Here is a 144,179-nt window from a genome sequence, read left to right on the forward strand (position 1 = left end):
GTGTATGTCACTGTGTGTGTGTGTGTGTGTGTGTGTGTGTGTGTGTGTGTGTCACTGTGTGTGGGTGTGTGTGTGTGTGTCACTATATGTGTGCAAGGTAAAATATATTAAAGTCTCCCTGGGCACAAGCAGTGAGGTGTAGCCATATGACATATGCTGCTCTGTGGTGACAAAAAACCTCACCTTGCCACCTTGCCATTACACGTTTGAACTGTGTGAGACACACGTTTAGAGCACACATGCTGTTTATGACAAATTAAGGGCTACAGCTGTTTTTTCATTTGGTGTGGTGCAGTGGGTAGTAGGGTGTCTGGCTCTCGGGGTATCTTTGACAGATTAGATTAACAGTGGTTAACGCCGACTATATATCCTCCGTCTGAGAAGGAGAACCCATCATGCACCACAATGCACAAGCTCTAATAATTCCTCTCGGTATCGAGGTATGTGAGAAACTGTGACTCTTTGTCATCACCAGGGCCATTGATAGTGGGGCTGGGGCATTAGGGGGCCAATGGGGCGTTGACTAATGGAACACTATACTGACAAGAGTGTTTACCCGTGCCACCAGGAGATGGAGGAAAAAAAACGGTGAGAACTGGCCAGGGCAGCATGTGATTAATTCGGACTGTACAAACAGACGTTGTGATTGTTATGAGGTAAAGTCTATGCAACCCTGGGAGTGCACAGTGCACAAGCTGGGCATAGCAGAGCCAAATGCAAGGAGACCAAGTACCGCTGACCTCCCACGGTACAAGTGGATTAAGCAATCAAAATGTAATTTACAGAATAAGACATTTAGGCCTGAAGGTGTCCAGCAACATCCAAATCAATACCTAACAATAACAGCGGTCACATTCCAGTGGTGATGATAGAACAGGGTATACTGTGCTGTAAATGGCAAAACGCTGTACTGTAAACAAACACAAGGAATGGCTCAGTTGTGTTGTGCAATGCATAACTGTCATGTGTGCTCTGGATGCTGTTGACCAGGTTGCTGTAGGGGAGGAGAGGTGGAGCTTCTCAGACAGACGTTTGTCCTGGATGGGATCCGGTCCCGACCTGCCAGATGTGGGCCAGATGTGGGCCAGACGGGGGCCAGATCAGCTCCCGCGTTGGCTGCTATCTGGGTCAGGTAAATGGCCCGTTTAGCCGTGGCACTGTTAAGTGCAAAATCCTTCACAAAATATGGCGGCGGGGCGACCGTCGCACAGCTTTCAAAACAAGCACGAAGGCGTGTGACACCGCATGAGTTATATGGCGTGATGTCGTCCGCCAAGACGAGCCCACTTCCCATGACTCATTGCACTCGACTGGACATGCCCCCAGGGAGGGGGAGGGAAAGGGAGGGGGGGAGGGGTCAAAACAACAACAAAACAATAACAGTGTCTTAAGCAAACTGTTAAGTGCAGTACAGTGCAGGGCAATCATCAATCAAAAACTGTCCTATGGAAACACATAGGCCTGAGCAATGTGGGAATGCACGGGGTGGGAGTAGAGTAGGGAGAGGGTCTCAATAAAAGGGGAAAGATTTGTGTGTGTGTGTGTGTGTGTGTGTGTGTGTGTGTGTGTGTGTGTGTGTGTGTGTGTGTGTGTGTGTGTGTAGATGTGGTGGTTTCTGTAGGATATGGAAGGAAACATGCTTTACTCATAAACTAGGAAATTGAGAAACTGTTATAGGTGGTATTTCAGTTGAAAACTTTTTAGCAATTTTTAAATCCAGGTTAAAACATTTCTATTTTCATGTGCCTATGATTGACCTCTTAAACTTGAACTCTATTCTTACTGCACTTTAATTCTGGAAGTAGACTTCTATTAATTCTCAGGCCGAGTTCTATTTCGGGCCTATTGGGCTCTATCAGCTCTACAGCGGATTCTTTTTGGGCTATTGCTCTATGGTTCTCAGGGCTATCTACACTATTCCATTTTTTGTATTCCATTTTATGTATTTGTACGTTTTTTTTATTTGTATTGTACTTTATGTACTTTGTACTTTGTTTCAATGTTTTTCACTGTTAAGTATTTTATCTTTATTTCCTTTCCTTATTATCTTTCGGTTGTTCCTTTTGCTTATATTTATGTAAATGAAATTGCTTCTGTGTATGAAATGTGCTATATAAATAAACTTGCCTTGCCTTGCCTTGCCTTGCCTTGCCTTGCGTTTTCTGTAGACGTGTCAAGTTGGCAGTTTTTTCCATGACCATCGACTCCCCCCCCCCCCCCCCCGATAACACCTAGTGAACCCTTATACTGCAGTTCTCAATCACCACTCCATACTGTTCAGGCCCTCTCGCTGGAAGTGGTGCATTGTACAAGGGAGCTTATCACCTTTGCCAGCCCTGTTTGATTTGATGTGTATGGATGATGTCCTGTACTGTGAAATCTCTCTTTAAAACAGCACTGGAAACATCTGGGAGGTCTTTTATTGTTGTTTCTCCACACGTTATGTGTAAATTCAAAGTCGATTCCCTGCATTCATTCAGTCAGCTCACTTGTGGTTTGTTGTAGTGAGCCATGCCAGACTGATAAAAATCATAATTTCCCCAAAGATCTGATCACATTTTTACTCTCTTTTTTGCACAGAGACATAGGATGACGTAGTTCGAGGTATAGCCTGCTGTTGACCCTTTCTAATTCAGCATAAATCCGCAACAATTTTGCTGTAATTAGCTGGGGAGCCACACGCAAAGTGAGGCCACTTGCACACCGTGCGGATTCAGCGCTCGAACATCAGGAAATGAGCACGAGGAATCTGTCGAGCGAGTGGCGCGGCTCTCTCCGGCCAACATTCTGTCGTAATTCTCAATGAGGAAAAAAAAAGGAGAGAGCGAAAGAGAGACAGAGCGCGAAGGAGAGAGAGAGAGAGAGACTCCGGACCTCAAAGGATCGCTGGTGTTTTGCATTCCCTGCTCTTAAAGACGGCTGAAGTAAAAAATGATGTCAGGTCTGCCTCCAACGAGGCTTTGCAGACGGAGGGAGGAAAGGAGGGAGAGAGGGATAGAGGGAGGGAGAGGGAGAGAAATGGAGGAGTGTACGTACATGCAGACGAGGAAGAAACAAAAGCCCAAAATGAGATCAGCTTTCAGAAACAAAGGGTCTCCTCACCCTCCTTACAAGTCCATCTCCACACGCCTCAACATCACTGCCAGTCACTGAGAGTCGGCCTAATCCCTTCAACTCTTCAGTCTTTCCCATTGTAGAGGTCATGAGGCCATCACTTACAAGGTCTAGAAATGTACCTTCTGAGACCCTTCAAAGGGCATGTCTGTAGCACACAGTTAAGATGTGTCCCTGATGGTTGGGCCGTATATGACCTGATTAAGAGTTTCCCCAATCTCGCTGTTTCACAATGCCCCTTTCCTCAGCAGGGACATAGAGTCAGACATATCGGGGAACTTTTAACCAGATCAAGAGTGATGATCTAATCGCCCCCTTAACGAGACTCCTGAATTATTTGTTGGTTACACCCAGCCCACTAAGTGTTAGTTTAGGAGCTTAAAGAGGCCCAGTGTGCTCCGGCATGTCAAAGTCGTGGTTGATTTTTGTAAATGCGTTCAAAACAAGTGAGTGGGAAAATAATTTGGATTTGAAGAGTGAAGAAAAACGGGCTCCCGGGAATGGTGTATGAATGTTCAGAACAAACATTTAAGCCCATTATACTTAGGTTACCCACTTTTAGTCATATTCGGTCAAGTTGTGAATAACATGGCAGGAGCCTTTTCTCATAATTCCTAACAATGCTTTTGTGTAATGCTCTCTCTTATTTCCAATGCTCCATATGCCCTTTTTCAATATATATTAGGTCAAGGCAGACAGCCATTAGAGCGCAGGAGAATTAATAGTTTTCCAAGTCTTGAATCAAGCCAGTGATATTTGATGCTAAAAGATTTTGAAACATGGCAACTTGAGCCAACTGCCACTTTATCACCTTATCAAGTTCCAATTCTGAATGACTACTGACCTCCACATGATTTTCCTAGCATTAGCACATCTCCTTCCGGAATCATATCCAGATTCCATGTTACTTCATTCATTCCTTAATTCCAAGCCCAGGTGCAGGCTCTTAAAGAGTAATCTGATATGTCATCACGAGAGCATTCCATTTCAACGAAACATATTTAAAAATGTATTTCACTTCACAGATCACAATGGGCCTTAGGACATGTACATTCACATTCCAAATTTAGCCCTGTCATGCAATCTTAAGTCATCAACACCCCCCACCACCACCACTACACACACACATACATACACATCATACACAGTCTTTCAGCAGTGGGGGGGTCAAACGGCTGTCCTCATCACTGTCAAATCAAGATCTTCCAGCTGGATGCAATTTGCAAAGCACTGGTCTGTAAGTCGGGGCAATCAACTCATTTCCACTTTGACATCACCTCACCCCACTTAGACGGCAGCGTCGCCATTACTGTATGGGGGGGCCAGACAGGAAGACGAGCTCTGTGCGGCTCTTCCCATGCAAGCAATTTTCACATTTAGTTTCACGATGCCCCTCTCTTCGTCATGTCGCTAACGGCAACCCCCGGGGGAAATTATTCGAGGCATCTCTGTTTCCATGTTCCCAGTCAATGTTCATGTGTTACATGCAAGGTTGTTCCCTTGTAAGGTCACCGGAGTAAAGGTCAGCGAGAGAGGGGACACCCATCTCAGAGTGCAGTGAATGAACCAGAGAGAGAATATGAGAATATTTTTTTTTTTTCATCAAGCAAGCGCAATACAAGGCAGCTAATATGTTATTACTGACTAGTCCAACAGGAGGAAGAAGGCCAGATCGGCATCTGACTTGCATCTTTCTGTCTCTTTTAGTTCTCACCGACGAGTACGCCCCTTGTACGTCTCTTTGGACAAAAGCGTCTGCTAAATGACTAAATGTAAATGTAATGTAAATGTAAAAGCCAGTCCGACACTGACTCTTGTTGCTTGATTACTCTCCCTTTTTTCTCTTTCTTTCTTCTTCCGACAATGTCTTCCTCGTTTTTTTCGGCACCTCTGCCATGATGTCCATACAGAGAATATTGCGCTAGCTTCTTGTTATAGCTAGCAGATGGGTCTAGTTGTTGTTGTGTGAGGTGGTGCCATAAAGCATTACGTAGTTCTCACGAGAGATGTCGTGCCCTGTCCACCAAAGTTACCTAGTGCAATACGAGGCATACCTGGCGTTCTGTGGCAGTGGCGCCTTGCTCCAAATTAGAAGTCAGTGTACAAAAGGATTTTTGAAGCTGTTATTTTAAGGAAAAGTTGTTACATAATGTTGCTCTGAGCTAAGATTTTGTACTCACTCTCTGTAAGCAATTCATGATGAGACATGGAGGCAAGAAAACCCTGTCTTTATGATTGTGCCCTCCCAATAACATAGCTGATGCAATATTAAACAAAGAGACATAATGAGCCTTCTAAAACATGTCGCAATGAATTTAGATCCATATTTTTCAATGCTTTATACCAAGTTTAGTGTGCAACGTAAAACAGTGTTCTCCATGATTAATTAGCTGTCAGTGTGGTATCACCTCCTTGCCATCTAATAAGAATGTTTCTGTGGGCTGTTTATGCATATTTGTCTGGCTACAAACTTTACACAATATACATGGAGATCTGATCAAACCCTTTGGTGTCACGACTACACCAGATCTCTTAAATCATTAATTGAAGGTGATGTTGTGGATGTGTGAAACCCAACCTCAGATAGCTGAAAAGGCTTTTTATTCAACCTGCTTTCTGGCAGCATATCCTGTCTAGAACTTTCAAGGTGTGTGTGTGTGTGTGTGTGTGTGTGTGTGTGTGTGTGTGTGTGTGTGTGTGTGTGTGTGTGTGTGTGTGTGTGTGTATGTGTGTGTGTGTGCGTGTTTGTGGTGGGGAGGGGGTTGATCTGTGAAGTGAAATGCATTTTTTGCATATGTTTCCACGAAATGGAATGCATACAACAGAAAAGGTGGTATCAAGGGGAAACACATGTTAAAAGGGAGTTCCTTTTTTTAACCGCACAATGAAAGAGGACACATATTTGTCTGCTTTTCTTGTCAGACACCAAAACATACTGCATACTGCTGGAATGTTTGACATGACCCAGATATCCAGTCTCTCACTCATGCAAGAGGAGACTCGTACATCTTATGATGTCATGTAGATAGGGTTTTAAACCTATGACATTCTATGGGTAACACTAACCCCTGGAGCTAACCATAATACTATAAACACCAGCATATGTCCACTACAAAACCTTTGATATGACAAATGGCAAAGTAATTCTGTTAGCTTGTGCACAAACACAATCGCATAAACTGAAACAAACACAAAACATGTTTTATCAAGATATGGGATAAGGATTATATTAAGGGATTGCAGGTTCGTTTCTGCCCATTTTTTCAGAAAAAAGCTTCACCTTTGTGTGAACACAGACATAAAGCAATGTACTGCCAAAGTCACACCAACTAAGTTACAGTCGGAGTTACCTCATAAGCTCAGGGTTATCTCACCATGTCAGCCGTTACATGAGACTATGGCATAACAAAAAGGCCACCAAGTGCTCCAAGCAGTCCCTGTTGGCAGTCGGAGGTTGTAAGACACAAGCCAGTGGGCCTTGGTGTGCCAGAGCTTTATCAGTGTGATGGATGACTGACTGAGCCAGCGAGCGAACAGCAGGTGGCTGAGTCCACTCTACAGGCAGATATGACACGATTCTTTTGTGCGTGAATCATGCAGCAATCAGCCAGAGTCGAGGCAGTCTGCACGCGTAACGGGGCATATATGCACACCATCATATTTCACTCGAGTGGCTGTCCGCCCCGTCTGTCGTGGTTTGATTGACGGGCTCATAAGAGTGGTGTGGGGGAGTATGTTAAGACACGCTGCCTGCCACATTTCTGATCCTCAATTTTTCAAAATGGGGCTGAAGGTGGATTATGGGTAATATTTCAAAGAGAATGTATGAGACATTGAGACATATTGAGGCCTCTGGGCAGTCGGCATTGTAGACTCCCTGACCTCTAAGCATGCAAATTCACACATTCTATGCCTGCTTTTCAAAAGTGACCAGTTATATTACAAGATTCTTCTCTATGTGTAAAATACCTGTCCAAATATCCCAGCTGCCAGACTACCACTCAGCCATGGCAACAGGTGGCATCCCAGGATGTGTAAAATGTGATGTTTCAGTGTTCCCTTTGTGCTTCATTAGTGCCAGACACCCATGAAAACAAATGACAGATGAATGATGAGTTCAGGAAAATAGAGAGGATGTTGTGTTTGCTCAATATTGGCTGCTGAATTTATGTCTCTGGAATTCCTCAGGTAGCCCTCTGTATAACCAGTGAAAACATACGCGGTCTGGCAGATGAATTAAACGGATTTCTAAGCATTTCCATACATTTGTAATAACAGTCACAGTAAGCCTCCAATTCATGAAGTATCTTCTATTTTATAAAGGTAAACCAGCAATGTTTTGTAGAGTCCAGAACATATATCGGAATCCTATGAGCATTCCACAAGTACGATTTTCCGAGGAACAAATCCACACACACAATGATGCTCACATGTGCCTAAGCATTGAGGCACCTGCTCCTAACTCCTTGTTTTTTCCATTGCTTCATCAGCAAAAACTGCAGGGTAAGGCACACCCAAGTCCTGGCATAAATCATTTCAAGACCTGCTATCTAATGTAAGCACGGATGGTAAACATCTATGCTTCTCACCCAGTGACATCGACCACACAGCATAATTGCACCCACGCACACACACACACACACACACACACACACACACACACACGCACACACACGCACATGCACATGCCCCCAGCATCTGACCCCGTGGTCTGAATCATTGCACAAACATTGTGGGAGAGTTTAATCAGCCATGTTTGAGCCAAGCTTAAAAAACAAGAGGCGGGTTTGTGCTGTCAGTCAAGGCTTTGGCAGGAGAGAAGGTTCTCATTGGGCCACATACCTGCCTTCTCAGCCTGTTACCATACATAGCCTCAGCACTATCAGACAGGACAGAAATAAATATTGAATTTAGAGTGTCTGGCAGCAATGTCTGTGAGCTTAATGCTAAAACTATGAGCAGTTACAACCTCCCCCCAACCCCCACCTATCAGCCAAAGCCTTCCAACATTGGTTATCCCCCCCCCAACCCCCTCACCCCCACCCCCATTTCAGCCCTCCCTCTCAACTCTCTCATTAATCACGAAAAGTGCACCACTTTTATTTTTTATGTCGTATTAATATAACACTGTTTGACAGTAATTCTTAAATTTATGTTCAGCGCTGTTGCATTTTCTATTTAAACTCTCTCTTCTTGGCTCTGCATATCAGATAAAGATCGATGCTCCTGACACACTGAAACTTCACCTGTTGTGTGTTTTGCTCGACAAGGGTATCTTAGAATCCACTATGATGGTGCTTCATCAAGCTATGATGTCAGGGAGAGAGTGCAGGAAAAAAAGAGAGATGGGGGTGGAAAAAAAGACTGCAATATGAGTCATCCCATATTTGGTTGTGCTGTATATCTGTCCAGATTGCGATAATTGCGCAGACAAATGCGAGGCCTTGTGGCACGGGACCGCTTGAAATTCCACGACGGGATCAGATCTGTCAGTGTGTGCGCATGTCCAAACTGGCGAACCAGCACACTGATGTCTATACCCGTGGGCTGATGAGTCGGAGGACGGAGCGATACTTATGGCTCTGAGAAAGCTAGCCCGAGTGTGATAAGACGCAGCTGTTAATACTTCATTTTGACACGCTGCCTTTTCTCCCCTGACAGACTCTCGCCGCAACGATTTGTCCATGCGTCTCTGAAGTATGCGGCTTGTCCCAGTGACTCTAATTCGCTCCAACGGGCGCTGTTCCTTCCCATGCTAAGTCAAGATAGGAGGTAGGCCTGCGGACGTTATCGAGGCAAAGGGTTGAGTGCTGGGGATGACCTCAATGGACTGAAGCCCGGAAAAAAAACAAGAGTCTCTGGTATTCGCGACATAATCATTGTTTTACTTCTGACATCACACGCCATCCGTCAGAGTTCCCTGTTCGATACTGTTTCACACGGTGGGTTCGATGGCCGGCGAGACTGTGGAAAGTCCACCCAAGACCACCACCACCAGCTCCTAAAAACATTACAGTACATTTACATTTGTTTGTGTTGCAGATGTTTTTTTTTTTTTACCAGGCATCTTCCAGAATGTGGAGGGTATCCTAGACAGGCCTAACAGCTGACTTTGAATCCATGCCAGAACAGCGCCAGATCAGGCCAGAACAGCGCCAGATCAGGGCCAGATCAGGGCCAGCTTCATCCCGGAGTCAGACTCTCTCTGGGGTATAGAGTGGATCACTATGTCTGCTCCCTGGGGAGAGTGCCATGGCTTGGGAGAGGCGAAGCAGTGCTCTTGGAATTCCTTGAGACCCGTTCTACCAGTCGAAATAAATAAATAAATCAAACAATTCAGTTTAGCAAATGCACATATCACTCTGTCACACTCAACCCATATCAACTCATCAACATACATACACCTCTCACAAACACAGACCCACACACCCCACATATGCACACTTTGAGGCTGGAATGCTAGTCACGCCTAAAATGCCTTAATGCAGAGGGTTTATCCAGTCCAGTGTGTTCCTGAGAAAGTGTGACGTTCCTGGATAACTACAGACACTCGGCAAGATTTATTGAAGCGCATCCTGCATGGTCGGGAGATTTGCTGGTCAGGCCTGGAATGAGGCCTACAATAACTAATGACATCACTGAGGCCTGTAGCTCTGAGAAGGACCTACAGACAGAGAAGACACATTAAGTTCTCTCTCTCTCTCCCCCTCTCTCTCTCTCTCTCTCTCTTTCTTTTTCGGCATGACCTCCATATGTTCTCTATGTGCCGGCAGCCCTCGGCACCATACTCAAGGGACAATGTTATTTTCTTCTGACATACATTACAAATATACACTATGTGGCAGTTTGAATTCATGGAAACTTGACACACTTCGAAAGTGACTGTGAGTTGGAGACTTAGTGAACATTATGTTATGTTAGACCTGAGGTCATGGACCAGTCACTCTCAGTCTCTCAAGTGAAGTATTACCTCTGTGTGAGACAGGCCGGGACCTCTAATGACAAGGCTCTGTGATTAGGTGATGGTTACTGAGGGATTATAGGGCAGAGAACTTTGACTGAGAGAGAAATATAGGCAACACTTCACATTAATGTAATCTTTATAAACTTTAGTTAATGGGGTAGATGACATGAATGAAACATAAAATTCAACATCAATAAATCTAAATGCATTTAACTGGTTCATGGTTTGTTTATGTTAAATAATCCAGTACACTTAATTCCCAGGATCTCTTTAATAACATCACTGAATAGGCTAACAACATACAATGCTTCCTTTACACTGGAGCTTTTGTTTCTTTCATCTGAGTTTCAATTCTTATTTTACATCATAAGTTGCTCCAATCACACTGTTGCAACTGGTGTCACTGGCAACTCCAACAACCATTGATCATTTAACTGACTGTAGGTTCGATACAAAACCACTTTGTCCTTTCTTGCAAGAGTCCTTAATTTAAAGATTTTTTTTTATAGCATGTCTCTCTCCAGCTTGGCTGAAGTCATCACCAGTTCAGGGTTCCTCAACGGCATCCCTGTCAGACACATCGGGCGTCTTCAGTCTGGTGGCGCGGTCAAATTCCACTCGATATGCTTTATCGTAGCGCCTGCCTCCCAAACAACACATGTGACAGGCACCTTGGGGGGGGGGGGAGGGGCATACTTGTCCACTCAGCCATGGAGGCAACCAGGACAGGGAGGGATGTGTCATCTACTATGTTACAGTATATGGAAAACACTGATTCAGCTCATTTCACGGAAAATGGCTGCAGATTGCCATAGCAAATGGGAGTGGGGCACTGTATTTATAATTGCTTATGAAAACAAATCCGTTTTTTTTTTCCAGTAATGGTACATACATGACAAGTGGAAAATTTAAAGTGAAACAACTTTGGAGCAAGGCAATCCATCAGAGGGGTCCAGAGGGAGGAATATTTCAAAAGAAAAAAATATATAGATTTGAAAGCTATGCTTAAAAAGCAAGTGGAGGTATATGGTCATGTCATAAGCTTTTTTTCTGTTGAGTATCTCAGTGCCTTATCAGATGTAATGGCAGACAAAACCCTTGAGGGGTTTGTGGAGAGTTGCGTTCAGCTAGTTACAGTGCAGAACAAGATGTGTCAAGATTTCAAAACATGGTTAAAGCGTGCATGTATACAGGTATGAACGCGGGAGTCCCCCTCCTCTGACACTCGCCCTGGCAGAGACAGCGAGATCACGGACGATAACGGGGAGACTAAGCTCAGCGTTATGAATTTTGGGGGGCTGGCCCCTGACGTAGCGTTTGGTGGGAGTATTCGGTTACAACTTTGACAGGAGCAAGGCAAGGTCAAAGCTGGCAACGCAATGAGACAAGAAATGAAATCACTGCCGTGGGACTTGAAAGTATAGGCCCCACAACACAGATTTTAATTTATATCACATTTGCACCAAAAAATCAATCCCATATTTTCACCCTTGAACTTTAAAAGTAGTTACACGCAAGCATCTCAATGCTGAACGCTAAAGACACACGGGTAAACAGTCCACAAGACTCTCTTTGTTTGGCGCCTAAGAGGGCCTTGCTGGGTGGGGGGGGGACCGCTGTGTTAAGGTGCCTTGTGTTTTGGTCCACCAGCATGACAGGACTTGGACAGGCCTGTCGTCTCAGACCACACGGATGAGAACATAGAGGTGGCGGGGGGGGGGGGCGGCATGTTTAGTGGCGGTAATTTGTATTATTATGTGTATAATGTGTGTGTGTGTGTGTGTGTGTGTGTGTGTGTGTGTGTGTGTGTGTTTCTCTTTGCACTATGCACCACAGCTAGTCTATACATCCCAAGGATGCCAAGACTGTGACCTCTTTACTCTGGGCGGATTTATACAGTTAGTGAGGAGCCATTAGAACAGCCTCTGCCTCTATGCTTCTGTAAGTCCATACGTCTCTCTGTCAATGGACACGTGCATGTGTGTGTGTCTGTGTATGAGTGTGTGTGTGTGTGTGTCTGTGTATGAGTGTGTGTGTGTGTGTGTGTGTGTGTGTGTGTCTGTGTATGAGTGTGTGTGTGTGTGTGTGTTTGTGCATGAGTGTGTGTGTGTGTGTGTGTCTGTGTATGAGTGTGTGTGTGTGTGTGTTTGTGCATGAGTGTGTCTGTGTGTCTCTCTCTCTGTCAGTGGACGTATGTCTGTGTGTGTGTGTGTGTGTCTTTATATGAGTGTGTGTGTGTGTGTGTGTGTGTGTGTGTGTGTGTGTGTGTGTGTGTCTGTGTTGACACACACACAGTTTGCCTCTCTCATCGATTGCTGTTTGAAAACTCCACCGGCGCCGGAGGAACAGCAGTCATGTAGCTGAACAGAGTCGCGCTCATAGAGTTCACGTTATACCTGTGAGAAATAGAGGTGTTGTTGTTGTGCTCATAGAGCTCCCGTTATACCTGTGAGAAATAGAGATGCTGTTGTTGCTTCAGGTGCGGCATGCTCAAAATGTTTTATGGATTCCACACCCTTAAGTAGTTATAAGGTGATCTAAGAGGCCCTAATGTTATTATTTCAGTAGGTATTAAGTGATTTATTCTTTGCAAGCAGAACACCTCTCATTCCACCATGACGTCGGCATGTTTTTTTAAAGGGACGGTGACATCAGCTTGTGCAGGGGCACCTGCTGAGACAACCATAAACAGGAAACAGTGACACGTTCTCAGCCTAAAAAAGAGACACCATCATTCATCATAATTGTTTTCATTGTAAATATTATAGTCTGCTGAAGTCATTCTGTGGGTAGTGGCCGGTAGGACGTAAAAAAAATGCATTTCTATACACATTTCTTCATTTGCCTCATAAAAAAAGAAAAAAGAAATACTAACAAATGTTACCTAGAGAAAGTAACATGAAGTTTGCAATGAATTGATATGTTAGCACAGAAAAAGAAAGCTATATCGCTATTTCTAGGCTGAAACACTACTGACATCTTGTCTGTTTGGATCTCCCTCGCACTCCTTTCAGAACACCTTGCCATGTTCTCACATAATTTAAAAAGTAAAATGCACAAACTCTATATGCACAGAATACGTCATGTTTTCCAATGCCAAAGCACAAGTACAATAGCTTCAGCTTCAGCCAGACTATGGATGGAAAAACCCTCCTCCCCTGTGTCTCGGTCAGTTATCGGTTTCCTACCACCTTATTTTGTCTTTCACACTTCTCAGGCACCTGCCATCTTGGCCCCGTGACGCCAGGCCAGTGCCACAGGGTTAGATCAACAGGCCTGGACCACAAACATGATGCGAGCAAGATGGCTATCTCCGTAATCATCGCAAGCTTGTTGAAATTAGGTTTCCCGTCCGCGGGGCGCGCACCCCTAGCCCCCCCCCCCCCACCCTTCAATCTCCAGTGCAAACAAACGCATTGCATGCCTTTCTGATTTTTTTAAACCAACCATACAATCTATACGTTTGCTGCCGTGGCAACACTTCCTGCTCTTGCAGCTCACCCTTGTGTCAGCCCCGGCCGGGTTATCAGTTCCCTCTCCTGGTTTTGTTTTGGAGCCAGTACTGTATAGCTACTGTGCTGACATGTTACGGGTCATTAACTTCTGATAAAGCAACAGCAAAACATAACCTACGTTTCTTTTACATTTGTAACATTTCAAATGATCTAAAAAGAGGAATAATACAACACACAGGCCATTACTTCTACACCGACAGTACCAATTATAAATGGATTCTGTGATCCAATTGCTATTAAAAGCTTTAATAAAACTTGAAAATAGGGGGGGGGGGAGTCAATAGATACTTGTGGGACAGACAAACCTTTTCTGGATGAGAGCCAGGCCAATATCTTTACTGGATCCCTCCAGGCAAGCAGTGCTGCTCTGCACATGAATTAGGACATACATTTGAAGGTTCTTCAATAGTCTGAGCTTTCAGTCATTATTAACAAAAAAAGAGTTGTACAAAGAATTACGTAATCCTGTCTGAGTTTGCCTAAAGTCTGCAGACAATGACGAATGTCAGACCCAGGAACTGGGTTGTATTACCACTGATATGATGAACGCAGTTTTTAATCACAAACTAATACGTTGGTGTACATGGCAGTGTTATCGGGCCATTGCAAGACTTCATCTAAAAACTCGAAGACAGCATTCAGTCGGGCGTCATTTCTCCAGACATAATTGGTTACACATACTGTACGTGAATATCAAATCAAAGAACAAATATAGGTTTAACCATGTGCTGTTTTCCTGTCTGCGGATGTGATCTGGTTTGTTTTTGCAAGGCCGGGTTACAATGGGGGGCCAGGGAGTCGTTAATTTCCTGTTGAAACGTAAAGGTATGAGAACTAGTATCACAGCTGAATTTAGCGAAAGACCTGGAACCGCAATGGCTTTTTATTTCCCTCTTCTCCCATTTTTTGTTTTTGCTTTTAATTTTACAATTCCGTGTCACAAAATGTACCCTGGGAGACACCAGTATCCTGCATATCCCACGGTCCACTCTGAGTGACTTAATTGAACATGTTGACATTGAAACCCAAGCAATGGCTTTGGCCTGGCTTTTTAAAAGCCCTTTCCCTGCGTGCCAGACTTTAACGAGAGCAGCAAGTCATGCTGGATGCAAATGCCACACGCTTGTGAGCGGCCCGTATTGTCTTATACAAGAGCGAGGGAGCCCAGACCTGAGGTGTTGTAGCAGATATATGCCCACTCCACTGCCTTAAATGGGAATCACATAGAAACAGGGCATGTTTTCTGTGGGTCTGTGATTAATACCAGATTGTACACTCGCCGATGGCGCCGGTCCAATTCCCATCCAGGGACAAAAAGTATTACATAGTGCAGCGCTGCGCAGCGCACCCACATGTGCGCTCGCCTCATTCTGTTCACTTATTTTAGAAACATCCCTTGAATTTCCAAATGCCAAAATATCAGAGCATTTGGACCCGCGCCAGGGAGCGCGCTCCGGACCAGAGTGGTCATAGCAGGAATCCTCCCAGGAAAAACTACAATTATGTTGCGCTGCTTACATTAACTTTGCTCTGTGGTTCACTTAATGGCCATGAACATGAAGACATATCATGTGTGTGTGTGTGGTGTGTTTTTTTTTGGGGGGGGGGGGGGGGGGTTGTTTTCTGGCATGCAGTGGATGACAAAGGCTGATGCAATTGGACACAGTGTGATGGGTAGGGAGTGATGTAGGAAAGATGTAGTCAAAGAGAAATCTCTGAAGAATTCACTGATGAGGAGGGACAGTGCTGTACTCCGCTGTATGTGGTTTCAGGTCTAGGTAATGAGGGCAATTGTGCTGGTGAGGTAATAAAGAGTAGAGATATGATTAGGTGATGAATATGGATGAATCATAAACCACTGTGTGTGTAATACCATGTGTGTAATGCACTGCACATAATGTCTGACCCACACAAATGACTGCAACTGTTTTTTTTCCCGACCTTTACATTTACAAACAAAAGGCAATAGGCTGACCTTGTGGACCAACTGTATGCCCAGTATGAAAGGTAAGTCCACTTGGACTGAGTACTAATAAAGTTTTAAAGAAACAACAGTGGGGTCTCGCCAGAAGGTTTGAGTCTTCATCTGTATATAAATAACGTGATACCAAGGGTCTCCCTCATTTGAAATGATAATATGCGTCCATGGTTTTTTCTCGTCAGTATATGGTGCATCATACTGTGATAATTGTGAGATGTTCAACTGTATGTGTATCTGTACACTGGCAATCAATTAAACTGACTGTTTTACTCTGACTGTATCCAGTTTGGGCTGCCATTATCACTGTGAACAAAGTTCTTGGGTGCCACCCTGTGGTGAAAATGAGAACTGTCCAGTACAGATATGCATCAAGATGGACACAGAGGGAGTTGTTCATTCATGTTTGACTCAGCCAACTGCAGTCTTTTCTCCTGCATCAAATCAGATGGCATTATCTTATTTCCATCAGTTTTCTTAAAGTAGCCTAAATGTAACCTCCATCTCTTACCTCAAAAACCTGAATGAAGATGACACTAGAATTCAAGCAGCATCAAAGGTGACGTGTGCGATTCAGGAAGCATAGATGATGCATGTGTTCATGGCATCTTTATTCAATTATGTAGTCTGTGCCCTCCATTACTTGGCCCAGGTGAGGCTTGTGAGGGTGAGGCGTGACTCCCCAATCACGTTTACCCCCCCCCCCCAGAGTAGACGGTTCCTTTTTTTCATTGCTTTGTAGGTTTTCTCACTCAAACCCAGACACAGGTACTTTGACACGTCTGCCTTCTGTAAGATTTAAGATTTAAGTTCAAAATCTCACAATGGATTCTACACTACAGCAATGCTATAAGTGAATATTCCACGTCTTAAAGAAACTAAAACAATTTGGACTTTTTCATTTAAATAGTGTGACTGAGGAACAACCTAGATATGATTAATGTAATTTACTGTACTGTACTGCATGAGACAGAGTCAACTTGTGTTATCATGTATGTGTTTTTGTATCAATACGCATGGTGTGAAACGTGCAGTGTATGGAAGCACATTTTCCTGATTCATTAGCGCAGTACTGCATTCCTCACTGCTGTGCAGCCCATACTAAATGGAGATGAGAGGTTCTGGTTTTGTAATGGAATATTGCTTTCTTGTAGGCAGAAGAAAAAAACAAACACATTAGTGACAAAACATGCGGTTATGATATTGGTATCTATGTGTAGCAGAACACCACACAGCCCACTTGAAGAGCTATGTTTAATTGTTGTTGGCCATTAACCCTCCGTCTCCTTGACACCACATGTCCTCACAAGAACATTCACTGGCATCTCATGCTATTAGCCATGAGTAGTAAACTGGTGTGGCTAATGGCAGTTTTCTTTTGGCAAAACCACCAGATGGAAGCACCATTCCAGTAAGGTCCACAGACAATGTTTCTGGTTCTCACACCCACAGATGAAAACACATTGCGTATTACCATCATTGCTTGCAGGCGGTTACCATCATCTGTGACTGACAGTGGACAGACTCAGTGACCACAACATCCTAATTTATATTTGCTTTGTTCAGAACCAGCTGGGAACTTTCCAGATCACCTCCTGTGTTTCGACGTCCATTCACCTATTAACACGTTGCACAAGACGATATTCAATATTTAGTCATAGATGTGGATTTAAGAGCACAATTGGTAGCCTGACTGGACAGGCAAAGTCACATTTAATGACATTATGTAGGTTTCATGAATAACTCTTGTGATGAACAGTACCTGAGTGATCTCCTTTGATTACACTTGATTAGGCTATATGACTGCTTTATTTTCATTATATGTAAGCAGTGTAATGGTTTGGAGTATCTGGGACTCTACCTATTGTCTGACAGTAATATGTATATTTTCAATTAGTGAATATGTGTTATATTGGTCGGTTTGTTGGTTATTTGTTCAAAAGCCAGACCCGCTTAACAAGACTATTAAAATCATTAGTAAATGAGTATGTCCAAGACCGAACTCTGAGAAACACTGAGAAATATTAAGTGCACTAGTTACTGCTTTGTTCATATTCATGAAACACTACTACTATATTTAACTTATGTTAAAGGTACAGTCTGTGATTCTAATCCACTATACTTTTAGTCAAATTCAGAGAATTGCCCCTCACAGTCCCCTCACAGCCCTCCACGCCCCCACAGTATGTGAGCTCAAAAAAACACTCTGGTGTTCGTACACAGTCCTGTTTCTGCAATTAGGCAACAAACAAAGTGGATTGTACTAAGCCATACACTGTTCTGGTCGATCAACACGTTGCTTTAGAAGCATGGTAGGGAGGGTTGTGATTTCATTGGCTGTTCCACAAAAATCAACAACCTTTTGTCAGAATGGCAGACTGCGCCTTAGGCTATAGGCCTCCACGTGAATACAGTAATATTTGTATAGTTATCTCTGTTTTTGACGCGGTCTCTTTCCTTAGTGATGCTTTGAAGTCTTATGTTTTCAATATGACTAAACACACATTTTTCCACTAACTGTAAACTGTAAACTATTGTTTCTCACCCCTGTCGCTCTCAGTCTACTACAACAGGTTATCCGCGATGAACTGAGCTCATGTGGCTTACACTCTTCCCCTATCATGTGAGCCCAGCAAGGTAAGCAGTAGGTGTAGAAAGCGCAGGCAGTCATGCGGATGCACACACGAGATACAGGGAGACAATGTAATAAACCTGAAGTGATTCCTCAAATACAGTCCACCCACACGTTCACAAGAGCACGCACTCGTACAAGCAAATATGCACGTCCGCACACACACACACACTCAAAGACTGTTGATGTCATGACTGTTTACTGGAGACTGTGCTTCATTGATTTTGTGAAGGGATGTTCCCAAACATTAGGCAATGTTTCTTTAGGGCCATATGTTGTTCCTGCTCAGATGAAACAAACTGTGTGAATGATTTAGAAATCAATGCTTTCATGCACATCAAAGACCAATCTGAAAGTAAAAACAAGTTTGGTGACTCCCCCCCCCCAGCCCCCTCTCTCTCTCTCTCTCTCTCTCTCACACACACACACACACAGAATACAACTGTCTTATTCAGCTAAATAGACATTATATGATAGGTTTAGGTTACCTAAACACCTCAGTGTTGGTAACATATCTGGTCTGTTTGCATCTATGCACTTTTTTTTTGGCACCATTTTTATGACTTTGATTACATTATAATCCAAATGGTTTAAGTAGAACCCTTTTGAAAAACTAGGCTAGTTGTGACAAAACTGCCATTTCAGTTAGGGGCAAAACTTCCTGTTTGAAATGCGGATGGGTTTATCGGTGTACCATTGGACTCAGGATTTCCCCGTCGCAACCCACGGAGTTTACAGAGCGGAAATGGTGTATCGAACACTGACCAAAATTTCCTCTTCCTCTGGCAGTGGGGGTTTTCTCAAAGCAGTGTGGTTGACACTGTGTCGCAAACATATTTGCAGTGACATTGAAAATGTAAAAAATAAACAAATAAGAAATTGTTCTTTGGCAAGTGCACCCGTGCATTCGCGCATGTTTGCAAGGCGATGTTTCATGACGTTAGTTGAACATCCTTTTCGTGCAATTGGACTATTGTTACACAGGCAGCGGGAAGGGACTTTCCACAACTAAATATGAATATTGTGTGTAAAATGGAATAAACCGTATGCAAATGAGAAGAAAGGCGGCCTGCTTTAGCTTACATTGCAGACTATAATAGGGCGAGTAGGCGGCCAGTGTCACCTACTCAACTTTAAGATAGCCTACCGGCTACTTCAGCTGCATGAATCAGCAACGGCGTGGTTCTGGTACCAAAATGACTCACAAGTGGTGAAGACATTGTAAGAAACCGAAAGATAAATAGCAGGTAAGGGAAAGAAAAAAAGATGGCTATATTCAGAGCAAGGGAAAGCGAGGGTGGCTTTGTTTTGAATGGATGACTATTTGAGGACATTGTTTCACATATCCAGGCCCATTAGACATGTTTTCCATTGATTAGTTTGATAGGGTTATAGTATTGTTATTGCTGTTAAACTTTCCATAGGTGAAGATAGCAACACTTATACTTACATTTTATCACACTTGCACAACTGAATGGATGTGTAGCCTGCTACTAAATCTTTACAACCAAATCAGTGAGTTACTATAGGCAGATCTTCAAATGTTTGTCCAGTTTAAAACTTTCAGATCAATATGCAGTTTCTCATTATACTTTCTCCAATAGGTCTTAAGGAGAATGTGTTAGATAATTTTTTTTTTTTTTTACCGTTTTTTACTGAACTTCACTGGTTGTTGTTACTCTCCTTGCTGAAACTTAATTTTAATTCTGGTCTCATGAAGCTTTACATGGTCTGTGGTCTCCATCTTAGTTATATATGTAGTTACATTTTTGTTTCACATGGTTTATACAGGATTTTGATTTGTTAGCTGCTCTTGAATTGTTTTTTGACTTTCAACTTTGTGTTGCACTAAATTAATTGATGCTGTGAAAATGGCCAGGCCTACAGGATAAAATCAAATCAGCAACATTGATTAATGTCTACTGAATTGACTTGAATTGTTTTGAGATCTGCTATGATGTTACATTTAAAAATATGAATCTGTGTTGAGAAAATGTCACGTTTTGTAATATTAATGTTGTGTTAGTAAGGTGTAGCAGGTACAGAACTAAAGAAAATCTCCTGAGCCTTCTCTCAATACGGAATTGAAAATGGCTACAAATATTTTTTATATTTTCATCATACGTTAACCCTTACAGATTTAAAACCAGCAATGTGTTTGAAATTCAAACGTTTCAAACGGTTTGAAACTACAAACATGTCTATCACCTGTTAATAGTTTGTGACTAAAATAAGATGAATTTATGACAGTCTGGATAAACACATTAGTTGCTGTTAACTACTCCATGTCTAATTAACTTAATTCAGGGAAAAACATTTTTAGAATTCAATCTCAAATGTTTACTTATGCAACAGCATATGTCTTGGAAAAATATGTATTTCTCTGTAGACCATAAAAAGACAAAGTAAGTGATACTAATTTTGATATTGCGACGGGATCACAGTTTACTGTCACAGATTTTCAACAAAGATTTTCACCAGCTGCTGCTGTTGCTGATGTTAATATGCATATCTCACACTCTGTGTGTTACGTGAAGTTTAGAGAAGGGTTGTGTACATTTTAAGTTTGCACGTCATGCTATTCTTCACAACCCCTGACAAACAATAATCAATTCAAGTAATTCGAACTGTGTATTTATTATTAATTATTGTTATTGTTATTATTGAATATTATTAGTAGTATAATTTTACATCACAGTACAATTCTTATAATCTACTACTGCTGTATTTATATCCATGTGTATGAGTTGGTGAGTGTTTCTGTCCCCATTTTCTTTGGCAACATCACCTGCACGTGGTGACTTCATGTTGGTGGTGACTGCACGTGGTGGTTCTGTCGTTTCACTAGAGGTCATGGCTTTGAGAACTGAATTCCAAGGGTGTCTGACTCTATCTTAGCCCTTGGTATGCAGTTCTTAATGTTGGATGCTCTTTGAGTCGGCTCGCCTTCTCCTCTGGCCTGCTGTCAAGGGTGACCTTTGAGCAGTCTGACACGGCATGCAAAAAAACCCACAGTGAGTCTGGCTGTTGGCACATTCAGTTAAATCAATCAGCCTGATCATTTGACCTTAGTCAAGTCTAGTTCAGGAGAATGTGATTTATATTGTGCTAAGAGATGTGTTTGATATAGCTGTGGGTTTTAGTTTCACCAGATATGTGTGAGCATGTGGAAACTTTTCTTGTATGGTCTTTAAAAAATCTATCATTTTGTTAAGAAATTCTGTGTGTGTTTATTCATCTGGCAGCTGCTTTTATCCAAAGTGACTTAGTGTACAGTTAAGGTGGACATTTAAATCTGTATTGACATCTACATCAACGATTGAATGTAATGTTGGCCTTGTTGCTTTGCTCAGTCAGCTGACCTACAGGTACATCTTTCAACTTTGCTGTCTGTTATTACATGTATATGCTTGTAGACTTTCAAAAACGGGAAGATACATTACAATAACCTACCATGAATTTGTAAGAAGATTTTCTGACTTCTCATATTGTACATTTTGGTTTCGTTAAAATCCTGCCGATTTTTTTAAGCTGTGTGTTGATTGCTACTGTGAACATAGATGCTCTGAGAGCAAAATGTCTATGGGATTCTCCTAGGATCCATAGTCGTAGAGACTAAGATTTTAATTTTCATAGTATAAATTAATTAGGACAAAACGAAGGACATCAAAGTGATTGTCTGCCAGTCATTTTGCAAGCGTGCCACATAGTGAAGGGAGAGGGTGGATGTTTATGGTGGCTATGTTAGTCAGAAATGAGCCAAAAAAAGATTTATTTTAAATGTTCATACTAGTATTTTATTGATTTACAATTTGTTACCTAGCATGACTGTTCAGCTCACGTGGTTGTCTGTTAAAAGCAAGGACACGCTTCATGATAGTGCTTTTCACTTTACAGTATTTTTATGATTGAATGACTTTAAGTACAAAACACAGACAATGCTAAAAACACAAACAATGCTAAAAAAAAGCTGTTTCCCCTTCTCACCCATTCCCAGCCCCCACCTCCTAATCGGTTTCTCTGTAAATTAAATGAAGGTCTCTCATTCTCGTCTCAGCCAACTGTGCAGTTGTGGACCCATAGACAGAGGACATGTGAGGGGAGAAAGTGTTTGATGGAGGGCTGGCAGATGGACGGGCATAGAGCGCCCGTGCTGTCTGCCGTCGTCGACCCCCTGCTGGGCTAAACCGTGGGCCCTGAGGGACTGGCCCGGCCTCTCACTGTCTCCAATTAGGTTACCAGACCAGTGCCGCCCTCCCACAAATAAGTCTGTGGATAGATGGGAATGATTCGGCCTTGCTAATGGAAGTGAACCTCTTATGCGAGATGTCGTTGTTTGTCATTTTGGATTGAAGTGCTCTCAATCCTGGCAATTTTTGTTGGGGTTGTTACTTTTAAAAACAAAGATGGCGGGTTAACAGTGGTAGTTATTGAGAGGAGAGTGTTGAGGTCGACGTAAGGCAGTTTATTATGCCACAATACAAGGGTGCATATGCTTGTATGTGCAAACATTTGAAAAGGCCCACACACACACACAACCTTACATGTACTGTTTATATATGTATATATATATGAATCACACTTACCCTACACCCACTGACCACTAACCCCTCACCCACTTCCCCCAACAGACACACTTACTGAACATGACACATGAGCAATTTAAGAGAGTGCAAAAAAAATGAGTGTGTCTGTCTCTCTCTCTCTCTATCTCCCTTTGTGTGTGTGTAAGTGGGTCTGTGGGTATATGTGTGTGTGTGTGGAGGAGGAGGAGAGAGGGTAGAATCAGAGGCTTTCATATGCTGATACACCAGAGAGAAACAGATGGCTTCTCTGCCCCTTGTGCAGGAAATGGGTATTGATTCTCCCCTTTCCTATGTATGGATTAAAAAAAAGAAAAAATGGCAACAGTGGATATTGAGATGGCATACATTTATCATGTGACAATGGTCAAACAGACAAGTAAAACAAAACAATACGTTATTTGAGTAAATACACAAGCAAAATGCACAACTCAAGGTCTAAATGTATTTTATCCACTGGACGTGTCATAGCATGTAGCAGATAGTATAGATCGAGACAAGAACCACCCAAAATGATATTTGACAGGGACTTCCTGGCCCAGAGGTAGGCAGACTAGGTCCCTCAAATGCATAGAGTGTCACCATGCGATGGGTATTGGTCGTTACAATCAATCTAAAGGAGTTTGACACTCTATTTTCCGCTCTGCTGGAGATCTTCATTGTGGGATCCAGTTTCCTGGAAATATGAAGAGGAGGCCAGCCCTGCTCAGCTCTGACTGAATGATGACCTCATCCAGGGTTTACACAGATCTGTGCGCAAGACGGTGACATCACAGCATCCTGCCAAATGAACATCTAAACGGAGATGTATTTTGTCACGCTAATTTACATCGTTTGATAGATATCGTTTAACACTGGCACCTCCTATTCAGTTTATATAGGCCATGTCTAATTCTCTCTCTTGCGTGCATGGAATCTTAAAGCAGGGGTCAAATGCTCAAGAGATTTAATTTTTAACTATCTGGGGATTAAATAAATAACGGGCATTTTCTGTCCTACTGACCCACATAAGGGTGTTACAGTAAGGATTTTCAGCGACATAACGGAAACTATAAAACGATTACATTAATGTATTAAATTACATATCACAGAATAGGCTGATGAAACTAAATAGCATAAACTACGCCTAGACTATTCATTACCACCGAGAAAATATGCTTTAATCATCGCGGTCTGGTACGCTCCAGTGATGCAGAGTTGGGAGGGACCACTGCACTGGTAAACTTTCTTCCAGAGAGAGACAGCGGGTAGTACGAGGCCGACTGGTAGGAGGTGAACACGGGAGAGGCAGGTGCTCTCCCCTGGAAGGAAAAAAAAACTCCCTGTTTTCCGCCCTCTCTGCGTAGCCCCCTCCCACTTCACTCTGGCAAAATAATACATCCTCGCATCCTTTCTGGCAGCAGGAGGGGAGAATGGTTAACGTGGAAAGCAGTACACGGACATCGCTCCACTCGGGAAAGACTGGAAGGCAGGATTCGTGTTTATATAAGTGATGATGCCCTAAGCTTCCTTGTGGTTACAAATCTTCACTCCTCTTCAGATTTAACCCTGCATGTCTACGCGAAAGGCATACAGTGCGATGTGGACTACAGAGTGATGCACTGCAAACAACAGCCAAAAAGATGAAATGCTTCTCCCGGTACTTGCCCTACCTCTTCAGACCTCCTAACACCATCCTCTCCTCTAGCTGTCACACCGAAGGTAGGAAGCCCGCATTCGGCTTGTGTACTCGTCTGTTTTGCCTTTAAATGTGCGTTCGTTCGGTTGTATGTGGGCAGTAGAAGGGGTCTGAAAATATCGCCTTTAACACGGACAGCAGTGTGGAGGGCACCGGAGGTAAATGTTTGAGCCTCGGTTTTTTCTAACAAGCCTACGGCCCCGATGTTTACAGACAGTTGTGTTGACCTAGGATACGGGATGTGTGTGTTTGTGTGTGAGACAGCGTTATCACAGGGCGTCTGACCATGTGCCGGCGTTGTTTTCATCGTCTTCGCATTCATTTCATTTGACTAACCAGTATGACAGAGCATCAAATTTCACTTGAATTGCAGAGAAAATAAACACTAGCCTTCCCAACAACTGTTCAAATTGTGACTATAAAAACAAGAAATAGTAATATGTTGTCGAGGTCAGTACTGGAGGTCAGTGACATGGAGTAAAACAACTGTTTGAAGACTAACATAATTACTTATTGACACAACACACATGATTTTCATAGCCTTCCAGTCAGGGGACTTCAGTGGTAAAGTAGTCAGCAATGAAGCTGTCAGCTGCAAGTCCATTTAGTCTTTTAAGGTCTGTGACTGTTAAGTCTGCTCTATTCCATAAGGGATGTCTGTTTCACTGTTGCCCTTGAAAACAACTCTCCCCACAACATTTGCAGAGTATGGAAAAATGATAGTGCTATATTTAATTGTTAGATTACATTACTGTAGCTATCTATGAGACCTGGCCACTCTAGAAGAGATCTAGCTTGGGTCTGGCCTTGATCTGCTGTGGATCCACCAGACCAGGCCAAGATCCTTTCCAGAGTCAACTACTTTCTTACCCTCCAGCAGTGAGTGTTTTTGAATTGCATCATGCATTCGTGTGAATATAACCTGTTACAGTTATACAAAGTATGCTATGCTATCTGTTTTTGTTTAGAAACATTCTGTATTAGTGCTGTCAATCGATTGAAAAAGAAAACCACATAGTAATCATACTATTTGCTGTGATAAGTCACGATTTATCGCTTTTTGTTCTTGATACTGAAACTTTTAATAACGGATATTTAAATGTAAAATCGTTGAATTAATGTAGAATCAACACAAAGGAAGTATATATAAATTCAAATATTATTGTTTAATAGCACCTTTTTAAATTTGATCACAGATTCTTTCCTGTAAACTACAGATTTCCAAGAAAACCATCAAGGCCACCAAAAATGACTGTCAGCTTGAAAGGCATGATATGATACTATAGCCTGCATGGAGAATACAAAAAAAAATCCTAGTATCTGTATACATGGCGAAATAAAGTTGAATTGAATTGAATTGAATTGAATTGAATGTGCAGCACTTAAAGTGTGAAATTTGATATGTGTAGCATGTAAAGTGTGAAGGGACTATTATTTTGAAATAGGGATTGAGATGAAGATCTGGAGAAGCAGAGAAGAAAGACAGACGTTTGGGGAGGGAGATACACACCCTGATATGAATTTTTCTTTCCAATCATCCAAACCGCCAACCTGGCACAGGCATTGTTAAGCAGCTAATGACCACCTGAGCCTAATTATGGAGGGGATTGGAATGAAACCATTCTGGCTTTGAGGGGCTGCAGAAGAGCTGTAGAGGAGAAAGAATGAAGTCTGTCCCACCGTTAGTCCACATTAAGTATGGCTTGACTGTCTTACACAGTCATTTGAGAAAAGCATTTTCTGAAATCAGTGTGAAGGTCCTTATCATTTTGGTGTCAGCCCATTGTGTAGGGCACTACTGTGGAATAGTTTATATTTTACAGCTCCAGTCGTTGCACTGATCTCAAGGGGCCTATTTTGGCCTATAAGTGTTATTACTGACTGGCAATGAAAAGGCGGGGTGCATCAGAATTTTGCAAGCACATATTTCAAAATATAACACTGGCATGTAGGCTGGTCGTATTGAATTAACCATACATTTATCTGGTCAGTTATATAAGTTTGACGTATTCAGGATTCAGGAAGCATGATTGGCCTTTTGTGATGGGGAGAGAGGGCACAGCCACCTCTTTTTTGTCAATGATGGCAAAAGTTACATAAGAGCTTAAAAATAAAACAGTGTTGTCCCAGACCAGTGTCACATAGACACGCTGCAGACATCACATTTGTTACGGGTCAGATAGTAAGTCAGATAGTTACTTGTACGTCGCCTGAAATCAGTTATTTGTTCATGAGACCCTGTTGCTCCAGTTCGCCTGGTTTCATGTGGTTCAACCCATTACTTGCCTGTTAATTGTCATTGATCATTTTTATATTATTTAAAAATGTTCCCCACAAAAATATGCACAGTCATGTTCATGAATTTTCATAACATAATGTACCGGCGAGAACTTTCCAGCAAATGGCTGGTTTCGTATGCTTTTTAGCAAATAAGTCAGAATGAATTCATTTCTTGTACCTTCTCAAAATATGCTCCACTGGAGTGAGAAGGCGAACAACAACAACCTTCTCAAAAATGTGGATTCTAATTTGGGATTCTCCTCATTGGACTCCTCAAGTCATGGTATAGATAGTCATGGTATAGACAGTGATGTCTGTAGTATAAAGATTCACAGTAAATTGTTTTGTCCCACTAGATTTGTTATGCCTGCATGCACAGAAACATAGAAAATACTTGCACATATATTCTATGCTTGTACACACGCACACTACACATACATGTGCACACTACACACACACACATCCACACATATGCATGCTTGGCTGAATCATGAGTGCAGTCAACCCGCAGGTACATGAAACTGTGGCTCTTCATTGCCAGTTCAATGGTTTCATTAATGGGGCAGTCTACCAAGTGGCCTTTTTGTCATGGTATGATTGCTCTGACTGTGTTTGTCATGCCATTGGCTACTGTTTAGTGTAACCATGGGGAAAGGGCATTTCTCCCCTTTACACAACAGGGCTGGGACACTTTTGTGTTAGGTAACATGTCAGAGGGAGGCATGAACCAAACTCCAGAATCACTGTGCTCTGTGTGATGCTGTGAACAGATGAAGCATTGGTCTCAACTTCAGAGCCAGGATGAGGTGAACAGCAGGGTACCACTGCTGCAATGCTATGTTTAACATTCACCAACCTCACAGTCTCTATCTATCTATCTATATATCTATCTTTCTATTTATCTATCTATCTATTTATCTATCTATCTATCTAGCTATTTATCTACACACACACACGCACACACACAGACAAACGCACACACACTGTTCTGGACCTTCTCCTTTTCTTTCATTTTGGCTTCACTGTAGCATGCAAGTGTTCCAAGCCTCGGGGACTTGCACGGGTTGGAGAACTTTTCAAGTCATCACCCACTCACATGGCTGAAGATAACAGGCCCAGATAGATAGCGCTCGGCGGGCCATCAGCACAACCAAAGCCTCCACCAGGGGAGGTGCTCAGACGGAGATGAGGGAGGCCCGAGCCTGAGACATCCTCCGTCCGCCGTGTCCAACATTCCAGATGCTTAATGCAATGTAACACCGGCAGCCATGCTGCTTTTAATGGCTTCTCCCTCTTGATCTCATTTTCTCTTTTGACAGGGAATATGCTCTGCACTCTCTCTCTCTCTCCCTCTCTTTTTTTCACACTTTTTCTCTCAGCCTCTCTCTCTCTCTCTCCCTCTCTCCGTTTCTCACTCGTTGTCTCATGGGTAGCTGGGATGGCAGTTATTTCACGCCGAAGACAGTGGCAAATCTCTCGGCCCCTTTGAGGATTCAGCTGCACGCTGTGGGTGTCACAGAGGCTAGTCTGCGGCGGCAGTGCCGCCGCCTCTGAGACACCCGCCGCTAAAGCAAGACCCTGGTGTGCCTCGGTGGCTGTCCACCTGATCGATCACCCCTTAAAAGGCACCACCCCACCCCCACCCCCTCCACACCTCTGCCAACCTTCCCCTCCTCAGCATCCCCTGTCACTGTACTCGTGTGTTGCTGAGCACCTCTTGATTTACGTCTATGAGGCCTCACCGACACTGTGTCTGCCTCATGCACCCGGGACCCTGAGTCCAGACCAAAAACATTTTCCAGACAGACCCAATAGAGATGTACAGTGGTGATGTAAGGGAGTGCGGTTGGCTATTGATCGGTCCCACACAGAGGGATTTGGCATCAGAAAAGGTAGAGGACAAGGGTAGGGGGGTGCATTGGGGGGTTGTGTGTGTGTGTGTGTGTGTGTGTGTGTGTGTGTGTGTGTGTGTGTGTGTGTGTGTGGGGGGGGGGGGGGGGGGGCTGTGTGTGTGTGTGTGTGTGTGTGTGGGGGGGGGGGTTGTGTTGGCAACAGCCTGGGGACACACGCCAGCCTGGCACCATGCCCTAGCCTCTCCATAACAATAGCCTACCTGGTACAATGAAGAGGGAGAAAAAGTATACAGAGGCAAATCGAGGTATACTTTGTGTGAGGGAAATCAAGATTGATCAAAAGCCTGTTTGACGCTTTGAGTTGCTCACTGTGTTTTGAATGGCCTGCAATGAAAATGGACGAGCTGTATTTAGCTAAATTAGCAACAAGGAGTTCTGTTCCTAGCAAGCTAACTACCTAAAAGGCATGCAAAAACCTTGTAAACACCACCAACAACCCAGTTGACACTGATAGAAGCTTGCCAACACACCAACTGAGGTCTTTTGGCAGTAATGGCTGGCAATGTCATGCTGTGAAAGCTTTTCTTAAAATTTTTGCAAGGTGTTCCAGCCAGGAAGCACAGAACTACATAGTGCATATCCTGGATGGCTAGTCGGAAAGACAGGTGTTTATCTGTCTTTCACATGACCATATGCTATCAGAATGAATTTGAGGATGGTACCAAAACTAGTTGCCTATAAAACCATACCTCAAAAAGTGTCAAATTGTTGCATAGGGTTCCTTTAAGATGTTATCAGCCGATCGTGCCTGTGCGATCGCTAGGGGGCGCATCTGAACTAACAGGTTAATTAAGAGTGGTAAATATATATTATGTATGCTTAATTAGGAATACTGCGTTTATACTGTTAAAGATGTGCACCAGGATTGGGGCTCTTCATTGAGCAATCTGAAATGCATGCAAGGACCTGCCTCCTCTTACGGAGGACCCAGAATCAGAGCAATAGGGGAAGGCATGTGACGTCTGATGTGATGGGGAGATAAGACTATGTGAATTAAAGAGAGAGGGAACAGAGAGAGAAAAGAGGAGGGGAAACAGGGAGGATGGTGACCTGGACTGCCTTTGTACTTTTTCCTCAAGAGTCGCCATTCTGCTGTGTCAGCACCACTGCTGGGTATTCCGGTCTGAGAATGGATGGAGGAGCCAAGGGTCATATGGATCTGGTGGTGAATGAAAGAGAGAGAAAGGGGAAGAGAGAGAAGGGGGAGGAAGGTTTGAAGGAAGTGGCAAAGTGGAGAGGAGGGGGAGAGAGAGAGAGAGAGAGGTACAACGTAGAAATGCATAGAATGAAAGGGAACGTTTAGGGAAGAAAGAGGGAGAAAAGCAGAGACAAAATGAACAGATGATGAGAGAGAATCATGTAGTGAAAGACAACAGAGCTGAACCCAGCATGGTGCCCCAGATGGCCAAACATAGCTTCTAAAAAAGAAATCAGGCTTATGAATGCTTATGAATATATGGCCATGAAAAAAAGGATAATGGCAAAGTCAATGTGAGGGTAAAGAGGAGGGGGGGAAAAAACCCAAGATGTTTGTAAAACAGTAGAAAATGGGGTGGGAACAACTTTAATCACACGCTGATGGATTGCTTCTCACAAAGCATGTGAAGGCCTGTAATGCAGACTTATTTACCCTTTCCCTCTTATCAAAGCCCAATTTGTCTTCAGCACTGGCAGCCGTCTGCGTCTGGGCCAGAACAGCTTTGCATTTCAGGCTTTTACTTCATCATGGCTGACATCTCATTTTTCCCCCAGTCTGCCTCACCCCCCAAATAACACATTCTGCCTTGAGCGCTGCAGTTATTTCCACAAAGTGTGCTCCTCGAAAAGCCTGGCGAAAGGAGGATATAATAACCAAACACCCCCGCAACACACACACACACACACACACACACACACACACACACACACACACACACACACACACACACACACACACACACACACACACACACACATTCACACAGGAGAGCTGCTGGTGTTTGTGAAATATCTGCTGTCTGCTACTGGTGTGATCAGAGGATGTCTGACCCAGCCCTCCCTTCAGGCTTTGCCTGTGTCGGCAGCTCACGCTCGGCTGGTTCCCCCTACCCACCACCACCCACTCTGCTGACTGGCCTGCTCAAGTTTTTTTCTTTTTTAAGGGTTGAGGAGGATGAACTGCTTCATGTGCCATATTTTATGAAGGAAGACTATGTGACTATCTATCTAGCTGGTATCTGTCTGTCTGTCTTTCCGTCTGTCTGTCTCCTCTCTGTCTCTCTCCCTCAGGCTAACCATCTATCCATCTATCAGTCTGTGCATCAGTCCTGCATCTCTCTCACTGTTACTGTGGAGGATTGGAAGACTTCACTGAATGCATTGATCTATTTGCCAGTGGGGTTGCATAATGATGGAAGACTTGATGTAAGACTATACCACCCCCCCCCCCCCCACACACACACACACACACACCATGATCTGTTCCAGTGCAATGATCACACCCTTTGGGGATGTAATAACTATACCAATCATCTGCATCTCCTCATCAGCCACTAGCATAGGCATGACTCCCCTCATGATGACCCCCATGACACGCCAGAGGATGAAGACAGCATTTTCACATGTTTGGGTGGCACTGGGGAAACTCAGTGGTGGGGAGGGGGGATACTTTCCTTTGCCCACCCTGTTTGTTCTGGGGTGATTAGGGTGATCCTCTGGGATTTCTCTGAGAAGCTGGCTTGTGAATCTCTTTTGGGCTTGTGAATTTACTGCTTAGAGTTGGGGCGTTGTGGTAGCGATGGCGATGGAGGAGCTTCAAAGCCTCTGGAGAACACCCTCAGGATTGGTACAGCTCTGTGACGTTGCTCGGTCCCCTCCCCCTGAGGGTTGTTTATCCAGGAGGGGTCAGTTCACAGTCACAAGATCTCATGGGAATAGGCCTGTAACTAGCGACCCATACAATCAGAGAGGGAATGCTCTTTTCCTGTCAGGCGGCCCCCTCCCCTGTCAAGCAAGCTTGTGATTGGCTGTGCTTTGCTGGACTTGGACTATGAGAAGCTAGCAGGGGAGTGGGTGCTTGTGTGTGTTAAGGAGGTGGGGAGTGTGTGTGAGTGTGGGTGTGTGTGCGTGTGTGTGTGTGTGTGGGGGGGGGGGGGGTTGACATATGGCGATGTGTTAAAAATTTCATGTGGTAAGTTATGCAAAGCCAGAAGTGTGCAGTGCTGCTGTGAGTTGTTCCCTGTGCTGGGGAACGCAGACAGAGAGCAGATGGGTGCAGAGGAGGAAGTCCCCATAGAGACACGGAGCAGGCCGGAGCAGCTCTTTGTTTTCTCTTTCCCACCCCAGCTTCCAGCTCATATAGGACCTTGGCTGTGCAAACACATCCAATAGTCTCTCCCATCTGAGGCCTGTTCTGGCCCTGTAGGCTGTATATATTCATTTGTTTATTTATTTATATCTTTTTTTGTTGCCTTCATATTCCGCAGACAACCACAGCTGAGTGGCCAGCTGTTGGAGTACCTGATGTTCTGCAGTGAGAATAACGTGATCACGACAAACAATTCATTTTGTTGTTGGTGTTACGGTTTCTCTCCAGTTCAGGCTGGGCTTTATCCCTTACCGCTGTAATGAAGCAAATCTCATAAAGAATGGCATTCTCCTTAAGGTGGTTTAGGGTCCAAATTTAGCTCATGCTTCTCGCTCCCTCTCTCTCTCTCTCTCTTTCTCTCTCTTTCTCCTCTTGCTCTTGAATCTCTTTTTATAACATTTAAAGACTTGCCATCTTTGAAGCAGCAGAGACAATGGCACAATGTCAGCTTTGTGCTCTGCCTCTCCTTGCAGGGAGAGAGAGAGAGAGATCAGCTGATACGAGTATTTATTATGATCATCTGCGAGGAAGACAGGGCGAGAGACGGAGAGGTGGGGGAGAAGGAGGAGAAGGGAAAGAGAGACGGAGGGGTGGGGGAGAAGGAGAAGAAGGGAGAGAGAGACGGAGGGGTGGGGGAGAAGGAGAAGAAGGGAGAGAGAGACGGAGGGGTGGGGGAGAAGGAGAAGAAGGGAAAGAGAGACGGAGGGGTGGGGGAGAAGGAGAAGAAGGGAAAGAGAGGAGGTGACAGAGCCCAGAGTAGTCTCACTGATGCCGCTCAAATGTGCAAACATACTGGAAAGAGAGCAAGATGGAGAGATGACACATTTGCAGTCGTCGTTGCGGGAGTAATACATCTGTTTTGGCAGCAACAGATACCAAGCTCAGTCGTTAGCAGAAAACTACCATTTGCAGTGATGCAGGAGCGGGTTATTATCCATCTTCTCAGCATGGAGAGAATAGGGTGGTCTCAGTTCCACTGGTGTGGACTCATTTGTTGATAATTGTTTGTATAAATCTCCATGCGGGATAGTTTGGGAAGGAAATTGTTTTGTTGCCAAATCAAGTAAAGCAATTTATTTGCAAATCAACAGACTTCTTGCATTCAGAGCGAGTGCATTTCATTTCTATGATTTTGATCAATCTTACCTTCATTCCGCTTTGCAGAACACATTTTTAGTTGCAGCGCACATAATAAATGTCCTACAAAATGTAGTGAATCCTGGAACTAATAGTAATGTACAAGAAATCTGAGCCCCTTGCAAGTCCCTTGCAACTCAATGTGTTCAGTACACTTCGATGTATACAGTAGTGTTTTTTTCATTTGAAAATATGGTATAAGCTATAAATGTGTGCTAAAGTATTTTTGGTATCTTTACACACTTTCTGACATGTTTTAAGTACAGGTAGTTTTTAAACACTTTGGTTACAGTTACTGTAACACAGATTATGAAAGTAATTGGTATTTTTTGGACCTGGTTAAGAACTTTAATCACATGATAAGAAGAAAGTCCAAGTGGCTTCAATAGTTTTGTGTCTGTTCCCATAACATTCACTGTAAAGTACACAGGTCATTTGACACTTCTGATTGGTACAAATAGCTGGGCTTGCAGTAGAATGTAGGTAATGGTATGACATGCATTTTATTGAACAGAATTTAATGCAGGGTCTCTCAAGCAATTATTTAACTACAATTGGCATTATTTTGACCATTTTTCGAAAACGGCATTCATTCTTTCGGGCAGTGCTCTGCACTGTAAAACAATATGTCATGGCGATTGTTTTTCTCTGCATCCCAGATTGTGTTTGCATTTCAAGGTGGCACAAAATCCACTCGATATAAAGTAGCTTTGAAACATTGATGTCAAAAAAGCTGTAAAATATGCAATGAGAATATGGTGCTCTTGAAATGTAGCAAACCAAATCAGATGAGGATAGTGAATTATTACTTCTATGGAGACAACAGTATTGCTTGTACATGTGTTCAGTTTGGTATATGTTTATCTTCAGTTTCTTGATTTTATATTAGTGTTTTTCTACATGGTACAAGTTTTCGATATGCTATGTGATTTTAAAATTGTATTTTCCACTGTGATTGTCCTATTAATATTCTAACAACAAGGAGGACCAGAAAATAATACATAAATTATTTATATTTTATTGTAGCCGAGTCATACATACAGTGAATGTATGTGTTAGTGTGTGTGCAACCATAAATCTAGTTACAGTGATTGTGTGTTGAGTTCTAGTGATGCAATAAATGTGACTTGCAATTCTTATATGTAATTTATATGTAATCATTATGGTTTAATTTTTTCAAATCAGTTCAGTTGTGCTCAGAAGTCTGTATATGCCGCACAAATGGCCTGATCTTACACAAGTGAATGCTGGCAGATGACTATTGTTTGTTAGCTGTCCTGACACATAGTGACCTGAGGTACTATGTACTTTTAGTACAGTTTCATTTGTATGCCAGCCCTGGCTTCACATTATAAAGCACCTAAACCCTCCTAAGATTTTAGTTTTTGACTAATATTACTGTAAAATATCATTATTTTGTTTGACGTTTTTAAAGCTTCATGAAGAAGGCTTCTAACAGCATATTAGTAGCTGAACCAGTAAGGAATGGTGCTCAGGCCGACCTACATAATGGCTGATGCTGGAATGGATGTGGGCCACATTAGGGTACCAGAAAGGGTTTGGGCCCAAGAACCCGTCTGTCAATACACACATCATACTCCCTGTGGTAGTTCAAACCAGAAGAAAAAAATCTACAGAGGTGGGAGGAGTAATCACCCAGCAGGGAACACAAGCCTAACTTCAAGCTGTTTGTACAGTAACTTATCAGCTAAGCACATTGGGTCTGTGGAGCCTACATTTTACGGCAACAGCTGAGTTAATTAGGTTCACTAATTGGCTAATAAATTGCAATATGGCTGACTTTTTGTTTCTAAAGATAGAGGGAGAAACCTTATTAGTGGAGGGCATAGGCTACAGCACATTGGGTTATGGGAGAACAGGGGGGGCCCCAGGTGGATGTGGACTAGAGCACATAAACAGTCCAAGGCACTCAAACGTCTCCAGCATCCCACGGGTAGACACTGGACAGATGGAGATCCTCGTGGGGCCAAATGGGTCATACATAATTGGTCCCATAATCTTCAGTGTGAAAAGGTTGGGGAACAACATGAATCACATCTCTGCTCCAGGCATTACAGGATAAGGAGAACACTCAGTCTACCTCACTCACTAACTCACTCTCTCTCTCTCTCTCTGTCTCTCTATATCTATCACTCTCCCTCTCTTTTTTACACTCACAAACACACACGGAATCTCTCTCTTTCCAGTCTCTCACTCCTTATTGCCCATGTAATTTAATAATTGTGTTAGGTGGGTGTGCGTCTGTTCTTTTTGGCTGCTGTGAAGATGATCACTGGGGTCACCCTGTGTGAGGGCAAAGCAACCATCGATTGTCGTGACACAGATGGGAGCCTTCTCCTCTCTCCTGTGTGGGTGAACACTGACGAGGTACAGGGAGTTTAGACTGGGAGAAAAGGAGAGGGAGAAAATTAAGGGAGACAAGGCCAAAGTGAGAGAAAAAGAGAGGAGAAGTTGATCAGGGGTAGGTTTTTTTTTTTGCAGTTGTCTGCTCATTGAGCTGTGACAGTCTTAGAAGATGCCACAGGAAGATACAGAAAACACGTCAGCACAAGAGAGAGAGAACAACAGCAAAACGGCAGCAAGGCAGCACTACATGCCAGACAAAAAGAAATAGCATGCAAGACAAAACATCAACACAACAACAACAACAACAACATCAACACACAAGATTGAGCACGCTTCTGACTTCACACAAAGTGGAAAACAACACATCACATGCCACATGCCACACAGTACCATCATGCATGCAAGATGAGGCAGAAGGACACACAAGACACAGCACGCGCAACACTGTGTATAACCGGCACAAGACATCTCATTCCTTCAGAGCCTGTTCAGTTTCGCTGAGTACAATGTGTACTGCCAGAGTAAACATTGTTTGGGATATCAAGGTCAGAATGTCCTGAATGCCTCTTGAAAAAAACTTCTGTTTAAACTGAGACACGTATTCTGAAGTGAAGGCACAGAGCACACAAGGGATAGTAGCCCACTGGCTAATCACATATGCAGTATACTTGGCCTTGTAAGCACTTCACATGTGTCGACTTATCCATATCTACAGCTGGATTGAACTAGACATAGTTTGAGACACAAAGTACAAATTTGAGACTTTAATAAATTGGCATTCTACTAATTTTAGTGTTTCCGGATGGCTGTAAGTAACATCTACAAGAAAAGTGCAAATCAAAGTCACTGATGTGCTGTCTGTTTCAAAATAAAAAAATGGATCATTGGTAATGTACTGTCCCATGTTACAGCAATAATGATACAGTAAAACTGTGTCTTTCTTTTCCTCTCGTCCTCATTTTGTGTGTACATGTGTGTGTGCGTGCATGTGTTTTTGTGTGTGTGTGTGTGTGTGTGTGTGTGTGTGTGTGCGGGCCTACTGATTGTCAGTGCCCCCACTCTATCTTGGGCACAATGAGTCACTGTGTATCGTGCTTGTATAACATGCAGTAACATCAGACCAGGGCGAGGAAAACTGGCACTGTAAGTTAGCCGGGGGGAGCCTCTCTCTCTCTCTCTCTCTCTCTCTTTCTTTCTTTCTTTCTTTCTTTCTTTCTTTCTCTCTCTCTCTCTCTCTCTCTCTCTCTCATACACATACACACACTCACATGCACACCCACTCACAGACACCATAAACATACAACATACAAATGAACATACAGGGCAGCCATGTGCATTCAGATTTGCACAGAATGCGACATACACATGAATGCTCATCCTGTGCACGCGCCACCATGGACTTGGTCACTGTAATTACTTTCCCCAAAAAGCCATACATTTACTCTCCCATACATCCACTCATAAATCAACTGAGCATAAAACCTCATGGGGAGGCTGGGAGTTAGCTGGCAGGGGAGAAATATTTGGACAGGCTCCTTTAACTGAGAATGATAAATGGATCACTGCTCCATCTTGGTAGTCACACCGCTGTCGAGTATATTCTTCCCTTTTATTTTCTCCGTTATTCCCTTGCTGCTAAAGCCTGGTGCTTAAATACTTGTTATGTGTCGGATCAGGGGATTTCCTCGACGCTAACAGGCGTTAGTGTGTGTCATTATTTGGGTAAATCTTGATTTGGAAAGCAGATTTTCCCACTTGTGAGTACTTGAATGGACGTCTGGGAGTAAATCCCTGGCTGGGCGCCCAATGCTGCTGCTCACTAGGGAGGTGAAAGTGTTTTCCCACTTATTCCCACTTGCACTTTCTTTCTTTTCCTTCTCTTCCACTGTTGTGGGATTTAAAATGAGAGATTATCCATGCTTGGCCGAACAGAAGCCGCAGAGGTCAGACTGTTGTGAACATCTGGGACAAAACGGCACTGTAGGAGTCAAGTCTTTATGTGTGTGTGTGTGTGTGTGTGTGTGTGTGTGTGTGTGTGTGTGTGTGTGTGTGTGTGTGTGTGTGTGTGTGTGTATATTGTGGACTGTGAGTGTGTGTGTGTGTTAGGGGGGGGATTAAGTTAGACAAAGAACTTTGAATAACATTTAGATTTACATTTAAAACACAACCACTGCCTTTCTGAACATTTGATATTATAGTTTTTTATAGTTTAACATTATCCCATATACAATGTTATGTATTTGTGCTTGAGGGGTATGAATAGAAAGTCTTACAACAAATCCGCAGCAGGTTTAGAGTGTTAGATTACTTTCCATATGAATAATGAGTGTAACGGATCCCCGTATATTAAGTGGCATGAAACTTACTGCTGGTGAAATTACTCTTTCGTTTTCTTCTTTCTTCTTTATACATTCAATAAACTGGCAAACTATCACCACCGTAAGAGCTTTGGCCTCATACGGGTCCATTAAAACCATTAAACTTTAGAAATGTATGCATGTGCATCCGTCCGTAACTTAATCTGTAGCCGTACTGACAAATTTACATTAACACATAACGAAATCTGCAATACCTTTTTACTTTGTCAAAATAAAAGTCCTAATTATCTATAAGAGATAAGGTGGCATAAAATCTCAATACATTCCTCAAACAATACATTATCATTTAGGCAAATTTGCCAGGTGGAGGCAAGGCTGTGGTGGATTTCATTGTGATCAGGTGGTTAGGAGTAAGTGGCTCTAAACTATTGGGGCTGTTCAGAGCAACAGCTGTGAGTGGACGGCTGTTCACAATAGCCATGGTCTCATAAAAGAAGGTGCGCAATGACGCATCATTAAGCCTACCAGGGGAGAGTAGCAGAGTGGCGTTGAAAACGCTTCTCACTGTTCTTATTTGCCGTTCCCATACACCCCCTGCATGGCTGGCATGAGGTGCATTCATTACAAAGTCACACTGCTTTTCTGTGAGAAATGTATTCAGTCTATTCATGTCCAACTCTTGCAATGCAGCATTCAATTCATTTTTTGCACCCATGAAGTTAGTACCTTGGTCACATTTAATTTGTCGCACAGCACCTCTTAAAGCAATAAAGCATCTCAGTCCATTAATGAATGTCTGTGGACAAGTCCTCTAACATTTCAATATGAATGGCTCTAGAGCAGAAACAGGTGAAGAGCAACCCATACCTTTTTTCTTGTTTTCTTCCTTGCTTTGTCCAAAAAGGACCAAAACAGTCCATCCCACAGTATGTGAACGGTGAGGTGGGTTCTGTTCGTTCAACAGGAAGGTCACTCATCCTTTGGCTTTCAACCGGCCTTCTCAGCCTTCGACATGTCACACAGTGACGGTTGTAGGTTGCAACTGCTCTGCTCAGTCCACAGATCCAATAACCATTGGACCTAATTTCATTGATGGTGAAGCCTTTGCCCTGATGTTTCACTCATACAGCTTGTTGTGTCTTGGTAGCTGATGTCCTTTGCTTAGTAGCTTGATGATGAGTCGCTCTGCACTTTGTCTTTCACTAACTGTTGAGAGGTCACATGATTTGACCTTTCTTTTTTAATCAATGGTCTTTTTATTGATTTCTCATATCATTGCAAACAAGACATGTATACAGTATACAATTTAAATCCCACCACCCATCCCCCCACCCCAAACACACAAAGAAACAATACAGGAGAAAAAAAAAAAAAAAAAACTGACCAAACTTTATCTCTGTTGTGTTCAAAATCAGAAAAGCCACAGTGCTCAGTAAGGTAAACCATCAATTATCGAGGACTAGTCCTCAATTATGTCTGAAGTGCTGACACTGTCAAGAAAAGGGCTCCAGATCTTATAGAATGTATTCACTGATCCTCTGAGACTATATCTAATTTTCTCTAATGAGAGAAAAGACAGTATATCTTTGACCCAGTGGGTGTGTTTGGGTAGGGCAGCTTATTTCCATTTCAACAAGATGGAACGGCGTGCCAACAGTGAAGCAAAGGCCAGGGTCTTACGTTTTGCTACAGGTAGTTGCAGTTCCTCCGGGATAACCCCAAACAGTGCCACAAGCGGGTCAGGGTCAATCTTGTGGTTTATAATTCCAGAGAGTCTCAAATACTGAACGCCAGAAATCTTCTAGAGAGGGGCAGGACCAGTACATATGAATTAGGGAGGCATCTGCACTTTTACATTTATCGCATTTGGGAGAAATAGTTGGGTATATTTTAGAAAGTTTTACCTTAGACAAATGGACACGATGCACAACCTTAAACTGTATCAGGGAGTGGCGTGCACACATAGAAGATCCATGCACCTGTCTTGAATTGACTCCCAGCTACTATCTGGAAGGCATTGACCTAAGTCCTGCTCCCAGGCTGCTCGGACTGCAGCCAACGGTGGAGAGTCCAGACCCGACATTAATTTGTACGATCTTGAAATAGATCCCTAGCAAATGGGTCAAGAGAGAGAAAGGCATCCAAAGGGTTCACAGGTGGCCATAGATGGGAAGTTTGGTACTTGACACTGCACAAAATGCCCTGACCTGGAGAAATCTGAAAAAAATCGTTTTGGCAAGTCATACTGTCTTGACAACTGCTCAAAAGAGCGCAATGTCTTATCTATAAATTAGGTCTTTAAACAGTGTAGCCCTAGTTCATGCCATGCCATAAATGTCTTATCTTGCCATCGATGGAGCCAAATAAGTGGTTCAATGCTATGGGGCTTAGTAGGGACGCTCTCTGAAAGCCAAATGTCTTCCTGAACTGAAGCCACACCCTGAGAGAGTGGTTTACCACTGGGTTGTTTGTAGGCGTACGACTAATCCCAGGGAGAGCAGCAACCCAAATATGCTGACAAAGAGGTCTGCCTACAAGCACTGTTTTCCATGGAAACCCAAGATGGACATTCAAGGTTGAGATGGTAACGCCAACAGTATAACATGCACCGTAGGTTGGCTGCCCAGTAGTAGTATTTAAAGTTGGGAAGAGCCATGCCACCCTGTTCTTTTGGTCTTTGGAGAAAGGCCTTATGCAGTCTAGGCTGTTTGCCATTCCAAATGAATGATGAGATAATGGAATCTAAAGATTTGAAAAAGGAAAGAGGAAGAAAGACAGGCATGCACTGGAACAGATACAAATACTTGGGAAGAATGGTCATTTTGATTGAGTTGACCCGGCCAATGAGAGTCATGTTCAGAGGGGACCATTTTTGAGAGGTCTTGTTTTAGTTTGTTCTAACAATTTGGCAAAATTAGCCTTGAAAAGGTGATTGTAAGAGCGTGTAACAATTAACCCTAGGTATGTAAAACTATTCCTAGCAATCTTAAAAGGTACATTTAAGCATAGTTGTGATGCCTGATGATTAATAGGGAAAAGTTCGCTCTTGTTGCAAGTTCAATTTGTATCCAGAGAACTGGCTTAAATGTATTAAGCAAGGACATCGCAGCAGGTAATGACAACCTGGATTAGAAATATAAAGCAAGAGTCCTCGGCAAATAAAGATACCCTGTGCTCAGAACCCCCCCGCACCACACCTGTGATTTGGTTGGAATCGCGAAGTGCTATTGCTAGTGGTTCAATAGCAAGGGCAAAGAGTAGAGGACTGATAGGGCAGCCCTGTCGGGTGCCACGGTGCAAAGAGAATGGAGTGGAGTACTGACTATTGGTTAGGACTGATGCAGAGGGTGCGCTGTACAGCAGTCTTATCCAGGAGATGAAAACTGGGCCAAAACCAAATTTCTCTAAAACAGTAAAGAGGTAATCCCATTCTACCCTATCAAATATTGAAATATTGAAAAGACGACGAATATTAAAGAATGACTGTCGGTTTTTAATAAACCCAGTCTGGTCAGGGGATATTACAGAGGGGAGGACATCCTCAAGCCTTCTTGCCAACACCTTTGCTAAAATCTTCACATCATTGTTTAACAGGGAGATGGGTCTGTATGAAGCACAGTCCAATGGGTCCTTCCCACCCTTAGCTAACAGTGAAATGCAGGCCTGAGCCATTGTTGGTGGTAGAACCCCCTTCTCAAGGGATTCTGTGAGAACAAGGGTTAGATGACTAGAGAGCTGAATAGAACATTTCTTATAGAACTCTAGAGAAAAACGTCTCGGTTACTTACGTAACCTCGGTTCCTTAAGCAGGAACCAGATATAACACAATGGTACATGACGAATATCATGGCTACAAATCGAAGCATTTATCTATTCACGCCTGAAAGGCCGCGAGATCTGTCAGCGCGCGCTCCTGGCCCCGCCTGCCAGGAGTACTATAATACCATTACGCGCGCCCAGATCTGCCTTGGAAAGAAACTGAGCAAGACAATCAATCCAAGGTAACACTGTACACGCCAACCTTGTTATATCTGGTTCCTGCTTAAGGAACCGAGGTTACGTAAGTAACCGAGACGTTCCTTATCGCAGTTCACTGCGATATAACACAATGGGACCCTATACATTCCCGCGTGATAATACAGTGGCAGCCAATTACACACACCAGCTCTACTGAAGCCTTTGCCCTCATAGAGGTTCATACGGCCGCTGGCGGTGAACATATTAACAGGGCAACCTTTGTCATAGGCGGCAAGGATCGCGATCCTGCGCCTGTAGGGAAACCACCCTGGAGTGTTTCATGTGCAACAAACATGTAGACACCGATGAACACACTTATCATATACATCGTTCTCAGGTCAGGGGATTCAGAGATCGCTCGCCTGCAGAACACCAAGAATTTAACAGGGCCACCTTTATCATAGGCGACAGGGATCCGTGATCCTGCGCCCGTAAGAAAACCCTGGGATGTTTCATGTGCGACATAACATGTAGACACTAATGAACACACTTATCATATCTATCGTTCTCAGGCCAAGGGATTCAGAGATCGCTTGCCCGCAGAACGCTATGAAGAAAACTAGGTTCAGCCACATTCTAACATATAGAATCTAATGAAAGTGTGGCGAGAACTCCAGCTTGCAGCTTTGCAAATATCTTCCACTGAGACGCCCTTTAGTAAGGCCCAGGAAGACGAGACCCCCCGCGTAGAGTGCGCATGCAACTTCTCCGGGGGATCTAAGACAAGCTCTTATAAGATAACACGATAGCCTCTACTATCCAACGGGAGAGGCTCGGTTTTGATAGAGGTCTGCCTTTTGCGCGTGCACCGAAGCACACGAATAGCTGATCTGACTGTCTGAAAGCTCTAGTGCGCTCTGCGTAACAGCGGAGAGCGCGCACTGGACAGAGTTTATTCAAACGTTCCTCCTCTGCTGACGCAAAAGGAGGAGGCGAGAAAACTGCTAATTCAATCACCTGATTGCGGAATGGGGTTACCACCACTTAGGTGTGTAAGCAGCATTAGGTCGCATAACCACTCTGTCACCAGCGATCGAGAACTGAAGGCACGATGGACTGACTGACAGGGCTTGCATGTCACCAACGCGTTTTGCTGACGTTAACGCCAGCAGCAGCGGCGGTCTTTAAAGAGACAAACTTTATGTCCACTGTCTCCAGGGGCTCGAACGGAGGCCCTGTGAGAGCACGTAACACCACTAGCAGATCCCAAGAGGGTATGAGGTGTCTCTCTGGCACCCTGAGCCGTCTCACCCCCGCCATAAAGCGTGACGCTAGCGGGTGACTGCCAGGAGAACTGCCATTAATGCCTGCGTGGCAGGCTGAAATGGCAGCCATGTACACTTTGAGAGTAGAAAGCCGCCTTCCCCTCATCAAACAACTGCTGTAGGAATTCTAGAATAACGCCAGCGCGCAGTTAACGGGGTCGTGCTGACGCGCAGCACACCACCGCTCAAAAACTGCGCCACTTCAGCGTATACAGAGCCCGTGTTGATACAGCTCGGGCACTCTGTATTGTAGCCACCACCGCGTCCGACAAGCCTGACGCTATTGAGCCTGCACCTTTCAGGTGCCAGGCTCTGAGACGCCACCACTCCGGATGGGGGTGCCACACCGTCCTGTGCGCCTGCGTTAGGAGGTCTCTCCGTAGAGGCAGCTCCCAAGGCTGCTGCACTGACATATTGACCAGATCTGCCACCCACGGCTGGTTGGGCCAGTGGGGGGCTATCAATATCAATTCCCTGCCCTCGCCCGCAATCCTGCACAGCACCTGCTGGAGGAGCGGGATCGGGGGAAAAGCATATAGGGGTAGGGCTGGCCACTGGTGGCCCAGCGCGTCTATGCCTAGTGGGGGATCGTCGCCCCTAGCGAGAACCAGAGCGGGCAGCAGGTGTTCTGCCTGTTCGCGAACAGGTCCACCTGCGCCTTGAAAAAAACGCACCCAGATCTGACCTATCACTTGTGGGTGAAGGCACCAGTCTGCTGCTCGAGGATCGCCCCTCGATAACAGGTCTGCACCGTAGTTGAGGTGGCCTGGTATATGAACTGCCTGAGGGGACAGGACGTGCCTCGCTGCCCACAGGAGCAGGCGAGTCGCCCAATGGTGTAATGACGGGGAGCGCACTCCGCCCTGGCGATTTATATACGCCAAGGTCGCAGTGTTGTCCGTCCTCACTAGTACATGCTGACCACTCAGCCTGGGCAGACAGTGTTGTAGAGCTAGGACTACTGTTCGCAGCTCTAACACATTTATGTGAGACGCGGCTTCTGTCACAGACCAGAGACCGTTCACGCCTTCTCCCTTCGCAGACCGCTCCCCAGCCTTTGGTGGAAGCGTCTGTGGTCACCACCACGCGACGCGACACTATGCCCATAGTGCCTGACGCGGCGAGAAACCAGGGGGTTCTCCAGATCGCCAGGGCTTTTCCTGCATCTGGAGGACACCACTACTCTGCGATGCCTGTCTGTGACTGCGTTGAGCTTCATAGACAGGTACCATATTTGGAATGCCGCATACGCAACATCCCTAACGGGAGCGCTATAGCGGCCGACGCCATCATTCCTAACAGGCGTTGGCAGCGCAGCGACGAGACTGACTGTCCCCGTCGGAACTGGCGCACGCATTGCTTGATGGCACTTATCCGTTCTTGAGACAGCCTGACCTCCATGGAGGTGGAGTCTAAGATCATACCCAGAAAATGCGTAACTTGCCTGGGGCAGAGAACGCTTTTCTCTCTGTTTACAACAAAACCCAGTCGATACAGGTGTGCCACCACTAGATGGCCATCCTGCACTGCTGCAGCTTTTGAATGGGAAGCAATTAACCAGTCGTCCAAATAGTTGTAAACGCGTAAGCCGCGTAGACGTAATGGGGCGATAGCTGCCTCTACGCACTTTGTGAATACCCTCGGCGCTAGGGACAGGCCGAATGGGAGTGCGTTGAATTGGTACGCTATTCCTCCGAACGCAAACCTCAGATATTTCCGATGTCTGTGGTGGATCGGAATGTGGAAATAAGCGTCTTTTAAGTCTATCGTGATAAACCAATCGTTTGGCCTTATAAACTGCACAAGCCTGCGTGGGGTCAACATTCTGAACCGTAGCGGCATGAGTGCTTTGTTTAACACACGTAGATCTAATATAGGCCGATAATTCCCGTCTCTTTTGGGTACGAGGAAGTAACGGCTGTAGAAGCCTGCATTCCTTCCTTGAAAGGAACTCTGCTTATGGCCTTTTTTCTGAGCAGGGAGATAATTCTTCCCGTAGGAAGTGAGACTGTTCTCGCTGTATCACAGACTGTATTACTCTGCTGAAAGGCGGAGGGGAACGGGCGAACTGCAGAACGTAACCCTTTGAGACCGTCTTTAGCACCCATGGTGACACTGCGCATGCGCGCCAACTTTCTGCACAACCGGGGAGGTTGTGCTCTGAGTTGAATTTGTCGGGACTAACCCGCTCATGGTCAATGAGTCTAAGCCTAGATCTACACCCACTCCGCCTAGGGAGGGGACGAGATCTGGGGCTGCCCCCTCATGTTTTTGAAAAAAATTTGGGGGTGCGATTGCACTGTGTGCATCGCGGGGGGAGTTGCACAAGCATGCCTGGGCACTGCGCCATCTGGGACAGGAGTTAGGACATATGATTGTGGTGCTTGTGAAAACCTGCTTACCGTGCTGGACATGATTTCCACATTGTGAGCGACGGGCTGATTTCTTTGGAGGCGGGTGTGGGCTTCCACCGCTCCCCCTGTGTGACGAGTGGCTGACTGTCACGGTCAGGGAGCCTGAGGTCTCCCTCTGCCTCGCCCGCGGCGAGCGGAGTGCTGCCGCGGAGCCTGGGCTGCGCCCTGGGCAGGGCGCGCAGCTGGTTGTTTGTGCTGCAGGCTGCGCTGGAGGGCGGAAGGGATGTCTCTGCCAGCCTCGCCCGGTGGATACCTTTGCTGGAGGCGCTGGCGAGCGGAACCCGCTTCTCTTCCGGCCCGGTGCGGGTGTGGTGTGTCCTGAGGAGGACGTCTCACCCGCGCCACTAGAGCGAGGCATCCAAGCCTGGAATACCTCTCTGCTCTTTCTGCTGTTCTTCGAACTTGGCAGCCATTGTGACCACTGCTTCCCGAAGGCCCCTGGACAGAGACCGGGGCGTCGAGGAAGTGGTGCTTTTTCTCTGTCTGACAGCTTAGCCAGTGATAGCCACAGAGACCTCTGGGTAGCCACCGCGGCACCCATCACCCTCCCCAGTGCCTGTGCCGTGCACCGAGTTAGTCTGAGCGACAGATCCGTCGCGCGACGGAGTTCTGCCACAGACGGGTGATCTTCCCCCAGCGACAAGGCAAGCTCAGTCAGGAGCTTTGCCTGGTAGCGCTGTAGCAATGCAGCCGTATTGGTCGTGCAGGCAGCCTGCCCTGCAGCCAAGTAGGACTTCTCTGCCAGCTGAGCCTGGTGTCTGCCCACCCGCGTGGGCAGGAGAGGCTTCTGGCCGAGACGCATCGTGGGGGATGCGGGGCGAAGAGGTAGCCCGCTACTGCATCCTCCACCTGAGGAAAGGAGAGGTAGCCCCTCTCCTTAGCCATGTGGAGCTGCATGTAGGGCGCGAACCCCCGGCACCGGGGCTCGGCCCGAGTAGGGTATCGCCCATGTCGCCTGCAGTTCCTCGTGCACCTCCTCAAAGAAGGGGATGCTGGAGGGAACTGACGTGGCGGGGCCAGCATAGAACTCCCCGTCCAGCAGCGAGGACCGCACACTGGGAGGGGGAGGGAGAGGGAGCCCGAGGCAGCTGGCTGCTCTCAGCGCAACCTCGTGGAGCTGCTGGCCCAGGAGCCGAGACGAGGTAGGAGGTGTCTCCACCGCAACCTGACGTCATGGCTCGTCTGCATTGCTTCCGCGATTGTGCCCCATCGGAGAAGTCTAGCAGACTATCATCATCCAGGCTGATGTCCAGCTCGAGCGCATCGTGGGGGGATTGCCTGGACACCGCTTGGTTGAAGCTCCTCCGCCTCGCTGCCCGCAGCCCCAGGGCTGACAGGCGCGGAGACGGGGAGAGACCTGGGAGCGGAGCTGCCGCCGCAAGGCGACTGCTCACGCTCACCAAGTCCAAGGCTGAAGACGCACTCATTCTACGGGGGCGTCAGCCCCGGATGGAACTAGTGCAGTCCTCCTCGGCGTCCTTGCGCTTCCAGAACGCAAGGCGCCTGGTAGCCTTAGCTAGCGGGAGGCTAGCACAGATGGGACAGACAGGGGCTTCGCCTGAGAAGGTGCCCTCCGCGTGGTCCCTGCCTAGGCAGGTCACGCACCGACGGTGGCGGTCGCCCTTGGGACGGACGTGACCGCAGTCGGGTAGTGGTCTGGCCATCTTTATCAATCTGAAAGTAGAGAAGAATGTTAAAACACAAGCACACTATCTGCAACGAACACGTTGTTAGCAAGCTAGCAGGCTAGTCAGAGACTTAGCCAGCCAGGCAGCAAGGATAGCAGCACTACTTTCAAAATGAAATTAAGCCAATGAATTAAGCCAATGAATTTCGTGGCGCCCTGAGCTAGTGAGGGTTAAGGAACCCGATAACTCACCAACCCGTAGAGAGCGAAAGCACACAAAACTCTTTTGACTGTGGTAAGCGTTTGAGATATACTCAGAGATGTTCACTCCGTCTTGCGAAGTTTCAAAAGAGGCAGATCTGGGCGCGGCGTAATGGTATTATAGTACTCCTGGCAGGCGGGCCAGGAGCGCGCGCTGACAGATCTCGCGGCCTTTCAGGCGTGAATAGATAAATGCTTCGATTTGTAGCCATGACATTCGTCATGTACCATTGTGTTATATCGCAGTGAACTGCGATAAGGAACCATCTGGACCGGGAGATTTTTGAGACTGCATAGAGAATATAGCTGATATTACCTCTTGCTGTGTAATGGGTTGTTCAAGAAGTTCCTTATAGTCTGAAGATATAGCTGGGATTTTTAAACCGCCAAGGAAATCCTCCATTTCATTACTATTCACTGTAGAGTCAGATGTATACAAGTTACTAAAGAACTCTCTAAATTTAGAATTGATCACATTTGGGTCAGAGGTCATTTCTCCATCATCTAGTCGCAAAGCACTAATAGTCTGTTTGGCTCTTGCCCCTCTTAATTGGCTGGCAAGAAGTTTGCCTGTCTTCTCGAGTTCTCTGCAAAAGGTGAACTGTTTCTTGGGTGGAAAGTAGGTCAAATTCAGTTTTCACTTTTAAACGCTCCCTGTACAGGTCTGGCGTTGGGCTGGTTGCATATTGCCTATCTATATCTTTAATTTGATTTATAAGGTGTGTTTGCTGATATTTACGAATTTCACTGTTGGCTGTAAAGGAGAATAATCTGTCCTCTGAGAAAGGCCTTAAGGGCCTCCCAGACAGTTGCCATTTGAAACTTCTGGGGATATATTGATGCTTAGAAAAGAGCTGATCTGTTCAGAAATGAATTCAACAAAATGATCAATTCGCTAGGAGGGTTGAGTTTTAACGCCAGTTCTCCTTGGTTTGGCTACACAGGGAAATGATAGATCTAAGGCCAGAGGGGCATGATCAGAAATAACAATACTCTGGTATGCACAAGAGCGAACCTTTGACATCATAACATTCTCAATAGGAAATAATCAATCCTTGAGTATGAGTGATGAACATGTGAAAAAAAAGGAGTATTCTCTCTCTGTGGGGTGTAAAAACGCCATGGATCCACCTATGCTGTACTCTGAAAGGAAGTCGTGTATGTAGGAAGCAGACCTACTCACCACGCGGGGGTCTAGTAGAAGAGCGATCCAAGACTGGATCCAAGCAACAGTTAAAGTCTCCTCCCATTATAAGAGGTGGGAGTTTCAGACCAGGAAGCATGCCCAGCACATGTTGGAAAACTTACATCATCTAATTTGGGGCATAGATGTTAGCAAAAGTAACAAAGGTGTCAAGTAGTTTACCAGAGACAATTATGAACCTGCCGTTTTTGTCTGCTATAACTTGGCTTGGGACAAACGACACAGCCTTATCAATCAGAATAGCCACCCCTCTTGCCTTCGCCGGAAAAGATGAATGGAAAAGCTGCCCCACCCAACTTTTGTGGATGCGAGAATGGTCACTATGTCGTAGGTGAGTCTCCTGTAAGAAAGCCACACCGGTCTTTAACTGTCTCAGATGAGAAAGGACCCTGTTTCTCTTCACTGGATGGTTTAAACCCTTTACATTCCAACTTACAAATCTAAGGTTGCAGCTCATCAGAATTATTATCAAGGACATAAGAGCAGGGGTGAGCGTATTGTACCCACCAGCCGCCTAGTGCTTTGCAGCCATTTATCTCATAAACAAAGTGGCTAGAAATCATGTTGTAACATATTAAAGTAAGGTCAGTAAAGTTAAAGTCAGTAAAAAAATGCCCTCCCTTCTCCAAAAAAGTATTCCACCCCCCCATAGCACATGTATTCTCTCCCTGTAACCCTCCCCAAATCCAAACAAACACCCCTAAAGCTGCTGATGCAAACAGCAGCAAGCTACCAAAGACATTCTTTTGTCCACCTAAACTCATTCCGATTCTTCCCACCACAAGCCAATTCCCCACAAAAATACAATTAAACCTTTCAAAACATTACGTATATCCCTGAATTCTTCGTTATGAAGAGTAGAAAATAAAATAGTGAAAAATTATTAAAAAATAAATACATAATAATACAAAAAATAAAATAAATAAATAAAAAAGCCAGGAAAAACTCACACAATGTGCAAAGCTAACTAAACTTCATCAGTAATTTGCATAGAAGGCGATTTGCTTTAAAACTAAAACAAGGGTGTAACAATTCCCTGTGAAAGCGTTTACCTTAAAAGTAAAAGTAAAGTTAAAAGAAAACATTGCATTTTTCCACCACAAGATGGCGATAACCGACCATAGTATGCAGAGCTACCCAGGGCTATGTAAGAATCCTGAGTAGGCTATCAAACTTTCTGGGTCCCTAACCGTTATAGTAAAAGAAACATTAAACAATCTAAATACTATTGGTTACCCACATTTTTCAAATTCATAGAAACACCCACAGCAACAAAAAGTTAGGCATTGAGGTACCAGGATTATTTTCCGTTTTAACACATTTTAAATTGTAATGCAGTTTATAATATCATGGCCAAAAAGAAGAGTAAACATCATCAGCAATATGAACACATTAATATTGGGCCAATACTATTTGAAAAGGGACTATACACCCCATTAATGCAAACAAAAATGTACGGAAAATGCAGTGGCTGTTTCTACCAAGCTAGGCTACCAAGCTAGGCTAACCCATGGCTAAAGACTTGGCTAATATTAGCAATGGCTAGTTTGTGCTAAATGGCTACATTTGCACACAAACTGCTCAAAGGAAATTTAAGTCATTAAGCACTTGGAACTGAAATCACATTACAGATATTAAGCAATTGAACTAAACCCGCATATAACTAATGTGTCACAAGCATTGTAGAGATACCCTTCCTTAAAAGATAGCTAGCACGAGAGTCACTTTAGAAATCTAGGCGGGAGGCTGACGCGCCAAACACTGCCTAGCCTCCTCCACCGATTTTAACCATTGCTTCTCACCGTTAGGCAACACAATGCGGAGACGTGATGGGTATAGGAGTGATGGTTTAAGTCCTCGGTTGTAAAGATCAGACATGACCTGTCGATATTCCGCTCGTTGGTTTACTACATCAGCCGGATAGTCCTCATAGATACGGATCTGCTGGCCACGATATTCAAGTGTCCCTCGCTTGCGTGCCTCTCGGATAATTAGCTCCTTAACCTGATACTTGTGAAGGCGCTTTATCACCGGACGCGGTCTTTCTCCCTTCTTGGGCTTGGGTGCCAGACTGCGATGAGCCCTGTCGATTTCCGGAGGTGTTGGCAGCACCTGCTGCCCAAAGACCTCGCAGAGAAAGGATGGAAAGAATTCCGATGGCCGAGTCCCCTCGACCGACTCCTCCAAGCCCACCACGCGGATGTTCTGTCTCCGGCTGCGCCCCTCCAGATCGCAGACCTTGGTGCGGAGATGTTCGTTGCTAACCTGCACCGTTGAGCACCGTTCTTCCAGGTCTGTGACCCGCTGAGCCACGTCCTCCGCTGCTGTTTCAAGTGATTTTATGCATTCTTCTTGATGTTCCAATGTAGACTGTATTAAGTTCAATTTAGATTCCACTATCTGAAATGAGGATTTAAACTCGGCCGAAAGCCTTGCAGTATGGTGATTCAGCAGGTCAGTTATGCTATCCATCGTATGTTATAAAAAAAAATTTAAAAATTAAAAAGTGTAAAATGGGATATAGAACAACAAAAATATTAACTCATAGGTAGGTTTTAGTCAAAAAGTGTGAACGGTTTCGTGGGAGGCTACTGTCCTTGCGACTACTCCATAAACCCGCCAACCGGAAGCCCCCGAAAAGAGTGAATTCTCGATTTGACCTTTCTAGCACGCCGTAAGAGACGCGCCACTGCTTTAATGGCCCGAGACCAGCATGAAAACGTATTCAGTCTGTCCACAAGGTCAACTTGTTCTGAGGTCTTTATCTGGAATGTCTGAGCTTTCCTAACTTCTGGGTCACCGACTGGTAGCTCTAAAGGCACCTCTGTTGGCATTTCTATCTCCCTTTTCCACAGAAAGCTAGGGCCAGTGAACCAATCAGAAGAAAGCAACTCATCTACTGTTTTCCCTCTTGAAGCATAGTCTGCTGGGTTTTCGTCAGTTGGTACATAGAACCATTGCTTGGGGTCTGAGGCATGACGGATCTTCTGCACCCTATTTGCTACAAAGGTGTGAAAGCGGCGAGCATCATTATTTATGTAGCCTAAGACAACTTTTTAATCTGTCCAAAAGAACTCTTCTACATTACAGTAGCCTAATTCTTCTTTGAGCATATTGCTCACTGCGACTGAGACAACTGCTGCAGTAAGTTCTAACCTGGGTATAGTTGTGACCTTCAGCGGCGAGACACGCCCTTTCCCATGAGAAGAACACAGTGAATGTTTCCTCTTTCATTCTTCTGTCTCAGGTATGTGCATTGGCCATAGCCCGTGGTGCTGGCATCTGAGAAGTGATGTAATTCTGTTTTGATCACCTTTCCAAAGCCAGCTGGCTGGTAGCAGCGAGCTATGTGTATCCTTTCCATCTTAACAAGGTCATCTTGCCATTTCTCCCACCGTGACTTCAATCGCTCTGGAATTGGGTCATCCCATCCTGTTCCTTGATGGCACATGTCCTGGAGAATTTTCTTTCCGTTGAGGAGGTATGGAGCTACGAAGCCCAGTGGGTCGTATATGGAGGCGACAGATGACAGGATGCCACGCCGTGTTGCGGGCTGGTTCTTTGGTGCAACTTTGAAGGTGAAACAGTCACTCTCGATGTTCTAGTAGATTCCCAATGCTCTCTCTAAGGCTGTGACATTGAATCTGAGATCCTTTGCTTTCATGTCTGTGGCGTGTTCTGTTGAGGGGATGCTCTGGAGAACAGCACAGTTGTTAGACACAAATTTGTGAAGGTGTAAACCTCCCTTTGCACACAGCGCACGTGCCTCCTTTGCTATTTGAATGGCCTTTTCAACAGACTCAACACTAATGATGCCATCGTCTACATAAACGTCTCTGGCAATGAACTGTGACCCTAATGGGTGTGTGTGACTGTGTTCTTTGGCGAGCTGCTTTAATCCATAATTTGCACACCCTGGTGAAGATACGGCTCCAAAGAGATGGACAGTCATTCTGAATTCATGGGGAGGTGTGCTTAGGTCGCCGTTCTTCCACCAGCGTAGGTAGTCACGGTCATTCTCTGAGACATGGAACTGATGGAACATCTTTTCTATGTCACACATCAGAGCAGTGTGGTGCTGCCGGAAACGAATGAGAACACCTGTCAAACTGTTTATCATGTCTGGGCCTGGGAGAAGGTGTTCATTGAGGCTGCTTCCCTTGTACTTTGCCGAGCAGTCGAAAACTACTCTCAGCTTTTCAGGCTTTTTGGGGTGATAAACACCATGGTGAGGTATGAACCATTTTTCTCCAAAAGTGCCCTCAGCACGTACCTCCTCTGCGTCACCCCTTTCAATGATGTCCTTCATGTAGTTAATGTAGTCTTTCTTGTAACTTTCATTTGCAATGAACTTCCTTTTCAGGTGACTGAGCCTCACAGCAGCAAGCTGCTTGTTATCAGGTAAGCATGGTCTCTCTCTGAATTTCATAATGTCCATGTTTGTTTGTCTTTATGTTTTCCTTTGATTTGTCAAAGGAAAATCAAATCTTCTTGAGAGACTGTTTTGTCATCTCCTTGAGTGTCTCTGAAATCAGTTTCCAGAATTCTGATTGCGTCCATTGGAGTCACTGCAGGCACCTCCTTCACGGTTACTCTGTGACAGTGACTGTTAGACAATTGTGAGTGAGGTTCTGAACAGCCAACAATACTCCACCCTAAGTCTGTAAGAATGGCAAAGGGTTGGTCATCCTTTCCTGTTATGACCCGTCTGGGTACGAGAGTTCTTGGGCAATTGTAGCCCCACAGTAGCCCCACTTCGCAACTAAGGAGAGGCGGTATTTGGTCTGCAATTGCTGTGAGATGGCGCCATCTTTTTGCTGTTTCATGCGTTGGTATATGTTGTTTGTTCACAGGTATGCAGTCTTTGGTGTATGCAGGAGGCAGTTTGATGTGCACAGTGGAATTGAAACCTCTCACACGCAGACCAGATGTCCGTTCACTTTTAAAGACCATATTTTCACCCATCATGGTAGTGAGTTTCAGTTTAACTGGGCAAGTAGTCAGCTGCAGTTCTTTGCTTACATCTTGCTCAATGAATGTCGTGTCACTTTGTGTATCCAGTAGGGCATACACAAGTTTTTCTTTGGATGGATTCTTTTCGTTCGACACCCACACCGGCACTATCATGGAGGTGTTTTCTGACTGACCTTGGCTGTTGACATTGAGGGACAGAGCAGGTGTTGGTTCCGTTTCAATGCGTTGCGCAGAATTTTCCCTTCTTGCCCATTCTTTGTTTTCACCTTTTCCGTAGCCATCATCGTGAAGACATGTGGGATGTCGTCCTTTGCATGAGTCACATGTGTGGCGATGCCGGCACTCCTTTGCGCTGTGACCGGGTTTTAGACATCCATAACACAGTCTGTTGTCTTTGACGTACGTCCTCCTGTATTCCAGTTTTCTTTTCATGAAGTTTGGACATTTGCAAAGCTGGTGACTGTTATCCTGACATAGCATGCAAGGGGCCTTGACCTTTTCCTTTGTTGTTGTCTGCTTATTACTTTCCACCACTGTCTGTGTGTTGAAGGCACTGGCTTTGTTTCTCTTGCTTACCCTTGTGCTCCACTTGTCTTGACAGGATTCAGCTGAATGGAGAGCGAAGAAAGAAGTGACTGGATTGCAGGCAGTTTCGGCCTCCATGGACATGAACTTGGCAAAGTCCTTGAAGCTAGGGAAATCTTTTCCCTCCGTGAGACGCAATGTCACTTGCCGGTTCCATCGTGAGGCTATCCACTCTGGCAGTTTCCGCATCAACTTCTGATTTTCCTCACAGTCATTTAGGATGTTTAAGCCTTTTACATGGGGCATGGCCTGCAACAGGCATTTAAGAAATCTGAGAAATCTCTCAGTCCTTCAGCATCTTTAGACTGTATTTTTGACCAGTTGGATAATTTTTCTCTAAAGGCCTTTTGAATGATAAACGGCTGGCCATACCTCTGATTGAGCTTGTTCCAAGCGTCGCTGTAAGCTTCGCTGTCACTACGATAGAATGTCCCTTCTAGGCATTTGTGAGCTGAGCCACCTACATATCTCTTGAGGTAGTGCAGCTTATCGGTAGTGGGAATGTTCTTTCCATCTATAAGTGACATAAATGAAGCCTTCCATTCAACAAAGTCAATAGGATTGCCATTAAACACAGTGGGCTCTGGCATTGGAAGTCTGTTAATAGAAATGCTGTCTTGAACAGCTTGTGCTAGGCAGGATACATCAAAGGGAGGAGATGGAGTGACAGCTGTGCGAGGGTGCGGTGCATTGTGGCAGGGGGAAAGGTGCTGAGTGGCATAGGGTCATGAAATGACTTAAAGGACTGGGCATCAGATTCCTCTTTAACTTCTCTATTGTATGCTTCAAGTCTGGCTTGGCAAGTCTGGCAGCCTTTAAGTCCTTTTCAGCTTGCAATCTTTCTAATTCAGCCTTCTGTTTTTCTAATTCCCTCCTGTGTTCTTCCTCTAAAGCTCGGATTTTTTCCTTCTGTATCTTTTCCTCCATTAGCATCTTATATTCAGCCTCCTTAGCAGCTAACTCCGCCGCTGCTTCTGCTCGCTTGGCTGCAACACTTGAGTGCGTGGAACGATGACTGCCAGTCTGTACTGAAGCAGAGGAGCCATAAATGGACCGGGCATAGTGAGGCTCAAGTAGCTCACGCAAGCGCCGTCCTTCATGTTCTGCATCATAATCTCCATTTACGCCAGTCAGTCTCTCGTTCAATATTTTTACAATATCACTTGTTACTGCTGCACAAGCATCAACCTTGCGCCTTAGCTCAGTATCAGGCGTGCCGTGCCCTCTCAGTTCATCATACAATTTCATGATATCCGTTTTCCTTATTTCTAAATTGTCTGCTAGGGATGCCAGGCGCTTTTCTGCTAGCTCAGATTTTAGTTCTTGACGTGTTTGACGAGCTTGGGCTCTCCATTGTTCATAAAAGCTAACAAGTCTCTTTGCCCGTTTGCTCCGTTCTTCTTCACGGTATGCTAGCATCTTTTCAGTGTGAACTCGCGCCCGTTCCGGACGTCTAGCTAAATCTGTATCATCATCTTCATCGCTTAACAGTTCAGCAAGAATGTTCTGTTTGCTTTGCAAAGACTCTTTTAGTTCTTGTCTAATAGCACCTTTTTCTGTTTCCTTTTCTAACATTTCCTTTTGTTCCTGTATTACCTTTCGAAGGATTTCAATCTGCTGCTCTTTATCCTTGCCGCGCAGAGTAGCATCGATTCCCTCCATTTTCGTTAGCCTTTGTCCGTCTTTTTGCTACCTTTACCACCACACCGTCTTCAATTCACCGCTGCCCTTATCCTTATCTTCCGTAAAAGTGTTCCTTGCCTTCCGTATAAGTTATCCTTTTCGTCCGTTATAGTCCTAGATGCAGCAGGTTAGCTGGAGAGGTACTGTACTTACTGTAACGGATCCCCGTATATTTAGTGGCATGAAACTTACTGCTGGTGAAATTACTCTTTTATTTTCTTCTTTCTTCTTTATACATTCAATAAACTGGCAAACTATCACCACCGTAAGAGCTTTGGCCTCATACGGGTCCATTAAAACCATTAAACTTTAAAAATGTATGCATGTGCATCCGTCCGTAACTAAATCTGTAGCCGTACTGACAAATTTACATTAACACATAACGAAATCTGCAATACCTTTTTACCTTGTCAAAATAAAAGTCCTAATTATCTATAAGAGATAAGGTGCCATAAAATCTCAATACATTCCTCAAACAATACATTATCATTTAGGCACACATTAGAGATCAATAAGGCAAATCCAAAGCAGGCAATCAACCCAAAATAATAGCCCTTATATGGGGTTATTTACAATGAGTATGAATTAAATTCCCCAGCATGTATGGCAGCAGTTGATAGCTCTAGCTAGCATGGCTAAGCTAGCATATATGTTTCATCCCCAAATCATATTGTAAAGTTAAAGGTAAAGTTGTGTTTCTTTTCATGTAAAACTATAACTTCTTTATCTGTAAAGGTGCAGATTAACAGCATGCAGAAATCATCTCAATATTGTATTGACATTGTGCACTCCAACAGTGTATTTGCTGTAATAAAGAGAACAGACTATAGGTCTGGAACTGGTAACTTATAAAATAGTATATTTACCATAATTATCTGTCTTAGACCAAGGAATTTGTGGACTTCACCTCTCCCTAACGATCTCACAGTTATCAAAGCATGCATGTATGGTATATCTCTCATCCTCTTCCTTTACTTGTACTTTTATAAACCAAGCCTTGCTCCCTTTAGGTCGACACATATACATTTTTTTCTCTCATATATGTTTGTTATTTCTTCCTTATCTTTCATGTCTTCTTTTTTCTTATACCTTCTTTTTTTTCTTAATGTAAAGATCCCTAGAGAAACTCCTACTCCTTGATAGGAGGAACAGGTTCCGTTCAGGGCCCTTGGTACAGCTGACTGAATGGGGTCAGCAGCAACACAGGAGTTTTGGAGAGGGCGGTGGGGCGGTGGGCAGAGTAGGCCTACTCCTCTGGTGCCTGAGCTGCATGTGCTGAAGTGGGTTGCAAAAGTACTCACACATCCCTATGGAGGCCTGCTGGACCAGCCAGAGCCACTGGAGCGACAATCAGCAGTGGCTTAGCCGGCCGAGCCGCCCAGCAGACGTATTGATTCTGGCGTGATGCAGCATTCTCCTGGAGCTCTCTTTCAGAGGAGGGAGATTTATAAAACAACAGGCACAGCTTGCAGGCACCCATAAACTGCAGCTGCGTGCAGTTTCTCTCGAAAGCGGCAGCGATGAGTTCTGTTTTTAAGAAGTTACAATGAGGTACTGTGAAAACCGATAGCTTTCCAAAGTGAGAGCATTCTGAGATGGGTTCTCTGCAGAAATAAAATGATACATAGCAAATTATATTTTAATACATTATGGGAGCCTATATAATCCAATTACGATTGCAATTCCATGCTTGAAGCACGTCATGGAGGCTTTTATGGAAAGGTCATGTTGATGCTCATAGTCATCCTGAAGTGGTACATTAGTTCAGCGATCAATAGACCCATCAGGATAGGGTGGTGGTTTCAGATAGGCTTGTTTATAGTGAGCAGGACCCAAAAATATGTCTGTGTGCATTTGATAGTATCTCAGGAACAGAGTCCCTGATTATAGAATGGTAAACATTTCCCTGTTTCTTCCCCTCGCTTACAGTCGTAAATAGGCAGTAAATAATCACTTTTATATAATAAGTCTTGTGCCCCCCGTCCCCCCCAACCCACACCCCTGCTGCCAATGGTGTTATATATCCACATACTGACTAGTAATGTTGCCTCCCAGCTGTGTCACTTCAGCCCCTGGTCCGTTTTCTCCAACACCGCACTGCTACCGGCTCATCAATTCTGGTCCATTTCCGGAGCACAGCCGCTCGATACCCGCTGGTCTGGTCTGGATGTGGGACTCGGCTCTGCTTACAAACAAATTACGTAAGGCCTGATAAGTTAGCATGGGAACCATGGCTGGGTTCCCCCGGCCTGGGCTGCACCAAGGTTACTGCCAGAGAAGTGGATGTAGGTCAGAAGGAGTGGGCAGGGGGCGGATGTCCAGCGGATTTGTCAGATAATGCTGTTGCCGTATGGCCAATTTCTTTCAGAATAAAATGCAGTCATGGTCTTCAACATTAATGAGGGGAGTATGACCTGCAGAGGCCAGAATAGCCTTTTAGATGCTGGACAGTTAAATAAAATCCAGGTTTAACATAGTTGACAGATCTGATGTACGCTATTTTACCTTGGCCCGGCATGATAAAATGCCTCATTGCTGCCCAGCAGTGAAGCAGCATTTTATTTCCTTTCTTTTTTATTCATTTTGGCTTGATACCAGCAGCAGGCCATCCAAAACAAATCGATAATAATGTGAGGCCACACCTCGTCGCCAACAGGAAGCAATGCTCAGTGTTTCTACACACAGCTCTAGCATTAACAAGGAGCACTGAGATTTCCCCAACGCGTGCACTTTCCCTGATTGGTCGGTATCTCTGTGTCCCTTGGGAGGCGCCCCAGCCAATGGCTACGCAATACTGTGTAACTTTCTGTGAGGTTAGCTTTTGGCTTGAGACGATGTCATTTTTCAGCATGACTCCAATATTTCATTTCAATAGGGTTCAAGGCAAACACCAAATAATGGCCACATTGGTAGTAAAACAGACTCCAGGTGTCAAAGGTTAAAGGTCCACCATTTCTTGTGAGGTTCTTGCGTTGACAGTTTGCTTTTTAACCTTTTGGTGCGGCTATTCAGTGAGGTAGAGCTTCCAAGATAGTTCCATATCTTCATCTGTGGTTGCTAATGTTTCGTGAACCCTCACTGTCACTATAGTCTTGCAGTGATTGCCACCTTTCCGGTAGTTTAAACATGGTGGACTTTGGTGAAAGGTAATATCTAGACTAATTCTCACAGGAGAATCCTTGAAAGTTCAGCTTGAAGCCTTTTAGCACATTGTTTACAGCACAGGACATTTAACTTTGAATTTAACAATAGAATTGCTCTGCCTGTGGGGATAACCTCCACAGTTAAGACTGCGCATATCACTGTGAAAGGTACGTTTTTTTTATTTTGGCAAAAGGTTGTTGATATTTAAGCTCAACAGCCAATCAAATTACACCCCTGGCTGGAATTCCTTATGGCTCAGTCCGACCCACTATATTTCATTCCCAATTATGCTAGGACTTTGTACGATCACTGTAGATTTTTTTAACGCAAACACATTACGGACAGCTAGTGGACCATGAGGAGCAATTCTGTGAATTTGTTAAAAAGTAGGGCTGTCAAGTGATTTATGTCATTTATGTATTTAATAATTTGCTTTGTGATATATTAATCTAAATGAATCACATACATCAATTTGCAATGAGAAGCATCTAAATCCGTATTTGTCATTGGCCTGAAGTAGCAATGTAAACAAGCCTTGGCAGTGTGATGTTCACCATACATTAATGGCAAACAACAGATACTTCAATTCACTATATTTAATGAAGAATGCGTTTTCTTTTTTCCTGATGTTTTTTCCTTGTCTAAAACAAGCTGGCAAACTAACTTAAGTAATGTCAGACTACATCAACAACAACAGCGCTGAATCAAGACTGATTAAATATTGCTTGCTTGTGAACATATGTCACCAAAAAACGTGTGCCTTCTATCTTTGCTTCGCCTCAGTGAAATGCAATGTTTTTTTTGTTAAGTAGCAAAAAGTAACACTATGCAACAATTTGACACTTTTTGAGGTACGGTTTTATAGGCAACTAGTTTTGGTACCATCCTCAAATTAATTTTTATAGCATATAGCTATGTGAAGGTCAGAACACCTGTGTCTTCCCCACTAGCCATCCAGGATATGCCCTATGTAGTTATGTGTATCGGGCTGGAACACCCTGCAAAAATGGAAGAATAGCTTTCACAGCATGATATTCCCAGCTATACTGCCAAAAGACACCAGTTAGTGTTGGCAAGCTTCTATCAGTGTCAGCTGGGCTGTTGGTGGTGTTTGCAAGGTTTTTGCATGCCTTTTAGGTAGTTAGCTTGCTAGTTTTGGAACAGAACTCCTTATTGCTGCTTTAATGTATAGTATAATAGAATTGTAATAGAACAACAGTTTGTTCTTACAATTATGGTTAGAAATATTTTGTAGATTACCTTCAGGGATTTCTCTAGGTTTTTGTTCAAGCACTTCTGAAGTTATGGAATTCTTCATCTAAAACTTGAGAACGATGTATGCAAATCAATCCAAGATGAGGCTGTAGTAGACCTAATATCCAATGACCAACACAGCCCAAAACATCGATGCCACCTCCCCATAAAAAGCATACAGTGGGAGAAATACAAACTATTACCGCTTACTGTGGCCGCCGCTAAGTGGTGCACAGTGACTATGGGGTCTTGTGGCATCATAGGGGCGTTCATTTTTCTGACGCGATATTTTACTATAATGGATCGAAATTAAGGCTTTATTTTGACACCCCTATTGAAAAGTGTATTTGATAAGAGTCGAAGAATGTGCCTTTAAATTGTCTTTTATTTTGTGTCGTTTTTCAGTGCGTATGTTAGTCCTTAAGGATGGTTCATCCTCCTACAAGTCTCCAAGTGGGACTCAGGTGCTCTGACCATAAAACTAAATAGACCTGAGCTCAAATACCATTGTGATGACCTCTAGTTTTATTGCTAGTGCATATTTTGCAGGTTTGGAAATGAGGTTTGCTGTGTAATGTCCCCAACTGTGTTGACTCTGTCACACCTGAAATATGAAGGTCAACAAAGACCTCTCTTGAACAAGATGCCACCGAATAATGAAATGGGATTTGAAAAGTTAACTTTCGGAAACTCCAAGCTATTCAAAATTATGTTAACTTTGTTATTTGATTTATTATATGTTTGCCATTTTATGTGGGCTTTATATCATAGGATTTGCAATTTAACAGTTTTTATTTCTGAACAGTATTACATTTTGCTTTATTTTGTCATGGTTTTGTTCATCTCTGTAAAGGGCTACGTTGTGTACAGGGGAATTTCTATATCTTCAAATCTCAGTTGTTTTTTTTTTAGCTCATCAAGGAAATGGCATTGGGCAGCTAATCACTTAGTCTTGTCTTAAACTTTCCCATCTCTTCACCTGATTCCTGCTCATCAAGAAAAAGCCTTACCGCTGTGAGCAAAGCAGTTATGCTGTGTGTGTGTGCGTGTGCGTGTGTGTGAGTGACATTTACATTTAATGCCTTACACACACACACATCCGAGCATACACACACTCATATGTAGTCAAAATCTTTGTGTTGCCATTATGAAATTGATGACTTTCCATAACATTATATGAGTAGTGCTGAATGTCTTGCACACACTAGATGTTGTAGTTGTGTTATCAGACACTTATGCTATTACCTTGTTCTCACTTAATTCCTTCTTTTGTCTATTAGAACATTTAGACTTAGTGTTTACATGAGTCTCTTCTATGTGTAAACTGACTAGAGAGAGAGGGGGGGGGGGGACGACGACAAGACAACAAGTGCACTCATCCATGTTAATGAAGCATATCTGTTTTAAATTGACTCTCTCTCTCTCTGTCTCTGCGTCTCTCTCCCTCCGTATGCCTTTCTGTATGCGTGTGTATCTGTATGGCTGTGTGTATGTATTTATGTATTTATTTATGTATGTATGTGTGTATGTCACTGGATCAGGTGTCCATTTGTGCTCGCTTTGCTAGAAAAGCCAAACAGCTGTGTCAGCTGAAAGCAGCAGAAGAGAAATATGCTCTGCCACCATGTTGAGTAGGCTGGCTACAAAGGAAATGGGTCCTTGGCTCTCGACAACCAGGAATAGACATTTCAGATCCAACAAAAATGAAGCCCAGGTCATCAAACATTGTCAGTGCATCGGAGATCGCAGTTCTACAGACTGAACTGCAATCAGAATCGGTAAACTATGTACGTAGTTACTATATGAGTTTATAGCACTAGAGGACGGTCATGAAAGGCAAGGCAGACTTTGAAGGGTACTGTTGAAGCGAGTATCAAAATAATGTCTGATGCAGTTCATGCTAGTATATCCAACCATGACTAGGCATTATTGGATTTTTGCCTGTAACTGCTGCAGTGCCACTAAATGTCCATGGAGTGGCGCCATAAGGTAACACTTCAGCACCATCTTGCTGTCAGATTGTATACAGCCATCATGTGTACAGTACATATATTGACCACCATGATGTGGTTCTGCTTGATTTCTCCTCAACCAGTTCTCTGTTTTATTGCCACTCACCCAATTAAACCTTAACATGTGGCTGATATAATTCTTTTCTGGGATATGCATTTATTTTCTGTGATGTTGTACCTCTGCTAGGGCAGGCAGTGTTAGATTTTGTGCTCGACTGCGCTGGCTCGTTTCTCATTATAGAGCCTTTGTGTGTGTGTGTGTCTGTGTGAGTGTGTGTCCCTTATTGACTCTATGAGTGTGACGACCCACCCGTTGGAGACTATGACATATGATCAAGCTGGCTTTGGTGATAATAAAAAGAACCAGTGGAGGTTGTTTCACTGTGTCAAAGGGCCTTGTAAACCCAGCCCTTCCCAGGCAGAAATGGCAGCGCCGTGAGCGCCGCTGAAATGAATGCGGATGAGAAAGCCCCTTTCAGACTGTGACATGAGGGCCGGGGGATTTAGACCAGCATCCAGCTGGGAGCTCCATCTGATGGGGGCCGTGGTTAAGCTCAGGGCTTTGGGTGCCATTTAAACCCCGGCTTGCTCAGGGCCACTGAAGTCACCTCCGTTTTTTTATTTCTTTATTTCTTTATGTATTTTACACCCGCTCCTTTTCAAGCTGTGTTCCTTCACTCAGGAGTCATTTATCCCAGACCATCCATCCATCAGCTTCTCCTGAGCTCATATAGCTGAAAGACAGGTCGTCATTCAGAAACGGGCTTGTTTTACACCGGGTATTTCACACCATAAAGTGAAGCACTAATAACCAAAATGGAGCCGGGGAAAAAAATGTAACCCCAGTGCATTTTGCCACAGGATTTTCAAGAGGGAGAGTGAGAGTGAAATGAACGCTGATCTGCGGTTGTCATGGCGACAGGCTGTTGCAGACATACAGGAGTGGATTTAGGTACGGGTGGGGGAGGGGGTTGTAGGGGGGGTTTGGGTGGCAGCAGGGGGAACGGAGGCTCCTGCCGTGACCCGTCTGCCTGATCCCCCCCCCCCCCCCCCCGACAAAAAAAACCCATAACCCCCCCCACCCCCAACCCCCTACTAGAAACATCCGGTGAATCCTCCTGCCGAACGCAAGGCTGATAGGGAAAACAACAGGTCACCGTTTAGGAGTCGGGCCTCTGGCCGCTGCCTGCTACCCCTGTGGCTGGTCTGACCATATGGCTTCAGCGTTAAGCTGCATCTGAAGCTGCTGGCTGGCCCACTGCCGCAGGCAGACAGGGCGAGAGAGCATCCCCATTCACAAAACAAGACTGCAGAAAGAGAGAGAGAGAGAAAACTGCATGTTTTCTGTTTTTCTGTGCATGTGCTACAAGTGCATGGAAGAGGATTTAGTAGAATTCATTCAAAATCAGGACCAGATGCGCTACTCCTCTCTTTTGGAGTCTTAATTTATTGTGACAAGCTAATATTTGACTTATTTGCTTTTAAACACTATTGTACCAACTGTACAGACATTTTCAATTGAATGCACAGTATGTTTGGCATATTGAACAGCATAACTATAATACAATAACTATCTCAGAGTCTGTTTCAGAGTATACTGTGTGTAATCTAGCCTTCTTGCTCTTCTTTCAATTCTATACTTTCATTTATATTCAAAATCCAACATAACTGAGCCAAATAAGTAAAACATAGAAGCAGCATTTCTTTAGCAGCCTGATCCTTAGACCGCAGCATTGCCTGTACTCCTCAGAGATGTGAGGAGAGGTCTCTCTAGCATGTATAGAGTGCATTGTGTCTCTCCTTCTGCCTATTATGTGTGTAGAAGGACTTGCATATCAGGACTGTAAACAACGAGGGAAGAGTTACCAACACTCGAGCAATGTTACAGCACAATTCATCCTCATCATAAATAATATATTGTGAATCGACAGAAGTAGAGTCTGTGTTTGTTATGGTGAGATATACTCTGATTATTTTGCCCTAGGCTGACTTTTTTTCTTCTTCTTCTTCTTTTGAAGAAAAGTAAACGGAAACTTGGAAAGAAAGAACAAAAGAATACGGCAGTGTGCCGGCAACATAGTTCAAATTAAGTAAGAATTCGACCCAAACACAAAATAGATGAAAGAAAACTGTCCACCACTCCTTGTCCCTCGTGCTGTACTTCTGCATATGCTATTTGCACTCTTAGTTATAACGGATATTATTGGTAGTCATAAGGAGCGTCCGCTGACTTGAGACAGCATTAACACAAAACACCCTCTCAAGCTGAGGCGCAAGAGAACTGTCCACGGTGCTGAATCAGTTACCGTGTGTCTTTTATTTCCGTCGGATCGATGTGGACTGCTGCGTTAACCTTGTATGTCCAGAGGTTTTCAGTTATTTTTGTAAATACAAAAATATGAGTGCGCTGCATTTCTATATCACTGCTTCAGAAATCAGTCGTTTTATTTGTGTCTGTAATTGTGTTTTTCTAAAATTATTATTGTAATACTGTAGTTAGTTGGACGCATTTGCAAAGAACCCCCGATAAAAAAATGTATCGCATCGATACGAGACTTTAATTAAACTTTTTGGAAAGCCCCAATCAGTAACCACAGGCACAGCTGTGACGCATGTTAATGACTGAAATGTATTGATGAAAGAATATGGCTGGAGGTTGCGACTCTGAGTGAATGATGACTTAGACGCAGAGATGATGACATAGATAGGAAGGTCACTCTCCATCATCATCTGCCCTGGATTCTCAGTAAATCCGTCAAACGGAAGCAGTGTCCTAAAATAGACGCTATAGAGTTGGTTGAGACATATAGAGGTTTATGTGTCAAGAATATAAAAAATAAGCATGGAATAAATACTGTTACTCCATGACTGTTACAGTCCATGCACTCTTCCTACATATTTTTACAGTTCAACAGACTAACATAGCTCCTGGGCCTAATAAAGAAGATTACCTTATAAATTAGTAACATGTGATGTATTACATGATTGTATGGCAGCAGACTCAGAATGTAATGGCCATATAGACCTATGTTTTTACATTATGTGTGTTATACCTGCATTATTCATACCCGGGGCAGTTCTGCTTGCAGTTCATAGTGAGCATAGTATCAGCGTTAGCTTGGCCTGGGTTGAATGAGAAAGAGAACTGCAGTGGTCATCATGACTTGGAAAGGACTATTAGATTAGCTTTGCACAGGCTGGTTTTAATCCTCTCCTCCAAAGCCACACATTTATCTTGTTAGCTCTCTCTCTCTCGTGCTTGCTCGCTCTCTTGCTCTCTCTTTCTCTCTTTCTTTCTTCTGTTCACTACAATGTTTACTACATTTTGTTGGGTGTGAGAGAATGCTCTCAGTCATTAATGTTTAAATGCATGTGTTGGCTGTTTTACCATGTTCATGTTCATTCTCATCTCAACCCCATTTCACTGCCAGACTTCTACCTTACTCACTTTCTATCCATCCTAACCTGTATCCATCTTTTCCTCTGCATCCTCCTTTTTTCATTTCATCCTGTGATCTCTCAGCCATCCTCCTCCCCCAGTTTCTAATTTAGATGAGTTGGCGCTCTCTTTAATAACACTTTGGGAAGTGTAATGAGATTGTAAGGGAGGAGGGGGTCAGGCTGGACAAATTTCTTCCATTGTCCCTAACTTTTCATGTCTTACTCTCCCTCTCTATACCCTCACCCCCTATTTCTCTCTCTCTCTCTCTCTCTCTCTCTCTCTCTCTCTCAGTGTGTGTGTGTGCTTGGAATACTATCAGTTTTTTTTCAGCCTGGAGCCTTTTAATGGTGTAAGCACTTTCTCCTCCCACATTCCCTCACACTCCTGAGAGGCAATGCAGTGAATCACACTTGTGATCCAATCATTGAAGTCCACATACTGCTTGGTCTGTCTTGCATTTGAATTAAGTGCACACTGAATAACTACATGAAGCACAAGCACAAATATGCTTTAATAAAAGCATAGCAAAAACTCATTCGAGCATTCACTGGATCGTGAATAGATAAATCAATCAACAGTGGATCGCTAATGAATCCATGCTGTCTGTTCCAGAAATCTATGACTTCTTAGTGAAGTGAACACTGGGCTGCAAAGGGTACTGCTGTTTCATTTCCTGATTTGTGGAATATCTTGGGAAATGGCGGGTCTGACTCAGGGCAGACCTCAAACAACAGCACCACACCACACCGCACAGCACCGCACCACACCACACCACCATGCCCTAAAGATCAGGACATTTTTACGAGTGGTTGAGGGCGTGTGCTGGTGCACTCTGCTGTCTGAGACAAGCCATTAAACCACAGAGCTTTGTCACTGTCAATGGTGGGGAAGACAGAAGCCCTTGACGGTCTCTCCATCTCCATCCCCCCCTCCTTCTCAGCCATGGAGCACAGCTTTCTGTCTCTCCATGTGGCATTTGGCCAGATTTGCACCGAACCCAATCCTATTTACTATAAATGAAATTAGGCCACCTCACATACCAGTGAGCTGTGGCCTGCATGGACACTATGAGTGTATGTGTTTTTGTCTTTTTCTCTCTCTCTCTCTCTCTTCATCCCTAGCTCTCTCTCTTACTGCCTCTCTGTGCCTTCAAAGGCTGAAATAAATAAGAGCTGCACTGGTCGTTCTATACTAACCCATCCCTAGTCTCTCCCTCAACACACAGACACACACACAAACACTAAAAAAAGCATAAGGGTTTTTTTCTCTCTCGATATTTTGTCTCCTAGTGACTTCATTTAAAAGCTCAGTGCCTGGTTGCCGTGGTTGCATGAATCAGTCTATTGAGATAAAGCAGAGTGGGAGATGTGGGTCGTAACCATGGCGCCATAAACCAACAACCAGCCTTAATATACTGAAACAGAGTGTGTTGTCAGGCTTTATGAAGGTGTGCTGGAGGAATGCTGTAGAGACTGATCTCTCCAGTGACTGCAATGAATATGAATTAGGGTTATTGTGTGGTAATTTGCAAGGCTCAAAATGGAGGCTGACATATTCAAACCACCACATGGATTCTGTTGTATTGTGATGGCATGCATGCTTTAAACTGAAACCTTCACTTGATCTGTCTCCAAACCTTTTATAAGTCACTGCAAATAACTGGAACAATATTATTATCCTTGTCTGCCAGAAGCTATCTGATGCCTCACAGACCAAAGGTCTTCATATTTCATATAAACGAAACATATTTGCTTTGTAGACAATCTGATACATATTTGATTTGTAGACAAATTGACTTCTAACCGCAATGAACAGTGGAATTGGCATATCATATCTACATTTTCCTCTTTGCCTTCTTATACCTTGTTTCTGTTAAGGTCTACACGGTTCAGTTAAGTGGTGTCAGTGAAATACATCCCAAAGCCAGCCAATTATGTGTGCATCACCTAAAGTAATGGCGGGGTAAAATTCTGCCCCGTGGCCTTGAGGGTGTCGGAGCCCTCATGAGCGGGGCCAGCTGGAGGGCGGTGGAAGAATGCTAATGTGAGGGAGAACCTGGCACACATTTTCCACATCTACTGCTCTCCTGAAGCCACTCTGTCTGCGATGTACAACAAACACACACTCCCACGCATAGACACACACACACCACAGACACACACCACAGATACTTGCACACACCACACACACACAAACACACCACAGGCACTAGCACACACCGTAGAGAAAAGCTCACACACACACACACACCACAAATACTAGCACACAACACACACACACACACACACATTCTATCTCATACCACACACCACACATATAGACATGTACACATTCATCCACCCAGCCATACACACACATGTATGCACACACAGAGAGAGACACACAGACAGACATGTATTTCCCAACTCCATTAAATGTCTTTTGGACGGATGCATGAGTAGAGAAATGGGGGGAAGGGGGCCTCTGCAGTTCTGGCAACCCCTGTGTTCTAGCAGGGGCTGTGTCCTGCAAGAAGCAAGTTTAATTAGAGCAGGCATTTTATTGATCTCAGGCGTCGGCACCTCAAGGCTTTTTACACCCTGCTATCATTACAGAATAACTGTCTCTCTCTAGGACCCCATCCTGCATCTGCCCATCTGTATGTGTGTGCATGCGTGTGTGCATCTCTGTGTGTGTGTGTGTGTGTGTGTGTGTGTGTGTGTGTGTGTGTGTGTGTGTGTGTGTGTGTGTGTGCGGGCGTACATGCCTGCGTGTGTGTGTGTATGCTTTAAGGAGAGGTCCCTTCAGGTATCGTCTCATTTAAGCCTTGCGTCTGTGCTTGCAAGAGCTTGCTGCTGAATGTGTGTGTGTGTGTGTAGGAAAAATGGTGAGGAGATATTTTAAAACGGACTGCAGGGAGTTTATGCAAAATGCAGTCCTTAAAGCATCTCACTACAGTAATCCATCAACCTATTCGCTCTATGTAGCCTCGTGCTAGTTATAAATCTAGGATCGAACAGGATAGAAAAATAGGAAAAGGTGGAAACAGAAAAAGAGAGAGATGAAGTGGGATGAAGAGAAAGTCTGACTGCTATTGTCTTACTATACTCATTAAAACGAAATGGTGAAAACAACGCTTTTATTCAGTACACTGAAGGATATCATTCCCTGTTCGCCACGCATTAACCAAACATTAACCATTTCTTCATCGCAACAGATTGAAAAAGGGAAAAATGAATTTCCTGCTTCATGGTAGAGTGGGAATGCATGTTCAACTGGTCATAGGTGGAAGTACCATCCCCCATGCTTCAATACACAACAGCATTGGGTGGATTTAGATAATGGCCTTTGATTTATTCCTGTAGTCACGCTAAAGCAGCCAAGTGTTAAATAACCTGTGTGGGTAGGAGAATGCTTTCAACATGTAGGGTGAAATGACAGGACGGGCAGCGCGGCAGAGACACACATCTCACACAAACACAGCGAATTTAAACACAGTTGAGGAGACTTAGTCGGTGCAATCTGTTGAAATGGATTGTTAATGTGACAACCACAGAAGTTTTTTAGCTCCGTGCTGCTGTCTGTTATCTGTGACACACACACACAGAGACCCACGATGTGTCACAGTCAGATGACTATCATCTAAATGAGATTTCTCATCCTAAATCTGTAAACAACCAGATAAAGCGGAACAACCTATTCCCGTTCTTCTAGGACCCCATAATCAGGTTCAGTGCGCATAAAATAACAATATCAAAAAATTCTGTGTGACCCCCAGTCTGATGTAGCGTAGATGACCAGAACCCTCACCTAATCTGCCTGGTAGAATGCTGCCCCCGCATGTGCGCACACACGTCCCGGTGATGCTGACGCAGTTAGACACAGGCAATCTGCCTGGGAGGAGCTAGGAGCGCATTGCGCGAGTTGAGCTGCCGCAGCAGCAGAGTCAGCGAGGGTACGACCGGTACGGCGCGGAAACCGACAGACACATCGGGGCAAAACGAGGGTGATCCGATCCGACAGCGAGACATCGAGCCTCAGATTGCGAGAGACTGAGGCGGATTCCGAGTCATGCTGTGACCGCGCTGGTGCATGACATGTAGACTGTTGCGTCTTCTTCATACACGGGGATGAAAGCCGGTGCTATATTAGGAGCAACGTCAATATAATTCATTTAGTATTAACTTTGCACTCTCGCACTGCGATTTAATGCCGACCTAATCCGCGAGGTGACACGCCCCATCTTCAAACGTTGAGAAACGAATCGGTATTAGAACAGCATTCTAAAGCAAACCTTACCTTCCGACAGAAAACCAACGGTGTCTGAACGGAATCTTTCTATTTTTGCTCCCTAATTTGTTTTGTCGCCGTGGTGGCAAGAGAGGGTAGAACCATGACTAAGAGCCCGCTGTATGTGCGGACCCTTTGCTGAATTGATGACACAGGACCATGGATACTTGTCTCTATTTTTGGCATTCAACTCATAAGTGTCACAAATGGATGAAGAAATAGACACCCGCAAAATCAACAACAGCTTCCTCCGCGATCACAACTATGCAACCGAAGGTATTTATATCTCCGTATTATAAACCTACATGGGATGTAATTTACATCACTGTATAGCGTAGCTAATAATTGCATCAGCGTATACACGAGTGAAGATGTCATTATAGGGTATTGACTCCAATGACAGTGTATCTGTCTAGTTCGTTGTTGAAATGTGCGATAGTGTAGGCCTTCTTGTGACACAAACGGTCATGAATATAGTAACTTTTAGTATTTAATGTTTGATCGTAGGATATTCATATCTAGCTACGCTAATGAGCAACATAATCAGACTCTACGTGCTTTCTAACGGAACAGGTGTGTATTCATAATGTATGAGATGATCGATCGGTGCTCTATTGGAAATACTGAATATTGCTAGCAAATGTTGCTTTGGTTTGTGCAGAGGCCTACACATAGGCCTAAATGCACATTCACTCCACTCACATACCGATGTCGATATTTACTCATTTGGCGACATCACGTATATTGGAGATGGAGAGAGTTGATGCATCGATGTATCTATTCGGTAGCATCTCCAATAGTCTTTATGAAATATATATCTGAAGTCATGTAGGAGATCAGACTGGAAAATAACGGTGGTCCCCTTAATGCATTTGTAGACTAGTCAGCAAGTCGGTTCATTGATGCAGAGGCTCACAAAAGTTAACTGATGAATGGTAGCCCACCTAATTAGTGGCCTACTCTTACTTAGTGAGAAGGGCCCTTCAACAAGATGAACAAGCAGCTGAACAGCATTAGATGAAGGGGGTGGATGGAAGGAGAGGAGGGGAGAGGAGAGAGGGATGAAGAAAGAGGTATGGCCAGAGAGACAGAATGGGATTGAAGAAGAGAGTTGAAGGTACAGGAGGAGACATACAGAGATGAAGGAAGTCAGACAAAGAGATGGATATATATATATAGAGAGAGAGACATGTGAAGGAAGAGAAAGAGAGAGACAGACACAGAGAGTGAGACAGTGGAGGAGAGAGAGAGGAGATTCTGAAATAAATCAGAGATTACGCTGAAGCCCTGGCCAGACAGATGTGACAGCATTCCACTTGAGCAGTTCAAATCCGCAGCACTGGGTGTACAGAGGCTCAGCCGCCTCGCCTGCAAAAATCCAATCGCACAGAAGAGGGCCAGAAGCCTCTAACAAACCAGCCACCCCTCAAAAAAAAAAAAAAAAAAAAACGAAAGAGAGAGAATGTTGCCATGGTGCTCTGTGTTATTGGTTGGCATTTACGATTTTGTGATTCCCCTTATGAGTCCCCCTAGAGTTGTCTATTACCTTGTTTGGGGAGGAATCATAATTTCTCACAAAAAATAAGAGGGTTGGGGGGGGGGGTTGGTCTAGAATTGGGCTGGATGGACCTCTTTTTATCTCCATAAGTATTGTGTTTCAATGCACAGAGCTAAAATGGCAGAGCTACTAGGGCACTTTGGTGTGGTGCAATTACTGCGAACAGCGAGGGCTATATGGATGTTGAAATGGGGGTTGGAAAGGAGGAAGGGAGGAGAGGGGAAGGGAGGGGGGATGCAGCATTTGGAATTCAACACCATAAATGGAACATACTCTTAAAACGCATTCAGACATGGGAGGGAGTGGGGGGTTAAATCCTCTTTACCCAGAATAAGGGATTTTCAGAATCTTTGTTTGGTCACATTAGCACATGCGTTATAAACAATGGTAATGATACATTTGCCATTCGCTACTTTAAAAAGCCGACATGGAAAAGATTAACGTAAATAGTTTCCCTTGCTGAAAGATAAACAAGATGCGATGATTAATCGCGGTCTAATTCAAATGATTAGAGTAGGGTAATCTTTATGTTTACAGACACAAAAAATATAATAACGTCCAGGAGGAATCAAAACAATTCATGTATGGATTTAGTGCTTCGGTTTCAGTGTTATGATGGGAACACAACAAATACTGAATCAAATAATGTTTTTGATTTACCTTTCTTTGATAGATAGAAAAAGAGATAGAGAGAGGGGGGAGAGAGAGAGAGAGAGACAGAGACAGAGCTAGAGAGGGAGGGAGAGAGAGAGTACTTTATTTATTCCCAAAGGGAAATTTCAGTGATGCAGCAGCAATCCACCTGACCATGCAAATGACAAAAAACAACAATAACTTATAAAAAAACACACACACAATGAGGTAGGTAAAAAAAAAAGAGAGCACAGAATATATACTGTATCGATACAAATAGTACTATATTAGATAACAATAGAATAAAAAAAATATTTTAACGTTAGGGTAAGATATTGCTATTAATGTGCAAATTAAATGTAAAATGTGCATTGCCACTCAGAGGAGGAGTCTCCTCTCCCGGCACAGAGGGGAGTCAGAGTAGATGGCTAATGCAGTGGGCAGGAACAACCTCCTATGTCAGTCCTTCTTGCAGTGGAACTTCTTGCTAGCAGTTTCATTTCCAATTGAATTGAACTCAGATAACTGCTCTGAAATAGCATTGGGTAATTGCCTTGAAAATTCCTATAGGAACATTCTGAGCCTAAACTGCTTCCCTGTGAGCAAGTCCGCAGGCGCTACATACTACTGCCTACCTCTGCATATATCATAATGCTATAGGACCCCCTGGGCTTCCCATCCCCCCCTCACACAACAGAAAAAAGGCAGAAAGAGCAGCTTTCTATTGCTTCATCTTCTCTCTATGGCTGGTGGTAGAAATTGAGGTGTGGTGATCGGGCTGGTTGAAACACCTAGCCGCCACCCACTTGGTTACGAGGGCTTGGGTTTAGCTGCGTCTCATAGTGTGTGCCTCACCCACTGACCTACAGACAGCAACCTCCCCCCTCCACCCCCTACTGCGCCCGATCCCCACCCTCCCCCATGCTGCTCTCTTCTCCCAGGAGATGGGAATCCTCTCTGCTCCCCTCTCTCTCTCCTCCTACCCCAACCCACCTCTTCTCCTTACATTCTCCCAGAAGACTACGCGCTGTTAATAATTTAGCTGCACTCCTTTTTGGGGGGACTTTTTTTGCATGTGTGTGTCTCTCGCATGCCACACGCGCATATGCAAACAAAGCCTCGCACTCCTACGCTATTTGCCAACCCTTCAGACCCTGAACCATGTTGTTTCAGGTCTGGTGCTTTCACCAGAAATACTATACCAAAAACATTACATTTCCTACCTCAGTAGGAAGTGAGAAATATCTGTGACAAGCCATCAATCCATACACATGTTCTCCAGGTCCCTCACGGGTAGGAATGTGACTCTTTATTGATTGGGGTTAGGAAAGGTGTCCATTTTTCAGCATTTTCCTGTCTGTATGTGATTAAGCTGATGACGAAAGTGTCCTTTTCTGGGTGGAAGCCCAATGAGAGAGATGTCGTTAGTGAATCTGTGATTGCACCGTGCACTAAGTGTTACCCTTGCCGCGGGACGATGGCACCGTCGCTTGACAATTGTTTGAATAAATGATGACTCATACATTTTTTAAAGCATCTTAATGTGCTTGTGTTTTGCCCAGGCTCCTGCTCTTCCATCAAATAGTCAACAACGCTAGCCTCACGCAACTGAGTAAACAGCCTCCCCAAAATTCCCTCTTAAAAAATGAAACTGCTTTGCCCAGAAGCGCTGCAGCTTTTTCCCATAATAAAGATTATCAACGGGGGAAAAGCCTTGCACAACACAATAAGAGAGGCAGGCTAATGTCGCAGTCCCCTGCCCAAATCCGTGCAAATGAAAAATGGACAGACAAAACAAAGCAAATGTAGCAGTGTGTCTAAGCTTGGCTGATTGGTTTTAAAGAACAGACTGAAGAATGATTTCAGGCACCGAAAGCCTGACCTATTAGTTGTCAGTGGAATAGATGGTGGGGGTTGTGGGTGGTTGTGGGTGGGTGTGGGTGGGAGAAAGGACCTTTCCTAAGACTTAACCTCTTTGAGAGAGATGGTTCTGGATCTTAAGGTGGGGGGATTAGTCGCGAGTGAACGAGTGTGTGTGTGTGGGGGGGGGGGGGGGGGGGGGGGGCCGGGGGAGACAGGAGGGAGGAAGCCCAGTCATGCACTAGAATGTTCGCCTCCTCTCTTCTCTCTCTCTCTCCCCCTCTTGCTCTCTCTCTCTCTCTCTCTCTCTCTCTCTCTCTTCCCTAATCAGATTTCAGGCTCTTACTGCTCTCATCCCCAACCCCAACATGCACACACGCAGAGATACATAAACAGGCACACACTCACACACACGCACACACGCACACACACACACACACACACACACGCACACGCACACGCACACGCACACGCACACGCACACACACACACGCACACACACACACACACGCACACACACACACACACACACACACACACACACACACACTCATACAAACACATTATCACCTGTGTTATGTTACCTACACTAGCATGGAGACACTTGTTTATTGGCGAGGCATCCAGATGCCGACACAGGAGAAAAGTGAATTATTAAGTGATTATAGTGGTGATAGACAGAAGTTTCAGAGTTGCTTCACAGGTCCTCAATTGGCACATTTCATCATCCTCGCTCGGTGGGCTCTCTTACGGGCGAGACCCTGGCAGTTGTATCATGTTGCATAAGGTCGTTCTGTTACTTAAGCAAATTAAGGCCCGATTGTATGTTGTTACAAAACGACCTAATCACATTTAGTGCCATGCGCCAGGCCATTAACGAATTTCATCATGTACGTCATCGAGCTGACAGAACTACTTAATGATTATATAGTGCTATGACAATTGAATAAAGTGATATTAATTGACACTACTACTTTAATTACATATTGAATATGGTAACAATTATATAGTAATATATGTAACATAATTTATGAGGTAATATATAACATATATTTGTGTAAGATATATATCATATTTAAACAATGTATTATACTATGAACAAAACTGCATAATTCTATATTCTATATATATATGTTATTATGCAGATGGTGTCCCAATCCCTTTGACACAAACTCCATAGAATCTATATTCTAATGTCAGAGTGTATACATTATTCTTTCATCCATACTGACTGACAGGATGACCCTAGGGAAAATGAGATACGTCTGAATTCTAACTCTACGCAGACTTGGGTTGGGCTGAACCAGTAAGAGCAGTCTGATAGAGGCTACCCAGGGAGAGGGCTGTGAGTCTGTGCAGAAGAGCAAATTAGGGTAGGGCTCCTGTGGGAAGCGGAGGAAGTTCAAAAGGAAGCGAGAGTAAAAGAAAGAGAGGAAGAGACAGTACATAAGACAGAGGGCAAGAGATAGTGAGTGTGTGAGAGAGAGAGAGGTGCTGAAAAAAGAAGGAGGGGGATGGTGTGGTGCACAGTTGCAAATTATTATTCATACAGGATGGGTGACCTAAAAATAAAAGTTAAAAAAATAAATGCCATTCGCTTTTATCTACAAAACGTCCTCACCCTAAAATGTCTGACCAAAAAAATCCTCCTTTTGAACTATTAGCAGGAATGATAGCCATATGAAAAGCAGCTTAGAGTCTGTTGCGTGGTGGATTGCCTAAGATTAACATGGCATATGCTGATGTATCTAATGGGGCTCTTTGATTGGCGGGGCCGATTTTGCACTTTGAATATTCATACATCCCTGGGCAGTTTCATGTCTGTTTACGCATGTCCCTGTAACATATGTTGGTGTGAGGGTTGCTTTGTGTGCCCTATGTGCTTGTGCGGTCCCTCGGGAGTCGCTTCGTGTTTACCCTGAGAGAGAATTTTACGTGCTCCTGCATACGCACAACACTAATTGGGGTGTGTTGGAGTCATGGTGCATGGGTAGAGGTTCGTCTGTGTGTGTGTGTGTGTGTGTGTGTGTGTGTGTGTGAGAGAGAGAGAGAGATAGAGAGATGCATCTGCACTGTGTCCCTTAGGCGATGGGTTTTTGCCCCCTCTCTCTCCACGCACCCGTCTGTACCACGTCATTCATGTGGGTTCATCCCTTAATCAGCTTGGCACTGGGGCCTGTCTGTTTGGGTATTTATGGGCACCTTGTAGTAACTTCCTATGTAATTCAAGCACAGGCTCACGCAGGGAAAGTCACCCCTCTGCCTTTTAACCCTCACCTTCCAGGAACTGATTCAGTTGAGACACTGGGAATGTGTATTGCAGGCAAAAGCAGATCCCTTTTTTTGTCCCGGGTTTGGTCATTTGTTTAAGATGCACCCATATGTTTTAGTTGCTATTGCTAGTATGAAATGCAGTGGAAATTTTGTTGGCTGTCCCAGGAATGCTCTTTGCGCTTGTCTGTGGGAAAGCAAACATGAGAGGACTTTATCTAAACAGTAGCGAAGGGAACTGACCAACAGGGAGGAAGTCACCTTCACAGTCTTACAGTAACGGCAGGGAAGTTTCCAGAACTACCCGTTATAACCCTGCTTTGTGTCTCTGGCCACACACACACATACACACACACACACACACACACATACACACACACACACACACACACACACACACACACACACACACACACACAGATGGACTATCACTACCTTGTGAGGGAGTGAGTGTTGTGAGTGGAGTTCCGCATTGTTAGACTTTTCGGACTGCAGTATCTGACCTGTCTGTTAGCTCCCCTGTGACCAGTGTAAAACAATGGTGAGATTGCATCATGCTTGTCAGGCATTCCTCTCTGCTGTCTGGACTATTTACAGGAAGAAGACAGAACAATGAAAGCACTGAGTGAAGGGGTGAAGCATGGACTAGTCATGTGATGTTTATCAGTGTTTTGCTGAAGTTATAAAGTGATATCAGTGTCAACATATCATATAAAGTCATAACAGTTTCTGTGGACCTGGAGCCTGTGTTGCGTTTAAACATTATACCGCACTATAGTCGACTTCAGGGGCAGTGAACTGTTACTGTGTCCTTTCCCCGATGTTAGCCCAGGTACTCACTGTGCCGACCAGCACTATACAGGTGAATGGACCTCTGAGCTGACTGTGCACCAGCCTTCCTTGACCAGACAACCTTGACAGAGTGCAGAGGACCTTGGCCCGCAAAGTTAACCTCTCTGCTGCCATGGTGCCAAAGAATAGACAGTGATTTATGATAATATGATAACACAACAACAACAACACGACGATATAACAATAGGACCATTTTACAGACCTAATATAAGCACTGGAAGTCTGTTTGGGCGAAACTCAAGTGCATTTGTCTGATGTAAACAGGATTCTGGTGAAATAATGCAGAGATTGTCCTCTCCGATCTTCAGAAAGCCTCACAGACAGATTTTAATTGTTGACTGTTAAAGGTGGACCAAACTCATTAAGATTCAAGACGAGATAGCTGAACACTGAAGCTATTCTGTTCCCCAAGGAATTTGAAAGACGTTTTGTGTGTAAGAGGGTATTAGGTAGGAAAGTGATGGACTGTATGTGCCAGTAAAGCGATGTTAAGTCTCCTTAAGAGTATGTATTGTCTGTGTTATCTTGGTCGAGTGCCTAGGAAAAAAAAACTCAGGTCCTTGACTATGCAACGATTAATTTTAATCTTTGATGAGATGAAATGAAATCCGTATTAAATCACAAGTTAGGTTATGCTCAAGAAGAGGAGATCCCCTGTAGGAAGTTAAAATCCTAAATTACCTGTATGATTCTGAGTATGACTGTTAACGCAGGTCATGGATAATCATTCTTAAAGCACACACAAGGCTCTGTTCATCCATGAGACACATTAATACCGGATGTATTCAAATTCACTTTTAATTTCCCTCGTGAAAATGTAGTCCGACTTAAAACCTCACATTCACATCGGCAAGACTACTGGTCAGTAAAACTTGAAGATAGTGTTCTACACCCATAACATTGGACCCCTTTACACGTTTGTGAAGAGGTTACATTATACAGACTGCAGTGAGCTCTCTTTATGACTGAGAGACTGGGGCAGAACTGAAGCAGTCTGTTCCTTGCAGTAATGGTGTTGGAGTCTGCCGGTCCGCGGGCCGGACTCCTCCTGCTGCAGTGTATCGATGTGGACTGTGATTTATAGGGGCTGTGCTGGAACACTGCGCCGGGGGGGGGGTGGGGGGGATGGGGGAGGGTTGATGGGTGGTGGTGCTGGTGGTGGTGCTGGTGGTGCTGGCGGTGGTGGGAGGGGAATGGTGGGAGAACTCAGCCCTGCACTGAGTTGATTACTTTGCTGGCACTGTCGCCTGATGTGGCTCCCACACCCTGTGACCCCTGAATTAGTGTTCCAGCGCCGTCTCAAGAGGGGAGCGGAGGCCGTTGCTGTGTGTGTGTTTCTCTGTGTGTGTATGTGGGTCTGTTTAGAAGGGGGATGGCCTCATGTAGGGATGTGAGGGTGGATAGGGAGCTTGTTGATGGGGTTGGGTTTGTGTGTGCGCGTGTGTGTGTGTTTTGGGGAGGATGGGGAGCATGTTAATGGGGTTTGGTGTGCATGTGTGCACACGTGTGTGTGGTGTGTGTGTGTGTGTGTGTGTGTTTAGGGGGGAGGATGGTAGGCATGTTAATGGGATTTGCTGTGTGTGAGGAGGAGGTGAGGCATCCCAGTCCCAGCAACTGTGACCCTCTTGTGCAGGCTCATTAAATGCAGATTGCTGACGCCTTACACCCCCTCATCCCACCTCCACACACACACACACACACACACACACACACACACACACACATAGAACTTATTTAATCCCCCTCCATGCCCTGCGGCATCTACCAAGTCTCTCCCCACTCTCTTCTCCACACCTCTCACTCTGATTATTACCCTGCTATACCATGGAGAGTTGCAGCTATATGCCCCCTCCCAACCTTCACCCGCCACACACACACACACACACACACACACACACACACGCACACACACACATACACACCCACCCCACTCAATTGCTGAAGCACTGTCAGCATTGCCCCACAAACAGCCTGATGAGCCATTCCCCAGCGGAGCACTTCAGCCCACCGGTCCACAGACACGGGAGGGGGGGGAAAGGAAAAGTACTTTAACCCTTCCGCCGCTCACTAAACCCTCTCAGCCTGGAAGAGAGCGGCACAGCTGTCACTTCATGACCTTAGCCCCCACCATAGGACCCTCCATCAGCACAGCTCAGGTGTTCACCTGCCGTAGTAGTAAAAACAGTGAGATATCAACAGAGATATCAACACGTGTTCTTGTAGTTCTTGTTTGTTTTTCACTTAGTTCCTTTTCCAGCCTACTGTCAAAGGATAGCCTAGGCCACATTAGGGGGCCGTGGATGGATTTGGAGGCAGTGGGTGGTACTGGTTTACATGTGGGAAAGCCTAAGCGGACCGCAGATATAGAGCAGTAATGCTCCGGTTATATATAGCCTCACTAATCTGCCCCAAATCCTGCTCATGGCCCACCACAGGAGAGCCCCAACACACACACGCAAGCCCCCCCCCCCCCCCCCCCCCCGCCCCCCCACACACACAGACGACACACACACACACCCACACACAGACACTCCCTCACAAACGCACAGATTAATGCCTATGCTAACTCTTTTAGCCCAGTGAGTTGGTGGGTGGTCGCAGCACTGGGAAGCTTCCATAGCCATGGAAACCCGACTGAGAGAGGAAATCAACTTTAAATATTGAATGTGGAGTTCCTTCATGGGGAACTGTACCACACTAAGTGTCTGTGGATCTCGAGTTTTATAATCGCTGCATCTTAAAAGGTTCCTTTTGCACTCTAAGTACCATTTGATGACTTGACATCATTCATTCACGCTTATGCAAAAAAAAAAAACGCAACTCATACTAAATGGAAGTGCTGATTCATTGCCAGTTGGTCAGCTGAAGGCACGAGGTATATCATCTACTATCTGTAAGCTTACACAAGGGGAGGATACTGCGGCTCAGTAAAAGTGAAGGGTAACAGTCCTTCTAAAACTGTTCTCATCTGGTTTTCTGCATGTTTTAGTCTTCACTGTGTTCATGTTAATGGCTGCATCCTGTCTTGTAATGGCTCTGCTTTGTATTCCTTGTGTGAAGAATGCCAACTACCAGATCATCGTAGCTACTGGAGAGTCAGGCCTGTAATTAAGGAGACATCATGTGGTCCGCTTGATTAAATTTTTTTGCAGTTAGGCGAAGACTTTCTCAGCAGCTTCTCTCTGTTAGCCAAGTGCGTCCTAGTTGCTTATTTAATTTCAGAGGCTAATGTGCAGCTCCCAGTAGCGGTCCGCCTGCGCACAAGTGCCATTGCCTATAATGAAGGAATAACTGTGGCAGCTAAATGGCTTCCACCTGTCAGGCTGTTAGTGAAGCACGCACAAAAAACAGCCATACACACAATACGAAAGGAACACTCAGACACACACGGTCCACACATATACACACACAGAGACATGGAAATATCAACCAAGCACACTTGAATACTGTGTATAGCCTCTTAGTGTTAATATGCGTCTGCAACCACACAGAATAGACACAAACACTCACACACTAAAGCACCGACCCACACACATACACACTCAACAATTGAAGCCGCATATTGCATATTACTGCAATATGTAGTTCACCAGGGGTCTTGCCACAGTGTGAGGCGTTGCCAGGCTGCCATGCTGTGTTCTGCCGTGCCCAGAGTTTATGTGTCTGTGTGTGCAGGGCACGGCCAAACTGGCAGTAGCTGGCATAGCCTTCGCGTGGGAAAGACTGAATCTGTTCCCCTCTTAGAGTCTGGGAGACACATGTGCTTGTGACATACTTATTTTGCACACCTCCCTCTCTCAGCATACACACACACACATGCATGCACGTACAACAAGCACACACACACCCACACAAACACACACTGACATATAGTGTTAACCGCAGGCTTATAGTGGTAATAAAAGACATATTAAAGACGCGGGGTGGCTGGCAGATGTGTGGTGTAATAGAGACTGATGAAGGCTGAGCGAGGCGTGATGCGGTGTGGTGCGGCGTGCCCGTTTCTACCTGGGGGCTCTTCCGCTGAGAGAGGGGGGCGCTGGTGGGACGATTAGATTCAAACTCATTAGCATAGACCAGATGACTCGCTCTCTCCTTCTCTACCTCTATAGCGTTCTCTCGCTTTCTCTCTCGTTCCCTCGGTCTCTCCCTTTCTCCCTTTGCTAAAGAACGCTGAACACCGAGTGTGGTACTTCAAGGTTTCTCTGATTGAAAGTGCACACATCATCCTCCTGAAAGCACAAACGCTCCAAACACATAACTGCAGTATATCCATGGATAAGTGGCCATGACATTTTGCATTATGCATTGCTGCATTTTCCGTGCTTTATGGCCACTGTCTGCTCACTGTAGCAGTGCACTGCCTTGTCGACAGAACTGATCGATCCGGTGCCTTTTAGTTCTGTAGCACTCTGTCTGCAGAGTCTCTTCTCAGACCCACCAGCCAACCAGTCATCCAGCCAGCCGTCCAGCCAGCACTGCAGTGGAAGCGTAGCTACAGCACCTGGCTCAGCAAAAAACATGCAGCAGCCCCCCCCCCCCTCCCCTCTACCTCCTCCCATCCCCTCCACTCCTTTCTCCCTTTATTCTCAACAATCCCTCCGTCAGCATCCAGCCCCAATACACCCAGGGGAAAAAAGTGTTGGCTCAGGCCCTGGCAGCCAACAATACAGAGTGGGGGCAGTGCGGGAGGACCAGGGCGACGCAGTGGGGTTCGCAGCGGAGCGGAGAGGAGGTCGTCAGTGAAGGAGGGGAGAGAGATAGTGGCTGAGGTGGTGGGTGGTGTGTTATAGGTTTGACACGAGGGAAGTTGGTTGAGAAATGTAGTTGTGTAGTTGCGGTCAGTCGAAAGGATAATTTATTGGTTGCTCTGTTTTTTTTTTTTTTTTTTTGTCAGGGAATCGTAAGTCTTCCGCGAATGGATCTGCATTGCAGTGAAGGGTTTCACTTTTTCACTCTCTGTCACTCGCACTCGCACACGCACACGCACACGCACACGCACACGCACACAAACACAAACACATTAAACGTCCCATTCACAGACAGATACAAGTCACAAATACTTAGCAAGCATCTCCCAGTCACTCACTCACTCTCGTTCACACACACACTCCTTCATTCATGAGCCTATATTTAAACGTAATATGAACCGTCTTTGTAACATACTCTGCTAGGAATGATGATGGTGAGGATGATGCATTTGTGTCTGTTGTACAGTTTAACAGACACTCTAGAGAAGAATAGACAGCCGAATCCAACTTCTGTCTTCATTTTGGACGAAAGAAGACCCTTTTAGGACCCCAGTTTTACCCCCTAACAGATAGAGATCTGTCCCCCTTTATTCCCCCCTGAAAGGTTTCCATTTTGACACTGTGAGGGAAGCGGGGCTTGGTGCTCAGGCAGACATTAAAAGAAGTGGATCAATTAAAAATTAATGGTCTTGTTAATTTGGTTCCCAGTCAAGATCATTATCATTTTCCTTTGATCTGCAAATTTCCTTGTGAAGATATAAAAATCTGCATGGTTCAGCCATTTTTTTTTTCACCGACTAGTAATGTTCTAGATTTTTGTAAGCACTCAAGGCTGTCAATGAGGGCTGCCCTGCCAGTGGTGAAATGGATTCTGTTAATCCATCTGTGTCCAAATGGGAATGACATTATTATTCCATTGCAAACCCACCCTATAGATATTGGCCCACTCAATCTCACAGCACTGCACACATGCAGAGAGGCGTGCACTCAAACACTTCATGTACTCACATACACCAGCTTTTACACACACACACACACACACACACACACACACACACACACACACACACACACACACACACACACACACACACACACACACACACACACACACAAAGGCTGAACTTTATTTTCGGAACACCAACACAGACTCTAAGTGAGAACATCCTCAGGCTCTGTGGCCCTTGCTGACATAGCAGTGCACCCTGGGTAAGCAGAGGGCAAGCTCTGACAAACTGTCTGCTGTTCCTCCAGCCTGCACCCGGCCAGCATGTTGAATCTCAGTGGAGGGGGGGGGGGGGGGGGGGGGGGGGGTGGATGGTTATTGACTGGGGCCACGGCAAGCGCCTCTGCCAAGGCAAACAAGCCCCCCAGCCTCTCCTCTCCTCTCCTCTCCCCTTTCGTCTTCTCTGTCAGATTTATTCATGAAAAGAAATATTTCACTGCTAAAACCCCCCAACCACCACCACCACCACCACCACCACTACTACCACCCCGGGGGGCACATTCATTATTCCCAAAGATAATCCTCCGCGCTCGTTGTTGTGTGGTACAGTTAGAGAGACTAACTACCATGTGTGTGTGTGTGTGTGTGTGTGTGTGTGTGTGTGTGTGTGTGTTAGGGGAGGGGTCTAGGATGGAATGGTTTGAAGGGGTGGTTCTGGGGGGGGTGGGGGGCACACGGTTTTGAACGATTTAGATATTCACACTGTGGCTTTTATTGGTGGCATTAGCATGCCATGTGGTGACAAAGGGCCATTTCCATGGGTCTAAAATTTAGTGACGCATTTTTTTTACGGGTAGGGGGGATGGCAAGGATCAGCTGCCCTTTAAAGATAACACATAAAGATGAGACTCAAACAGTAGCTTTGGACCTTCCAGGCTGGCTTGCATGTGTAAAGTGTGGATGTCCGTGCTGGACATGTTCGCGTGTTTGCAGAAAACCAATCACAAATTAACCATGTACTCCACCTGCTACATGGCTGCACGGACTTTGATTTTCTGTCCAGTTTAAAACAGCCATATACACAGACACACAGACACACAGACACACAGACACACAGACACACAGACACACACACACACACACACACACACACACACACAGAGCGAGCAAGAGAAAGAAAGAAAGAGAGAGAGAGAGAGAGAGAGAGAGAGAGAGAGCAAGAGATAGAAGGGTAGAGGGTAAATCTGTCCTTAAACTCTGATAACACTGATAACTCATATTTGACAGGATGCCTCCCCTGCCGTAACTGATACACAGGATCACACATCTGCCCTATCTCTTAGGGGCCACCATGGGCCCCTGGGCTAATAGTTTTAGATCTGTGCCTGTGTGATGTGATGTGTGCTCTTTCAACCAGCCCATTTATTTAGTCACGCTTGGTCTCTCATTGGAGGAAAAAAATCACATCCTTGAAACTGATGGGCCAATTCAGGAAACATAATGTCAATGTTGTGACTGCAGTTATAATCAGCATGGCCCCTAACCCTGATACCGGATAAAGCAGATTACGAACTGAGGGCTTGGGGGGTGTAGAGGGGGTTGTGAGACCAAGTGCACAGCGTAGCGATATCTGCTCGTATGGACAAATCTATTTCTCGGCGAACGCACAAAATGAACTCATAAAAGAAGTCATCAGTGGCTCAGTGTCCCTCATGCCCCAAATCTGGCTGATTGAATACCCAGTCAAAGAGAGCGATTCCAGGCAGACTGAAACTGTAGCTGCAGGCCCTCATGCGTCAGTGGCTGAGAGTCTGTCTGTCTGTCTGTGTGTGTGTGTGTGTGTGTGTGTGTGTGTGTGTGTGTGTGTGTGTGTGTGTGTCTGTGTGTGTGTGTGTGTGTGTGTGTGTGTGTGTGTGTGCGTGCGCGTTGGTTTGTTTATTAATAGCCGAAGGAGGGAATTATGGCTTGCTGTCGATGCCGGTGGCAGAATGCAGGATTAACTGTCCCCACCTAAGCCACTTAATGCAGCAGGTCATCTCAGCACAGAGTGCAGGGGACAGAGAGAGAGGGAGGGAGGGAGTGATAGAGAGTAGAGAGAGAGAGGAAGAGAGAAAGAGAGAGAGAGGATGTGATAGAAGTAAAGAGAGAGAGAGGGGCATCCTGCATGCCAGGGCTTTGCTACCCAGCAAGGTGCCCCCACCTGGAGTGGGTGGTCTTATCTCCCAAGATGGCCACAGGGAGAAGGATCTGTCTGTTTGACATTTACTGTTATTTTCATATCAAGGCCCGTATTATCAAAGCATTGGACGGCTAAAAATAGCTCCTTACCTGCCGATTTAGGAGACACTCCTAAAAATAATAGGTGTGTCAGTCCTATCTTTTGGACTCTTAATGTTTTTGACTAAGAATAATTCACAAAGCCACCTAGTGCTAAAAGTAGCAGTTAAGCCTGGGAGAACTATATAAAGCAGTTTCTATCATTCCACGGTACAATGTTTTTGACTGCAGATGCAGAATTACTGCAGAGATACCGTCTCAGACGCGAGGGAATCATAATATTGCTTGTAAGGGATGCAATAGGCTACGTCACCAACCAACCATAACAACCCACTCAGTGCCGAAATGGAATTGAATGTAACGTTTTATTGTACAAATAAACTAGCTCCTGTCTACACAAACGTGTCATCATACAGATGCATTTTGAAAACTGGGCGTGGCCTGTGGGCAGAGGATTCCATTATCATTTTGTAGCCTATGTCATGCCTATGTATTTATTTATTTAGAAACTTCTAGTGTGACTTAGGAGTACTCTTAGTGGGAAGTGGGAAAAATGCTTTGTGAATACGGGCCCAAATCTTAAGGGAAGTTAGAATCACTCATTTTGGTACATACGTGAATCATCACATGAACACACCAATATGAACCCATATTTTGGTGACATACTCAAGAAGATAATAAAGGCAGTCAAAACATTTAAACCTCAATCCCTCATTCCCAATGTCAAGCCTAACTGGTCGCGGACACCACCTCTCCAAGCGCTCCAAAGGTGCACGGAAGATGACCTGAGCGGTCACAGCCTTCAGTTTTCTTGGCAGTGTCCTGTGCTCCTGTTTCTAAGATTATGAGTTCTTGGTATCCCTGTGGAGGGACACACTGCACTGGTGCGGAGCTTTAATCAGCGTCCATCTGCCACGGTGACACAGGCACTGTTCATGTCATTTGATTCAACATAATCAGAGTGGCATGACTGATTTCATGCAGCACCAGCCGTTACCACAGGCACACAGTTTCGTAAGGAAATGTGTAATAGTGAAATCGTGATGTTAAATATTTTATCCAGATGTGCTTTAATTCTATGCTTTAGCCATTTATTACATTTTTTTTAACATAAGTCTCAGTGAGATTCAAGCACAATTCACCATGAACATCTACCATTAATCTTCACTGGACCGTCTGTAACAGATGGCAAGGCTTCCTGTTCATCTTAAATCTGGAGATATATATACCAATAAGAGAGTGAGGCAGGGAATTCCGATGTTACACACACTGAATTTGTATCAACATTTTTTTTTTTATTTCCCTCAAATATACATATTAATAATAAACATACATAGTCCTTTCATGAACATTGGAAAAATAGTTCCAGGTGCACAGTCATGCACTTTGATGTATGGTATTGTCTAAAGAATAAATGTTGGCCGGAAGAAAAATTAAATGTGACAGTGCAGTGTGTTATCACTTCAGTTACTGACTGTGGCAGAGGATGTGAAATGAAATTCAGTAAGACAAGCACTTGAAATATCAGTCAGTGAGATGTGCTCTAAGACGCATTTCATGCAGTGATATGAAGATGCATGTCACATGCAGATAAGGAACAGGCATACAGCCCTCTCCCCCTCTACCCTCCAAGCAGATGTACTGTAGACAGGTGGTGCTGGTAGGCAGGAAAAGGAAGGGGGGGGGGGGATGAAAGCCCGAGCATGCAAAGCAGTGAATCCGTAAAGCTACCATGTGACAAGTCTCTTAACAAACAAACAAAAAAATGCTGATGGTTTCAGAGTGATTGATTCGCTGAAAACGGTGAACAGTAGTGCGAAACGTCTCCGTAGAATTTCCAGACGAAACTTCTGGGTCATTGTTTATGTGTTCACCTTTGTGCTTTTGATAAATTTCATTTTTGATCAATTAAAAAAATGAAATTTCTGCTCCTACTAGATGACGTTATATGATCTTAATCAAATCGCATTAGATGAACTGTTCATTATTAACCCAGTTAACCCAGATAACAGCTATCAAATAGTAGTTTGGGTGTGTTGGCTTAAACGATGTCTCACTCTTTAGTATCTCTGAAATGTTGGGTTATCTAGGGAACAAACCATTTAGATATTGTTTTGAGACGCTATCCAAGGATATCAAGCCTCCAATGATTTTTAGAAGCCAATATCAGCTGAATGATATTGAGGATCAATCAAAGGGTGAACACCTTGAAAAAAAAGAAGAAAAAAAACACGCTGAAAAAGTGCCTTACTAAAAAAGAACACGATTATTTGGTATGTCAGTGGATTTATCAATCGACTAGTGAGTTCGGTTGAACTAGCATGTTTTCCCCACCACCAAAGTCCTCAGTAGGGCAGAGTTTGGAGTTTGTGTTTACATCTCAGAGTACAGAAAAGGAGGACAGGATGCGTTGGGTGTGATAATCCCGAGTCAATCCCTCTGACGCACGTCACTCTGCAGCCGAGCGCCACTCTAATCTCTTTCCCATGCAGGTGTGGAGCAATACATTGAACCCAGCAACCCCTCCTGCTTCCTACCTGGTGGACGGGGGTGGGGGAGGGGGTTACACAACTGGCTTTGAGGCTGTAGCATGTTTTTTTTGGGCTGCATCCCATTTGGGTTGCACAAATCCTCCCCCCCCCCCCCCGACTGAATCCCAGATTATGTGGCACTGAATGCGGCCTGTAAGTTTAGTCTGGTTACTGTCGATGGCCGCTGTGCTCTATGAAAGAGCTCAGAGGAGCTGGATCACCGGAGACACAGTTACAGACGGATCAGAAGACCTCTCCGTTTGGCCACCACACAAAGCATATGGGTAACTTTTGATACGTCTATGCATTCACCGCATGTGCAAAAAGTCCTATTCATAGAGCAAAGGCTGACATACAAAGGCTGACATACAAAGGCTCACATACAAAGGCTCATATAGGCAGTGTATGGTCTATAGAAGAAATCTGCCGCACTGCGCATTGATGTAAGTGCCATCCAATCTACTCGAACAATAACATACTTTCAACATACAATGCACACGCTCCCTTTGAATTACACATAGGGTCTTCAGGTTATCGTTCTTTTGAGAAGAAAAAGGTTATCGTTCTCCCTTAAATTGAGCAATAAACAATTTCACAGAACACATGATTGGTCGCCTTAGAGTTCAATTCAGTTCGGATTGACTGTGCACAGAGACAGACTGAATGGTCTGTGAGAACCTCTTCCTTATTTCTCGCTCTGCTTTGCCATCAAGAGAAAAATGTTTCTGGCTCAGCTGCTTTCAAGAACATTTTAAGAACAAGAATCAAAGCTCCCCCTGTTGAGGTCGGATTATATACACATTTCTGGATGGCAATCCTCTCAGATATGCATTAACTTTCCCATATCTCTGAGGCAGCTACCTCAGAAGTATGCCTTTATTCTGGGCCTTCCATGCCAGGTCATTTTCACTGCCATTGAAGGTGGAATAGAAATCATTCGTCTGTTCTTTTTTTCTTTTTTTATTTAATAATGAAATCCTCTCGTCCTCCATTCTCATTGTCCCCACTGCCCTCTCCACCGCAATCTGAGCGCCTGGCTCCCCAGGATCGACCGCTATCTGCATCCGAGCCGCTCTAATTTTAGCACCCCATCTCCTGCCGGTGCGCTGGATGCGGATAAGCGGAGGGGATCCAATCTCCCCCTCAATCAGAGGCAGGTGGTGAGGCAGAGGCAGAGGCAGGGGCAGGGGCAGCGGCAGCCAGAGTGGTGTCTCCAGTGTGCTTTTTCCGCAGCACATGTTTAATGATACGAGGAGTGATCGGAATACCAGGGAATGGTGGTGTGTGTGTGTGTGTGTGTGTGTGTGTGTGTGTGTGTGTGTGTGTGTGTGTGTGTGTCAGGCAGGGATAGGTTGAGATGGACTTATGGTTCTCTCATGGCCTTGGCCTTCAGTCCCTGCATTATCACCCGAGACAGATTTCAGTGATGGGGAGTGTTGGGGGATGGTGTGGGTGCTTCACTCATGTGGCACAGTGAACTCTGACCTTCTGAGAGTGTATGAGCGGTGGCTGGCTTTGTGATTTATACTCAGTCTTGCTTTATAAGGCCAAAGAGTGTCAGAGGCTCACGGTTGTCAACTTGCACACTGACACACACACACACACACACACACAAACTCACACGTACACGCACACACTCTCACACACACTGCATGAAAGCAGGGGACATTTTGTGGAGAAATGAGCATCTCTCTTACTAGTGTATGAGTATGGATGCTAAAAGTCACAGCCAGTGGCGAAAGAAAGAAATATACCACGAGAAACAGCCTTCCAGACTATCAGCCTCATGTGAACAAGGCTATCACTCCACTCACCATTTTGAAATCCATCACAAATGAAAAGCTTTCTGGGGGCATTTAAACCATTAATGCTATCAGGGCTGTGAGAGCATCACTGACAGTCTACAAGCAGTTCCCAGTTGAACTGCTTTTAGATCAGTGCCGCTTCCTTTAAAACAAATCAAGAATGAAAGCACGCCATATGCAGCCGACATGAATCCCTTATTTAGAAGAAAAAAAAAATCCCAATCCCTGTCTTATCTCCAGTTAAAAAGAAGCTATCCATGTGCAAAAACCCTGATATATTTCGGTCGTCGAATTAATCACAATCAACCCAAAAAAAAAAAGGCGTCTGTTGTTCAGGCGTGAGGCGTGGGGATGTTTCTTTGTCTCGTCACTCGCTGATGTTCTCCCCCCTCTATCCTGTGACTGGCGAGGCTCGTGCGCTCTGATACGTGTCTCTGGCTCCTTTCTTCCACGCTAACTGGGGGCACCATCAAAGAACAAAGGGCCTGGCGCCTCGCACTCATCCTGCCTCACACTCGCTCGCCTCCATTAATTGGCTTTTCCCCCCCGTTCGCCGGGTCTGATGTTTAATGTGTTAATAATGGTGTGGGGAGCGAGCTGGAGGGGATTCGGCTTTTCAAGTATCAGGGCTGCCAAAGCTGATACACTCCAGTTAGCAGCACACACATGACACAAATCTCACACACACACACACACACACACACACACACACACACACACACACACACATACACATACACACACATAGACGGGTGCTGTGGCAAAGATGATCCCTTCACACTTCAAGTCTTTCTCCTCCTCTATCACCTGCCATTCCATCGGCTGCTGTTTTTTTTCTTCTTCTTCTCCTTCTTCAATCACTAACTCATGTCACATTTCAGTGTGTTCACAGACACACACATACGCAAAGACACACACAACATACGCACACACACACACACACACACACACTCACACACACACACATGTGAACACACATGTACAGCGCTGTAATAGAATTAGTTCAGCATTACAAGTCATGTCCGCTGATTCCCCTGCCGAGCAGGCTGAGAATACTAATGACCCATCGTGGCCAGGGCTTCATGCAGACAGCGCTCCTCACTGACATCATTATTACTTCACCGGCCGACTTAAAGGCACACACACACACACGCACACCCACACACACACACACACACACACACACACACACACACCCACACACACCCACACATACACACACCCACACATACACACACACAGGCACACATACAGACAGACACAGGCGCACACACACACACGCACACATACAGACACACACATGCACACATATCCTGAAGAAAGACTGATGTGATGAGACTACAGCCTCTCTGAATCCAACTGAAAAGCAGGACCAGCCATAAACTCCCCCTCTTCTTCACTTCCTCTGAAATTAGAACACCCACCCACTCCTGCGCCACCCACCCTCTCTACACACACACACACACACACACACACACACACACACCCTTCAGTGCTCTGGTTCCAGGTCGCGTTTTGATGATCGTGTATTCCGTTGGCAAGCAGGATGTAAAAGGTTCGGAGCCGGGAATGGAAAAAAAAGATACTCCAGGGGCCTAATTAGGTCAGCGTGTTTTGTGTCTCGGAGTGAAAGAATAATAATTTGGAATTCAGTGTGTTCCATCAGGCACAGGGATGTGAGGGAGACATAATTACTCTCTGTGTGTCCCCTTTACGTCCGTCTCTCCTTCCTGCGCTTTTCACACAGAAGGATGAATAGACAAACATCCTGGCAAGCACACAGAATGCTGTTGTTTGTGTGCTGATGCTTGTGTGTGTGTGTGTGTGTGTGTGTGTGTGTGTGTGTGTGTGTGTGTGTGTGTGCGCGCGCACATACAAAGGCACAATGTGTTCTTGATGAAATCTCTACTGAGGGTACACATCTGTGACCAAACGGCTCATTCTACTGCAGAAAATGTTTAAAAGCCTCATCTGTGTCTGTATTCGTAGAAACTGAAAACTGGAATCTCTGTCCGTCTTTCTGAGTGTGTGTGTTTGTGTGTGGGTAGAAAGCACATATGAATTTCTGTTTATGCATATGTATGAGTGCATGTGTTCTAATCCAAATATTCACTTCCCTTATGTTTGTTGGTCTCTCTCTCTCTCACACACATACACACACACAAACACACAGACAGACACCCCCCCCCCTCTGAACCAGCAGCACTGTTTCACTGTCTGATATGGTCGAGGAACATGCTAGGCAGACAAGGAGCAGCCTCTTCTGGGTTCTCAGAGGACCTGTGGCTGAGTTCCCCTTGCTCAAGAGCTCAGACTAAATGTCCCCTGACAGGCTGAAAGGACAGCCTTTTTTACCGGGGACACACAATGGCTCCCCTTTGTCATCGTGGGCAAACGTTTGCCAAGTTGGACCATTGTTAACCTTGTACCATGGCAGACACCCTCTCTCACTCTCACTCTCACTCACTCATTGCTCAAGCCAATTGTCCTGTTTATTCTGTCTGTTTGTATTTCGCTCACATAGACGGCTAACCTAGATTTGAAGGAGAGGTGTTTTTTTTTTTATTTGATGGTCAGTGTGTCGAGTTGTCAGTTTGTACAGAACACAACCTGAGAAAAAACAGCTTAAGGGTGGCTTAGTGCTCTGGCTACCTGATCTCTATTAAGCCAGCCAGATTTGACTCAATTAACAAAAATTAGAACAGTTATATAATGTGAACGGACAGCTGGAAAAAGCAGTTATGGTCTTTGGGTGGTTCGGTGGAAGATGGTTTGCTGGTTTGGAGACTCTTACTGTTACCCCTGCCTCAGAGTAGGAGACAATAGAGGAGCAGATTTGACACTGCAGTCTACTGTGTGTGCTTATACCTGTTAGTAAAAATGAGGTGTGTAAAAGACTAAACAGTCATGCTGTGGACTGCCAGTTCCACTCCCCAAGAACAAAGTCTCTCGCAAGAACGGCACACAGCCCTGCTCGGTAGTCTAGGAGGGTCGTCATGGAAACCACACTCTTATATTCTCTCCCCATACACACACAGACACATATGTGTGTGCGCGCTAGAGAGAGAAAGCCTACGTAGGTGTATCAGGGTTAAAGGGAAAAACAGCAAGCACACAGTCCTCTTGTTCTCTCTCTCACTCTCTTTCTCTCTCTCTCTCTCTGCCTCTCTCTGTCTCTCTCTTTCTCTGTCTCTCTCTTTCTCTCTCACTCTGTTAGTCTGTCAATCGCTCACTCTCCATTTAACTCTCCTCTCCCTTTCTTTCTCTCTCTCCCTATCACATTTTATGACGATCTCCTCTAGGGACAAAAGATATATTCAGGAAGCTCCTCTTGTTTAGCTGTTGGATTTGTACGAGTGACTCCAAGCCTTGGAGCTTTTTCCGAGGGCTTAGTGCTCTGTGAAGGATGTGGAACAGAAAAGATCTGATTTCCTTCACAGCATCAAACAAATACACCTGCGAATGAGAGAAGAGAAAGATAGAAAGAAAGACAGAGAGAGAGAAGGAGAGAGAGAGAGAGAGAGAGAGAGAGAGAGAGTGAGAGCTGCAGTGAGCGCAGAGCGAATGCCCTTTTTCCTCGCCAACGGATTGCATAGCAACAGTGCATCCCACTGCCTCTAAAACAGATGCATCTCCTTGAGGAAGACCAAGGAAGATGTGTCAAAGGTAGGAAATTGATTGCGAGTCTTTGCTCTGTACACCTCGGCGCTCCAGATACCAGATCAGAATAAGGGGTGGGGGCGCAGGGGGGGTGGTGGAAATTAAACCAGGCGAGCCAGAGAACAAAAGACTGTTATTTTTTGTTTTCCTGAAAGAACGATCCATGTCGAAGTAGCTGCAGTATTGTTTGGAAAGATAGGACTGTAGTAGCGTGTTGAGTTTGTGCCGATCGGCAGGTTTGAGACAGCGTCAGTGTTTGGTGCAGATCTGTTTATGTCGGATCAATCCGGTGTGTTGACATGCGAGAGGGAATCTCTTCAGGTTGCGTAAGGACACCCGAGTGAGAGCACAGCCCCAACAATCAACACACACCTTTCCTCCACCGATTTATTTCCGAGCAAAGTAATCACTTGCAGGCAATCACATCATGTACAGCGGATTAGCACGGTAATGGCTAATGGTAGCAGCTAGCGCAGCTCTTTTCCTAGCCAGAGTGTTTCATTTAGTTTTTTTTCTTCTTACCCCACCTCTGCTATTGGTTCTGTTGTTTTTCTTCTGCCATCCTTCCGGAATGTTCTTAAAAGAAAGAGGTGCTTGGTGCTCAGAAGGGGGATTTGGAGTGTGGGGTGAGGTAGGGGTGTGCCAAGCCTCCCCCACCCCCCCCTCCTGAGGCTGTGGGGGCGTGAGACAGATACAGCGCTGGCACTGGCAGGAGATACGCGCTGCCTGCTAGCATCTCTCTGCTCTCCCCACTCTCCGCCGCTGATCGCACACCGCTCCCCAGAGTGAGCCCTGGCTTAATTAAACATCCCCGTTTGCCCTACTTCTTCTCTTGGCCCCTGGTGGGCTGCTATTGGCCGCGGCGACTCCCACAATGTTATTCAGCCGGCCGTGTCCCCCCTTTGATGTGGCCCGAACACACACACACACACACACACACACACACACACACACCTTGGTGAGATTGGGATAACAGCATTGGGCGATATTCATGTTGCGATTGTGTGTGTTGAGCTAGATTGCTAACAGATGCGCATATAACATTAGGTTCAATCAAGGCAAACACTATGGGGACGTGGACACTGGCCACTTCTTTTGGCTTTCTATCATGTCTGGATGTCACACCGGTTACACTATCTAAGTTCTCTCACACGCTGACACAAGTGAGCGTGTATCTGCCATCTTTAATATTGTAAGATATGAATATGCCCTTTAGGGAGGTGGGGGGGGGGGGGGGGGGGTCACAATACCAAGGGGTCAGCAGTAACATTGGCGAACGGTCTCTTTCTTACATCTCGCTGGCGTATCTGATAGTTGCTGATGGGGATGCGACATTTTTGTTATTGAAAGCCAGCCCTGGCCAGTGAGAATCAATCCTGTTTTATCTCGGCTACCGCACACTCTCTCTCAGGGCTTCCTGTGCTGGGAGCCATTGTCAGGCTTGGAGCATGCTTCTGACGGCTGCTGAGTTTGACAGTGAAATGTGGTGGTGGGATTTGCATATCAATGAAATGGTGACAGATAATGTGTGTGGAGTGTGTGTGTCTATACGTGTGTTTTGTTTGAGTGTGTGTGTGTATGTGTGTTTGTTTGAGTGTGTGTGGAGTGTGTGTATGTGTGTTTGAGTGTGTCTGGAGTGTGTGTATGTGTGTTTGTTTGAGTGTGTGTGCGCATGCGCTTGTGCACATTTGTTTATAGGGATGGCTTGTATGCTGATGTGTTGGGGGTAGAGATTTGAGCGCACAGGTAATTTGCATCCTCCACAAAAGGAAAAAAGAACATGTCATCACACATAACCTAAGCAATGGTTGATTATTACTAAATGTTAGCAACCCATTCCAAGCATTCAAGAACATTTGAGGCGCTCTGGATGTTCAGCGCAGTTGTGTGCTAATAGGTAGTCACATCTATTGTTATTTGGCTCTGGTATGTACTGCTTTTGTGTGCTCAGGCTCTAGTGTTTTTCTGCTTTGAGTCTGACAGCTCTCAGTGTCCTTGGTCCTAAAATAGGTTCTGCAGCGGCTTCTTTTGAAGCCCAGTTCTGTCCCCCTCTCTCCCTCGCTCTCCTCCACCTGGTGCAGCAATTATGTGCCATATTGAGATACAGATGTATCATGTTTTATCACAGCTACATGGAACATTAGGGGGGAACAGTGCATGTATTCACTCCAAAAGATAATGCTGACAAATTATTCAAGTGATGGTTAATCCTAGCTTTAACCTCAAGGCAATTTGATTCAGCCTTGCTAACATGTAGTGCTATTGGATAACCAACCCTGATCAGTTTTGTTTTGTTCTTTAGCTGATATAATGCACTCTTCTGCTTTAATCTTTTATTTTCCTCTGTTCTTTTATCTGATAATCTGTAAAGCACTTTGAAATACCATTGTATATAAATAAACTTGCCTTGCCTTTACAAGCGATATTCTACCACATGGCAGACGTAATGTAAAACCTAACCGGCATCTTTCTCTCTCCCCTCTCCCTGCAGCTGACATCATATCCACCGTCGAGTTCAACAGTACTGGGGAACTGTTGGCCACCGGGGATAAAGGTGGGCGTGTGGTGGTGTTCCAGAGAGAACAGGAGGTAAGGTCATATCCCAAATCCCCATCGCCTGCTGGCAGCCTCTCCTCCCTCCAGCCAAGATAACCTCCTTTGGAGGAAGGGCAAGGGCAAATGTGAGAAAATGGTTCTGTGGTGTATTATCGAATTCCAAGTCGTCCATTATTAGAAACCTTTCACTGTTGTTATTACCGTGGTATTGTAAAATCATAATCGGTATAAATACTCTGCGTTTTCAAATACATTTTTTTTAGATGGCTCTCACCATCTCATGTATGCACTCAGGAATATAAAAAAGGGTCATTCATAAGACACAGAGTGATTGAATTCTGATAGATTTAACCAATATGTAATAATTGTCAAATCATGGGTGCTTAATAGTCAGGGCATATAAGATGTATCTCATCTTAATAACATTTTAATGTAGTGTATGTTGTTTAAATATTCATGAAGTGGTTATAAATTATTTCCATTAATTCGATTCTACTCTGTCAAATATTTATTTTATTGAGCAATTTTTTTGGTAATTGTGATAAATGTTGTTGGTCTCCGACTTCATCGGATTTTGAGTGTATTTGAGTGTAGTCTTCAGTTACAGAAGCGGGGCAACAAGGCTAGACAATGCCTTGAATATTTAGTCTGGTTTGGAATATTTTGTCTGGTTTTGTCTGCTCCGAGCGGCAGGCAAGCAGGCAGGCAGCAGATCCCTCTTCACTTGTCTTCCCTCCCCTTTTCAGCTTTAAGGATGTTTCATGGTGCCTGTTAATCCACCGCCACTGGAGGACCCTACTCTCTCCCCCCACCCCCACCACCACCCTCTGTTCATATTCCTCCTTCTCTCGACAACACCCCCCCTCCCTCCCACCACCACCTCTCCTTTGTGGAGAGACAGAGCTGCCTGAACCTCCTGCCCCCTGCCGAGGAGAAATCTGTTTCCATTAAGGCATTCACCTCCTGTTTGGTCATCTGAATTTGGACTATTGATTTAGATGCTTCCTGAGTGGAGAGCCCTGACGCTGGGCTTCCCATGGTCTCCTCCGCTGCTATTGATGTAGCCTCACACCTTAATGCTTTTACATTAGACATGGGCACAATATCTGCTGTGCTCTACCCTATGATGTAGGCATGTTTAGGTTGGTATGTTCTAAAAAAAAAACAAAAAAAAAACAGGCTTATCTCCACATCTAGCAATATCCGTGCGATGTACTGATCTTGGTTATTGCACTGGTAGCCCTTTTTGTAAGACATGATTGTAAGACATTGTGAGAAATTAAAGCATCATCCCTTTAGTCAGTTTCTGTTGCGTCAGGAAAGCACGTGTTTTTGGATGTGTCACATTATAGTTTCACATTCACGTACAGGCTGTAACTACATTTGCATGTTTCTACAAAATGTCTCCAATGGCCTACTATTATATTACAACTGGTTTTGTTTATACTGCAGTTGTAAATTCTGCTTCCGTCCCATATTGTGCCCAAACACAATTGTGTGCTTTGTCTGAAAATGCAGTCGTGTTGGATATCAGCAGCGCTAGTGTCTGAGCTGTGGGTTAGACTACTGCTCCATGACACACTCTCTGTTTCGGGGCTGACGCCATCTGTGCATGTGTCTGTCTTGTCTATGGGCTGTGCCAGGCCCTCGTGTACCATATTCACGTTGGAGGATCGCTGAGTGAACAACACCGGCCCTTCACTCCATGCACTATTGATTGTGGTCTGGAGTTGTTCTCTGTGGTCGATAATAATAATAATAATAATAATAATAATAATAATAATACATTTTAATAATACATTATTACACCAGGGCAAACCACTAAATTCAAAAGTGTACCCTAATAAAACATACAGTGTGCAGAAGACAAAGCTTTACAGAAGCCACTCCTAAATTAGTTATTTTCATAACCATATGAAAACATTCACCTGCACACATGAAAAAAAGGTTGAGTTTGCTCTGTCAGTGCACGTAATTTGCATTGTGAATATGCAAACCGACACTGGACACTGTCATTGGAGTATATGAGAGTGCATGTGCATCATTTCTCGTTGCCAACGATAAGCAGTAGCAGGTTTTATTTTGATTGCACTAGAACAGACCATGGCCAAAAGGCACTGCATATTGTTTGCTGTCATTTTGAAAATGATGATGAAAAAAGGATAGGTGACAGTGACTGAAACATCACTGAGTATAGACTACATATTTGAGTGAATCGCATTGTACATGTACTTTGCTGCTGTCATTTACATATTTTTTACCCAGCACTTGAACCCAGTTTTGGGTTAGATATGCACACATCTCCTCATACAATGTCTTGCCTTGTCTTTTCAGAGTAAGAATCAGCCTCACCGGAGGGGGGAGTACAATGTTTACAGCACCTTTCAGAGCCACGAGCCTGAGTTCGACTACCTGAAGAGCCTGGAGATCGAGGAGAAGATCAACAAGATCCGTTGGCTGCCACAGCAGAATGCAGCCTATTTCCTCCTCTCTACCAATGGTGAGTTAGACTGTTTGCATATCATTTGATTGATGGGCCCGTGGCCAATTGGATTGGTAAAAACTTAAATAGGACCTTATGTTACATTCAAGAATGACCCTACACTGGAAATGGGCTATTTAGTTTTGACGAGTTTAGTTTGAACAAAGAATGTCTTCTACTGTATAGATGGTATGTACGGTGTGAACAGTTGCTGTTTCTTCTTTGCATGTACAATTGTGCTGTGTTGTGTTGTGTTGTGTGTGTGTGTGTGTGTGTGTGTGTGTGTGTGTGTTTGTGTGTATATGTGTATATGTGTGCTGTCTTTGTCAGCATCTTTAAGTGTTCCATTAAGAGTACTAGCTCTGTCTGCTAGCTTTCCTCCGTTAGTGGCCATGTTGAATACTAATGGAGTCAGAGTGCACATCTGCATACTGATATGGATACTAATTAAGCCGTGAAGAAAGAGAAACACAGAGTTCGCAGAGAAACGCAGTTCAGCTCAACCCTGAGGTGAGGTGAGGTGGAGAATGGGAAAGGCACGCAAGAGAGAATGGAGCCTCCTCGAAGGACTGGTCGTGTATGACCTGAGCACGAGGTTATGCTTTGCTCAGTGTGCAGAGGCGTCAACTGAGGCTATCGCATTCCTATTCAGCGCCCGAAATAGGCTCACCTTCTGGGACAAGCCAAGGAGGATTATGCAGAGAACTCCCAGAGCATCTGGTGGTGATGTTCGTTGTCGTTCTCGAGAGGCGTAATTGTTTATGGTAGTCGACGTTTTATGGAGCCATCAGGGGAATTAAACGGGCAGTCTCCCAACACCACCAACCCCTCCCCTCGCCTGGTTGACCGGCGGTTTTACTGGGAAGTGTAGGAGTTTAGGTAATGCTGAGCCAGGCTTGGTTCCAAAGTGCCACGGCTAGTCGTCCGCAACCTTCCAGTTACAGTTTCACATATTCATCACTGTGTTGACCTCAGGCCATGCTGCAGTCCCCCCCCCCCCACACACACACATACAGCAAATTAATTAGCACTGTAAATTTGCCCAGCCAGTTGAGCTGACAGCAGGAAGCATGGGGAGTACTATCTTTGGACACATCTGAAGTGCATGCAAGGCAGGCAACAGGAGGCTCAATCAGGTTAATTGGAGGATATTGATCTGGGGTACATATTGCTCCAGTCCATTTATTTCATGCCAGCTTCACTCCCTCTCAAACTGTTGGCCTCTGGCCAATGGCCTGACAGATTGCCACCACCCAACCACCACCCATCCCCATCCCCCTGCCTCTCCTCCCCACCCCCTCTGTCAGAAGCATGCTGTTGCTCATGTTCTTCTTCCTGCCCCCTTTATTATTCCTCTCTCTCTCTCTCTCTTTCTCTCTCTCTCTCTCTCTCTCTCTCTCTCTCTCTGTCTGACTCCTGTCTTTCCTTTCTACAGATAAGACCGTGAAGCTATGGAAGATCAGTGAGCGAGATAAGAGACCAGAGGGCTACAACCTGAAGGATGAGGATGGCAGGATCCGGGACCCCAACACCATTACATCTCTGCGGGTGAGTGCCCAGTGTCAGCATCCATTACGGCTCAGCACGGGAGACGTTACCACCTGTATCATTTACGGTTTCCTTTCCTCCCGCCATTATGAGAACAAAAGCTGTGTGAAACTGCACTTCACGTTAATGAGCACTTTGCATTGAGGCAGAATGTGATTATGCAGAATTTGAAGAGACAAAAATCAGTGATAATCACGCGACCACATCTCAAGCGAAAGGCAAAGCTAATTATCGCTGAAACGACTTCTAGTCATCATCAGAGGCAAAGCACAACACACACACACACACACACACACACACACACACACACACACAAAGCATTTCCAAAGCACAAGAAAGACCCCAGGTCCCATCTTAACAAACAATTGGTTGTTTATTGGTCATGAGGATGATGCCCTCCATGGGTCTCCACTGCTCTGGCTGAAGATGAGGGCGAAGCCTGCAGCTCCCTGCTGTCCCTTGGCAACTGTGCCATGCGGTGCCATGCAGTCCTGTGCCAGGCCAGGCCTTCCCTGCCATGCGTCCCCCACAGTGAGAGTGGGTGGGTGGGTGTGTGTGTGTGTGTGTGTGTGTGTGTGTGTGTGTGTGTGAGGGGGGAGGGCATTATCAGATGCCTCCCTCAGCGCTTGGTTTCGCGCCAAGTGCAGATGAAGCCGTGGTGAGAGGGATGAGCAGAGACAGAGACCGAGGAGCGCTGGGGGAGGGTGGGGGGGGGGGTTCTCAGGGGGATATAGGAGGAAGGAGCAGTGGCCAACATCCTGCCGAGGAGAACCGCCTCTTCTCCCCCCACCATTCTGAAATTAGACGAGTCCAGTGGTGACCCATCTGTCTTAACCTTCCCCAAAGGACAGGAGGTGACTGTGAGGTCACATCCGTAGCCCAGATTCCCAGATCTCCCATTGCCTAACACACAAACACACACACACACACACACACACACACACACACACACACACACACACACAGAGACACACAGAGACACACAGAGACACACAGAGACACACAGAGACACACACAGGCACACACAGACACACACAGACACACTTCTGCCTGTTTGGACAGATAGAGAGTCTGGGCGATTCGAATCTGTCCAGACTTGCTCTCACGGTTGGGCAGCTGAAAAACATCAGATGTTGATGATGTGATGCACACACACACACACAGAAAACACACACAACACACACATGTCTCTCGTAGGGTTTTGTCAGTGTAAATGTGATACTGGGAGGAATAGAGGCGGTGAGAAAAAAACAACAAAGAACAACAATAAACAAAGATGTGCCTCCAGTGGCAGCCAGCTGAGGGTTTGTTGCGTCAGTGAGAAAGCACACATCTTTGAGTGTGACAGTTGGACAGCTGCAGCTCGAGTGCTCCAGCCCTGTGACAAATGGATTTGTCGCTCTTCTTGTGGTTGGTGTGTTCTAGCCAGGCTAATCAGGGAGCCTTTTGATGACTGATTTGATCTTTTTTTTTTTTTCAAGAAACATGGCAGGTTTGATTTTTTTCAATTTGACGTGCTTTTCTCGGTTCAGTGGTGGCATGGTGGTATGGCTTTGGAAAGGAGTTTGCTCACCGCAAGGTGAAGGGAATGTGGCCCCTCTTCCTGTTGGGCTTTTCTTTCTTTCTTTCTTTTTTTCTTTCTTTCTCTTTCTTTCTTTCTTTCTTTTCTTGCTCTCTGCTGGAAACAAGAATAGTGGTGAAGAATAATGGTGAAGAATGTGGCTCAGTTTAGGGAGAAATGGTGTGTTAGGGAGGGGATGGTTACCATTTCAACTGGACTGAAATTGACTGATTTCTTTTCAATGTTTCTTTTTTTTTATGGTTTTCAAATAAAGGTGTTTTAAATAAAGACTTTTAAAAGGGAAGTCTTTCCTTGCTCTCTCTCTGGTTCTTTTGGAGCAGGCATGTCTTGCATCAGCTCTATGGCTCATATTCCTCAGTAAATACTGTATTGATCTAGTCTGGAGGTTGAGAATAAACATTACCATCAGACCCAATCCCTGTCAATCACCTCTCACCCTGTCTTTCTCTCTTGCTCCCTCTCTCTCTCTCTCTCTCTCTGTCTCTCTCTCACTACCCTCCCCCAGCTCTCCTTCCATCTTTCTCCCCATCTCTCTCCCTGTTCATCCATTTTCCATGCTGAGCCCAATTTGACCCTTTTGTGTGATGCATGCCTCTCCAATCAATCGGAATCACATTACTAGGGGTGAGAGTTGGACCAACGGAATACACTGGAGGAAACAAATGAGCTGTCACTGCACTAATCTCCCTCCCACCCCTCCATACTCTGTCCGCTCATCCTCCCCTCCTCCCCTCCTCCCCTCCACCCCCCCGTCTCTCCTTACCTCTCCTGTTGCTGAGCCCTCGCCTGGTTTTGGCTGTCCTGATGCGAAGAGACAGTGATAGCTCCCAGCTGCCCGTCCGCCCACTCTGGCCGAGACAGGCATCGGTAACACCGATATCATGCCTGCTCAGTGGCAACACAGGGATGCCCATGACCAGACGATGTCCCCCCCCCCTTCAACTCACCCACCCCTCCTTCTCCTTGTGTGTCCTTTTGCCCTGGTGAATTTACGGGCACCCAAAGTGACAGTCTCCATATTGGATTGGCGAAGCGGGCGGCTTAGGCGCGTCTGCCTGGGGATTAATCCTGCGTGGGGAAGGGATGGGCCAGACTGCAGCCTTTGTCTGACGACGCTCACATTCACAACTGAATATATAAGCACATTACAGCGCACGGGGTGCATTAACAGTTCTCCTTTTAGAAGATTTTCCTCCTAAATTGTAGTCATCTTTTTGTGTTTTTGGTATATATTTTCAGCTATTTATAGCAGTTTTATATATCGACAGTCTTTTTTCCTGAGGCAGCACATGTTCTGTTCCGAGTTCAAATCTGTCTGTTGGCTCTGGAAGCACAGGGAGAGGGAGAGAGAGAGAGAAAGGGATAGAGGGAAACAGAGAGAGAGGGGTCTGGTTATGCCATGCGGGAGAGTGATGCAACCCTTTTGCCTGGGGCTCTGACTGTTCCACCAGTCCTTCTCTCCATGAGAAACCAGCCTCCATGCCTGCATGTCTGCTGCCTCTGCTGCTGCCGGCTGCGTGGCTGTGTGTTGGTGGTGTGGAGGTCTGCCGGCAGATTGAACTCCCACTCCGGGGGCATAATTGCATTTACTGTGCTGGGCCGGGGCCGCTGACAGATGGTTTGTCTTCGCTGTAAGACAGCTAACCAATGACCGTCAGCCAGGCAAGCAGGCGTCGGAGAGGGAGCGCCCATTAGTGTGCATGTTGCCTCTCCACCCCTCTCTCTCACCATCTCTCTCTCTCTCGCTCCCTCCCTCTCTCTCTCTCTCTCTCACCATCTCTCTCTCCCGCTCCCTCCCTGTCCTTCTTCTCCATTTCTCACTTTCTCTCCCTCTCTTTCTCTTTCTCCTTCTTGTTTCTTTTTTTTTACGGTATCTCAATATCTTTTTTTTATAGCATTGACTTTCCTCCCTCCCTCTGTTCTATCCTCTGGTTAATATGTGTTGTGGCTTTTCATTTTTAATAAGGAGCCATGCAGTGGTCTCATCACAGCTGCACAGTATTGCTCCTCTGTGTGTCCCAGTCTCATCTCCAGTCGGTTCCTTCAGTGGGCATCTCCAGTGAGGCAGGAGGAATGTGTTCAGTGTAAAATCGTATTCCAAACACCAGCTCCTCCATCCCACCACTACCAACCCACCCCCTCCCCTCCCCTACCCCCCAACCCCAACCCCAACCCCACCCCCACACTACTCATGTGCCAGTGCTGCCTGCCTGAACCAGCAGGCGCTGGGGGGGATTACAGTTGGAGTGAAAGGTGTGTGTGTGTGTGTGTGTGTGTGTGTGTGTGTGTGTGTGTGTGTGTGTGTGTGTCTCTCTCTCTCTGTAAGTCTGTGTGAGAGAGAAGTGTTGAGGGACATTCATCATGCTGTGCGAAGTGTGAGGAGTGAGAGAGAGAGAGAGAGAGTGTGTATGGGAGGAGGGGTGGAAAAGGAGAGAGGAGGTGGGTTGGGGGTTGGGGTGTACTCACAGGGTGCTGAAGGCTACATCTGGTCCACCAGCATGGCTGCTAACCACAGCCTGTGCGCGTCTCGCTAACATTTACAGCCCTCCTCCTCCTGCTGTAGTGCTTCTGCAACACAGGGGACTTGTGATAGTGATTTTCTTCCTCCTCCGGGGAGGGGAGCAAGAGCTTGTGGATATGAGCGGAGGCTGTCAATAACGGAGGGAGGAAGCTGTAGGTAGCCCCCACACAAGCCCCCACCCACCCCACCCACACTAGCCCCGAGCCGACAGAGCGTGAGGGCGGTTTGGTTTGTTTGGTTAAAGATTTTACCTCAGACCGTTCCGAGGTGAAGTGTGGCGAAGTGTGGAAATGGATGCCTTGGTGGATTACTTGTGCACATGGCTTTGTTTGCTTTGCAGTACGATTCACACGTACACACACACACACACCGAACACACACACACGTACACACACACACACACACACACACACACACACACACACACACACACACACAGCCAGCATATTTACCAACCCCTCTCTCCATCGTTCTCATATCTCTTTTTCTGCCACTCATTATTATTCTAACTGTGAGGGGATACCCACTGTTGCTAGGGTAATTATATTCACATATGTATGAGTGGAGGCTTTATTGTATCCCATCAGTTCTACACGAGTCAAACTGTCCACACTCAGTGTAAAATATTCATACGTATGTGTCATTATTAAGTCCGGAAATCTCCGACTGCATATTTTAAAATGGATAAAAAGCATAAAATTCGGTCTTATAAGTTCCCTGAGCAGTAATTAACCCCAATCTAGCGTAGCCCTTCAGCATAATTAGCCATTGATGATGAGATAATGACTTCAATCACCCTAGATTAGCTTTGTCAAACCAAAGTGTGACATTGTGTTAGCATTATGTGGTTGGCTTTATACAAAAGCCACATACTGCTCAATTCAGGACTAAATTGGTGGTATGGCGAAGACATCATTAGGTGCTATAATTCTAGCTATTATGCACTCTCAGTCCAACACACACACCTGCACACACAATTATACATAATGATTTAGCCTAAATGTGTGTAGTGAAAAATAATGGTGGTGACGTTGATCTTTTATTCAGATTTCAAAAGTATGTCTGTCAGTCACCCCACTGTATTTTTAAGACATCAGAGATTTCCATCCAATATTAGGCATCATATATGTCAAAATATACACACACACAAACACAGACACACACATAATACAGAAACATTGTAAGGAATAGAGCGAAGCGATTAAAGGCCAACAAAAAGAATGAATTGAAGGTAATTGACTCACAATCATCACACGCAGTTGTACATCTACACACCCAGCCAGCCAGCCAGCCAGCCACACACACACACACACACACACAACCCCCCCCCCCCCCAACACACACCAACATGTACACATCAGCTATTCCCCCGCACAGCAAGCAGTAACGATGTGGTGGTGGCGGAGGCGGAGGTGCCCTGCTGTTGCTTGAGAAGTGTCGCATCATTAGCCTGAAGTGAGAGAGGGGCGCTGGGATGTGGGTGGGGGACCGAGGGGGGGTATGTCTGAGGAGGGAAGCGACCCACCAGGCACGTCTGGGGAGCTGGCAGGGGAACCTCGCTCCAGGGTGGGGAGGTGGTGGATGTGATGTTTTGAGGTGGGGGGGGGGGGGGGGTGTCTTTCACTCAATCTGTAGCCCCCACCCATCCAGTCCCCTGTGGTGCAGTGCGTGTTCCACTGGCAGGCCATGAGATAAGTCATCATTAAAGGGCCTGAGCTCCCATCTGAGAACAGCTCTCCCCATTACTGACTACAAGACAACATCTTTCTACTCTCTCTCGCTCTCTCATTTTCTTTCTCACTTTCTCTCTCTCTAACACTCTCTGTCTCTTTCTCTGCCATTCTCCCTCCCTCTCTCTGTCTCCCTTCCTCTCTGTTCTCCTAGCTTCTCTTTCTTTGTCTATCTCTCTTTCCCGCCCTCTCTCTCTCTCTCTCTCCCTCTCTCTCTCTCTGTGGGTAATGATGTGTGACCAACCCTACAGAATGTTTTACCCTCATAAACCAGACAGCAGTCTACACTCTAAGACCCTGTACATTCAAATCCGCAATAAAACCAGACCCTGGGGGAAAATGACTGACTGTAAGTGCAAGTGTGGCATGTTTTTTGAAGATGAGATCTGAAGGTCTGCCAATATAATAGATATCCCAATTCCCCCACTCAGCATGTACATGTGTTCACATGACCAATGGGTAATGTTATTCTCCTCCTCTCCCTCTCCTCCCCCTCTCCTCCTCTCCCTCTCTGCATCACTCCTAATTGCCACAGGTCCCCGTGTTGCGGCCCATGGACCTGATGGTGGAGGCTACTCCGCGGCGGGTGTTCTCCAACGCACACACCTACCACATCAACTCCATCTCCATCAACAGCGACTACGAGACCTACATGTCCACAGACGATCTGCGAATCAACCTGTGGAACCTGGAGATCACCAACAGGAGTTTCAGTATCCTCTGAAAAGCCAGAATGTGCTGTTTGTAACCCCCTAGTCACTAGGGAAGGGACATAGAGAGAGTAACACTAAACACATGCTGTCTTTAACTTCGACGGTCGTTGTGCTGAAGAGCTTTTAGGAACTGGGTGTTCTTTTTGGTAAACCTTGCCCATTGGTTCAAATAGTCACAGAGACACAATTTTTTGGGGACTTTAGCATTATTCATCATTAGCATTATTCATCAAAGACAAATCGTCATTAGCTGATGCATTTGTTGAGTAAAAAGATGTCCTCCAAAGGCGGAATTCAAATGCCAAAATCAAATCTCCATGAGCCAAATTGGTTTATTCTGCCCCTGCAGTAATTAAGCAGCAGGCATTGTCAACAGCCCAATGGTTTTTGGCAGGTTGAACACACAGAACATTTCAGTTTGAACAAATCTAGGACAGACGGATTTCAGGAACTACAGTCGGCATTGCATGGAATCTTTCGGTGACTTCACAGCATGTTGTGTCTTCATGTATCATGTATTATAAGTACGTCTCTTACTTCTCTGCATTATAGACAAACCACTATGATGGTCTCGCACAGTTAAGTGGTGTTCCTGTCCTTAATGATTTTTGAGTCAATGAATGGCCATGTGAAACGTGTCTTGGAGCCATGTCTGCTTGATGCAGATTTGATAGCATGCCACTTAGTGATGCGCTGCTGGGCGTCTGCCCTTTATCAACTGTCCGGGAGTTATCCCCCAGCCGTGCTTGGCCTTAAAGAAGGTTCGCCCAGGTCACACTTAGACAGGCCCTCCTCCCGGTCGATCACTATTGATTTCCACTCTTAAGACCCTGCCGAATGCACATGCATGCACTCACACATGCACATGCACACGCACACACACACATGCAAACACCCCACAACTCACACAATGACACACACACTGAGTCTGGACATATTGGCGACACGTGAAGGTCAGGAGACAGCTGAATGAATGACTAAGGTATGGGAGCACCCGAGGGACAAACTTCAAGTGTCTTATTTACCCAAGCTCCCATTCTACTGTATCAATCACGAAGGCCTGCTTGGGATCCCTTGATCCCCTAAGCCACACAGTGATGGATCTCATGCCATATCTGTGCTCAGCTCCCAGACGGACCCTGAAGTGTCGTTTGTTGTTGGGTTGACACTATTTCCATCCTCAATTCCGTGGTTATAGCCCCTCTCCTTAGCTAGTTGTTTTAGCGTTAGTGATACTGCCATGGTCCTTTGGGAAATCTTCCGGCAAGGGATTTGCTCTACTGTAGGCTTATATTAGTAATTGAACGGGGGATTGAATGGCTTTAACCCTGTGTAAGCCTGTTCAGCTTTTCTGTCCCACTTTGTGTGGAAATGTAACCCTGACGTGAATCATTTTTTGGCATGCACGGGAACCTCGTCCACACAAGAAGAAGTAGGGTAGTTTTAAAACCCTCTGTGGCCATTCCCGCCATTTCAGCAAAGTAATGTAATGTCTGGAAGGCAATGTGGTGGTGGCAACGGCAGCAGCTTCTTCCCCCCAAAGCTACTGGGAAATCAAGTATGAGTCAGAAATGAGGTCACAACAGTAGAAATAATTCTAGTCTTGCACACATGAAAGACACTTTTCAATCACCACTAGTCAGTTGGAGAGTGTATTTTGTAGTGATTAAAAAGGTCAGCCATGTCCAGCCTAGCAGTTGTTGCTCCTTCACCCTCCCTTCCCCACCCAGACGTCGTGGACATAAAGCCGGCCAACATGGAGGAGTTGACGGAGGTGATCACGGCGGCCGAGTTCCACCCCAACCACTGCAACACCTTCGTTTACAGCAGCAGCAAGGGCTCCATCCGCATGTGCGACATGAGGGCCGCCGCACTGTGCGATAACCACTCCAAATGTGAGTCTGCCCGGGCTGTCGTGGGGGTGGGGTGGGGGGGTGGGGGGGCTCTCTGTGAGGAACTATAGATTTGCCCTTTGCTAATCAGAGGTGCAGCTGAGGTTCTTCTGCAGCAAATGGAAAACGGAGAAGTGTGAACGCTCATTAGACAACTGCAGAGAGCAAAAGAAGTTTGCCAGGATTTGATTAAGGACAATTCCCACAAATAAAATGTATTTCTCACAGTGTAATACCGCTACTCAAATATTAGCTATAATTGTATTTTATCACATAATTGTAGCTTTTATATTAAACCTCAGTCATGACCAAAGGCTCTGTTCTGTTTAACTGACAGTTTTCGAGGAACCAGAGGACCCCAGTAACAGGTCCTTCTTCTCCGAGATCATTTCCTCCATCTCGGACGTGAAGTTCAGCCACAGCGGCCGGTACCTAATGACACGGGACTACCTCACCGTCAAGGTGTGGGACCTCAATATGGAGAGCAAACCCTTGGAGACTTACCAGGTATGGTGTCCAGCTTAGCCCACGCAGTCCTGAAAACTGGACCTCTTTACTCTGATAAAAGCAAAGTGGTTATTCTCAATTAATTGTTGCAGAGTTGGTACCATGGTAACTTTTCATCAGCATTGACTGGCAGGCTGAAAATAAGCACAGTCTAATACAATACAACACAATGCAGCACAGTACAATATAGCACAGAACAGCACAGCACAATATGACACCGTTTAAGACAAGACAAGACAAGTCTAGGCAAGACAATTGATTACAGTACAATACAACATTGTACTGCATTGTATTTGACTGTCCTTTCAAGTAATGGGAGATGTGTCATCTGACAACTGTAATTTGAAGGAGCAGAAACAAGATGAAGCTTTTATTTTTGGAACTTAAGCCTTTTATCTCTTACAAATGCCTTTGATGTCTGGAATGAGAATGCTGTGAATATTTGCAAAAATAAAAGTCCATATGAACAGGGCTTTCTAGCGTTTCACATTTTGTTTACAGATGTAGGTACATATGTAATTCGAATGTATGTACGTATATAACTCTTTGCCCGTTTGGTCTTCCAGGTGCATGACTATCTAAGAAGTAAACTGTGCTCTCTGTATGAGAACGACTGCATCTTCGACAAATTTGAATGTGTCTGGAATGGATCGGACAGGTCAGTACTCATAGTGTTTACTGTTGATCTAAGCGCACATCACCAATGACTAAACAATTGCTTTGCAAGACCTGGGCTTCCAGCTGCCTCACCTCACCCCATTTATGCTAATATATAATAATATTATACATTATAATATCAACATTATAATCTCCCCCCTCGACCCATGGGAAGAGCCATTCTTAAATATAATCTTTAGTAAAGTAAATCTAATAAGCTTTTAGCAAAGTAATGCAAGGGGGGCGTCAGTTAAGGGCAGATCCAGGTCAAAAACGTGTATTAAAGTGCATTGCATCCCCAATACATTATAGGTCATCCATCTAAATGTAAATGTCTACATGGTTGTTTCATGTTCCAAAACAAATCAGAAGGTGTGGTGGTTCTCAGTTCCTTCTGTGTGACTGGAGACCTGGAACCCCACGCCCACCCCACCCTCCATTTAAAATAACTCATTGGATCTATACAAATCACACAAATTACATATTTTGGATTCAAAACGGCGATTTGAACGGAGACAAGTTTGCACCCGTGGAAGAAAATAGCACTAAATCACTCTACTGATACACAGCCCTCCCTTGAGGATGACATAGGCTGTTTTAGTGTTCATTTTGCCTGACTTTTGCAACAGAAAGTTCCAGTCCTGTCATGGTTGTGGTTTGTCAGCATTGGCATGCGAGTGACATACATGACCACTCTGTTAGTCCCACTAGGTTCTTGCAAGGGTTTGTTGTGATTGTTGCAGCCAAAAGTGAATTTGCTTTGGAAATGTATAGGTTTTTAATTTTTATGCAACCACAAATAATGCAGAAATTCCATGACTGCGTTTATTTATTTATTTTATTTTTTGTGGAAATATTGTGGTAATAGAGAAAATTACAACCTGCAACCTGCGGGAGATCCTTGAATGTGCATTGCAACATTGCAAAATCCTGGAGGGTCTGACAAGTGGGACTTAAGAGCTCAGATGGAAAGTGACAAACTCTCTCAGCTGGTGACACATCAGAGTCAGGCAAAGGCTGAAAGGGAGTGTAAGCACCAATCAGAGCCATAACAATGCCGTACCACCAGTCTCCATACTTTTTGAAGATCCCTCATATATGTATATATCACAAGGGAATGCTATCTTGGTCTCTTTACATTTAGTAGAGAAATTAGTTTCGATCAACATAATACAGATTGCTTTGCTTTGACACACATGTTCATGTAATACAATGTCATTTAATTTAGTCAGCATGTTCATGTAATGCAATGTGCATGAGTAGTATGAGTTATGTATTTTTCAGTATATCTAAGATATTTAAGCACAAGATGTGTAAAGCGTGAGACATTCTTACAGTCATTACGTGTTTCGTCTGTTAGGAGAGCTCTTTTCCTCACGCTCTCTCTCCTGTCTTTCGCGCAGTGTGATCATGACCGGCTCGTACAACAACTTCTTCCGCATGTTTGACCGCAACACCAAGCGGGACGTGACGCTGGAGGCCTCGCGCGAGAACAGCAAGCCACGGGCCATCCTCAAGCCGCGCAAGGTGTGCGTGGGCGGCAAGCGGCGCAAGGACGAGATCAGCGTGGACAGCCTGGACTTCAGCAAGAAGATCCTGCACACCGCCTGGCACCCGTCCGAGAACATCATTGCAGTGGCCGCCACCAACAACCTCTACATCTTTCAGGACAAGGTCAACTAGAAGCCTACCCCACCCTACCCCCAACCCACCCTGCTTTAGAGTCCGTCGTACCTCCTCACTCGTTTCTCACTTTCTCTCTCTATCTATCTCTCCTGCTCTATCCCTCTCTTGGCTTCTCGTGTTGACCTCCTGGGAAAGCTGTGATTGACAGGTGTCAGTCACTCTTGATTGAGGAGAGGGAAGAGAAGACTAGGGGAGCAGGGGGGGCCTGGTTTGCCAGCTCGTGCTGCATTGTGTAAATGTAAAGGGGTGGACACTCTCGTCCCCCCTTAAAACAAAAACAATAAAAGAAAAAAGAAAAAAAAGAAAAACAAACAGAAAACTGAACAAAAAGACTGGGACTACCATGGCTGTTGCCTCTTCTTCTTTCTTCCTCCTTTTATTTTTATTTGATTTTTTGTCCTCCATTTTTGGTTTCCCATGTATCCCTGCCCCTTCCCTTTCCCATTTGTAGGTTTGGGGCTGGACATGAGTTGCAAGAAGATGATACCGGTTACCTTCAAAGTTCCTGCGTTTAGAAAACTGGACTTGTTTGACTGGATCAGGCCAAGCTTGATGGCTTCAAAAAGCTCAACTTAACTCAACTTGAATTGAATGTGGCGAACAATGAAACGAGTGGAATGTTTTTTTTTTAAATGAGTTATCATTTGATTTTGTTTGTCGCTGCAAAGCTGGTTTGAGAGCTTGACGTGTCCGAGACCCCTTTCAGAACCTCTCCCCCGCCCTCCTGTGAAGCTGTTTATTATTTATTATTTTATTTATTATTCTCTTGACTCCTTGGAGATGTATGTACTGTACAAGCGCCTGCAGAGGGTTGGGATATGCTACGAGATAGGATTGATTTGAGAGAAAACAAAAACAAACAAAAAAATGTAGCAATGATCTGCTTTTGTTCTATAATTTTTCTAAAGAAATAAAAAATGTATGGTACAGTTATGTGCATTCAATTTGGTTATTTCATAGTCCTGCTGTACATTTGAATGATTTACTTCCCAAGATCATGTCCACCAGGGGAATATTTACTGTGCCAGCTCCATCTATCTTCTCCCCAGTGCTGTTCAAGAGTGATTTATTAGGAGCCTTGCATATTTTAGGTTGTCCTGGCATTGCCTCTTTCTTAAGACCTTGGCTGTATATGTGTGGCATTATTTATCCATTCATTTCTTTTTTTACTTGGATAGAAATACACAAACTCATGTTGAACACACATGCCAAAACATGGTTAGATAAAACCTAAGCAACATTTTGCAACTGGGTTTATAGAATTGAAAATCTATTCAGTAATGTATCTGATTGTGTGGGAGAGGAGGATTAAAGTATTGCAATACATTTACGTTTTACCGAAAGACTCCCTCTTGACTCCCTCTGACCAATTTACTCAGCTAGAATCACTGATCTGGTGAAGGCCTTTGAAATACGGGTTCTATTAGCATGTGGTGAAGCTTTGATGCTCTTCACCAGCCCTCGATTTCCTCCTTTTCCTAGAGATTTGATCAACACTGCTAGCTTCAAAATGCAATATACAGTGCCCTCCAGAATTATTGGCACCCTTAATTAATAGGAGTAAGGGAAACATAACGAACATATATAAATTCCATAGTAGCCCGTTACAAGAAAAGTCACAGGTCATCACAACATACATTTTATTCCGAAAAAAACGTGTTGTAATTATTGGCACCCCCTCATTTAGTATTTTTTCAACCCCATTTTGACAGAACAGCACTGAGTCTTCTCTTGTAATGTCTTATAAGACTTGAGAACTGCGGGAGGGAGTTTCAACCATTCCTCAATGCAGCATCTCTCCAGATCTTGCAGAGTTCTGGGTCTTCTCTCTTCACTTTCTTCTTGAGCTCAACCCACAGGCTTTCAATTGGATTTAGGTCAGGGGACTGGGATGGCCATGACAAAAGCTTGATTTGGTGTTGATTTAACAATGCTAACAATACTGCCAGAGCCCTTGGAGGACAATCAGCCCCACAGCGTCACAGATCATCCATCATATTAAACGCTTGGTATTAGGTGCTTTTCTCTGTAGCCATCTTGAATTATGTGCCAAACCTACCTTGAGTGTCCTTGAGAGTCCAAAAGTCTGGCAAGCTTGCGATGAAGACAGGAAAGGCTTCTGCCTAGCATGCTGGTGATGTGGTGACCCCAAGAAGCAACCACACACAGCAATTCTGAAACTGTGATCTTGTTTTTTAACTTCTCTGACCATCCTCTTCACTGTGGCTGCTGACAGAATAGCCACGCGTCCTCTTCCAGCCTGGTTCATGATGGTTTAGAAGTTCTTAAACTACTTAACGAATGCCCTAATTGTTGATATGGAAGTCAAGCAGCTATTTTCTTGTATCCATTCCCTGACTCGTGCAAGTCAACACACATTTGCCTTATTGCAATGGAATGCTTTTGAACCTTTCCCATGGTGACGGGTGACTAAGGGATTTGGATCCGGTCACCTCATTTCCATGCCCCAGTGAAACAGGAAATCATTGTTGACCGCTTAAAACACTTAGGCCAACTTAAAATGTGTAAAATATTCTTGGGATAATACTTCATCAACAGTTCCTTAATTCAATTTTCTTGGGGTGCCACTAATTGTTATGCGATTTTGATTTTTCAAATGTATTTCTTCACTAATGGTTGCTTAATTAAAGCAAGATTAGGATGAATTGATAAAGTGATTTTTGAATCATTATTGAATGCCAATCATTCTGGAGGGCAATATATGTAACAAATGGTAGTTTCAAAGTTAGAGGAGTGCCGCCTTGTGCATTCTACTGGTAGTGTACATGGCCATTCCCCTATAGGCAACCATGCAGTCCAGAGAGCCACATACACACATAAGGTGCTGGGGGTACATCAATGGCAAACGGAACAACCAAGTTGTGGGGTTGCAGGAACCCCTACCACTACACACTTTTAAATTGTGCAAAAGTCACACATTCTGCCAATGGTGTCCATTAGAATACCCTATGCTACTTACTAAATGTGAAAATGATTACATGTATTGAGTAGGCAAATTTCCTGAAAATAATTTGAGATAATAATTTGCAAACATTTAACACAGACTCTAAAAAGTAATGAAGAAAGATTATCTTTCTCAAACATACAGTAATGATATTATAAGATGTTATAAACTTCAACAGAAGAGCTTGTATTTATTCCAGTAAACACAAACAAACAAAAACAAAAATACAGTCGCAATGCCTGAACACACACACACACACACACACACACACACACACACACAAACTAATTACAGACGGTACAACCGCGAGAGCTTGTGTATGGGTAAAGCACACGACTAAGGCCCTCTCTCGCAGTCGTTTTCCTCTGATTCCAATCATCATGCATTCAAACCAAAATGCATTTTTGTCGGACTTCATAACCTCTTCACCACGGCGTTGCGTGGCTCAAAAAACACTGAACTGAACTGAACAACACTCTCCCCTCGTCAAGTCATAGCGCTTGAGATGGCGGTGGTAGGGACGGGGGATGTGTGTCGTCAGGGGCTACACAATAAATACCCTGCTTGGCAGAGAGCTGAAGCTCACCAGTAGTCTCGGATCGGCCACAAGGCGCCCCCCACGTCACTGACACCTTCGCATGGGCCAATACCACTGGGCTCAAAGGCGAGTTAAAGTTCGGGGTGGGGTCTCATACACGTCATGTTTGGGGTGGGGTGGGGTGGGGTGTGGTGGGTGGGATTGGGGAGAAAGCAGGAGGTATGAGTCTTTTGCGGGTGGTGGTGAAGGAGGTAGGGGTCTTCACTTGGTGGAGCGGCGGGTGGGTTCGGACGCGGTGGGGGGAGGTGGAGGTCCGCGTCGGTCGAGATCCTCGATGTAGAAGTTGATGAGCTTGCGGCGCTCCTCGGGCACGCAGTCCAGCACCAGGTAGCGCTTGTCGTTCTGCAGGACCTTCTCGACGTCTCTCAGGTGCTGGTCCGACTCCTGGATCAGCTTCCTGGACCTGAGGGAGCATTGGAGAAGTTAGAACCACCATCAAGTTCCAGAATTTATCGGGTATTCGTTTGGCAAGTATAAACCACACAATAAAACATTTCTACTAATTTCAATTTAAGTCCATGCTGAAGTCACAAACACAATCCTAAACTATCATTACGCGATAGGCCTAGATGGCTAGTTGGAATGACAGGTGTATTTATCTGTCCTTTATGTGCCCATATACCATGAAAATTAAACTGAAGATGATTAACAGTTAGTTTTCTATAAAAACATGCAGTATTAGTTACCTAAAAAAAAAGATTGTTGCATACTGTCTCTTTAAAGAACCTCCTATATTGTCTTTAAAATACTGATTTTCTTTTCAATGTTACCGTGAACACCACCACAAAAAAAGTACTTCTTAAAAATAAAGTATGAAAAGGACAAAAACCATGAGATTCCTGAGCTTACTTGTATGTGATAAACTTGGTCTCCTTCAGAAGTGTCCTGAAGTCGGCCTTGGCTATGATGTATTTGTCTTTGATGTAATCTTCAAACTCCCTCTGTTTCTTCTGCGTGAGGGAGGATAAAACAGCACATGAAACATTCATGAAAATAAGTGTAAATATTTTACCCTCTAGGGTTAAAAAAAAAAAAAAGAAAAAAGAAAGACTGAAACTCAATCAGACTGGTTTTAGGGCAGGGTGCTAGAACCATGGCTGACTCACCCGCTCACTGCTGGAGTACTTGATGCAGCGGGGGTCCTCCTTAATGATCTTCCTCACCTCCTTCCAGGTGGTCGTCAGTGTGATCTACAAAAGATAACCGCCTTAAGCACGGAGACTGAGCACAGCACATAGGGAAGAGTTCATGCATGCAGCATGGTCTGCACACACAGAAATACAATTCAAAACACTGCAGTTGCACAAAATCATTGTTTGATTCATGCAATGTCTGCCAAATGACAACCTAACATGGTGCTAAATTAATTTCCATATTCAATTTGAATGTATAGCCTGGATACGCCCTCTCTACAGCTTTGCATTCATACAGTTATTCATCAGAGTTAGCTTGATTAGATCATATTATGCTCTACGTGATTGGCTTCTTTAACCACTGTGGATCTCTCCATTTAGAATATGTGAGGCATAGTTATAGTAGTATAGCATATTAGTAGTTGTCATGAATCAGGTCTTGGTTCGTCACTAGTGCTGATGTTCTTAACAGTTTGACTGTGAGGGCACTCGTCTCACCACGGCAGTCTCGTCCAGAAGCAGCCGGAAGTGCTCCTTCTTCTTCTTGGTGAGCGCCTCCACATGCTCGTTGAAGAGCTTCTCCTTGTCGTCGCGCTCCAGCAGCGAGGCCGACTCCCAGCGGTGGTCCTTCCGCAGGTTCCGTCTCGTCTCAGCCCACGACACGTCTGTGGACCTCACCTGCAGTTCCACAGGAACACGAAACACAATTGGTACTCAATTTAGAAACCATCAGCGTTCGGCACACCCACATCAGTCACCACGTCTGTTGTTAGTCTCTCTCTGCTCAAGCACTGCTGACAGGATTAATCAGGAAGTGAGAAAGTTCCTGATTGGCTTGTTGAAGTGTTCTTATTGAAGTGTTCTGTTTATTCAGCTCAGAACAGAGAGGCTTAAAAACATGATTTTGGTCTCATGGAACTGTGCTGGGTAGAACAAAGAATCATCTATGCTTCTTGAAAAAAAAAGGTTAGGAATATATTGGATGACGACTTGAATACATACAAGCATATGGTACATTTCTTGAAGATCAACTTTGGTCAGTATTTCAAAGGGATTTTAAAGTTCCACACCACAAAGTGCTTGAAAAAGTATCAGCACGTTCTGTAACACACCATATCAGACATCAAGGCCTTGAAGTGCTGGATGGCCTCCTCTCGCTTGTGCTGCTCGCGCTCGCGGTCGATCTCTTTAGTCTGCTCAGAGCGGGCCTTCTGGACCTCCCGCTCTCGCTCCCGAAGGCTCGCCTCGATCCGAGACTGTCTCTCCAGCTCCTTCTCCTTCTCAGCATCCATGTTCTGCAGACAGAGAGAAATGGTGTTGTTCAGAAACACTCCTGCACACACGAGGGGGCAGCAGAGGATGGACACATTCTAGTTCAGATATCCGCACACGAAACACAGAAGAGGAGCACGCGTCAATAAGACCACGTTCAGATCCACAGGATGTGTGTGTGGTGCTGTGTGTGGCGTGCGTGAATGCGTAAGTACGTTTGTCCTTTCAAAAAACACGAAGATGGCCCCCATTCACATCATTTCCTGTATATTACTCGTTATGTGCAATTTGTTGACATGAAACCACCCAAGCCTTTAGTTGCTGTAATATTTGTCCTCCCCTGCACTGAAAAGCAATACTAGAGAAGGGGGGGGGTAGAGGGTGCAGTAGTGTTGCCGGCTCCCACCTTTGCTTGTTTCTCCACATACTGTTTGTAGAGCTCCTCGCGGGCCGCGGAGCTCTCCACGCTCTTGTAGCGCGGGTCAGTCTCCACCTTATCCTTCACCTTCGCCCAGCGCTGCTGCACGTCGATGTGGTGGTCACTCAGCAAGTCGAAAAAGTCCTGCTTGACCTGTAGACACACAGCAGAATAATCATCAATCAAACAACAGCAGAATAATCATCATCAATCAAACAGAACAGTGCAGTAGAGTACAGCAGAATAGCGGAGCATAGGAGAAAGATAGTAAGGGGTGGGAATGAGGTTTGCACCGGTCGAAATCTCAAAGAGAGAAAGAGATAGTGATGCAGATGTAGATGGAAGTAGGGGGTATTACGGTCACTGGTGCCGACCTTTTCAGCTCTGTTTTTCGTGTCCTCTTTCTCCCTCTTTCTCAGAGCGGTCATGAACTCTACGAAGATGGTCTCACGGTCCTTCATTTTTTCGATGGCTTTAAAGCGGGAGTCTCTAGCATGCTTACCAGCAAACTCGCTGAATGTTGTCCTTTTGATAGAAAAAAGGCAAAACAAAGCAATTTCAACAAAACTGTATGGGGTTAACTTGTTGGCAAACTTGCACACTAGTTACAAGCTCAATCAGTTAAAGCCAAACCATCTAATTTGTCAATATACAAATATAGTTTATTATTATTATTATTATCTCATCATCTATGATGGCATACTGACCGGACGTGCAGTTTGGAGTCCTCCATCATCTTCCTGAAGTCCTCCTTGGACTGCATCAGCTTGTTCTTCTTCTCCTTCCTCTCCTCCTCCGCACGGGTTTTCACATACCCGTCAAAGACCTGCACAGGAGGAGGAGGAGGACGAGGAAGAGTTTATTTCACTCCAAGCCAGTGCTTAAGTCATTATGTCATTATAACAAAGAAAAACTAAATTGTCTAAGGCAGTATGACTAAACTGCTAAATCTACATTCATGCAATCTCAAAAGCACAGGAGTTTCCAGTGCCATTTGTTTCTCCTGCGGTATGAACAGAGGGGTTTTGAGAAAACACCACCACCATCTCTTTAGAAAAAACCTGATGGCTGCATGTCGCCCATTAAGCTACTCAAGCAACAAAGTATGCAAAGCGTTTTTAGCGCCAAAGACCATTGCATGAGCATTTTTAGCGTTTTTAGCGCCAAAGACCATTGCATGAGCATTTACCAGCAGCCTTATTAAAACGGTTTGAAAGCAAAATGGGAACTAATTGTGGAATAGGCCACACGCACGCCATACACACACAAACAAGAATTAATGTATTATAAGTTAGTTATAACCTAGGTATTCATTTGTATCTGTATCAACAACAAGAAAACACAAAATATATGTGATTTAAATGTTAATTTTCCAGGCAATTCATCTGTACCTGTTTCCTCTCCTTGGAGTTGAGCAGAAGGTAGCGAGGGTCAAACACTATCTTATGTAGCTCTTTCTCCCAGGTGGAGAAGGCTGAGACCTACAACAGGGGTAGGGGTAAGTCATCACAAGAGGCCCAGCATATGATTATGATTTTACCAATATCACATTGTTCAGAAAGATTCCTTTTCAAACATGGTGATAGCTTGAATGTGTGGCCAGTCTACACAAAAGGTCTTTTTTTAGATAGAATTCATTCTATTCATGAAACTTTTAGCAGAAATACAGTAGTAAGCAGTTAGAGCATTCTGCTCAAATCAAATGAGTCAAATGTAGCTTTGAGAATCAAATGAATGCCACTGAAACATGATCTTCAACAATATGCTACACATATTAACAGGTGAAATGTATAACATAATTGACATGTACAACCAATTGACTGATAATTACACTTTGAGTATGCAGAGGCATATTAAAAAGCAAAAAGTTATTACATTATTTATCAGAACAAAGACTAGATATCTGTGGTAAGTCCCCATGTTGACCATTGAAGCCTTTGTAGCCACTGGATAAATGTGAGGTTTAGCTACAACTTCACATAGATCATGAGATGAATTGGGCAGAGTTGAGGTAAATGATTCAAGGCAAAGGAAAAAAAAAAAAAAAAACTTCCTTCTATATGTGGACCATATTACTGCCATAGCACTAAGCTAAAAACACATTGATGTCAAATTTAGTTTTTCTCTCATACAAAAACACAAAAGTATCTGAGAGTTTAAAACCCAGGTCAGATCAAAGACTCATGACATGAGAACTAAATAAAGAAGCATTGTATAGTATTGTCAGCTAGCTAATGGCTAAGAAAGGCCTCACACTAAATTACACTGGATTAAACTGAAGCAAAATTAAAAACGAAAGCAACTAAAAGCAACCTCGTCTTAAAATACTATATTTTAAGCGTTTCCACTTAGGATTACCTATTGAAATGGTCAACATTCGCATTAAAAAGTTGGATTGAAAGCCAGCTACAGATTCCTGCCAGTGAAACCACCTCAACAGCTGTAAGACCCTCCCTTATCATTAGCTAGTGTCACTTTTCCACTTCAGGTTTAAACCATGCCCACACCCGAGCACTTGTGTTTGACTCCTGTTTCACTTGTGTCTCCTTTTGAGAAGGAACAGCATTGTGTGCGGATCTAAAAAAAAAAACTAAGTAAAAAAAAATAGATAATAATAATAATATTTTGCATAGATTCTAAAAAAAAGGAAAATGTCAAAAATGCTTCATAGATCACGATAGAGACAAAAGCAAAATCAGTGCCCATTATGGAAAGTGCGACAGAGCAAAAATAAAGCATGCAAGTGGAAAAGTGACCCTATTCTAGTCTAGCAATTGTTTAGACTTGTTTGTATTTAATCCAAGTGGCACATTTCCCCAATGGTCCTCTGGTGAGACAATAGATCTAAAATATTCCTTTAGGACAAACAATGAAAAAAATGAACACATACAATTCATCATCTATTCAAAGAGAGAAATACAAATATAGGAACTTATAGATAAAAGAAAGTAGCTCAAGACACAAATTAATTTAAATCAGAAAAGAGCATGAAGGAGGAGGAAGGTGAAGAGGGAAAAAAAAAGAAAGGATAACAAGAAATAAACTGAAGATTGTACCTTGCTTGGGCTTCCATTCAGTTTTATGTGTCTAACATTACAGAGCTGGTAACAGTAGTATTGCGGTTGAAGTGTTTTACCCCTCTCTCGAGCAGCATGTCCCGGAACTGTGTCATGCGCACGTCCAGTGGCATGACGGCCCGTTCCCGAGCTGCCTTCAGCTCGGCCTCCAGGGCTGCCTCTTTCTCCAGGTCAGCCTCTTTCACTTCCTCCTTCCTGCCATGCCGAGTGGGGATAGAGAAAAAGACAAGAGTCAGGGTAGGAGGACAAGAACCACAGACAGCGTCTGCCGCTGGAACAGATCCGGGCCAGATCGAGGCCAGAACCGTACCAGAGGAAGCTGCCATCTGAAAAAGAAAATCTGTTTTCCTTTCTTTCTTTTTTTTTTTAAAGTTCATTTTTTCCCCATGGGGCAGTGTGTGGATCAAGGGGCTTCATCTGTGACATGTGAATGAGGAGAGCGAGGCTCCAACCCAAAAGCAGTGCTGAGGGTGCAATCTGGTGGCTAGGGGTGCATTAGAGGGTTGAATGGTGGAAGGACTAGCTGGCGTTACCTTCAAACAGAACACTGGAATATGGAGTGCCTTCCTTCTTTGGAAACTGTTCAGCTGATCATTCCTCCTGCTGTAATGAATCCAGTTTTGCTTTAAATGCCACAAATCACACAATACCATGGAGCTGGTCTAGCGAGACCTGCACATGTGGATGACTCCCAATTGAGTATTTCATTAATTATTTAGCTAATTTCTTTACGTTTCCTCTCTCCATTGCATTCCCAGAGTAGTCTAAAAGAAGGTCAAGCAAGGTCGTTACCTCAGAGGCCCATGTTGGCCTTCCCCAGTGCTAGAGGCGCTCCCTGAAAAATAGTCCCCAGTGCAACAGGACCACTGTTTGGGGCAGGGAGTTGCAGGCTTGCAGGGCACTGATGGGCAACAGTGGCTGAATTGGCTCTATTTGATCACATTGGCAACACAAATGAAAATATCACAACAGCAATCCTGCAGGAGTAAGTGTGTATGCGCAACACACAAGCATAGAATTGCAATCAATAGTCTAAGAGGTATCAAAAAACAGTGTTGTAGGTGATGTATAAAGAAATGGACTCGACATTTAATATTTAAACCATTCATTTTTATCATAAAGCTAAATTCACTCTATTGCCTAATAAGATGCATTGCCCAGCACCTTTGGCCAGATTAAAATGACAATATGTAGATTTTTGACTATATAAGGTAAAATTGTGTAGATCGTTTATTTTAACACACTGCAGTTTGATGGCACACAGTTAGGGTGGGAGAATAATATGTTGTGTTTCCACTCAGACGATTTACTATGTAGTTTTGTGGTTGGAAGTACAAACCCCAGCAAGAACAGCTTCACAGCATGAAGTTGCCAAAGATATTACTGAAATAAACGAATTAGCAAGTTACGTTTTATCAGTGCCAGCTGAGCTGTTGTTGGTGTTTTGAAGGGCAAGGCTGGCTGTTACGCAAGTTTGGTCTAGTTTTTAGCACCGGAGGCCTACCTACCAAAAATTCCTTTCCGTACCATGAGATGCTTCTCAAATTAAACAACGTTAAACAAACGTTCATAGGTATGGGGTACAACAAAGCGCCCTAAAAGACTAGCGGACTGATATATAGTCCAGATAGACATGAAGGAACAGGGCTACTGACTGCCACATTAAATGCAGACACTTCAGCCTACAACTCACTGTGTGCACTCCCAGAAACAACTGCTGCCAGTACAGACAATGTACCAATATTAATTCTAGTAACACTACCCTGTTTAAGGAATGGTTACTTTTACGCTGTTGCTTTGCAACTCTTAAATGAGCTTCTTGGCAATGTGATCTTCCACAAAGACATTACTAAGCCACTGCCCCTTCCATACCGCATCAATTCAGTCCTTAAGGACTATGAGGAAAAGGCTTTTCAGTTCACATTATCAATGGTAAGTAACAAGGTGCTCGCTTCTTTGATCTTCCCCATCAGAAACATAAAAAGTTCCTTAAAAAGGGGCCATATAACTTGCTTTGATTCAAAGAAAAGGAAAAGGATAAGTGGTGGTCCCACACTAAGCTTACGCAGAACCCCCAGCCCAACGCCACCATGAGACACTTTTACCAATACATTCAACCCAAGCTATAAAAACAACTCCATACAGTACAAGCTAGTTGCCAACCTAGAAGACACAGACAAATCTGGGGGATAAACTAGCACAAGCCATGCAAACACTGCCCACTACTGGTCATATGGTGACTGAGGGAAGTACTGAAAACCAGTTACACTGTTTAAAAGACTGAAGAACAAAATCATTTTTTGTTAAATAGGAAATTGTAAGAACAGAAATGAAATGGCACAAATGGAGAAGAAAATATGGAAGGAGACACAGGGTAGGCTGAGAGCATTGCATGCACTGCACTTCCAGGGTATTTTCACTTGCCTGCCCCCATGCTTCCTGCAATATGTACAGGGGTTGTGGCCGCTGCAGGCCTTCCTATTAGTTTGGGAAGCGACCATAACGCCATAGGCAGGAGTTCCCTTCTTTCGATCATTCATGATGTCCTTGTCTGGATGCTGCTGTGTCTCAAGTAGTCAGCCATGTGTTCCAGCTTCTTCATGTTGAATGTACAATACCAGCCCGATGTACCAACCAGACAACTCAACATCCCTCCAGGTATACCTGACACCTCTGCCTTGAAGACCCAACTCTTCAGAGTTCCACTTCCTCTCCCTTCCTCTTCCGACTTCTCCTTATCCTTCCTCTAATGCTATCTCCTCTAACTAGTACTTTACTGGTACGCACAGTAGTTACATTCCTGCACTTTTTTATTTCTTTTGTAAAATAGTATTTATTGTTACACTACGCCTCTATTGCTCGTAGCTTGATCGTTCTCTCCTTTGTACGTCGCTTTGGATAAAAGCGTCTGCTAAATGACTAAATGTAAAGGTATGTTCCTGGCAGCTTGCTTGTTGATGATGATGATGATGATGATGATGATGATGATGATTTTGCACAGGGTTTCGACAGCGTCCTCGGAGAAGAAGAATTTTCCCAAGAAGTGTGACTCTTCTGTGCTCAGTTGCACACCAGGCTCCTTCGCCGGAAGAAACGTCAGTGTTTCTGGCACTGCATCAATGTCTGTTTTGGTCTTTCATCAGCTTCTTTTCTAACTCGCGGACTGGATTGACATTTACGCGGCTTCTTCCTTAAAGGTTCCGTTTCACTCGGACAGCATTGCTCCCCACATAAGCACACCGCACAAACAGTCTTATTTTCATTTCTGTAAAATTAAATTAAAAAAATAAGCCCGCCTAAGTTGTATTCACTGTTGTTCACCAGGAAAGGCCTTTCTGAATCTGTCGCAAGGCTTCTTCGATAGGAAACCAGTAGTGTGCTTACTAATATATATATTTTGTAATTTAAATCAAATGTAAACGCCTACTTTCAGAGGTGCTCAAAAACAGTAAAGATTTCTGGCCAAGACTTTTGAGCTTAGAACCTTGAAAACATAGGTGTTAGCTAAACATAGGTGATTGGAGCATTCAGAAATATTAAATATTAGTATTCTTCTCCAAAGCCAATGTAGCCACTGTACAAAACAGGATAAAATATGGCCTCTTCAAAAATATGGCTTTTTCAGCTGTCGGCTACTCGATAGATTACAGAAATGATCAGTCCTCATCAGGATGCCAATCATCAAAACAGTTTCTCTCTGGTATAAGGCAAAGGTAGACATCACATGCTTTGCACTTCCAAAGGGTTTTTGCGTATTTTCCCCTATGCAATCTGCAATATGCACAGCCCTTGCGGTTATCACGAGCCTTCTTCCCATCCTCGACCGCACAAACAGGCTTGTGAACATGGCTGGCGTTCCTTACAGGAGCCGCTGTCCTTGCAGTCTTCACGGGCACATCACACAGCTGTGCAATGAGCTGCTCCATAAAAACCTTGTGGGACATGCTGTCCTTGTGTACGTTTTGCATGTGGAGTTCTTTGTGGAGAAGGTAGGCATTTGTTGCAGCAATATCCAGAAAGTGAAGAAAAAGTTTCCTGTACCACTTCACAGTTTTATGCTGTGTTGTGTAATACTGGATCAACTGATCGGACAAATCCACACCTCCCATGAACTTGTTGTATTCTGCCACAGGTGCGGGGCATGTAAACAACTGTGTGCCGAAGACACCCTCTTTGGATTTCACTTTTCTCTTTGCTACATCCCCAGTGTAGGCTGCATGGATGCTGGAGCAGACAGACACCTCTTGTGTATCCATCCATTTCACAAAGACAAGAGGACCATCCCTTATCCAGCGGAACGATCCTCTAGGGGACTTATTTGTCAGTGCATTGAGACCATTGCGTGGGAAGTCCTTCCGGGAATCTCTGTATGTTCCACAAGCACCAAAATTAGAAGTGAGCAAGTCCTTGAAAAGCTTTGGGCTTGTATAGAAATTGTCCATGTACACATAGTATCCAGACCCCAAATACTTTCTGTCAAGCAGTGACATGACAGAGTCATAAGAGATGCCGTTCCCAGTGGGTATGGTGTTCTTTCCAGTGTATATAGAAAATTCCAAAGTGTAGCCATTGCAGGAGTCTGCTAGCACAAACAACTTGAATCCCCACTTAGTTGGTTTGTCCTTCATGTACTGTCTCATAGTATGTCCCTTGGAGGCCACCATACGCTCATCCACAGAGATGTGCCTGCGGGGTTGATAGAATGCCTTACAGGCAAGCTGGATAGAGTTCATGAGGGGTTTGAGCCGGAACAGTCGGTCATGTGCTGAGGTTCCCCTATTGGCATCATTCACTTTATCCTCGTCTGGGTCGCTCATGTGCAAATTCCAGGCTATTGTACTGTGTCTGTTCCTTGCCATCACCTCTCCCGGGAAAAGGATGGAGAAGATGGTGTTTCTCCTCCAGTAGTCAGATATGTGATCCAGCTTGATCATGCCCATGTAGAATATCAGTCCAATGTATTTGTAGAATTCAGTAACTCCAACATCCACCCATTTGTACTTTGCACCTCTGGCTATGCTCCTAGCAGCTTGCTTGTTGGTGTTGTGGCAGAGGGTTTTCACAGCATCCTCTGAAAAGAATAATTTGAAGAGGTCCACAGGAGTGTAATTGTCAGCTGCATTCAGTTGCACACCAGGCTCCCTTGCAGGGAAAAAACGCATTTTTGATGGAGCGGCATCATCATCTGTTTCTGTCTTCCATGAGAACGGTTCCTGATTGGACTGACGCCGTGCTTTTTTCTTTGGCGTTGCTGGTGCAGTGTTCTCCACGTTTCTGTAAAATGCAGTAAATTTAAAAAAATGAACAGTTGCTCTTTCATTTTATGTTCAGGCATTTTTAAAACATAGAATTTGTCATTTCAGCATTGCAATTCACCCATTACAACGGCCATGCGAGATAATTACATATATTTACATGTCTTTCTATTATCACCGCACCAGTTTTGATCACTTACACCTGACCAGTTTCTATCATTTACACCTAATGGAGTTTCGATTCACACCTATCATAAGCATTATAACAGCATACACTAATGACTAATCACAACAGGAGTCATTTCTGCACAGACAACAAACTCCAAACGTCGACAACAAACGTTGACGTATGTAGCCTAATATAATTAACGCAACTCTGATGATGATATTTAGTTTACGGTATAATAGCTTTAGCGACATAAAGTGATTTATATTATTCTAAATCGCCAGGCAGAGTTGACGGTAGTAACCTGAAATAATTCATAAGCATAATATGACATGCGTTTTACTCACTATAAGTTTATCAACAGTATTCATTACAAGAACTAGTCAAACAAATATAACTTACATATCACAAATATCCTCAGCGGGGTCAAGACGGAGCTCAAAGTGTACACGTTCGTCCTCACTGTCTTCACCACTTTCATCTGACGAGTGGTTGTCCTCCTCGCTCTCCAGAGCAAGTTCCTCCTGGATCTGGTGCGAAGTCTCAGCAGCAGAGATGTGTGGCGGCCTCTTGTCGCTCCTCAGTCGGTATGAAAACAACCCAACATGTGGACTTGTTTATACTGGTGAAATGGGGCGTTTTTCAGGTTTTCTTGCTACGTCATGACCCAATAGCGATCGCAGATTTACCATGCCATTATATAAATAGCCCTCATTTACTAATGGGTAGGTCATTGGGAGCTGCTTCCTCACTCAGTGTAAGGAGAATAAAACTTTAAAGCTAAAAAAAAGAAATTAGCACTTCGTTTTAAAAGGCATATTGACAACAATTCTCTACAAGACCACAATATTCCCCCCGGGTCTACACCGACACCTCCAGGATTAAACATAATGCACTAGTATACAATTAAATCAAACCAATGCACCAATTGGAAAGGTTCACAATGACTGACACAAAATTTACAGGAAATTTGACAGATTATTACTTTATTTTCAGTTCATCGTATTTTATGATTTGTTTTAAGTTATATTCATATGGCGCAAACATCAAATCGGCTCGGCAAGGATTTGTAGCTTGGACGCCTTGTTTTCTATTAGACCGACCATTTTCAGCATATCAATTGCCAAACAGCTTCCCGAGTTGTCGTGGCCACTTGCCTGCTAACAGCAGCTTGTACAATGCGCAGACTGTTGGGCTGTGACCGGACGCATCCTTATGAATGCAATGTGTTGTGGTTGATCACTGCCTCACCACTCATGTGCGGGTTTACGCAGACAAAGACAGTAGAGTCTGCAGGTTACCAAACATTATACTGTTCGATTTTTCATTTCCGAGCCACTTGAAATCCCTCAGCCAGTCAGGGTTAAACTTGAACACCTTTCCTGGCACTTTCTTCTTTATTGGTATTCTTATTCTTTCTTTTTATTTGGGCGATTTGAGTTCCTTCTAGTCTATATTGCATAACACTGAAGAAATTGTTAGTTTTTTAAATCGCACACCCCTGATTTCGAGAGAAGTGAGCCACTTGATGTAGCATGATGCACAACTCGTGCTGAAATATAGCGGTGTTTGGGAGATGTAGTTTTCTTGTGTTGTACTTGCACCAGTTTCACGTCGTAGTCTATATTATTTCGTAGGCCGATATCAACGTTGAAACGTCACTCTGAAGCCCTGCGGTCTGTCTCTCTCCTCCATTACAAAGCAGTATCAGCCACTGCACTATCCTGCTACAACATGAACAGTGTGCCTTCCTAATTGGTGTCTCCTCAAGTGCTGCCTTGTGCATGTTTTTGGTTTTACATACCTCAGGGAGCCCTACAAAATATATTCTACTTGTCAGTATATGCATTTGAAAGTAGTCAGTTCAAGGTTTCCATGGATGTTTTCTCCCCTAGTTAGTATGAAAAAAACTTTACTGATGTGGTTCGGCTATTTAGAAAAAAATAGGTGCATAGGTGACTCTTGAGGATTAACGTTAAGCTAGCTTTGTGTACCCTGGTGGATATTAACATATACAGGAACAACTAAATGTGGTTGGGAAAAATTAGAGCAGTTGTCAGATGTGAAAAATCAAAATGCAGAGGTTCAAAGGACAATTTGAAATCTTTGACTAGACCACAGGGACATGCGTAAGTGAAGGGCGACTTTGAGCAAAAGCCTGTAAACGTATCCTCATTGGCGGTTGTTTTGGGCATGATTTGCATTAAAAAAAAAAAGTCTACCCTGACAGTGCAATTTCGTAGCGACAGTCACGTCTGTTTCCGTGTGCAACTAATGTTCAGCTACACAAAGAAGGAAAGAGACTGTGAGTGTGAGCGTTCTTACTTCTTTCTCTTGGCCTGCACTGGCTCCTCCTCCTCGCCACTCTCCTCTCTGGCTGGCTCCTCCTCTTTTATCTCCCTGGTGACAACTGAAACGCATGCAAGGTCAGTGTCACAAAAAGGGCTATGAAACATCAATTCAATTATTATCATGTAAATACAATTTCAGCCTTAAAAGCAACGAAAGGTCACTGGATAATAGTTGGCCATTATCATTTCCAAATGCCTTCACAGCTCTTTTCAAAGCATGTCAAATGCAAAGTCTTCTTTTCAAAGCACATAGTAATGTGCTTCTCATCTGTCAACCACAAAAGATATCCATGGATTCTACTGAATTTAAAATACTGTTGTTAATCTGAGGTCCACTCATCCAGCTTCTGTATTTAAAAAATTAGCTAGAAAAAGCACCTTTAGCCGTTTCAAGCGTTTGTTTAACTGAAGGTCACTCAAGGCTACTACAGCCTCGCACCGAACATGGTCCTCACCAGGTTTTGGTCCGTCCTCAGGGGTCTTCTTGTGTGGAGGCTCCTGGATGTACTTGTCCACGTCGGCTCGGCCGACCAGTTCAGCCGGCCTGTCCCACAAGGAGATGCGTGAAGTGGGGTTGTAGAAGAAGACCTGGTCATCCCCAGTCCAAACCACACACCTGCGCATGAACAGAGGAATACGTCACACCTTCTAAACCTACTTCTGAAGAGAAGAAAGGGGCTACTGGCCTCATGGGTCATATCCACCAAATACCAAATTCACTGACTGTGTGCCGTTTCTCATCATCAACACAGAGAACTCTTGTGTGTGCTCACCAGGGCGTTCCAGGGATGGGGTTTGAGGCAACAGGCTTGGCTCTCTGGGCAGCTTTCTCTGCTTCGCTCATCTCCTCATCCTTTGGCTCCTAAGCAAACCATATGAGCAATACAAAGGGAGATTAAAAATTCATAACCAATAGGAGTCACAAGCAGGGAAAGACAGACTGGCACTATGGTCTGTATGGATTTTTATTTCCAATTATTTATTAATAACATCAATTAAAATATCCTTCAGTATAGACATTTCATCTAGAGTAGAAATGAAGAACAAAGGGCCATTTTTCAAGTGATCAACAAAATACATAAATAACAAATAAAGGACATATCCTTTGAACTAATGCTGATATATTCAGAAAAGTATACATTAAAAAATAAATTTAAAATGCACATTTTTTTCAATCCAAATTCACTGCCATTTTTCAACAAGAACCACATCATATTGTTGTGTACAAAGCCTTAACTTGCCAACTTAAAATTACCTAGATAACTGTGCTTACTGAAACATGGAATCCACCAAATTCTGAAGTCCAGGCTTGGGTATGGAGTGGCGCTTTGGTCCTTACTCCACAGTGTTCTCCAAATACCTCAGTATTACCCGTTAGATTTATAGGTTACTACGGCATTCCTCAACCTTACCTCTTTTATCTCGACCTTTGGCTGCACGGTGACTTCCTGATCAGCCATGTCTACATCCTCAGAGTCCTCCACAGCCTGCCTCTCTTTGGATTTATCAGCTTCCTTATCTGTCAAAAGCACAATGAGCATAATGACAAATAAGCACCAAAGCTAAGATAAATGTAAAAACATAATTTAATAGAAGGAAAAGGTTGAGAAACACATGCCTATTCCAGCTGTGCTGTTATTCTATGATTATTGTGCTATGATTACATGCAACATTCCCACATATCTCTTCATTGAAAGTGAATTAAAATAGAAATTCACAGCACAATCACTATATTATTTTATGCACTACATTTGCTCAGTGAGCCTGGGCTCACCGCTCACCTTTCTCCCTGAGCTCCAGGGGCTTTTCCCAGGTTGACTCCAGTGTGCGGTTGTTGTAGTAGTACGTCTTCCCATCCATCGTCTTGTACTCAGACCACTCAGGCAGAGACAGGGCACCTGCCAGGGATGCCTGTGTAGCCGCTAGGGTCAGCTGTGGGTGGACCATGGGTACTAAAGGTGGGCCCATGCCTGGTAGCATACCTAAGCAAGATGAGTGAGAAAAACCTGAATAGGATAACAGGGGGAAAGATCATATGATGCAGACCAATGCCAAAGCATTCCAAACAACGTATAAGGGAAAAAATAAAACCTGGATAGGTTTTCAAAGATGCACTTACACAGAATGAGACATTGGTTGAAGTAAATGATTGTGAGCTTTTAGGACATTTGGGCATGAACCACGAGTCATCTCAAAAGGGAATAGGAGTCATATTGGGCAGATGTTATGTGTTAGGCTTAGTGCCTCAAAATTAATTAAGTACTCATCCATCACTCTCAGAAATGTTCCAGTCACCCCTTAATATTCAGCTGTGTATAAGAGCCTATTTGTTCCCATTTACCCAGTCAACACTGCCCTCTAGTGGCATCTCTGTTCTCTAGGCTAAAGAAACACTACTGCAGCTGAGTTGCTGTGGTCAGGGCTCGACAGTAAATGGTTGCCAGGTTGCCCTTGGCATCCACAGTTAGGCATCTGGTAACCGAGCTGTGATCTCTGGCTGTCTCTCTTGGGAAATATTATGGGAAATATTTCTCCAAAGTACAACCAGCAACCGAGGATACCCCGACACAATACAAAATCAACATTTCATTTTGTGCTGAACAAGCTGCCTATGGCAACTGAGTGAATTGTGGTGACTGTTACGCACGAGAAACAGTTCAATGTGTGCAGTCAAACAAGTTACAGGCAGCTTTTTGTTGTGAAAAAACAAAAAAAACACATTGTGGAATATGGACTTAACTCAAACCATACCTGATCTAAATCAAAACATCAATTCACACAAAGACAGCACAGAGGGCGAAGCAGCCGAACCTGGACGGAAGACGAGCAGGCCCTTCGTCATCGGTGGGGAGGTGAAGGCATGTGGCGAACTCTCACCCACCGTCGGTGGTCTCCCCACAGATAGCATGGGTCCCCCTCCCGCTGTTGAGATCGCAAGCAAGCAGTGTTTGTGTTGCTAAATTGTGAATGCTACTGTTGTAGTCTTATGTAACACACACACACAGTACTTACAACACAATGAATACACTGACAACCAAATGAGTCTAAGTGAAACCAAATACAGGTGTGTGCCCCTAGCTTGCCGAACCTTACGTGAAGATGAAGTTTGCAAACTATTATGCTTTTGAATTTGCATATTACTTCTTATTGTTTAACCTGGCATTCCCTCTTATCACAAACATCTATTTCTACAGTAAACACAACCCTTTCAGCACCTACTGAAACATCCTGCCTCCCATTATCCTGCTAATTCAAGGTGCTGAGGTCATGTCACAGCAGCAATGTTGTCAGTTTTGGCAACCAAACGTTTGTGTCTTGCTGCTAAGCCTGGAAACCACTTTTAAGTGTCGAGCCCTGGAACTGCATAAACCACACAGACAGACATCCCAGCCGTAGCAAGTGAATAATAATAATAAGAAGAAGAAGAAGATTGTTTGAATACCAGGCAGAGGGATGTGCATTCCTGGCATAGGCAATCTGAACGGAGGCACCATGACCGGAGGGAAGGCTGACACGGTGGCTGTGGGCTGTGGCATGGTGTGGGGCATCCCTGCCTGGAGACTCTGGGGCATCATGGGCACTGTCTGCACTTGGGTCACTGACGTTGGTACCCCAGAGACAGTCACCACGGTAACGGGTGTCGGCCCCCCATTTGAGGGGACAGAGGCTCCAGGAGGCATCTCTGACATTGCGGAAGCTGGATAAAGGAAAGAGAGGACATAGAGGGAGAGAAGAAAAAGGAGAATTTGAGGCATCATGAGGCAAAGCATTTAAGTGGATATTTGTTAGACTGCTACATAAATACTTGCCTCTGTTGCAGAAAATCTACTTTACAAAATGATCTAGCACAATTTTGAAACTTGTTCTGAGGTGAGGGAACATGGATGCTATCCTTTAGTGTGAAACTGCTCTGATGTAACCAATCTTGGTAGTTTTACATGGAACACTTAATGCATAACGAAAATGACTCTGTCCATTGCTTATGGACAGCGAGAGACAACAAAAAGTCCCAATCATTTTCACAATCTAGAGCAGGCTTATCGAGGCTATTTCAGAATGGCATTAGATACTTGAGGATTTGTTATAGACCTATTTCTCTATGAGCCTGTCTATCTGTTGCCAAATTAGTTGACAGAAAATCGACACTGAAAATGAAGGTAAGTGGCTGCACACGATTTAGCACGTAGCGAAAAGGGCATTTTCTTATATTTTTCATGAATGGCTGTGCATGGTGGTCTTGATCATATTCTTGTTCAAGAATGACTGCCGGTCTATACATTATCCCTTAGAGTGTTAAAAGCTATTAGTAAACTGACATGTTTAAATAGCTGCTGTTTGTGTTCTTACTTGGCCCCGGTGGAGGCAGGGCTGGGGCTGGACTGTTGGCCAGCTCGGGACTGGAGCTGAGGTTGCGGCTGGGGGAGGGGGCCTGGGTGGAGCTGGGGGATGGGGAGATGCTGATGGGAGCCGTGGTGCTGACGGCCGAGACACTGCTATTGGCGTTGGTGCTGCTGCTGCTACACACGGGGCTAGTAGCCACAGCTCCTCCTGACCCTGCTTGCTGATTGGCCATCAGAGGGTTGAGTTCAGACTGCTGGATGACCTTTACACCCTCTGGTTTGGCCCAGGCTGACTCCCGTGTGCGAACATTGTAGTAATACACCTGGGTAAGGGGTAAAAGTTCAAAATGTAGGGTTTTCTGCTGGTGATACTTAACCATGGAGGCCATTGAAATGCTAATACCTGAGATAGTTATTTTGTAATACACTGTAATTCAACAACAAGGTATCCTTAAAATACACAACTCGTTTGTGCTACATACCTTTCCCTCTTGAGTGGTATTCTTCACCCAAATCTCTTCTGAAGGGGGCAGTTTGGGGCCCCCACCTGCAGGGACCGGAGGCATTCCGGGGGGAAATATCATTCCTGGAGGTGGAGGCATGTTGCTCATAGGGGGAGGCATGAAAGGAGGCCTCTGATAAACAAAAACAAGAGGGGGGGGGGGGGGGGTTAAAACCATTAGAGCCTTTACCATGTCAGTCTAACTCTAGCATTTCACTCTCACTACAGAGTTGTACGTTTTTTCCATTTACACAGAGGAGTTTGCTATCAAAACATAGTTCCAAACCCAAGGTTCAGGCGTCAATACACTAACAAACGAGAGCACAAACGATTTTTGAGCCATAGTTACCTGCAAGTGGGGGGGTCCAATTGGTGGAGGCATCCCTCCAGGTGGCGGTATGGGCGGCATGTTTGGGTCAAAAGGTGGGCGTCCAAATGGAGGTCTCGGTGGAGGGGGGGGGCCTCTTATAACGCCGAAAGGTGGAGGCGGGGGTCTCAACAGGGGTGGAGGATTTCGCATGACTGGTGTGGGGGGAGGAGCAGGGGTTCGGAATCGCAAAGACTGTGGCTGCGCCATCCTGAATAACAGAACATGAGCACGAAGGGCATAAAATACATAACCAACTGAAAACCGAGAAACTTCACAAGAACATGAAAGCAACACTTAAAGACAAGTGTTTACGTCCTACATACATTCAGTGCTAGCTATATACAACACTATATACATAACTATATGTGGCTTAACGTTACTCAAGTGACCATGTTACCAGACAGACGATGATCTTGCAAGATAGGAAAATTAGGGTCCCACTTCTTGCCTGAACTAACTTTTGTTTCCAGTGCAAATAACTGGCAGTTGTTCAATGAAGACACCCAGCAGGGTCCGCCATCCTTATTAGTTAGCTGAATGGCTAGTTAGCTCGATATGACCAAACATCTGATTATAGACTAGCTCACGCCAGGGCTCCCACATAGCTTTCTAGTACAAGTTGGTTGAAACAATGTTGGAATTTCTGGTATTCATTATTGACCAGCTCTCTGGTTAAACTCTGCACGATGAATAACTTAAGAGCGTGCAGTGGTCTAGCCAGCGCAGTTAGCTTGGGATACTGCGAAAGAGGATGATGGCCAGCTAGCCAGCCAAATACCGCCAACAATCAAAACATCGCCATCAACACAGCGCACTGTTATTTTTTGTTACTGTGAGCTGTACAATACAATTTCACGGCTAACTAATTATTTGCATTGGCGGTTCACAGTAACTGGTAGACTGATTGGTAAACGTCTGCACGCTATCTACCAAAAAGTCTGGCTCGTCTGGATTAAGCTAGCTTGCATGACAAACACTACCTTGCTAAGTGGCTACCTACGGTAGCTACTAGCCTCCCCCTTCTAAGAGGAAAACTGCTGCAACTGTACTTTATTCAGTCATTTATTTTCTCTGAAATGACCTTCCTAAACATCAAACCTACCTGTTCTCATTGAACCCCACGCTTTCTCCTTCCACATTATCCTCCATAATAAACAGATAATATCGTAAACTGAAATGGAGACAGATATTCTTGCTAGCTATCTCGTTTACGTTTTCACTCAGTCTGATGACGATAGCTGTTGGAACCACCGAGCGTGCGCTGTGATTCACTAGCTCATGAATCCACTGCAACCTTGCTGTTTTCCCCAAGGAAAACCTCACAAAACAATGTGGTTTTTTTAACAATTTTAAAACGATTTGCAATTTTGCAAGGATTAGGAAAAATACATTACAAAGGTTGTTTTACCAAGCGATTGCCTCCCATGATTATACTGAATGAATCTTTTGGAATGAATCCTACTACACATTACAAAACACATGCATGCATTTTGTCCCTAGGAGAGCCACTCACATCCTCTTCACAAATGAAGCCCGAGTGTCAGGAAAATAGGGTAACAGGGCTGTGATGGGAGGGAGATAGACCAGATGAGGGATGAAATGTGCCTGTTGAACCTGCAGTTATCAGGGAACCAGCCAAGTCTTGGTTCTCCTCATCATGCGTGATGATGAGTATCCCTGATGGGACAACTTATGTCCTGTCCGTACATTTGCAGTTTGTGGCTCAAATTTCCTCTGTTAAAATCACCAAAAATGATAAAAAGGGAGTGTGGGTGTTATTGTTCAAAGCCTGTTATCTGTTCAGTCATGAACTACGGTTTGTCATTAATTCATGCAGGTAGCATGTAAAAAAAACATCCCAAAAATAGGATAATTTTTCATGTAACAGCTATTTTATAACTACTTTACTCAATTTTTCCTGGACATCATGACAGGCATCTTAATTTTGTGCTAAAATGAAAAACATCATCAATAACAATACAACTTGTTCACAAAGAGGCTCCACTGACCAAACACTCTAGGATTTTAAAGATTTAGATTAAGATCATCGGACAACGTCCTGCTGCTCTTGCAGTGTAATGAACATGTCATACTTCCATACTGTATACAAACACCTGCACCTCCAGTCACCAGTCCGTCAAACTCCTCAAGTTCTGGTGTGGCCAGAACAACCTGGAGCTAAATGCTCTGAAAACAGTGGAGATGGTTGTAGACTTTAGAAAGAACCCAGCCCCACCCACCCCCATCACCCTGAGAGACTCCCCAGTCGACACTGCGGAGTCCTTCCGCTTTCTGGGCACCATCACCTCCCAGGACCTCAAGTGGGAGCTGAACATCAGCTCCCTCACCAAAAGAGCTCAACAGAGGATGTACTTCCTGCGGCAGCTGAAGAAGTTCAACCTGCCAAAGGCAATGATGGTGCACTTCTACACCTGCATCATCGAGTCCATCCTCACCTCCTCCATCACCGTCTGGTACGCTGCTGCCACTGCCAATGACAAAGGCAGACTGCAGCGTATCATCCGTTCTGCTGAGAAGGTGATTGGCTGCAATCTTCCATCTCTTCAGGGCCTGTTCACCTCTAGGACCCTGAGGCGGGCAGGTAAGATTGTGGCCGATCTCTCCCACCAGGGTCACAAACTCTTTGAGGTTCTTTCCTCCGGCTGGAGGATGCGGTCCATCAGGACCAAAACCTCACGCCACAAAACCAGCTTCTTCCCGGCTGCAGTTGGCCTTATTAACAAGGCCCGGGACCCCCACCTTACCTGGACTCTTATCCCACCCCCACTCCCCAAGTCTGTGTTACATTAACACACATTACATTACATTGCACATTGCACATTGCTCATTCACATTGCACTCCTGTTTTGCATTTTGCACTCTACTTTCAACTTTACTCTTTTATATTCATTGTTTATATATTTTTATCGTATATATATTGTTTTTTTATGTGTAGTACTTATTTGTGTTTTTATGTTTTATGTTATGTGTAGTACTTATTGTGTTTGTATGTTTTTATGTTTACTGTATGCACCTTCACACCAGAGAAAATTCCAAGTAGGTGTAAACCTACTTGGCAATAAATCCAATTCTGATTCTGATAGGCTGAAAACAGGCATTTTGTTATTTTAGTAGAACTTGGTCAAAGTCACATAGTTCGCTGTTTGTACATTTTAGTTGTACTCATCCTATCAGTTTTATAGCATTGGAACAGTGTGTGATATTACAGTTTATTATATAGCAACGACAGTACGAGCGTTCTGCTTGGCTAATGCGTAGTCATGCCTCCCGCGTATTTGCCCTATACGCCTCCTTATGGGACGTGAGGTCATCTGTGGGGTTTTAAATGCTTACTTGTGCCCTTATGGGTAACAAACGCACCACTCATATCACACCTCCGACCCTCTTTACCCAGTGTGTGAAACAGACAAACAGGCCCAAGCAAGAGTCTTTATTGACCTGAGGGGTAACCATTTTGTAAAGGCATTTCACAATCAGGGGCAGTTTTTAACTGTTGCTTTCAAGACATGTTTGCCATGGTCTCTTAGTAAGTCTGAGTACAATTTACCACCTGATTTGTCAAAGACAGCTAAAGCATTTGTGTATCACTGGACCACATTGGATAAAAGCATGGAATATTGTGCAATACTGTCTCCAAATAGATAGCACCCTTAACTATTGAGTTAAACATGACACTAAAAATGAATGCATGTTAGTGAGAGCAGGCCTATATAAGGACCTATAATAACAAATATTAAAAAGAAGTACATTTGGATAGACATCCCATAATACACATCCCATGATGGGATTGCCTGTGTTAGTTAATGCTGCCCAATTAACAATGGGGTTTCTCTTGGTTAGTGCGGCCCTTGGCGATGGGGTTGCCCTTGGCGATGGTGTTACCCTTGGTTAGTGCAGCCCTTGGAGATGGTGTTGCCCTTGGCGATGGTCTTGCCCTTGGTCAGTGCAGCCCTTGGCGATGGTGTTGCCCTGGTCGCCCCTGCAGGCGAGACACAGAGGTGTGCAACGGTAGAGGGGAACACGCTGGTCGATCTCCTTCAAGCTCCCGGAAACATCCTTGTCGCCGCTCCACAGCTGTGAGAAGATGAAGGCTTTGGGGCCGCGGTGTTTGGTGAACAGGTCCAGGGCCGGGAGGAGGTCGTAGGGGCCGTTGATGTTGGAGCACGACCTCACACAGGGGGCCGTGAGCACGTAGAACACCACGCAGCTATCTGGTGTGGTTCTGTTCAGCAGGACCTGCAGGGGCGACTGGCTGGGTTTGGGTGGGTACAGCAATATGTACTCGGCACGGACACTGAGCTTCTGGACCTTCATGGAGACCGCTTTGGCTGCCATGAGCTCCTGGCCTTTGTAGAAGCCCTTCTTCAAGCCCTCCTGCACCTCCTGCTGGGTGTCGTTGGGGAGGAACTTCTCTCTGATGGAGTCAAACTTCGAGGTGCAGTGATCCTGGTGGACATTTATGGCCACAGCATATGCCTTATTTTCAGCAGGACTGAACCTGCAATAAACACACACCCATATCAATACCTAGACAATGACTCAAAGACACAAGTAACAAAGTGAAGAAATTCATATTTTCCACCTTGGAAAATCTTTCAGAAGAAAAATAATAATTCAGTATACTGTTAATAGTAAGGTATAGTCTGCAATATCAGTATAAAATATGTGAAGATTTTCCACCACGGAAAAATATGACAGAAAAATACCAGATTTATCATAAAAGTGTATTTTGCAGAACACATAAATCAAATGTGTTTAAAACTGTGTGCTTATGGCCCAAGTAAAGGTAACTCACTTGGCTTGGAAGTAATCAATGATTTTCCTCAGAGTACTGATGTCCACCCTGTTACTCTCAGCAGGGATGATGTCAGCACAGAGCAGGCACAGGAGAAGAGACACACCTGCACACACCTGTATGGAAAACACACAACATGGACTACTCACACACCTGCACACATCTGTATGGAAAACACACAACATGGACTACTCACACACCTGAGTGGACAATACACAGCCTAACATGGACTACCCCCCCAAACACACATAAGTATTTTTTTATTAAATAAAGAAGAATTCTTTCACACAATTAGAAGGAAAATAGATGATGGCATTGTAAAGACGGAAAAACAAGAAACAAGAAAAGAAGAGCTGGAGAGAAGGAGATATGCACCATTCACACATAACTCCTTTAGTCATGGACACACACAAACACATGCAACATTCACACATAACTCCCTTTGTCATGGACACACACAAACACATGCAACATTCACACATAACCCCCTTTGTCATGGACACACACAAACACATGCAACATTCACACATAACCCCCTTTGTCATGTACACACACAAACACATGCAACATTTTTGTTCACAAGAAAGGAGAAAGTAAAAGAGATGAGGGCAAGTGAAAGACAATGAAAGAGAAAGAGTGAAGGAAAAAGAGAGTAATGTAGAGAGAGAAAGAAAGAGAGAGAAGGAAAGAAAGAGAGAAGTAGAGAAAGAGAGTGAAGGAAAGAGAGAGATAGGGAGAAGAAAGACAGAGAGAAGGAAAGAAAGAGCTGTCAAGAAAGAAAGTGAAGGAACGAGAGAGATGTAGAGAGAAGGACAGAGAGAAAGAAGGAGAGAGTGTTTGGACTTGCCATGTTTCCTGGTGCCAGTTTGGTGGGGTCGGGGTCAGTTATGTGATGGACTGAAGGTGTGTATGAGCCTCAGGCTGTGTGTGATGCAGGAGGTCCTGAGAGTCTGTTTGACTTTCCTAAATAAGCTGCTCTGCAAAGTCCCAGGGAACACAGCTCCTTATACAAAGTCAGCCAATCTAATGCTAAATGCTAAAGCGCTAACTTCTGCTGTCAAAGTTTACAGTTACAGCATCTTACCACACCTCATACCACAGTGTGTGAGTGTGTTTCAGAGACAAACACACTCAAACTGAAAATCTTTACTGGAGATGTGATGACTCTGAAGTTTCAAGTCTTTTATTGTCAGATTAACAGAACAACACGGAGTCGGACTGGGCATTGACATTCCTAAGACAAGACACCGCACAACAACCTGCCATAACATAACATACCGGTAGTATAATATAACATAACATATAAGTACTCTGAACATAAATTACACATATGATAAACATATAATAAACCTACCAAATATACACAATATATATACAATATAATATGCTAAACATATAATACACATATAATAACCTCTACTAGCCTAATAAACCTATACTTACCTAAAGACAAATCAAGTGTGGGAGTAACAGATAGTTCAAACAGTGGTTGAAAGTGACAGTGTGCAAAGTGGCGAGTGAGAAAGAAAGTGGCGAGAGTGCATCACTGTCCATTTAGAAGCCTGGTGGTCTTCCTTGGGAAGAAACTGTTCTCTAGTCTACGGGTAAGAATGCTTCGGTAACGCCTGCCAGAGGGCAACGGGTTAAAAAGTCTGAAGGAAGGATGGAAGCAGTCTTTCAGAATCCTGCCAGCCAGCTGAAGAACTCATGGTCTACTTTAATCTCACTCACAGTTTAAGTTATGTCAAGTTATGTTAAGTTTGCTTACTTTAAGGCATTTTTCCAAAGCAAAAGAGTTTGGTGTATGTGTGTGTGGGAGAGAGAGAGAGAGAGAGAGAGAGAGAGAGAGAGAGAGAGAGAGAGAGAGAGAGAGAGGCATGTGTTTCTGTGTTTTGCTTTGTCAGGAGTTAAGCTATGCTGACATGTTCACACAATGGCATTTCTCTGGTAGCTGAGCTGTAGTTTTCATGTTGGTTGTGTCTCGCACTCTGTTGAACCATGCACCTCTCCACAAAACAGTCTGTGTCTGTGTTCCTCATTAGCAGCTGATAACTATTAAGATAGAGATAGGTAGGATAGTTAAAAAGCTACAATAGGTAGAAACCCTCTGGGTGCCTGTGAAGCTTCATATTCACAAGGTCATATTCACACATATTAACATGAGTTCATCACATGTTACCCCCAACCAACTGTTAAGATGATTCCCTAATTTAGAGATAGCTTGTGAAGGTCATAGCTAGGTCAAGTGGCGTGAGATCTTACACATTTTATACACCTCTCACGGAGGTTCGAGCTCCGTAACATCATAACATTAAATTGGCTAGGTGGGAATACACACATCTGTTCCTTTATTGTTGTGGACAACTGAGTGTGACTGAAAATATGTTCTATCCCATGTTGTTTTTAAAGGGATTCATACGTGGAAGAGGGGGACAGAAACATTCTACCTAGCAGAATTACTGTGCTCTCAGGCAGGGCAAATGCATTCCCACGTATAGACCGTACCGTATTATGCATAGACATAAACTCCTCAAAAAAAGTTCGGAAACGTTATTGCAGTCGATTATTCCTCCCCTTTAATAATACAAATTGGTATTGTGTTTTATATCGTTGGAAAGCCTGATTAGTCACCTTTACAACGAGGTACAACTTGTAAGGATTGTGCATTCGTGGAATGAGCAACACAGCTAACCGTGTGGGTAGTGGGCAAAAAAAATGTGCCAAAATCCCCTGCAATATTCTTCTGTTGGTATTCACTCTCGTTTTGAGTTGCTTGGTGGATTGGATGAATGCACTCTCCCACAGTAATAATGAAAAAACAACACATATTGGCCATTTTTACACTTTATTCATTTTACACTGTCAGGGACCTCAGTAGCGTGTGGAAGATCCATACGCAGCCACAACAGCTTGGCACCTCCTCCTCATGCTGGTCACCAGCCTGGTCACACACTGCTGTGGGATGGCATCCCATTCCTGGCTTAGAGATCTGTCTGTGGTACCGTTGTGCAAACTTACCTGTAAATCTCTAGAAGAAAGCCTACGGTTCCTCAGTGAAGCAAGGGTGAGGAACCGGTCTTCTTGGGGTGTTGTCTTCCTGGGACTGCCACTTCACGGGTCTGTCTTTGACTTCACCAGTCTCACGGAACTTGGTCCTAAGTTTGGAAATGATACCAGGGCTGACACCAAATAATGCTGCCACTCTTCGTACCGGAACACCAGCTTCCAGTTGCCCTATTGCACAGGCCTTATCGTGAAGGGACAAACGTGGCATGTTTATACTTGGAGCACACACAAACTCAACAAAGTTGCAGGACCCATGCACACAAGTGCTGTCAATTAGGTGCCAATCAGGTGCCAGTCACACACTTGTGACTGGCATACACTTGCCAGCACGTGAAGCTCAAACGAGAGTGAATACCAACAAAAGAATATTGCAGGGGATTTTGGCACATTATTTTTGGCCGCTACCCACACGGTTAGCTCTGTTGTTCATTCCACAAATGCACAATCCTTACAAGTTGTACCTCGTTGTAAAGGTGACTAATCAGGCTTTCCAACGATATAAAATACAATACCAATTGGTATTATTAAAGGGGAGGAATAATCGACCGAAATAACGTTTCCGAACTTTTTTTGAGGAGTTTATATACATACAGTATATATATACATGTGTATATGTCTATGGTATTATGCCTCTGAGTGCGTTAAGGTCCACACCTGTGATCCCAGAGAGGACAGAGCGCAGAAGCACTCCGCTCAGTGCACCTGCACACACCTGCACAGGTAACAAAAGCATGACTGAACAAATGTAAGAACTGTAATGCCCATAATGCTTTGCGGGTAATTGGATATATACTAGAAAGCAAGGAAAAGGAGTTATTCGTTGTGGCTGGAGTTTGAGTAAAGTCTTCTCAGTTCGAACTCGTGTGTCCGTGATTCTTTATACGTCTACTACACCAAGAACCTATTCCCGGAGAGATCAAGGTTTACACTGGTGGCAGCGGTGTTCTTCACGTTCGAGTTTCGTCTGAAGTTTTTCTCCAGCACTACGAAACTGACTACTGCTAGCTGTGAAGTGTGAGTTGTTTTATTTGCTACGATAGGATTAGCTGCTAGGGCGCACCTTTACGTTTGCTAGTTGGTGCTAAGTGAGTTTAGTTTACATTTGAATAATGTCAGTAGAGGAGAATGGAGCTGCCGCCGCTGCTGCCGCTGCCGCCGCCGCCGCACGGGTCCCTCAGAAGGCTCGATGTCCCTCTGCCCCCGCCATTTCGGAATGATGGCAGTGAGTCTTTCCAGTTGTGAGCCAGACGTTACGAGGTAATTCAGGAGGCGCGCTACAGAGACACTGGTGTGAATTTGGATGCAGTAATGGCGACAGAGTTGCCCACTAGATTACCGCCTGAACTTTTCATTGCCTGGGATAATTTGCCCTCTGCAACACGACGTTCGTTTGCAGCAACAAAGAGAGAGTTGCAAGATACTTTTGGCAGAACGGACATAATTGCGTCCTTCCAGGCTTTTACTAACTCCCGTAGTAGGAAGCCCAATGAGGCCATGGAAGTGTATGCTGCTGATGTATGTAGGCTAGTGAAAGAGGCTTTTCCAGACTTTGAACCAAATGCTGCAGAATATATGAAACTCACACGTTTTCTGGCAGGGCTGGATCAGGAACTTCAAATTAAGTGTCATGAGAGAGGAGTAAAAACATTCAAAGAGGCTTTTGATATTGCCACTCAAGCAGAGCGTGCCCGGCAGGCTGCTAAACTTATGCCACCAACTACCCCTCATACAAACAGCTGCGGGGCCACAACCCTGTCAGTCAACACAATCTCAGACAGTACTGCACCTCTTCATAAAGTTGTTCAAGATTTCACCGACACAGTCAGACACTTAACTGACCTAAAACTGACACTTAATGCCCAAACCCTGACATCACGCCACAATGCCTACTCACCAAACCGTCATCAGAGGTCCCCTTCCCCACGTGGCAGAGACCAAGGATACTCCCCAGGAGCACAGAGATATGCTCGCAGTTTTTCACCTACCAGTCACATGGGTCGTCGTCATCTGTCTCCTGAGACATACCAGAATTCTTCTGCACGCCAGAGTATGGACAATCGCAGACAGGACTACTACGGACGTGACCGAGACAGACCACACTCTCCACACAGGGGAGAGATGTCTAGAGATTACCACCACTACAAATTCTCACCTGATCGTCACCCAAACTACTCCAATGAAGACATGCCACGACCTCACTACGGCAGACCAAGTGGAAACATCAGAAACCGCCGCTACAGCCCAAGTCTAGTACGCAAGCGTGTCTCTTTCCAAGATGACAGGGGTGGTGATCAACATGACCACCATGACCATGGGTATCAGGATGACTATCGGCAGGGAAACTTCAACAAGCTGATGCAGTGGGGCATCCATCAGCTAGCCTCCACCTAGCACCTTTCTCTCATTGTGCAATGGTGCCACCTTGTGGCCAACAAAATACACTGCAAAATAATTCTGCTGTTACAGACAATGAAAACTGCAACACTTTCACTGCCTACGTCAGGGGAATAGTAGAAGGTTCTGACATGCATATTATGTTGGACACTGGTTCAAGCATTTCATTTATTAGTGAGAATATAAGAAAGTCACTTCCATCATTGAACAGAAGGCCTCTCAAAAAGGACTTTGTCTTATCCAAATCGGTAACAGGGCAACATTTGGACACACTTGGCACTTTAAACATTGCACTACAACTAGGCTCACTAAATTTACAGCATGAAGTCCAAGTTATTAGGAATGTTAGTCAGACTATTATACTTGGCTGGGACTTTTTGCAACAACATTTTGCTGTGCTAGATTTAGGCAGAGGTTTGTGCCGCCTTCACAATCAAGATCTTCCTCTGCTGAGCACCACAG

At 44.6% G+C, this 144,179-nt stretch overlaps 2 protein-coding genes across 8 annotated transcripts; one reads left to right on the forward strand and one right to left on the reverse strand.

The window, feature by feature from the left end:
* The first annotated feature begins 24,029 nt into the window (after nucleotides 1-24,029).
* ppp2r2bb (protein phosphatase 2, regulatory subunit B, beta b) lies at nucleotides 24,030-111,927 on the forward strand. Of its 3 annotated transcripts, none has more exons than XM_012829964.3 (9): nucleotides 24,030-24,487; nucleotides 95,612-95,709; nucleotides 98,011-98,176; nucleotides 99,594-99,706; nucleotides 106,075-106,252; nucleotides 107,983-108,147; nucleotides 108,482-108,651; nucleotides 109,218-109,309; nucleotides 110,712-111,927. In XM_012829964.3, exons 1-9 carry the CDS (start codon nucleotides 24,409-24,411, stop codon nucleotides 110,989-110,991), a joined length of 1,341 nt encoding a protein of 446 aa, XP_012685418.1. In that variant the 5' UTR covers nucleotides 24,030-24,408; the 3' UTR covers nucleotides 110,992-111,927. The 3 variants fall into 3 exon arrangements, with proteins under 3 accessions (XP_012685418.1, XP_012685420.1, XP_031427817.1); XM_012829966.3 differs by lacking the exon at nucleotides 24,030-24,487 and adding an exon at nucleotides 69,360-70,252; XM_031571957.2 differs by lacking the exon at nucleotides 24,030-24,487 and adding an exon at nucleotides 92,673-93,126.
* Nucleotides 111,928-114,124: 2,197 nt separating this feature from the next.
* LOC105902382 (transcription elongation regulator 1) lies at nucleotides 114,125-134,708 on the reverse strand. Of its 5 annotated transcripts, XM_031571955.2 has the most exons (21): nucleotides 134,544-134,699; nucleotides 133,421-133,649; nucleotides 133,052-133,204; nucleotides 132,577-132,892; nucleotides 131,672-131,926; nucleotides 131,041-131,151; nucleotides 130,011-130,235; nucleotides 129,642-129,748; nucleotides 129,003-129,091; nucleotides 128,685-128,845; nucleotides 128,204-128,288; nucleotides 120,517-120,652; nucleotides 118,772-118,861; nucleotides 118,088-118,206; nucleotides 117,755-117,905; nucleotides 117,369-117,533; nucleotides 116,803-116,985; nucleotides 116,189-116,368; nucleotides 115,664-115,747; nucleotides 115,407-115,507; nucleotides 114,125-114,960 (listed from the first exon to the last, which is right to left on the reverse strand). In XM_031571955.2, exons 1-21 carry the CDS (start codon nucleotides 134,588-134,590, stop codon nucleotides 114,759-114,761), a joined length of 3,189 nt encoding a protein of 1,062 aa, XP_031427815.1. In that variant the 5' UTR covers nucleotides 134,591-134,699; the 3' UTR covers nucleotides 114,125-114,758. The 5 variants fall into 5 exon arrangements, with proteins under 5 accessions (XP_031427815.1, XP_031427816.1, XP_031427813.1 ...); XM_031571956.2 differs by lacking the exon at nucleotides 131,041-131,151 and having other exon boundaries at nucleotides 130,011-130,211; XM_031571953.2 differs by lacking the exons at nucleotides 114,125-114,960; nucleotides 115,407-115,507; nucleotides 115,664-115,747; ... (5 more) ...; nucleotides 118,772-118,861; nucleotides 120,517-120,652 and adding exons at nucleotides 123,312-125,731; nucleotides 126,281-126,457 and having other exon boundaries at nucleotides 130,011-130,211; nucleotides 134,544-134,708.
* Nucleotides 134,709-144,179: the final 9,471 nt, after the last annotated feature.

Source organism: Clupea harengus, chromosome 8, assembly GCF_900700415.2.
Source record: "Clupea harengus chromosome 8, Ch_v2.0.2, whole genome shotgun sequence".
NCBI lineage: Eukaryota > Metazoa > Chordata > Actinopteri > Clupeiformes > Clupeidae > Clupea > Clupea harengus.

Bases quoted from the DNA above. Each gene is read 5' to 3' on its own strand.
- ppp2r2bb (XM_012829964.3), top strand. From the start codon at position 24,409: ATGAAATGCTTCTCCCGGTACTTGCCCTACCTCTTCAGACCTCCTAAC. The intron at 108,148-108,481 runs GTGAGTCTGCCC...TTTAACTGACAG, and splicing joins GTGCGATAACCACTCCAAAT to TTTTCGAGGAACCAGAGGAC. The intron at 108,652-109,217 runs GTATGGTGTCCA...TTGGTCTTCCAG, and splicing joins AACCCTTGGAGACTTACCAG to GTGCATGACTATCTAAGAAG.
- LOC105902382 (XM_031571952.2), bottom strand. From the start codon at position 134,590: ATGGAGGATAATGTGGAAGGAGAAAGCGTGGGGTTCAATGAGAACAG. The intron at 132,893-133,051 runs GTATGTAGCACA...CCCCTTACCCAG, and splicing joins ATACCACTCAAGAGGGAAAG to GTGTATTACTACAATGTTCG. The intron at 126,458-128,203 runs GTAAGAACGCTC...ATACCGACTGAG, and splicing joins GTGCAGGCCAAGAGAAAGAA to GAGCGACAAGAGGCCGCCAC.